Here is a 124377-nt window from a genome sequence, read left to right on the forward strand (position 1 = left end):
TTGTTGTTACTGAGGCTGTTACGATTGTTGTTTTTCGTTGGTGATGAAGGTCTCATTGCGAATCAAGCATCATTGTGAACTTTTTTAATTCAACATGAAACTAAATTAAAATAGTTTTTCTCACTCATGGCAAAATAAAACCACAGATTTTCATGTTCGCTATGATAACAGGCAACAGGTTTCTGTAAACCCACAACCCTCTGTTAAATAAACACAGCAGATTTAGCAACATTATGCTAAATCAGGAAACACCTGAGACCAACAATATCTGCCACCTTCCTCCAAGCAGTATTTTGCTTGTCCCCTTATAATTTACTTGTCTTCCATTTGGTAGCAGAACGTTTCACATGGAACAAATATTTCACGTGCCGTTGCAGTACAATGAAGGAACGACAAGGAAGACCGTCTCTTGTTTATGAAAGGCTCTACTTCCATTGGATGAACGCCTGCCAATAGCCAGATTCATTTGCATAAAATTGACCACGGCCCAACTTGTGGATGGCCAGAACAGCTCAAACGGCCGTGGCTGTTTTTTTTTTCTTTTCTTCATGCTTTGTGCTATGAGGCTATCTATAGAAAATGTATTGTATCCGTCATAGGGGGCTGTTGTAGCAGAACAGTGGACCTGTACTGTCTCTGCTACATTGTGAAAATGCTCTCTGTTTTCTCTGTCTTAGTGATAAGGAATCAGATATAGAAACCCACAGCTAAAGAGGTTTGTCCGGGTGTCTTTAACCACGACCTCAAACACACAGAAACACACAGGACGCCTTCATTAGTACACTCACTGTCCAGTACATGAAACTCAAAATGTTCTTCCCCACGCATTCATATTTCTTATTACTCTCCTCTTCTATGTAATAATGACAGTAGATGATGACAGTTCCTCCATAGTATCCAGGCACTATGAATGTGGTCAAGCAACCAGTCAATTTAAACAACAGACAACATACTGTATATGTTTAATAACTTAATTTAGGTTTTTCTGTAGAGCTTTTCTGTTATACAATTAGTAATCTCACACACTTGGAATTGCACGCACACAATAACACACACACACAGAAACAAGTATGTGCACACACACCCGCATACATTCACCCATGTGCATGCACATTCAGCCCACACACACACATGAACATTTATGCGTTTGGCACACACACGCACACACGTGTATATGACACACACACAAACCAACTGTGTGTGAAAACATTGTTATACTGTGTCATAACAGCTTATTACCTGTAATAAAGGAGAAGATGGTGAATATCAGCAGGATCCTCATCTTGTTGTGTTCTTGTGTTTACAGCTTAGTGACTAAATATCTAGTTCCCGATATAATGTGTTGTCTTTCTCTCCTTTTCTCACCCCCTTCTCCTCTCTCTCCTCACCTCTCTCTCTCTGCAGTCATACAAGCTACTTAATTTTTTTCTGCATCTCTCGATCTCTTTAATAGTTCATTTCTTACCACATGTTTTACCACCTACCACACCTTCTCTTTCAGAAAGCCCCTTCCTCTGCTTGCAGGGGCCGAAGTGGGGACAATTAAAATGTTCAGTAGAAATAATTACAGTCTAAAGATGAATGAAGATTAGGATGTCATTTATTTTCAAATACATATCAGAGGAACCCTATAAATCCACATTAATGTTACTGTGTCAAACTTGTTCTTTCAAATAGAAGAACTTAGAACATTTTAGAATCTCCTGAAATGAAACAAAATTGTGCTGGATGAAGAAATAAATTATGCATCCTCATATATCATTTAAAAAACATTTATACAGAACATACAGTACATTAGATAAGGTTAAGGTAAAGGTACATTCCTCAATGAAAACAACAAGAACACATCCACCCTGCCTGATTTTTGGTAAAAAGCAGATGGATTGGCCTGAGTTCCAAGGGCTTTAAAACACACAGACGGAGAAATGGCTGCAAGCATGCATTATCCTTGATATCCACATTGAATGGAAGATCAAAGAGTTAAAAAAGTAAAATATAAGAATTGCATATTTTCTTTATAATTCAGAAAGAAAGAGGACATTTGTGGACGACACCCCAGGCTTTCTGCATGTAACTCTGAACTGAATCACCTGCACCAGGTGGCCGGATGGGGCGGACTGCCTTGCTCAGGGACATAAAGACAGATGTGACCACCTTGTCTGCTCGGGTACAATCTAGGACGTTTGACGAGCTGCTCCATGTTGCCTCTAATCGGGGACCCTATTTAAGTTGCCCTTTTGGACCTTCAGTTTGTGGATCATTGTTTGGAGTTCGCGGTCTGGGCTTTCTGCTGTTCAGTTCTCGGTTTTGCATCTCCTTTTTGTTGTTTTGTGGTTACAGTTAAAAGGTTGTATTCCAGCTCGGCGCCTTGTGTCCTGCATCGCAACCGTGACAGTTACATTGCGTCAGTGCTCCAGGTTTTTTCTCTGTCTTAATGAGAGTGAGTCAGAAACACGCAGTCATCAAACAGGAAATTAAAGAATTAAAGAGTTACAACCATTACAGACATCCAGTCAGCCTCCACATATACACTCACTGGCCCTCATTTATCAAAAGTGCGTACACCCAAAACCACGGTGACTTTGAGATTTATCAATATGGACGTTGGCGTACGGCACTCTCAAATCCTACGCCAGCTCAGGAGGTGGTGTACGCACGTTTTGAGTTAGTGCGGAAATGCGCAGAAAAAAAAAATCCTAACGCCCTGACAAACTAAAAGATATGATATATTATGACCCACTGTAAAAATAACAACAACATAATTACAAACTTCAGTGTTTATTTTTGTGCAACATGGACTTCAAGGTTTAATTTGTGTGACTTTACCATTTGTGTGACTTTATATGTATTCCTTCAGATCCGAGCCTGTGCGCTTTACATGACGTTTCAGGGTTAGGCCCGGCAGTTGCGCACGGACTGGGTTCAGTAATAAAAGTATTTTAATGACCAATATATAATTCAGACTGACAATAAAAATGACATTCTTCTTATTTTTAATAATAATAGAAATAATAATAATAACAACATTCTTCTTCTAAATAACAATAAACGTCATTAATAATAAATATCATGAAATAATAAGACGAATATTACAAATTGTCATGCAATTATTAATGTGAATGAATGGTACTCCACATCACATCATCATCTTTTATTCCGCTTTTTATACTGCCAAATTAAACCATTTTATTTCTTTCTACCTCCCTGGTGATTGTCTCAATCTCCACGTCAGAGAAGTTTCTCTTTTTTACCATCTTCCGTGTGTCCATGGCGTAAAAGGAGGGCGTGGGGGAAGCGGAGACTTGAATATATAGTGGCGTGTTATTCTAATGACGATCGTTTTCAGCCACGGCATTTATCAAAGGCAGGTATTGCGTACACCTGGATTTTAAAGGTACGCACAGCTTCATAAATCAGGCGGTGAGAGTGTAAGCAAAATCTTACGCCAACATATACGCCTGTTTCTATGCAAGAATGCTAAATGAAGGCCACTGTCACCATGGTACAGCTGCCTTTTTTTTTTTTTTTACCGTTAGTTAATAACATCTTCTATAAAGTACAACATATTATTGCTGGGGTATGTCTATATATTATTTTAATTTCAGACAAAATGTTGTTACTGCAGGTTTACAGTATGAAAAAAGTCTAGTGATATTAGAAATACTGGGACATTATAATGGAATGGATGGAACATTGTAAAACACCTTGTTTCTATTTAATTACATCACAAACATTTTGTTTTCTGAGCTCTACCCCCGTTGGCAACAAATAAAGGAAAGAACAGCTTCTGGCACACTAATTTTGGCTGACAAGACCAAAATAGAGCTTTATGGTCACAACCATAAGCACTATGTTTGGAGAGGGGTCATCAAGGCCTATAGTGAACAGAAAACCATGTTCACTGGGAAGTATGTTGGTGGCTCACTGATGTTTTGGGGGTGTGTGAGCTCTAAAGGCATGGGGAATCTTGTGAAAATTTATAGGAAGATGAATGCAGCATGTTATCAGGAAATACTGGCAGACACTTTGCATTCTTCTGCAAGTAAGCTGCGCATGGGGAAATCTTGGAATTTCCAGCAAGACAATAAACTTAAACACAAGGCCCGGTTGACTCTCCAGTGGTTACAGCAGAAAAAGTTGAAGGTTCTGGAGTGGCCATCACAGTTTCCTGACCTTAATATCATGGAGCCACTCTGGGGAGTTCTCAAACATGCGGTTCATGCAGGATGACCAAAGACTTTGCATGACCTGGAGGCCTTTTGCCAAGACGGATTGGCAGCTATACCACCTGCAAGAATTCGGGGCCTCGTAGAAAAATATTACAAAGACTGCACACTGCATGCTGCCTGCTCACTCATGCTTTCTTTACAAATGGTACATATATTACCAATTCTCCAAGGGTATGCAAACTTTTGAGCACCACTGTAGGAGGAGAGTAACAGAGTAATTCTACCACTAGAGGGTCTCTATCTATAGAGGAGAGTAACAGAGTCATTCTACCACTAGAGGGACTCTATCTATAGAGGAGAGTAACAGAGTCATTCTACCACTAGAGGGTCTCTATCTATAGAGGAGAGTAACAGAGTCATTCTACCACTAGAGGGTCTCTATCTATAGATGAGAGTAACAGAGTCATTCTACCACTAGAGGGACTCTATCTATTGAGGAGAGTAACAGAGTCATTCTACCACTAGAGGGTCTCTATCTATAGAGGAGAGTAACAAAGTCATTCTACCACTAGAGGGTCTCTATCTATAGAGGAGAGTAACAAAGTCATTCTACCACTAGAGGGTCTCTATCTATAGAGGAGAGTAACAGAGTCATTCTACCACTAGAGGGTCTCTATCTATAGATGAGCGTAACAGAGTCATTCTACCACTAGAGGGTCTATAGGGATAATGTCCCTATAATATCACTTTGAAATGTTTTTTCCAGCATCCAGTGTTTGGTAAATTGAATCTTGGTTTGCAGAGTTAAGCTTCAGGGTTTGGTAAATTGAGTCTTAGTTTGCAGAGTTGGACTTCAGGGTCTGGTAAATTGAATCTTGGTTTGCAGAGTTGGACAGGGTTTGGTAAGTTGGATCTTGGTTTGCAGCCCTCATCTCCTCACTGTTTCCTGGTTGGGTGTTTAGATACCTGGAACACAGACACACTGATCACTACTAAGATACCTGGAACACAGAGATACAGTGATCACTACTACAGTATTTCTGAATTGCTAGAACACTAAAATCCATTTGAAAAACCAAAGTTGCAAGTGTACAAACCACTTCATTGACTGAATCACACAGTTTGCAGAATTTTAGACACTTCTCATGTGGTTAGACACAACTAGCAAATCAGAATCACTCTTTGTGCAAAACTGTAAACACATTGTCATTCACAAAGCACATGTAGCATTGTGGTGCACTCCAACTCAAAATGGCACAACACAGCCCCCAAAAATGAAACACAAGCAACACACTGTTGTCATCGGTAACACACAAGCACTAAAAATTGAACACACCTGTTTCAAATCAGTTATGTGTTGCACCTACAGTTTTTCTGAATTGCTAAAACACTAAATCCCATTGTAAAAACTAAACTGGCTACTGCCAAAACTCTTTTATCAAATCAATCACACTGTTGTCACAACCTTAAACACTATTAATCTGTTTAGGACACAATTTGCGAATCTGAATCGCCCATTTACCAAAACTCTAAACACATTCTCAAACACAGAACACAACTTTGCAGTGTCATACACTTGTACCCAGAATGGTGCACACAGGCTACAGAAGTTAAACACAACTAACACACTGTTCTCATCCTTTACACACTACCACTCAAAATTTAAAACACGTGTCCAATCAGTGCACACAATTAGAAAAGAGTATTTCAGCCTGGTCAAATGCAAATGGCATGAGTTGATCCAACAATGGAGCAGAACAGAGGAAGAGGTGGAAGAGGAGTCTGTGTCAGAGGTGGTGGGCGAGGACAAAGACCAAGCAGATCAATAATTTCAAATGACATTCGAGCAACTGTCATAGATCATGTTCTGGTGCATGGCATGACTATGAGGGAGGCAGGGCAACGTGTGCAACCAAACCTAAGCAGGTTCTCAGTGGCTTCTATAATCCGGACCTTCAGAGAAGAAAACAGGTAAAGTATACTTGTCTCAGAAAGGGGACAATGAGACAGAACTTTTCCATGGCACTGTGTTTTTAAAACATTTACTGAATAAAATGTGTGTGTATGTGTATACTTCTAACTGAATGGGGTTCTTTTTACAGAATTGAAAGAGGGCCTCATGAGGGTGGAAGGACACACATGTTCTCACAACACCAGGAGACACTTGTTGTGGATGTGGTCCGTCAGAACAATGCAATTCCACTGCATGAAATACAGCAGCGGATGTAGAAGACAACGTAGATTTCGAGGGAATGAATAGTGTGAGTCTGTCAACAATTGATCGTCTCCTGCAACGCAACAAGATAAGGATGAAACAAGTTTATCGGGTACCATTTGAGCGAAACAGTGAGAGAGTGAAAGAGCTACGATGTCAATATGTGCAAGTAAGTAAACTCAGTACTAGAAAGTACTGTGTAGTTTGGGAAGCAGCACATGTATACATCTTACTGTGTCATTTATGGAACTAAATGTAGTTTTCACTGTGTACAGAGAATCTTAGAGCTTGACTCAATGGCTATGCCTCATGAATACATTTTCATGGATGAAGCTGGATTCAATCTAGCCAAAAGGAGAAGAAGAGGTCGCAACGTGATAGGTCAACGTGCCATTATTGAACTGCCTGGCCAGCGTGGTGGAAATGTAACCATCTGTGCTGCCATCAGCAGCTATGGGGTTCTCAACAGTCATGTTACTGTTGGGTCATACAACACCGAACTGCTACTAACATTCCTGGATGGTCTACGGGGTGCTCTGCTCGAGCAGAGGGAGCGCGAGCAGGCGGAGCGTCCCATGTATGTTGTCATTTGGGACAATGTGAGCTTTCACCGTGGTCCGAGAATACGCGACTGGTTTCAAAATGAGCAGCATTTTATTAATGTCTTTCTTCCACCATACTCTCCCTTCTTAAACCCTATAGAGGAGTTTTTCTCGGCATGGAGATGGAAAGTGTATGACCATAACCCTTACACACAGGAGAACCTAATTCAAGCAATGACTGGAGCATGTGGCGATATCAGTGTGGAATCTTGCCAGGGCTGGTTTCGGCATGCTAAAGGATTCTTTCCCCGTTGCCTTGCAAGGGAGAACATAGCATGTGACGTGGATGAAGTCCTGTGGCCTCACCCAGCAGAGAGGCGTGATCCTGAGGCAGAATAAATGCTGTAAACATGTCTTTTTTTTTTTTTTTTTACATAACTTTTGTTTCTCTTTTCTGCTGCAGTTTTTTTAAAAGCTTTATTTTATTTATTTTTGTTTAAATCTGAGTACAAGAATAAAAATGTTCCCGCTATCCCACAGTGTTTTGCATTTATTCATGTAGTGTGTAATGGTTGCTAAGTTGTGTTTGCACATTAGCTGGTTTTGTATGGTTTTTGACGGTAGTGAGTGATTTTGATTAAAGTTAAAATGGTTTTGGGTCAAATGTTTGGTTTTGCAAGAGGAGTCAGAGGTTTTGTGAATGTAGCTTGAAAATTGGGTTTTGTGTTCACAGTTTAGAGAAAAGGAGAGCAGGTTTCAAGAAATGTGTCTTAGCAATTCAGAAAAACTGTAACACATTTCTTGTTGCTTTGACACAAAATGCATACAGTTAACACAAATTTAAAATGCTTAAACTTCTTTTACACACAAGCTCAACCAAGACCAAAACAATGTAATTTTACAGTCAAATTTACAAATGCTTTCACACTGTATGTCAGAACAGATAACACCATGTTCTAAACCTAACCTTACAGGCTAAAGTCAAGGTAAACCGCTGTGTATATTGTGAATTGAAACACAAATATGTTCCCTATATTTTATTCCATTGCTAATGAGAAACAGCTTATTGAAGTTGTGCAAATATATAAATCACAGCTGATTCCCATCTAGGAAGCACACTCAGGTGTTGAGGTTCTTTCAATCGCATGATCATATGTTCTAAAAGAGTACTCTTTGGGCTGATATTGTGTGGAAAAGGAACAATATGGAGCAACACACAGAAAGAAAGAAAGAAAGAAAGAAAGAAAAAAGGCCTGCACGACGGAGAGGAAGACGAGTACCAGGACAAGGGAGAGGAGTGGGACAAGGACAAGGGAGAGGAGTGGGACAAGGACAAGGACAAGGGAGAGGAGTGGGACAAGGACAAGGGAGAGGAGTGGGACAAGGACAAGGGAGAGGAGTGGGGCAAGGACAAGGGAAAGGAGTGGGGCAAGGACAAGGGAGAGGAGTGGGGCAAGGTAGAGGATGAGAACATGTGGCCAAATGCAGAAGACCGGGCAGATTAGAAGATTACTCTGTTTTTGTTATTATTATTCCAGTGCTTTTTCTGTTTGTATATCTTGCAGCAATGTCCTTTTACAAATAAAGTCTTTACTGCAGCAATTCTGTCTCTGTCTTTTTTTTTTTCATAAACTGTACATTCTATAAAGCTACTCTAAGATGGTCATTCATTTTTTGTATTGAATTTCTGCAGCAAAAGAAACAAAATGCATGCATTTACTAAACCCAACAAAACAAAAATGTAGAGAGGCATCAAAAGAAACTGCATTGCAAAACACAATCTATGATCAATACAATATACTGTCTATTGTATAAGGGCAGACCTGATACATAAAATAATGCAATTTCTGTAATTTCAGCTGATGATAGTGTTTTTTTTGTCATTGTGTTATGATTGACTAAATGTTCCTGTTGGAAGAGAACATGTGTTAGTGTTTTGAATAATTATTTGATTTTGAAACATGTTTGCAGTGTTTTGTTAGACATAGTGTATTGTGTTAGTGTATTATTGTATTTTGTAAATTAGTTTTGGAGTTTAGTTTACAATGTGTGATTTTGAGCATGAAATTAACCGTTTTGCCAATTGTGTGTTTTAGGTGTGTTGGTGCGTTAAGAGTTTAGGAAACTTGTTAAATGTATTGAAAAAACTGTCATAGCGATTGTAAAAAACTGTAATAAGCTTATTACCTGTCATGAAGGCCAGCAGGGAGAATATCAGCAGGATCCTCATCTTGTTGTGTTCTGGTGTTTACAGATTCTCTCCAGGTTGGTGTCTAAATATCTAGTTCCTGATACAATGTGCTGTAAGTCTCTACCTCCCCTCTCCTCTCCATCTCTCTCTCTCTCTGCACTCATACAAGCTACTTCCCTGTTTCTGCATCTCTCCATCTCTTTGTTAGTTCACATCTTCTTACCACATCCCCTCTCTCTGACAGCACCTTCCTCTGTATGCAGGGCCAACATGGGGATGTTTAATGTAGAAACAATAACAGAGTCTGAAGATTATTTAATATTAAATGACAGACTAGTATGGCTGTTAAGAAGTGGGATTGTGGCAAGAATAGGTTTTTGATAACAGAAATTTTACAATCTTAGTTCAAAGCCTGGGCAAACACAAATATATACAGAACACATATTCATAAATCATTGTGTAATCTATGTTATATTGAATCCAAATAAACTTAAAAGAAATTAACACCAGTGTTTTACTGAAGATTTAGAATACACAGCATGGTTCACTTCTATACTGCTAAGTCATTAAGGAATGTCACAAGGGGTGTCGTGCTGGTGTGTGTAGAGGAAATGCGTCAAACGCAGGGAGGCGATAAACGTGTCTTGTGTTACAATATTTGAATGGCACGCAATAAACCGGCGCACAAGCGCTAAACAAGCGTGCAAGGCTCTCCAGTACAGACACAGACATTGAACAATACCTCACAAAGACGCCCAGAAACAAGGGAACTAACATAGGCAACCTAACGAGGGAATGGATACCAGGTGTGTGCAATAACAAGACATGACAGAGCCGTGGGAGGAGGAGCAGCGTGACTTGAAGGCCGGCGATGACGCACGCCGAACACCACGCCAGGGGGGAGGGCGTGCGTCTTCCACGCGAGTCCTCGTTGCAAGGAATGAAACAGTATAATATGTTTATCACATTTTATAAATACTACAAAAAACAATGTAAATAAAGGTGCAATAAAAGTGTCTAGTACAACCTGATCTGTAATTCGTGTATTAATATTAATAAAAATAAATGTTTTCAGCATTACAGTAATTACATTATTTACAGTAATATGTTATGACCAACAACACCACAGTACAACACAACCATCTACTGGACTGATGGACTCACTAAGGCTAATCATCTAGAAAATAAAACAGGAACCCGTGACATAGGCAGAATAGACAAATACAGGGCGGTCGTTCATCCACTGTGGTGCCCTAATGAGTGAAGTTACTTTTTTAATTTTACAATTTATTACTAATACTGTTTTACATTTTTTGCCCGTTGCTTGAACACTATAGACCCATGCTTAGACTAAAGTAACACAACTTGAAGCTTTTGTTACCATTCCTCAAACACATGTACCCATACCTTAAACACATGTACCCATACCTCAAACACATGTACCCATACCTCAAACACATGTACCCATACCTCAAACACATGTACCCATACCTCAAACACATGTACCCATACCTCAAACACATGTACCCATACCTTAAACACATGTACCCATACCTTAAACACATGTACCCATACCTCAAACACATGTACCCATACCTCAAACACATGTACCCATACCTCAAACACATGTACCCATACCTCAAACACATGTACCCATACCTTAAACACATGTACCCATACCTCAAACACATGTACCCATACCTTAAACACATGTACCCATACCTTAAACACATGTACCCATACCTCAAACACATGTACCCATACCTCAAACACATGTACCCATACCTCAAACACATGTACCCATACCTTAAACACATGTCCCCATACCTCAAACACATGTACCCATACCTTAAACACATGTACCCATACCTCAAACACATGTACCCATACCTCAAACACATGTACCCATACCTCAAACACATGTACCCATACCTTAAACACATGTACCCATACCTTAAACACATGTACCCATACCTCAAACACATGTACCCATACCTCAAACACATGTACCCATACCTTAAACACATGTACCCATACCTTAAACACATGTACCCATACCTTAAACACATGTACCCATACCTCAAACACATGTACCCATACCTTAAACACATGTACCCATACCTCAAACACATGTACCCATACCTTAAACACATGTACCCATACCTCAAACACATGGACCCATACCTCAAACACATGTACCCATACCTCAAACACATGTACCCATACCTCAAACACATGTACCCATACCTTAAACACATGTACCCATACCTCAAACACATGTACCCATACCTCAAACACATGTACCCATACCTCAAACACATGTACCCATACCTCAAACACATGTACCCATACCTCAAACACATGTACCCATACCTTAAACACATGTACCCATACCTCAAACACATGTACCCATACCTCAAACACATGTACCCATACCTTAAACAAAAGCACTGCTTTGCACTCTAGTTGCAATTCTGCAACACACTTACTTCTTTATGCAACACACTTGGTCCTGCATACTACACTCTATTTCATACATAAGACACTTCGTTCAAAAATGAAATCTCAGGGTGCCATTTGGAAAACACATCGGGTAATTGCAACCACCCAAATACACACCTGAAGGCACTTACTTGCAAAACTGAACACCAATCAGTCAGCTACAAAAAGCCCTCAGTTTAGCCATTTCAAGAACTTTGCAAGCATGGATGGAGGGAGAGCAAGAGGCAGAGGCAGAGGATGAGGAAGAGGAGGAGGAGGACAAGGTCAAGGTCGAAGAGGCCATGCACAGACCTCTATTTCTGATGATATAAGAGCAACTTTGGTGGACCATGTCATCAACCATGGCCTGACTATGAGGGAAGCTGGGCAGAGAGTCCACCCACATCTAAGCCGCTTCACAGTGGCATCCATAATAAGGACATTCTGACTGGATAACAGGTATGTCTTCACCTCTCTACCTTCTACTCTGCTCAGATGGTATTTACAACACTGTACTACAGTACATCACATTACCACATCACATGTACAGGGTATTGCAGGGTGCTAATAGTTTTTGTAAAACATACTTATATTGAGATGTTTCAGTAAAGTGGATGATCCAGTATATACAGTAAAGTACTGTAAGAAAAAGAAGCAAACCGATGACGATTTGTGGTTGTATTTCTCTAGAATGACTAGAAGACCTTCTGGGGGAGGAAGCCAATGCCTGTTCACACAACAGGAACTTGCCTTTGTGGACCTAGTGAGGGACAATGCCATCCGTCTCCCCCAGCTACGACAGAAAATACTCTTCCACTACCTCATATCATACAGTAGATGTGTAAAAGACATTGGCCCTCATTTATCAAAAGTGCATACACCCAAAACCACGGTGACTTTGAGATTTATCAATATGGACGTTGGCGTACGGCACTCTCAAATCCTACGCCAGCTCAGGAGGTGGTGTACGCACGTTTTGAGTTAGTGCGGAAATGCGCAGGAAAAAAATTCCTAACGCACTGACAAACTAAAAGATATGATATATTATGACCCACTGTAAAAAAAAAAAAAGAAAAATATTACAAACTTCTGTGTTTATTTTTGTGCAACATGGACTTCAAGGTTTAATTTGTGTGACTTTACCAAAGCATTTGATTTATATGTATTCCTTCAGATGCAAGCCTGTGCGCTTTACATGACGTTTCAGGGTTAGGCCCGGCAGTTGCGCACGGACTGGGTTCCGTAATAAAAGGCTTTTAATGACCAAAATATAATTCAGACTGACAAAATAATAAAAATGACATTCTTCTTCTTTTAAATAATAATAGAAATAATAATAATAACGACATTCTTCTTCTAAATAACAATAAACGTCATTAATAATAAATATCATGAAATAATAAGACGAATATTACAAATTGTCATGCAGTTATTAATGTGAATGAATGGTACTCCACATCACATCATCTTTTATTCCGCTTTTTATACTGCCAAATGAAACAATTTTATTTCTTTCTACCTCCCTGGTGATTGTCTCAATCTCCACGTCAGAGAAGTTTCTCTTTTTTGCCGTCTTCCGTGTGTCCATGGCGTAAAATGAGGGCGTGGGGGAAGCGGAGATTTGAATATATAGGGGCGTGTTATTCTAATGACGATCGTTTTCAGCCGCGGCATTTATCAAGGGAAGGTATTGCGTACACCTGGATTTTAAAGGTACGCACAGTTTCATAAATCAGGCGATGAGAGGAGTGTAAACAAAATCTTATGCCAACATATACGCCCGTTTCTACGCAATAATGATAAATGAGGGCCATTGTGTCTGGTCTCACCTCCACTACCTCATATCATACAGTAGATGTGTAAAAGACATTGTGTCTGGTCTCACCTCCACTACCTCATATCATACAGTAGATGTGTAAAAGACATTGTATCTGGTCTCACCTCCACTACCTCATATCATACAGTAGATGTGTAAAATACATTGTGTCTGGTCTCACCTCCACTACCTCATATCATACAGTAGATGTGTAAAAGACATTGTGTCTGGTCTCACCACCACTACCTCATATCATACAGTAGATGTGTAAAAGACATTGTATCTGGTCTCACCTCCACTACCTCATATCATACAGTAGATGTGTAAAAGACATTGTGTCTGGTCTCACCTCCACTACCTCATATCATACAGTAGATGTGTAAAATACATTGTGTCTGGTCTCACCTCCACTACCTCATATCATACAGTAGATAACTAAAAGACATTGTGTCTGGTCTCACCTCCACTACCTCATATCATACAGTAGATGTGTAAAAGACATCGTGTCTGGTCTCACCTCCACTACCTCAAATCATACAGTAGATGTGTAAAGTGAAATATATATTATATTAAAACAATAGTGATACCATATTTTATAATATGGTACGATTCTGTGTGATATATTCCTCGTCCTGTTATTTTATATTACCTATTATTATAATTATAATTGTGATTGTTGTTACTGAGGCTGTTACGATTGTTGTTTTTCGTTGGTGATGAAGGTCTCATTGCGAATCAAGCATCATTGTGAACTTTTTTAATTCAACATGAAACTAAATTAAAATAGTTTTTCTCACTCATGGCAAAATAAAACCACAGATTTTCATGTTCGCTATGATAACAGGCAACAGGTTTCTGTAAACCCACAACCCTCTGTTAAATAAACACAGCAGATTTAGCAACATTATGCTAAATCAGGAAACACCTGAGACCAACAATATCTGCCACCTTCCTCCAAGCAGTATTTTGCTTGTCCCCTTATAATTTACTTGTCTTCCATTTGGTAGCAGAACGTTTCACATGGAACAAATATTTCACGTGCCGTTGCAGTACAATGAAGGAACGACAAGGAAGACCGTCTCTTGTTTATGAAAGGCTCTACTTCCATTGGATGAACGCCTGCCAATAGCCAGATTCATTTGCATAAAATTGACCACGGCCCAACTTGTGGATGGCCAGAACAGCTCAAACGGCCGTGGCTGTTTTTTTTTCTTTTCTTCATGCTTTGTGCTATGAGGCTATCTATAGAAAATGTATTGTATCCGTCATAGGGGGCTGTTGTAGCAGAACAGTGGACCTGTACTGTCTCTGCTACATTGTGAAAATGCTCTCTGTTTTCTCTGTCTTAGTGATAAGGAATCAGATATAGAAACCCACAGCTAAAGAGGTTTGTCCGGGTGTCTTTAACCACGACCTCAAACACACAGAAACACACAGGACGCCTTCATTAGTACACTCACTGTCCAGTACATGAAACTCAAAATGTTCTTCCCCACGCATTCATATTTCTTATTACTCTCCTCTTCTATGTAATAATGACAGTAGATGATGACAGTTCCTCCATAGTATCCAGGCACTATGAATGTGGTCAAGCAACCAGTCAATTTAAACAACAGACAACATACTGTATATGTTTAATAACTTAATTTAGGTTTTTCTGTAGAGCTTTTCTGTTATACAATTAGTAATCTCACACACTTGGAATTGCACGCACACAATAACACACACACACAGAAACAAGTATGTGCACACACACCCGCATACATTCACCCATGTGCATGCACATTCAGCCCACACACACACATGAACATTTATGCGTTTGGCACACACACGCACACACGTGTATATGACACACACACAAACCAACTGTGTGTGAAAACATTGTTATACTGTGTCATAACAGCTTATTACCTGTAATAAAGGAGAAGATGGTGAATATCAGCAGGATCCTCATCTTGTTGTGTTCTTGTGTTTACAGCTTAGTGACTAAATATCTAGTTCCCGATATAATGTGTTGTCTTTCTCTCCTTTTCTCACCCCCTTCTCCTCTCTCTCCTCACCTCTCTCTCTCTGCAGTCATACAAGCTACTTAATTTTTTTCTGCATCTCTCGATCTCTTTAATAGTTCATTTCTTACCACATGTTTTACCACCTACCACACCTTCTCTTTCAGAAAGCCCCTTCCTCTGCTTGCAGGGGCCGAAGTGGGGACAATTAAAATGTTCAGTAGAAATAATTACAGTCTAAAGATGAATGAAGATTAGGATGTCATTTATTTTCAAATACATATCAGAGGAACCCTATAAATCCACATTAATGTTACTGTGTCAAACTTGTTCTTTCAAATAGAAGAACTTAGAACATTTTAGAATCTCCTGAAATGAAACAAAATTGTGCTGGATGAAGAAATAAATTATGCATCCTCATATATCATTTAAAAAACATTTATACAGAACATACAGTACATTAGATAAGGTTAAGGTAAAGGTACATTCCTCAATGAAAACAACAAGAACACATCCACCCTGCCTGATTTTTGGTAAAAAGCAGATGGATTGGCCTGAGTTCCAAGGGCTTTAAAACACACAGACGGAGAAATGGCTGCAAGCATGCATTATCCTTGATATCCACATTGAATGGAAGATCAAAGAGTTAAAAAAGTAAAATATAAGAATTGCATATTTTCTTTATAATTCAGAAAGAAAGAGGACATTTGTGGACGACACCCCAGGCTTTCTGCATGTAACTCTGAACTGAATCACCTGCACCAGGTGGCCGGATGGGGCGGACTGCCTTGCTCAGGGACATAAAGACAGATGTGACCACCTTGTCTGCTCGGGTACAATCTAGGACGTTTGACGAGCTGCTCCATGTTGCCTCTAATCGGGGACCCTATTTAAGTTGCCCTTTTGGACCTTCAGTTTGTGGATCATTGTTTGGAGTTCGCGGTCTGGGCTTTCTGCTGTTCAGTTCTCGGTTTTGCATCTCCTTTTTGTTGTTTTGTGGTTACAGTTAAAAGGTTGTATTCCAGCTCGGCGCCTTGTGTCCTGCATCGCAACCGTGACAGTTACATTGCGTCAGTGCTCCAGGTTTTTTCTCTGTCTTAATGAGAGTGAGTCAGAAACACGCAGTCATCAAACAGGAAATTAAAGAATTAAAGAGTTACAACCATTACAGACATCCAGTCAGCCTCCACATATACACTCACTGGCCCTCATTTATCAAAAGTGCGTACACCCAAAACCACGGTGACTTTGAGATTTATCAATATGGACGTTGGCGTACGGCACTCTCAAATCCTACGCCAGCTCAGGAGGTGGTGTACGCACGTTTTGAGTTAGTGCGGAAATGCGCAGAAAAAAAAAATCCTAACGCCCTGACAAACTAAAAGATATGATATATTATGACCCACTGTAAAAATAACAACAACATAATTACAAACTTCAGTGTTTATTTTTGTGCAACATGGACTTCAAGGTTTAATTTGTGTGACTTTACCATTTGTGTGACTTTATATGTATTCCTTCAGATCCGAGCCTGTGCGCTTTACATGACGTTTCAGGGTTAGGCCCGGCAGTTGCGCACGGACTGGGTTCAGTAATAAAAGTATTTTAATGACCAATATATAATTCAGACTGACAATAAAAATGACATTCTTCTTATTTTTAATAATAATAGAAATAATAATAATAACAACATTCTTCTTCTAAATAACAATAAACGTCATTAATAATAAATATCATGAAATAATAAGACGAATATTACAAATTGTCATGCAATTATTAATGTGAATGAATGGTACTCCACATCACATCATCATCTTTTATTCCGCTTTTTATACTGCCAAATTAAACCATTTTATTTCTTTCTACCTCCCTGGTGATTGTCTCAATCTCCACGTCAGAGAAGTTTCTCTTTTTTACCATCTTCCGTGTGTCCATGGCGTAAAAGGAGGGCGTGGGGGAAGCGGAGACTTGAATATATAGTGGCGTGTTATTCTAATGACGATCGTTTTCAGCCACGGCATTTATCAAAGGCAGGTATTGCGTACACCTGGATTTTAAAGGTACGCACAGCTTCATAAATCAGGCGGTGAGAGTGTAAGCAAAATCTTACGCCAACATATACGCCTGTTTCTATGCAAGAATGCTAAATGAAGGCCACTGTCACCATGGTACAGCTGCCTTTTTTTTTTTTTTTACCGTTAGTTAATAACATCTTCTATAAAGTACAACATATTATTGCTGGGGTATGTCTATATATTATTTTAATTTCAGACAAAATGTTGTTACTGCAGGTTTACAGTATGAAAAAGTCTAGTGATATTAGAAATACTGGGACATTATAATGGAATGGATGGAACATTGTAAAACACCTTGTTTCTATTTAATTACATCACAAACATTTTGTTTTCTGAGCTCTACCCCCGTTGGCAACAAATAAAGGAAAGAACAGCTTCTGGCACACTAATTTTGGCTGACAAGACCAAAATAGAGCTTTATGGTCACAACCATAAGCACTATGTTTGGAGAGGGGTCATCAAGGCCTATAGTGAACAGAAAACCATGTTCACTGGGAAGTATGTTGGTGGCTCACTGATGTTTTGGGGGTGTGTGAGCTCTAAAGGCATGGGGAATCTTGTGAAAATTTATAGGAAGATGAATGCAGCATGTTATCAGGAAATACTGGCAGACACTTTGCATTCTTCTGCAAGTAAGCTGCGCATGGGAAATCTTGGAATTTCCAGCAAGACAATAAACTTAAACACAAGGCCCGGTTGACTCTCCAGTGGTTACAGCAGAAAAAGTTGAAGGTTCTGGAGTGGCCATCACAGTTTCCTGACCTTAATATCATGGAGCCACTCTGGGGAGTTCTCAAACATGCGGTTCATGCAGGATGACCAAAGACTTTGCATGACCTGGAGGCCTTTTGCCAAGACGGATTGGCAGCTATACCACCTGCAAGAATTCGGGGCCTCGTAGAAAAATATTACAAAGACTGCACACTGCATGCTGCCTGCTCACTCATGCTTTCTTTACAAATGGTACATATATTACCAATTCTCCAAGGGTATGCAAACTTTTGAGCACCACTGTAGGAGGAGAGTAACAGAGTAATTCTACCACTAGAGGGTCTCTATCTATAGAGGAGAGTAACAGAGTCATTCTACCACTAGAGGGACTCTATCTATAGAGGAGAGTAACAGAGTCATTCTACCACTAGAGGGTCTCTATCTATAGAGGAGAGTAACAGAGTCATTCTACCACTAGAGGGTCTCTATCTATAGATGAGAGTAACAGAGTCATTCTACCACTAGAGGGACTCTATCTATTGAGGAGAGTAACAGAGTCATTCTACCACTAGAGGGTCTCTATCTATAGAGGAGAGTAACAAAGTCATTCTACCACTAGAGGGTCTCTATCTATAGAGGAGAGTAACAAAGTCATTCTACCACTAGAGGGTCTCTATCTATAGAGGAGAGTAACAGAGTCATTCTACCACTAGAGGGTCTCTATCTATAGATGAGCGTAACAGAGTCATTCTACCACTAGAGGGTCTATAGGGATAATGTCCCTATAATATCACTTTGAAATGTTTTTTCCAGCATCCAGTGTTTGGTAAATTGAATCTTGGTTTGCAGAGTTAAGCTTCAGGGTTTGGTAAATTGAGTCTTAGTTTGCAGAGTTGGACTTCAGGGTCTGGTAAATTGAATCTTGGTTTGCAGAGTTGGACAGGGTTTGGTAAGTTGGATCTTGGTTTGCAGCCCTCATCTCCTCACTGTTTCCTGGTTGGGTGTTTAGATACCTGGAACACAGACACACTGATCACTACTAAGATACCTGGAACACAGAGATACAGTGATCACTACTACAGTATTTCTGAATTGCTAGAACACTAAAATCCATTTGAAAAACCAAAGTTGCAAGTGTACAAACCACTTCATTGACTGAATCACACAGTTTGCAGAATTTTAGACACTTCTCATGTGGTTAGACACAACTAGCAAATCAGAATCACTCTTTGTGCAAAACTGTAAACACATTGTCATTCACAAAGCACATGTAGCATTGTGGTGCACTCCAACTCAAAATGGCACAACACAGCCCCCAAAAATGAAACACAAGCAACACACTGTTGTCATCGGTAACACACAAGCACTAAAAATTGAACACACCTGTTTCAAATCAGTTATGTGTTGCACCTACAGTTTTTCTGAATTGCTAAAACACTAAATCCCATTGTAAAAACTAAACTGGCTACTGCCAAAACTCTTTTATCAAATCAATCACACTGTTGTCAAAATCCTTAAACACTATTAATCTGTTTAGGACACAATTTGCGAATCTGAATCGCCCATTTACCAAAACTCTAAACACATTCTCAAACACAGAACACAACTTTGCAGTGTCATACACTTGTACCCAGAATGGTGCACACAGGCTACAGAAGTTAAACACAACTAACACACTGTTCTCATCCTTTACACACTACCACTCAAAATTGAAAACACATGTGTCCAATCAGTGCACACAATTAGAAAAGAGTATTTCAGCCTGGTCAAATGCAAATGGCATGAGTTGATCCAACAATGGAGCAGAACAGAGGAAGAGGTGGAAGAGGTGGAAGAGGAGGAAGAGGAGGAAGAGGAGGAAGAGGAGTCTGTGTCAGAGGTGGTGGGCGAGGACAAAGACCAAGCAGATCAATAATTTCAAATGACATTCGAGCAACTGTCATAGATCATGTTCTGGTGCATGGCATGACTATGAGGGAGGCAGGGCAACGTGTGCAACCAAACCTAAGCAGGTTCTCAGTGGCTTCTATAATCCGGACCTTCAGAGAAGAAAACAGGTAAAGTATACTTGTCTCAGAAAGGGGACAATGAGACAGAACTTTTCCATGGCACTGTGTTTTTAAAACATTTACTGAATAAAATGTGTGTGTATGTGTATACTTCTAACTGAATGGGGTTCTTTTTACAGAATTGAAAGAGGGCCTCATGAGGGTGGAAGGACACACATGTTCTCACAACACCAGGAGACACTTGTTGTGGATGTGGTCCGTCAGAACAATGCAATTCCACTGCATGAAATACAGCAGCGGATTGTAGAAGACAACGTAGATTTCGAGGGAATGAATAGTGTGAGTCTGTCAACAATTGATCGTCTCCTGCAACGCAACAAGATAAGGATGAAACAAGTTTATCGGGTACCATTTGAGCGAAACAGTGAGAGAGTGAAAGAGCTACGATGTCAATATGTGCAAGTAAGTAAACTCAGTACTAGAAAGTACTGTGTAGTTTGGGAAGCAGCACATGTATACATCTTACTGTGTCATTTATGGAACTAAATGTAGTTTTCACTGTGTACAGAGAATCTTAGAGCTTGACTCAATGGCTATGCCTCATGAATACATTTTCATGGATGAAGCTGGATTCAATCTAGCCAAAAGGAGAAGAAGAGGTCGCAACGTGATAGGTCAACGTGCCATTATTGAACTGCCTGGCCAGCGTGGTGGAAATGTAACCATCTGTGCTGCCATCAGCAGCTATGGGGTTCTCAACAGTCATGTTACTGTTGGCTCATACAACACCGAACTGCTACTAACATTCCTGGATGGTCTACGGGGTGCTCTGCTCGAGCAGAGGGAGCGCGAGCAGGCGGAGCGTCCCATGTATGTTGTCATTTGGGACAATGTGAGCTTTCACCGTGGTCCGAGAATACGCGACTGGTTTCAAAATGAGCAGCATTTTATTAATGTCTTTCTTCCACCATACTCTCCCTTCTTAAACCCTATAGAGGAGTTTTTCTCGGCATGGAGATGGAAAGTGTATGACCATAACCCTTACACACAGGAGAACCTAATTCAAGCAATGACTGGAGCATGTGGCGATATCAGTGTGGAATCTTGCCAGGGCTGGTTTCGGCATGCTAAAGGATTCTTTCCCCGTTGCCTTGCAAGGGAGAACATAGCATGTGACGTGGATGAAGTCCTGTGGCCTCACCCAGCAGAGAGGCGTGATCCTGAGGCAGAATAAATGCTGTAAACATGTCTTTTTTTTTTTTTTTTACATAACTTTTGTTTCTCTTTTCTGCTGCAGTTTTTTTAAAAGCTTTATTTTATTTATTTTTGTTTAAATCTGAGTACAAGAATAAAAATGTTCCCGCTATCCCACAGTGTTTTGCATTTATTCATGTAGTGTGTAATGGTTGCTAAGTTGTGTTTGCACATTAGCTGGTTTTGTATGGTTTTTGACGGTAGTGAGTGATTTTGATTAAAGTTAAAATGGTTTTGGGTCAAATGTTTGGTTTTGCAAGAGGAGTCAGAGGTTTTGTGAATGTAGCTTGAAAATTGGGTTTTGTGTTCACAGTTTAGAGAAAAGGAGAGCAGGTTTCAAGAAATGTGTCTTAGCAATTCAGAAAAACTGTAACACATTTCTTGTTGCTTTGACACAAAATGCATACAGTTAACACAAATTTAAAATGCTTAAACTTCTTTTACACACAAGCTCAACCAAGACCAAAACAATGTAATTTTACAGTCAAATTTACAAATGCTTTCACACTGTATGTCAGAACAGATAACACCATGTTCTAAACCTAACCTTACAGGCTAAAGTCAAGGTAAACCGCTGTGTATATTGTGAATTGAAACACAAATATGTTCCCTATATTTTATTCCATTGCTAATGAGAAACAGCTTATTGAAGTTGTGCAAATATATAAATCACAGCTGATTCCCATCTAGGAAGCACACTCAGGTGTTGAGGTTCTTTCAATCGCATGATCATATGTTCTAAAAGAGTACTCTTTGGGCTGATATTGTGTGGAAAAGGAACAATATGGAGCAACACACAGAAAGAAAGAAAGAAAGAAAGAAAGAAAAAAAGGCCTGCACGACGGAGAGGAAGACGAGTACCAGGACAAGGGAGAGGAGTGGGACAAGGACAAGGGAGAGGAGTGGGACAAGGACAAGGACAAGGGAGAGGAGTGGGACAAGGACAAGGGAGAGGAGTGGGACAAGGACAAGGGAGAGGAGTGGGGCAAGGACAAGGGAAAGGAGTGGGGCAAGGACAAGGGAGAGGAGTGGGGCAAGGTAGAGGATGAGAACATGTGGCCAAATGCAGAAGACCGGGCAGATTAGAAGATTACTCTGTTTTTGTTATTATTATTCCAGTGCTTTTTCTGTTTGTATATCTTGCAGCAATGTCCTTTTACAAATAAAGTCTTTACTGCAGCAATTCTGTCTCTGTCTTTTTTTTTTTCATAAACTGTACATTCTATAAAGCTACTCTAAGATGGTCATTCATTTTTTGTATTGAATTTCTGCAGCAAAAGAAACAAAATGCATGCATTTACTAAACCCAACAAAACAAAAATGTAGAGAGGCATCAAAAGAAACTGCATTGCAAAACACAATCTATGATCAATACAATATACTGTCTATTGTATAAGGGCAGACCTGATACATAAAATAATGCAATTTCTGTAATTTCAGCTGATGATAGTGTTTTTTTTTGTCATTGTGTTATGATTGACTAAATGTTCCTGTTGGAAGAGAACATGTGTTAGTGTTTTGAATAATTATTTGATTTTGAAACATGTTTGCAGTGTTTTGTTAGACATAGTGTATTGTGTTAGTGTATTATTGTATTTTGTAAATTAGTTTTGGAGTTTAGTTTACAATGTGTGATTTTGAGCATGAAATTAACCGTTTTGCCAATTGTGTGTTTTAGGTGTGTTGGTGCGTTAAGAGTTTAGGAAACTTGTTAAATGTATTGAAAAAACTGTCATAGCGATTGTAAAAAACTGTAATAAGCTTATTACCTGTCATGAAGGCCAGCAGGGAGAATATCAGCAGGATCCTCATCTTGTTGTGTTCTGGTGTTTACAGATTCTCTCCAGGTTGGTGTCTAAATATCTAGTTCCTGATACAATGTGCTGTAAGTCTCTACCTCCCCTCTCCTCTCCATCTCTCTCTCTCTCTGCACTCATACAAGCTACTTCCCTGTTTCTGCATCTCTCCATCTCTTTGTTAGTTCACATCTTCTTACCACATCCCCTCTCTCTGACAGCACCTTCCTCTGTATGCAGGGCCAACATGGGGATGTTTAATGTAGAAACAATAACAGAGTCTGAAGATTATTTAATATTAAATGACAGACTAGTATGGCTGTTAAGAAGTGGGATTGTGGCAAGAATAGGTTTTTGATAACAGAAATTTTACAATCTTAGTTCAAAGCCTGGGCAAACACAAATATATACAGAACACATATTCATAAATCATTGTGTAATCTATGTTATATTGAATCCAAATAAACTTAAAAGAAATTAACACCAGTGTTTTACTGAAGATTTAGAATACACAGCATGGTTCACTTCTATACTGCTAAGTCATTAAGGAATGTCACAAGGGGTGTCGTGCTGGTGTGTGTAGAGGAAATGCGTCAAACGCAGGGAGGCGATAAACGTGTCTTGTGTTACAATATTTGAATGGCACGCAATAAACCGGCGCACAAGCGCTAAACAAGCGTGCAAGGCTCTCCAGTACAGACACAGACATTGAACAATACCTCACAAAGACGCCCAGAAACAAGGGAACTAACATAGGCAACCTAACGAGGGAATGGATACCAGGTGTGTGCAATAACAAGACATGACAGAGCCGTGGGAGGAGGAGCAGCGTGACTTGAAGGCCGGCGATGACGCACGCCGAACACCACGCCAGGGGGGAGGGCGTGCGTCTTCCACGCGAGTCCTCGTTGCAAGGAATGAAACAGTATAATATGTTTATCACATTTTATAAATACTACAAAAAACAATGTAAATAAAGGTGCAATAAAAGTGTCTAGTACAACCTGATCTGTAATTCGTGTATTAATATTAATAAAAATAAATGTTTTCAGCATTACAGTAATTACATTATTTACAGTAATATGTTATGACCAACAACACCACAGTACAACACAACCATCTACTGGACTGATGGACTCACTAAGGCTAATCATCTAGAAAATAAAACAGGAACCCGTGACATAGGCAGAATAGACAAATACAGGGCGGTCGTTCATCCACTGTGGTGCCCTAATGAGTGAAGTTACTTTTTTAATTTTACAATTTATTACTAATACTGTTTTACATTTTTTGCCCGTTGCTTGAACACTATAGACCCATGCTTAGACTAAAGTAACACAACTTGAAGCTTTTGTTACCATTCCTCAAACACATGTACCCATACCTTAAACACATGTACCCATACCTCAAACACATGTACCCATACCTCAAACACATGTACCCATACCTCAAACACATGTACCCATACCTCAAACACATGTACCCATACCTCAAACACATGTACCCATACCTTAAACACATGTACCCATACCTTAAACACATGTACCCATACCTCAAACACATGTACCCATACCTCAAACACATGTACCCATACCTCAAACACATGTACCCATACCTCAAACACATGTACCCATACCTTAAACACATGTACCCATACCTCAAACACATGTACCCATACCTTAAACACATGTACCCATACCTTAAACACATGTACCCATACCTCAAACACATGTACCCATACCTCAAACACATGTACCCATACCTCAAACACATGTACCCATACCTTAAACACATGTCCCCATACCTCAAACACATGTACCCATACCTTAAACACATGTACCCATACCTCAAACACATGTACCCATACCTCAAACACATGTACCCATACCTCAAACACATGTACCCATACCTTAAACACATGTACCCATACCTTAAACACATGTACCCATACCTCAAACACATGTACCCATACCTCAAACACATGTACCCATACCTTAAACACATGTACCCATACCTTAAACACATGTACCCATACCTTAAACACATGTACCCATACCTCAAACACATGTACCCATACCTTAAACACATGTACCCATACCTCAAACACATGTACCCATACCTTAAACACATGTACCCATACCTCAAACACATGGACCCATACCTCAAACACATGTACCCATACCTCAAACACATGTACCCATACCTCAAACACATGTACCCATACCTTAAACACATGTACCCATACCTCAAACACATGTACCCATACCTCAAACACATGGACCCATACCTCAAACACATGTACCCATACCTCAAACACATGTACCCATACCTCAAACACATGTACCCATACCTTAAACACATGTACCCATACCTCAAACACATGTACCCATACCTCAAACACATGTACCCATACCTTAAACAAAAGCACTGCTTTGCACTCTAGTTGCAATTCTGCAACACACTTACTTCTTTATGCAACACACTTGGTCCTGCATACTACACTCTATTTCATACATAAGACACTTCGTTCAAAAATGAAATCTCAGGGTGCCATTTGGAAAACACATCGGGTAATTGCAACCACCCAAATACACACCTGAAGGCACTTACTTGCAAAACTGAACACCAATCAGTCAGCTACAAAAAGCCCTCAGTTTAGCCATTTCAAGAACTTTGCAAGCATGGATGGAGGGAGAGCAAGAGGCAGAGGCAGAGGATGAGGAAGAGGAGGAGGAGGACAAGGTCAAGGTCGAAGAGGCCATGCACAGACCTCTATTTCTGATGATATAAGAGCAACTTTGGTGGACCATGTCATCAACCATGGCCTGACTATGAGGGAAGCTGGGCAGAGAGTCCACCCACATCTAAGCCGCTTCACAGTGGCATCCATAATAAGGACATTCTGACTGGATAACAGGTATGTCTTCACCTCTCTACCTTCTACTCTGCTCAGATGGTATTTACAACACTGTACTACAGTACATCACATTACCACATCACATGTACAGGGTATTGCAGGGTGCTAATAGTTTTTGTAAAACATACTTATATTGAGATGTTTCAGTAAAGTGGATGATCCAGTATATACAGTAAAGTACTGTAAGAAAAAGAAGCAAACCGATGACGATTTGTGGTTGTATTTCTCTAGAATGACTAGAAGACCTTCTGGGGGAGGAAGCCAATGCCTGTTCACACAACAGGAACTTGCCTTTGTGGACCTAGTGAGGGACAATGCCATCCGTCTCCCCCAGCTACGACAGAAAATACTCTTCCACTACCTCATATCATACAGTAGATGTGTAAAAGACATTGGCCCTCATTTATCAAAAGTGCATACACCCAAAACCACGGTGACTTTGAGATTTATCAATATGGACGTTGGCGTACGGCACTCTCAAATCCTACGCCAGCTCAGGAGGTGGTGTACGCACGTTTTGAGTTAGTGCGGAAATGCGCAGGAAAAAAATTCCTAACGCACTGACAAACTAAAAGATATGATATATTATGACCCACTGTAAAAAAAAAAAAAGAAAAATATTACAAACTTCTGTGTTTATTTTTGTGCAACATGGACTTCAAGGTTTAATTTGTGTGACTTTACCAAAGCATTTGATTTATATGTATTCCTTCAGATGCAAGCCTGTGCGCTTTACATGACGTTTCAGGGTTAGGCCCGGCAGTTGCGCACGGACTGGGTTCCGTAATAAAAGGCTTTTAATGACCAAAATATAATTCAGACTGACAAAATAATAAAAATGACATTCTTCTTCTTTTAAATAATAATAGAAATAATAATAATAACGACATTCTTCTTCTAAATAACAATAAACGTCATTAATAATAAATATCATGAAATAATAAGACGAATATTACAAATTGTCATGCAGTTATTAATGTGAATGAATGGTACTCCACATCACATCATCTTTTATTCCGCTTTTTATACTGCCAAATGAAACAATTTTATTTCTTTCTACCTCCCTGGTGATTGTCTCAATCTCCACGTCAGAGAAGTTTCTCTTTTTTGCCGTCTTCCGTGTGTCCATGGCGTAAAATGAGGGCGTGGGGGAAGCGGAGATTTGAATATATAGGGGCGTGTTATTCTAATGACGATCGTTTTCAGCCGCGGCATTTATCAAGGGAAGGTATTGCGTACACCTGGATTTTAAAGGTACGCACAGTTTCATAAATCAGGCGATGAGAGGAGTGTAAACAAAATCTTATGCCAACATATACGCCCGTTTCTACGCAATAATGATAAATGAGGGCCATTGTGTCTGGTCTCACCTCCACTACCTCATATCATACAGTAGATGTGTAAAAGACATTGTGTCTGGTCTCACCTCCACTACCTCATATCATACAGTAGATGTGTAAAAGACATTGTATCTGGTCTCACCTCCACTACCTCATATCATACAGTAGATGTGTAAAATACATTGTGTCTGGTCTCACCTCCACTACCTCATATCATACAGTAGATGTGTAAAAGACATTGTGTCTGGTCTCACCACCACTACCTCATATCATACAGTAGATGTGTAAAAGACATTGTATCTGGTCTCACCTCCACTACCTCATATCATACAGTAGATGTGTAAAAGACATTGTGTCTGGTCTCACCTCCACTACCTCATATCATACAGTAGATGTGTAAAAGACATTGTGTCTGGCCTCACCTCCACTACCTCATATCATACAGTAGATAACTAAAAGACATTGTGTCTGGTCTCACCTCCACTACCTCATATCATACAGTAGATGTGTAAAAGACATCGTGTCTGGTCTCACCTCCACTACCTCAAATCATACAGTAGATGTGTAAAGTGAAATATATATTATATTAAAACAATAGTGATACCATATTTTATAATATGGTACGATTCTGTGTGATATATTCCTCGTCCTGTTATTTTATATTACCTATTATTATAATTATAATTGTGATTGTTGTTACTGAGGCTGTTACGATTGTTGTTTTTCGTTGGTGATGAAGGTCTCATTGCGAATCAAGCATCATTGTGAACTTTTTTAATTCAACATGAAACTAAATTAAAATAGTTTTTCTCACTCATGGCAAAATAAAACCACAGATTTTCATGTTCGCTATGATAACAGGCAACAGGTTTCTGTAAACCCACAACCCTCTGTTAAATAAACACAGCAGATTTAGCAACATTATGCTAAATCAGGAAACACCTGAGACCAACAATATCTGCCACCTTCCTCCAAGCAGTATTTTGCTTGTCCCCTTATAATTTACTTGTCTTCCATTTGGTAGCAGAACGTTTCACATGGAACAAATATTTCACGTGCCGTTGCAGTACAATGAAGGAACGACAAGGAAGACCGTCTCTTGTTTATGAAAGGCTCTACTTCCATTGGATGAACGCCTGCCAATAGCCAGATTCATTTGCATAAAATTGACCACGGCCCAACTTGTGGATGGCCAGAACAGCTCAAACGGCCGTGGCTGTTTTTTTTTCTTTTCTTCATGCTTTGTGCTATGAGGCTATCTATAGAAAATGTATTGTATCCGTCATAGGGGGCTGGTGTAGCAGAACAGTGGACCTGTACTGTCTCTGCTACATTGTGAAAATGCTCTCTGTTTTCTCTGTCTTAGTGATAAGGAATCAGATATAGAAACCCACAGCTAAAGAGGTTTGTCCGGGTGTCTTTAACCACGACCTCAAACACACAGAAACACACAGGACGCCTTCATTAGTACACTCACTGTCCAGTACATGAAACTCAAAATGTTCTTCCCCACGCATTCATATTTCTTATTACTCTCCTCTTCTATGTAATAATGACAGTAGATGATGACAGTTCCTCCATAGTATCCAGGCACTATGAATGTGGTCAAGCAACCAGTCAATTTAAACAACAGACAACATACTGTATATGTTTAATAACTTAATTTAGGTTTTTCTGTAGAGCTTTTCTGTTATACAATTAGTAATCTCACACACTTGGAATTGCACGCACACAATAACACACACACACAGAAACAAGTATGTGCACACACACCCGCATACATTCACCCATGTGCATGCACATTCAGCCCACACACACACATGAACATTTATGCGTTTGGCACACACACGCACACACGTGTATATGACACACACACAAACCAACTGTGTGTGAAAACATTGTTATACTGTGTCATAACAGCTTATTACCTGTAATAAAGGAGAAGATGGTGAATATCAGCAGGATCCTCATCTTGTTGTGTTCTTGTGTTTACAGCTTAGTGACTAAATATCTAGTTCCCGATATAATGTGTTGTCTTTCTCTCCTTTTCTCACCCCCTTCTCCTCTCTCTCCTCACCTCTCTCTCTCTGCAGTCATACAAGCTACTTAATTTTTTTCTGCATCTCTCGATCTCTTTAATAGTTCATTTCTTACCACATGTTTTACCACCTACCACACCTTCTCTTTCAGAAAGCCCCTTCCTCTGCTTGCAGGGGCCGAAGTGGGGACAATTAAAATGTTCAGTAGAAATAATTACAGTCTAAAGATGAATGAAGATTAGGATGTCATTTATTTTCAAATACATATCAGAGGAACCCTATAAATCCACATTAATGTTACTGTGTCAAACTTGTTCTTTCAAATAGAAGAACTTAGAACATTTTAGAATCTCCTGAAATGAAACAAAATTGTGCTGGATGAAGAAATAAATTATGCATCCTCATATATCATTTAAAAAACATTTATACAGAACATACAGTACATTAGATAAGGTTAAGGTAAAGGTACATTCCTCAATGAAAACAACAAGAACACATCCACCCTGCCTGATTTTTGGTAAAAAGCAGATGGATTGGCCTGAGTTCCAAGGGCTTTAAAACACACAGACGGAGAAATGGCTGCAAGCATGCATTATCCTTGATATCCACATTGAATGGAAGATCAAAGAGTTAAAAAAGTAAAATATAAGAATTGCATATTTTCTTTATAATTCAGAAAGAAAGAGGACATTTGTGGACGACACCCCAGGCTTTCTGCATGTAACTCTGAACTGAATCACCTGCACCAGGTGGCCGGATGGGGCGGACTGCCTTGCTCAGGGACATAAAGACAGATGTGACCACCTTGTCTGCTCGGGTACAATCTAGGACGTTTGACGAGCTGCTCCATGTTGCCTCTAATCGGGGACCCTATTTAAGTTGCCCTTTTGGACCTTCAGTTTGTGGATCATTGTTTGGAGTTCGCGGTCTGGGCTTTCTGCTGTTCAGTTCTCGGTTTTGCATCTCCTTTTTGTTGTTTTGTGGTTACAGTTAAAAGGTTGTATTCCAGCTCGGCGCCTTGTGTCCTGCATCGCAACCGTGACAGTTACATTGTGTCAGTGCTCCAGGTTTTTTCTCTGTCTTAATGAGAGGGAGTCAGAAACACGCAGTCATCAAACAGGAAATTAAAGAGTTGAGACCCTGAGAATTATTTAAATACTACAAATCTATTATTTTAATTTCAGAAAAATTTTTGCAGGTTTACAGTATGGAAAAACAGAGTCTAGTGATATTAGAAATACTGGGACATGTTCATTATAATGGAATGGATGGAACATTGTAAAACACCTTGTTTCTATTTAATTGCATCACAAACATTTTGTTATCTGAGCTCTACCCCCGTTGGCAACAAATAAAGGAAAGAACAGCTTCTGGCAAACTAATTTAGGCTGACTAGACCAAAATAAAGCTTTATGGTCACAACCATAATCGCTATGTTTGGAGAGGGGTCAACAAAGCCTATAGTGAATACTATCCTCACTGTGAAGCATGGTGGTGGCTCACTGATGTTTTGAATGCAGCATGTTATCAGGAAATACTGGCAGACACTTTGCATTCTTCTGCAAGAAAGCTGCGCATGGGACACTCTTGGACTTTCCAGCAAGACAATAAACTTAAGCACAAGGCCCGGTTGACTCTCCAGTCGTTACAGCAGAAAAAGGTGAAGGTTCTGGAGTGGCCATCACAGTTTCCTGACCTTAATATCATGGAGCCACTCTGGGGAGTTCTCAAACATGCGGTTCATGCAGGATGACCAAAGACTGTGCATGACCTGGAGGCCTTTTACCAAGACGGATTGGCAGCTATACCACCTGCAAGAATTTGGGGCCTCGTAGAAAAATATTACAAAAGACTGCACACTGCATGCTGCCTGCTCACTCATGCTTTCTTTACAAATGGTACAAATATTACCAATTCTCCAAGGGTATGCAAACTTTTGAGCACCACTGTAGGAGGAGAGTAACAGAGTAATTCTACCACTAGAGGGTCTCTATCTATAGAGGAGAGTAACAGAGTCATTCTACCACTAGAGGGACTCTTTCTATAGAGTAGAGTAACAGAGTCATTCTACCACTAGAGGGACTCTATCTATAGAGGAGAGAAACAGAGTCATTCTACCACTAGAGGGTCTTTAGGGATAATATCCCTATAATTTCACTTTTAAATGTTATTTCCAGCCTCCAGTGTTTGGTAAATTGAGTCTTAGTTTGCAGAGCTGGGCTTCAGGGTTTGGTAAATTGAATCTTGGTTGGCAGAGTTGGACTTCAGGGTTTGGCAAATTTAATCTTGGTTTGCAGAGTTGGACTTCAGGGTTTGGTAAATTGAATCTTGGTTTGCAGAGTTGGACTTCAGGGTTTGGTAAATTGAATCTTGGTTTGCAGAGTTGGACTTCAGGGTTTGGTAAATTGAATCTTGGTTTGCAGAGTTGGACTTCAGGGTTTGGTAAATTGAATCTTGGTTTGTAGAGTTGGATAGGGTTTGATAAGTTGGATCTTGGTTTGCAGCCCTTATCTCCCCACTGTTTCCTGGTTGGGTGTTCAGAGCCCTCATCTCCTCACTGTTTCCTGGTTGGGTGTTTGATATCCCAGAGGTGTGTCTACTGGATGAGATCAGCTCTGAGGAAAACACATTTATGTTTATGACGTCATATAGCATAACATTATTCAGGCAACTTTGTGTGTACAGTGGTTTTATTGGGCTGGGTCTGCCAGGACACATTTGGCAAATCTGGACACACCAATATCTGATGAAAATCTGATTGGGCAACTAAATTATATTATACAGCATTTCTTGACAAAAATTTTACTATTTATTCTACTTGGACACAGAGCTATGGATATAAAAAAAACTCAAGCGCTAAAGACAGCACTCACAGAAGGCTCTCTGCTGCCAATCAACCTGTTGCTTCGATAACGCCACCTGATGTATCGTTTACTAATGGATGTGTAGAAAGCGCCCTAAATGTCCTGTTCATTATGTCATTTTTAACCCTGGTTCAACATGAGAACGGCGTCTTAGTGTGATGATTGGGAGCACTTTGGTGCTCCATAAGTGGGAAAGACTAATGTTATGCTAGACTTGACCAATAATCTGGTCTCACTCTACATTAACATTAAGGCAGCAAAATGCTGATCCATCTTAAAATGACATAGTGTTTTGTAATTATTCTTTTTTTTAAATAAAATGCACAAATATACTGGAGGAAGCAACACCATGCCAATCCATTATGCAAAGACAGATCACTGCCCTGTACTGTGTCTGTGTGTGTATGGTTGTGTCCCAAACATACCTTGTAGTGTGTTACATTTTTTCTTGTAGATAATGTAGAAGATAAGAGTGAACAACACCACAACCAGAATCACAGTGATCACTACTGAGATACCTGGAACACAGTGACACAATGATCACTACTAAGATACCTGGAACACAGAGACACAATGATCACTACTAAGATACCTGGAACACAGAGACACAATGATCACTACTAAGATACCTGGAACACAGAGACACAATGATCACTACTAAAATACCTGGAACACAGAGACACAATGATCACTACTAAGATACCTGGAACACAGAGACACAATGATCACTCCTTCCATTGATCACTACCAGAACAGCTTTTAACACATTCAAGGTGAGAACAGACTTTTTTGGAAAGGATAGAAAAATGTGCAGGGGTCTGTATTGTTATGAGAGAGTTTTAGAATGTTTTACCAGATCTGATGATGGATGTGGAAGTTGATTTTGATGATGCTGTTAACAGAAAGTTGTCAGACAGACATTATTAAATTAACATTGAAGCTTTGAGCAGAATTTCAGATGTCATCACAATGAACTTGTGTGCTTGGAGCTGTGCTCTTTTTTTTCTCATTAATTAAAAACGTAAATAAATATGCTGTATTATGGAGTGTAAGTCTCCAATGTCTGACCAAAGAGAATAGTTTTTTTTCAGGTTCTAGTTTTTAAGTCAATTTCATGAATTTTATGTAAACTTGTTATTTAATATATTATCTAACAGTCATGTATTTTTGTATTTGACTGCTGTGTGTGTCGTGGAAAACCCAAGTCCACAACGACTAAAACAAAGAGCACTTCAACTCAGAAACTTGTGAATCCAATAGACTTTAATGTAGATCATACAAGAATGACAGACATTAAAGCCAGGTCCTTCTGCAGATACACCCCCAAACTACTGAGCTCAGGACCGTGGCTTTTATACAAAAACTTCTACCCAGAACGCCATCTGACCATCTTTGGAGAGTCCCCTGAGGTGGGGCCCTCTCCCTTGTTCTCTAGTTCTTTCTGCATGTTCTTAATTAAGATGTGCTTACTCTTGACAACCTTATGGTTCATTTTTGGGTCGCCCCTCCAATGAACTCATCACAGTCATACATTTTCAGGTTCGCAACTGTCCGTGTACAGGACATGTACAGGAAAATACTATATTAGGGAGTCTTCCTGTGGTGACCCCTGGGTCAATATGCACACGTGCACATATCATGGTAACGGCTCGGCTCACTGTTCAGCTGCGCGTGTGGGTGGAATATATCATGTAGGGAGTTGCTGTGTGTCTGGGCTTCACATTAGTAACATTTCATAAACAGCAATATTTCATAAGCTTAAACTTAAACATGCATAATGATATATTCATAACACGTGGGATTATAAAATACTTCATGAACTTAAACTTCAACATGCATAATGATATATTCATAACACGTGGGATTATAAAATACTTCATGAACTTAAACTTCAACATGCATAATGATATATTCATAATACGTGGGATTATAAGCAATTTACAGGAATTCTCTCACATGTGGAGATCTGTAAAAATTACACTGAGTTAGATATAGAAACCACAGAGATCGCAGAGGAAGTTAAGGAGTTCAGACCCAGTGACTTTTCTGATGAGCACAAACACACAGGAACAAACTGTCAGCCTCCCATAATGCACTCCCTGTCTGCTGTGAACCATCAAACAACTATAACTCATACAGTGTTTTCATAAAAAGCTACATTTTCTCCAATTTCTACTTGACCATTAGTTAATAACATTTCATACATTGTTGATGAACAAACAAACAGAGAGATGAAGTCTAGTGTAGTCTGGAGGTTACTTACCAATCACACTGAGCTGTACTTTAGTAATCAATGAAATGTAATTTTTGTGTACTCCACACCAGTATGTCCCAGTGTCATCTTCAGTCAGGTTTCTGATGGTCACTGTGAAGCGTTTCTCTGTTCGGTTGTCAATCAGAGAGAATCTCCCAAATTGGTTTGATGTTGAATCAGCAGATATGATGTTAGAACATTTCTTAAAATCATTCCTTTCCTGGCAGAAATACTTGGGGCTGTACTCATGTTCCTCTTGATAGTTGCATATTATGTTAGCTTCTCCTCCCAGATAGACCATCTCTGTGAGGGACTTATTACAGCATATATCTGTCAATAGAAACACAGAAAACCACAGTCTAATACTCTAAACTGACTTTCTTGACTTTTGATATTGGGGTGGGGTGTTCCCGGTCTGCAGGTGCTGACCACTGCAGACCGGGAACACCCCACAAGAGCTGCATTTTTGGAGATGCTCTGACCCAGTCGTCTAGCCATCACAAAAAGTCACTCAAATCCTTACGCTTGCCTATTTTTCCTGCTTCTAACACATCAACTTTGAGGACAGATTGTTCACTTGCTGCCTAATATACCCCACCCACAGACAGCTGCCATGATGACCAGATTATCAGTGTTAATCACTTCACCTGTCAGTGGTCAGAATGTTATGGCTGATCAGTGAATTTTACAAAGTTAAACTGTCTCACCTTCCTTTACTTTCAGAATCACCATAGTGTTACTGTCAGTTGCGTTAGGTTTGTCCACTCCAAACCAGTAAAGCCCTTCATGTTGTCTGGTCAGTTGTCTGATGACCACAGTGAAATATTTCTCCTCAGTGTCGTCATACAGAGAGAATCTACCACTGTGTTCCCAGGTGTTCTGACTACCTGATCTTATTTTATCACCACAACTCAAAGTTTTCAGCCCGTCACCATTCTGCCACATGCAGAAATATTTCCCATAATGCTCCTCCCCTCTGTTATAATGACAGTAGATGATGACAGTTCCTCCAGAGTATCCTATCACTGTGAAGGATCCTACATAACCGCAAGAGAAAATACATTTTGTATGTTTGTTATCTTAGTTTAGTTTTCTTGTGTAAAGCTATGATGCTACAGCAATGGCATCACATCACATCATATACAAACACTAAGACACAGACGCACACAAAACCACACATACAAAGACATGTGTTCTTGCTATACAATATCTACATTTTCAGACAAAACCTTGTAACAGCAGGCGTGCAGCATTTAAAAACACAGGAGGCTGGTGGGAGGAGATAAAGGAAGACATTATAATGGAATGGATGGATCACTTTTAAACACAAACACCTGGTTTCCATGGTTTCATATGTTTGATAGTGTTCCATTCATTCCATTGTATTGAGATTGTCTCCCATAACTCCTCCCACCAGCCTCCACTGATGTAAAGAGTTGATCCACTAACAAACAGAGAGGTGAAGTTTAGTTTAGTCTGGAGGTCACTTACCAATCACACTGAGATGTACCTCAGTAAACAGTGAAAAGTAATGCAACACGTCTTTTGTCCTGTTTTGTACTCCACACCAGTATGTCCCAGTATCATATTCAGTCAGCTTACTGAAGGTCACTGTGAAGCTTTTCTCTGTTTTGTTGTCAGTCAGAGAGAATCTTTTAGCTTTAGCAGACTCTGAGTCATAGAAAGCTGAGATAATGTAATAACAAGTATTTAACTCATTATCTTCTTTGCAGAAATATTTGGTGCTGTTCTCATATTTCTCTGGATAGTTACATATGAGGGGAAAATCTCCTCCCAGATAGACCGTCTCTCTGACTGACTTCAAACAGCATTTATCTGTCAATAGAAACACACATCGCTATTATAGTGTGATACTACAGACTGACACCCAGCATATTTGTAATAATCAGAGAATCGTAATGAAATGCATGAATTTGAACAATTGACCTTCCTTGACCTCCAGCTCCACTTTGGTATAACTGTCAGGTACATCAGGTTTGTCCACTCCACACCGGTAGGTTCCTTCATCTTCTCTGGTCAGTTGTCTGATGACCACCATGATGTAGTTTCCCCCAGTGTTATCAAACAGAGAGACTCTACCTCTGTGATTCCACTCCCGGCTGGTGTTCCTTGTTCTTATTTTCTCCTCACAACTTAAACTGTTCTGCCCCATGCAGAAATATTTCCCATTACTCTCCTCTTCTATGTTATAATAACAGTAGATGATGACAGTTCCTCCAGAGTATCCAGTCACTATGAAGGAGGTCACACAACCTGTCAATCAGATAAGAGAAAATATATTTTATACATCTGTTGTCTTAGTTTTGTTTGTTCTGTATTGCTTTGAAGTTATACATATTGTATTCATACACCAATGGGATCTCATAGACAGACACATACATGCAAACGCGTGCACGCTCGCTCGCACCCACACACACACACACACACACAAATTCATCCACGGATTTAAACATATACCACCCCACAAATAAACACACAGACACACATTAATCTTCACGCATCCAAGCATCCAGAAACACAGATAGAAATGGACTCACACAGATATGCACGAACACACACAGCAGTCAAACACTGGCATGCACACAAACTTTGTTGTGTTACCTTATGTGCTATAACAGCCTTTGCCAGATGGCTTGCTAGTGTTAAAACAAGCTTATTACCTGTCATGAAGGCCAGCAGGGTGAATATCAACAGGATCCTCATCTTGTTGTGTTCTGGTGTTCACAGATTCTCTCCAGGTTGGTGTCTAAATATGAAGTTCCTGATATAATGTGCTGTAAGTCTCTACCTCTCTCTCCATCTCTCTCTCTCTCTGCACTCATACAAGCTACTTCCCTGTTTCTGCATCTCTCCATCTTTACTAGTTCACATCTTCTTACCACATCTTCTCTGTCTGACAGCCCCTTCCTTTGCCTGAAGGGGCCGAAGTGGGGATGTTTAATGTAGAAATAACCTAACATGGTTTACATGTTAGGTTAAAGCTTGGGCAAACACAAATACACACAGAACATGTATTCATGTGTGTTATATATATTATATAAAATCCAAATAAAGTTAAAAGAAATTAACAGCTTTAGGAGTGAGAGATGGACCTGGAGAAATCCAACCACTCCCACAAGGTAAAATAATCATTAATGAAGAAATGACTGTCCTTGAAATCAATATAATAGTTTTACTGTAGATATTTATTTAGGCTTTACAGCATGGTTAACATTTACATCATTTACATATTTTGGAATATAACAACCTTTGTATAACATTTTATAAATACTACTAAACATATTGTAAAAAAAACAGAACTGTCAAAGTGGTTAGTTCAATCTGATCTGTATTAACAGCATTTATAAAGAAAATACATTATTTAGTTGAATACGTTATCTCCCAAAACACCACAGAACAACACCACCATCTACTGGACCGATGGACTCACTAAGTTATCTAAGAAATACATGTGTGATTGATAACACTTGTATTGATTGGACTTATATAAAACAAAACAAAGAAATGTCTGTTTGATGAAAAATTTAAAATCTTTCCATGCCAAACGAGCGTGCCATGAAGAGGTTTTCCTCTGTGTTGTCGTACAGAGAGGGGTAAAAAACATATATAGATAAATGAAAACAACTGTTTGCATTTAACACATTTGGTAGGCAGTTTTATCCATTCACATATTTCATTGATAATGGTTCCAAGCAGAAATCAAACCTAGAATCCTGATTATGTACATGGAAATATTTATTTATTAAACTACAACCTACATGGAACCCTTATTAATAATGTTGTACTTCCTTTTACCGTCTCTGGTAGGACGCACTTTACCACACAGAACCCATCAAAGGACAGCACCATCTAGTGGTAGAATGACTCTGTTACTCTCCTCTATAGATAGAGACCCTCTAGTGGTAGAATGACTCTGTTACTCTCCTCTATAGATAGAGACCCTCTAGTGGTAGAATGACTCTGTTACTCTCCTCTATAGATAGAGACCCTCTAGTGGTAGAATGACTCTGTTACTCTCCTCTATAGATAGAGACCCTCTAGTGGTAGAATGACTCTGTTACTCTCCTCTATAGATAGAGACCCTCTAGTGGTAGAATGACTCTGTTACTCTCCTCTATAGATAGAGACCCTCTAGTGGTAGAATGACTCTGTTACTCTCCTCTATAGATAGAGACCCTCTAGTGGTAGAATGACTCTGTTACTCTCCTCTATAGATAGAGACCCTCTAGTGGTAGAATGACTCTGTTACTCTCCTCTATAGATAGAGACCCTCTAGTGGTAGAATGACTCTGTTACTCTCCTCTATAGATAGAGACCCTCTGTTGTCCTTTGATGGGTTCTGTGTGGTAAAGTGCGTCCTACCAGAGACGGTAAAAGGAAGTACAACATTATTAATAAGGGTTCCATGTAAGTTGTAGTTTAATAAATAAATATTTCCATGTACATAATCAGGATTCTGGGTTTGATTTCTGCTTGGAACCATTATCAATGAAATATGTGAATGGATAAAACTGTCTAGCAAATGTGTTAAATGCAAACAGTTGTTTTCATTTATCTATATATATTTTTTTCTGTATTTTTATGCTTGAGATTATAGTTAAGATGAAGCCTATGATGATACTAATCAGGCTGATGAATGATGCTATAGGTTGAGTCACACTGAAATATTATTATTAGTTTCTCACATCTCACGCTACTGTTCAGAATGTGGGTACAGCGTGAAATTATTTTAATCTGTTTGTTGTAAACCACAAGAGGACACAATAACCTAGAAGCCACAGGGCAAATATGTTCTAGTTAAGTGATAAATTCTCACTAATACACAAATACAGGCATCCGAATGCCTGTAGAATTGCTGTTTTCCACTGGATATCTGAAAAAAAATTCTAACTAAAAAGTGAAGCATAAAAGCCATAACTAGTATACACACTTGTTGAAAGAAATCCCAAAGTATATTATTTATAAAAGAAAAAGCTACTTACAAGCGTTCAGCATGTTAACATGCGGTTTTGACCTTTTCAGTAGTAATTGGATGGTTGGGTTATTTCCATGTCGTAAAATTTAAGTGAAAGAAGCCTATATAGGTGACATCATGGGCAGACTTGTATTTTTGGAAAGAAGGTTAGATGGGGGCAGGGACACAAATATACACTCCTCCTCTTGCGCAGTGAAAATGTATTGCTAATAATATAATCTGGTGGGTGGGAATTCCCCTTATATATTTTAGTCTCTGCTTTAAAGGAAAAAACATTTGTTCTCTAGGTTATTGTAATACCACAGTCAGAAAATAATATCCTAATGTTCATTCCAAAGCACAAGTTAGTGGGTTTTGTTGGGTTGAATGAGAGTTTGGTAAATTACATTTTTGTTTGCAGTGTTGGTGTTCAGTGTTTGGTAAGATGAATCTTCGTTTGTAGTGTTGAAGATCAGGGTTTGATAAGATGATTATTGATTTGCGGTGTTGGGGTTCAGGATTTAAAAATATGAATATTGTTTGAAAGGGTTGGGGTTCAGGATTTAAAAATATGAATCTTGTTTGAAAGTGTTGGGGTTCAGGATTTAAAAATATGAATCTTGTTTGAAAGTGTTGGGGTTCAGGGTTTAAAATATGAATCTCGTTTGGAAGGTTTGGGGTCCAGGGTTTAAAAATATGAATCTCGGTTTGAAGTTTTTGGGTTCAGGGTTTGGTAAGTTGAATCGTGGATTACGTTGTTTCCTTTGGTGGGGTTTAGAAACATGATATCTTCACTTTTGGATGTTTGGTCTGGCTGGATGTTTGGTCGGCTAGATGTCTGTGTGCTGGTAGAAACCAGGCCTGAGAAAAACAAAACAGCTTTAACTGCGTTAGATACTGCTATTAGAAAAATTAAACTGTGTGTGTCTCTGTCTGAAACAAACATTACAACTTACATTTTCTTTTGTTGACAATGATCAGAATGAGAGAGAACAGCACAACCAGAATCCCAGACACAAACACCATTACAAAGATACCTGGAATACAGAGACACAATGATCACTACAAACCCTATTTCTTTCTTTAGCATATTTGGAGTGACAGGATTTAATATTCACAAATTAGTGTTTAACCAAATATGCTGATGGATGCTGCTGATGGTTTCGATGTTGCTGGAGGTGTTGATGTTGGTGGTGCAGAATCTGTTGACAGACAGTAGTCAAATGTTATTCTGTGAAATCCACATCCTACTTCTCATCACCTCCACTACCTCATATCATACAGTAGATGTGTAAAAGACATTGTGTCTGGTCTCACCTCCACTACCTCATATCATACAGTAGATGTGTAAAATACATTGTGTCTGGTCTCACCTCCACTACCTCATATCATACAGTAGATGTGTAAAAGACATTGTGTCTGGTCTCACCTCCACTACCTCATATCATACAGTAGATGTGTAAACGTCATTGTGTCTGGTCTCACCTCCACTACCTCATATCATAAAGTAGATCTGTAAAGGACATTGTGTCTGGTCTCACCTCCACTACCTCATATCATACAGTAGATGTGTAAAAGACATTGTGTCTGGTCTCACCTCCACTACCTCATATCATACAGTAGATGTGTAAAAGACATTGTGTCTGGTCTCACCTCCACTACCTCATATCATACAGTAGATGTGTAAAAGACATTGTGTCTGGTCTCACCTCCACTACCTCATATCATACATTAGATGGGTAATGGACATTGTGTCTGGTCTCACCTCCACTACCTCATATCATACAGTAGATGTGTAAAAGACATTGTGTCTGGTCTCACCTCCACTACCTCATATCATACAGTAGATGTGTAAAAGACATTGTGTCTGGTCTCACCTCCACTACCTCATATCATACAGTAGATGTGTAAAAGATATTGTGTCTGGTCTCACCTCCACTACCTCATATCATACAGTAGATGTGTAAAATACATTGTGTCTGGTCTCACCTCCACTACCTCATATCATACAGTAGATGTGTAAAAGACATTGTGTCTGGTCTCACCTCCACTAGCTCATATCATACAGTAGATGTGTAAAAGACATTGTGTCTGGTCTCACCTCCACTACCTCATATCATACAGTAGATGTGTAAAAGTCATTGTGTCTGGTCTCACCTCCACTACCTCATATCATACAGTAGATGTGTAAAAGTCATTGTGTCTGGTCTCACCTCCACTACCTCATATCATACAGTAGATGTGTAAAAGTCATTGTGTCTGGTCTCACCTCCACTACCTCATATCATACAGGTCAGGTGTATATGTCAATATATTCAATGTCATGGTGTTCCTAACTCTACACACAATGTTTTGGATTGGGGGCCCCCTCTGCATTTGGAACCAGATGTTACCCATCACTTATCCTCTGTGGATTTCCAGTCAGTAATCCATGCACTGTGTTATGCTTTCAGGCCCATAATCTCACACATCCATTCCATTGTATTGAGATTGTCTCCCATAACTCCTTCCGCCAGCCTGCACCTATGTAAAGAGTTGATCCACTAACAAACAGAGAGGTGAAGTCTAGTTTAGTCTGGAGGTCACTTACCAGTCACATTGAGATGTACCTCAGTAAACAGTGAAAAGTAATGCAACACGTCTTTTGTCCTGTTTTGTACTCCACACCAGTATGTCCCAGTATCATATTCAGTCAGGTTACTTATGGTCACTGTGTAGCATTTCTCTCTCCTGTTGTCAGTCAGAATGAATCTCCCAGATTTAGCTGATGTTGAGTCAGATATAATTTCACAATGCATATTTGAGTGATTATCTTCCTTGCAGAAATACTTGATGCTGTTCTCATTGTTCTCTGGATATTTACAGATGATGGTAACTTCTCCTCCCAGATGGACCGTCTCTGTGACTGACTTATTACAGCATTCATCTGTCAATAGAAATACACATAACCAGAGTCTAATACTAATGACTGACTTCTTTGAGTATTGGTTTAGATCAGGGAATTACATTAACAGTATTTATCTGTCATTAGAAACTCTCGCATGACATAATCAATTTGATACTGTCAATGATGTCATTAAGCTTCTGTGAATTTATTCCACCATGTAAATGTGACTCACCTTCCTTTACTTCCAGGTCCACCTTGGTATATTCGTCAGGTTTTAAACGTTTATCAACTCCACACCAGTAGGTTCCTTCATCTTGTCTGGTCAGTTGTCTGATGAGCACAGTGAAGTTGTTTCCCTCAATGTCGTCATACAGAGAGAATCTCCAATTGTGTTCCCATGTGTTCTGACTACCTGATCTTATTTTCTCCTCACAACTTAAACTGTTCTGCCCCATGCAGAAATATTTCCCATTACTCTCCTCTTCTATGTTATAATAACAGTAGATGATGACAGTTCCTCCAGAGTATCCTGTCACTATGAAGGAGTTCACACAACCTGTCAACCAGACAAGAGACAGTAAATTGTATATGTTTAAACACTTAATTTGCAAATGTTTTTCCTAAACAGTTAGTAATCAAACACACACATACAATTACACACACACCGACAAATACATGAACAAACACACGTTAGGCACAAGCACAGATAAGTACATGCATATACATACAACAGTCACAAACCAACTTCCTGGGTGTAATAACATTGTTAGAGAGTGCTATAACAAGCTTATTACCTGTCATAAAGGACAGCAAGATGAATATCAGCTGGATCCTCATCTTGTTGTGTTCTGGTGTTCACAGCTTGGTGACTAAATATCTAGTTCCTGATATAATGTACCATCAGTCACTACCTCACTCCCCCTCTTCTCACCTCCCTCTCTCACCTCCCTCTCTCACCTCCCTCTCTCTCTGCACTCATACAAGCTTCTTTCCTTTTTCAGCATCTCGCCGTCTCTTTACTCATTCAAACCTTCCGACCACATCCTGTCTTTGAGTGCCCCTTCCTCTTCCTGGAAGGGCCAAAGACATTGTTCAGTAGAAATAATAACCAGAGTCTGAAGTTAAAGGAAGAGTAAAATGTGGTTTATTTTAGAACAGATATCTGAAGAACCAGAGGTGGAGGAGGTCAGACTTGTGGAAGGGGTCAGACCTGGGGAGGGGCTCAGACCTGTGGACAGGGTCAGATCTGCAGAGGAGGTCAGACTTGTGGAGGGGGTCAGACCTGGGGAGGGGGTCAGACCTGTGGAACTGGTTGGACCTGAGGAGGGGGTCAGACCTGAGGAGGGGCCAGACTTGTGGTGGAAAAGCACAGGGAGTTATGAACGTATTCTGCCCACGGGAGAAAGCAGGTCCTCTAACCTGGGCCGGTCTATACAGTAGGACCGGTGGAACCTTCTTGATTAAGAGTTATTCTACAACTAGAGGGGTCTCTATTTATAGAGGAGAGTAACAGAGTCACTCAACCACTAGAGGGGTCTCTATTCAATAGAGGAGAGTAACAGAGTCATTCAACCATGAGAGGGGTCTTTATCTACAGAGCAATGTAACAGAGTCATTCTACCACGAGAGGGGGATATATCTATAGAGGAGAGTAACAGAGTCATTCTACCACTAGAGGGTCTCTATCTATAGAGGAGAGTAACAGAGTCATTCTACCACTAGAGGGTCTCTATCTATTGAGTAGAGTAACAGCGTCATTCTACCACTAGAGGGTCTCTATCTATAGAGGAGAGTAACAGAGTCATTCTACCACTAGAGGGTCTCTATCTATAGAGGAGAGTAACAGAGTCATTCTACCACTAGAGGGTCTCTATCTATTGAGTAGAGTAACAGCGTCATTCTACCACTAGAGGGTCTCTATCTATAGAGGAGAGTAACAGAGTCATTCTGCCACTAGAGGGGGATCTATCTATAGAGGGTAACAGTCATTCTACCACTAGAGGGTCTCTATCTATAGAGGAGAGTAACTGAGTCATTCTGCCACTAGAGTGGTTTCTATTGATCGCATTGAAATATTCACTGAAGTATTTAAGAAGGCTTTGTATATAAGTGTGTATATTACAGTGAAGGAATAAAAAATATTTGATCCCCTGCTGATTTTGTACCTTTGCCCATTGACAAAGAAATGATCAGTCTATAATTTTAATGGTAGGTTTATTTGAACAGTGAGACAGAATAACAACAAAAAAATACAGAAAACGCATGTAAAAAGTGTTATAAATTATACATTTTCAAATAATTATTTCCTCCCCTGTATGTATATATATATATATATATATATATATATATATATATAAACTTCAATATAAAACACCATCTAAACTTCAATATAATATATTTTTTTACCATAATATAAACCATCAAAAGCATGATATAATAATTATATTATAATATGTAAACCATCAAAGCCATAATAGGATTGGTCACTCTTGCTGTTTACTAATCGATGACTGAAACTGTTAAAATCTGGTGAGTGACAATGACTATGCAATACATAGTAATTATAGAATATCCCATTAAATGTGTGTCTTCTGGGCATTAGTGACCAACACATGAATATATAATCAAAAGTCTCGTTCACCTTTCTTTCTACAACTAGTAACTAATGAACATAACTAGTTACTTTATGGGAACTGTACCTACTAACTGCTGTGGGGAATAATGAGGTGACAGTGTGGTAGTATATTATACCAGTAGGGGGCAGTATAGCACATGGAGTGTGAGTCTGGAGTCTGGAGTGTATTTCTATAATGTTTTTAGATAAGATTCAACTTTATTTTCATTGAACAAGTACAAGTACAGTACAATGAAATGCAGTTTGTGTCTAACCAGAAGGTGGGCAGAAAATGTACAAGTATTAAGTACATGTATGTTTGTATGCATGTAAGTGGAATATATAGATGTGCAATTAATTCAAATTCATTACATATGGCATTTCTAAATGTGCAGTGGAAAATTTACAAATTTGTGCCTGAAAAATAAGGAGTGTTTGGTTATGATGAGAGATAGAATACACTGTGCCATAACTGAATGTGATCTTTTCAATAGATGAACATTTATCTTCCGTTATGAACACCAAGGACAGAGATCCAGATAAATGACTGGCTGACACATTTATTATCATATTGATGCGACAAAAACTTCTCATCATTGAGCAAAAATTATAATTGTTTTTCCTAAAAATAACATTAAAAAAAACTTTCTTTCAGTATCTAAAACAGTGTTTATATACAACATAAATAAACAATTTGCTGGGAACAAAATATACAGCCCAGGAAAACAGCACCTTTTTCTTTCCTTTTTAAAAAAGTCGAAAAGGAAGGCTTTCAGTGAGGAACAGAAGGGTGAAAATTAAAAGACGCAAATTGAACTCTTCTGTTCCTTACTAAAAACGTTCTCTCCCTCCCTTGAATGTTGTTTTGCAGAGTTGCGGTTCAGGGTCTGGTAAGTTGAATCTTGGTTTGCAGAGTAGCGGTTCAGGGTTTGGTAAGTTGAATCTTGGTTTGCAGAGTAGCGGTTCAGGGTTTGGTAAGTTGAATCTTGGTTTGCAGAGTAGCGGTTCAGGGTTTGGTAAATTGAATCTTACCTCTCAGCCTTCATCTCCCCACTGTTTTCTCAATGGGTGTTTAGAACCATCACATTTTCACTGTGTCCTGGTTGGGTGTTCAGAGCCCTCATCTCCTCACTGTGTCCTGGGTGGGTGTTTAGAGCCCTCATCTCCTCACTGTGTCCTGGGTGGGTGTTTAGAGACCTCATCTCCTCACTGTGTCCTGGGTGGGTTTTTAGAGCCCTCATCTCCTCACTGTGTCGTGGGTGGGTGTTCAGAGCCCTCATCTCCTCACTGTGTCCTGGGTGGGTGTTTAGAGCCCTCATCTTCTCACTGTGTCCTGGGTGGGTGGTTAGAGCCCTCATCTCCTCACTGTGTCCTGGGTGGGTGTTTAGAGCCCTCATCTTCTCACTGTGTCCTGGGTGGGTTTTTAGAGCCCTCATCTCCTCACTGTGTCGTGGGTGGGTGTTCAGAGCCCTCATCTCCTCACTGTGTCCTGGGTGGGTGTTTAGAGCCCTCATCTTCTCACTGTGTCCTGGGTGGGTGGTTAGAGCCCTCATCTCCTCACTGTGTCCTGGGTGGGTGTTTAGAGCCCTCATCTTCTCACTGTGTCCTGGGTGGGTGTTTAGAGCCCTCATCTTCTCACTGTGTCCTGGGTGGGTGGTTAGGAGAATTCTGCCTACAAAACAATCTGTTACATCAATGCATCTAATCAACCAATATTATGCAGAATCTTTGAAGAAACAAACAGTACTTTGTACTACTCAATAACAATTCCTTCATAGCAGCACTTCATCAAGAGATTTCCATTCAGATGCAAACATCATGACTGGTTATGTTCTGTTGGAGAAGTAAGAAATTAAACGGTCCGGACAGATTTATTAAGGCTTCTAAATGGTAATTTTATTGATATATTCAAAATGCTACATTTACACAGGCAGCCTTATTCTGATTCCACTTCATGTGACACAGCATTTTATATATAACGCAATTAGGAAACAACTCCCTGTAGAGTAGAATTCTATAAGATGCCAATCTATGAGCAGAAAGATGTCATTGAGAATGAATTATTCACAGACACAGGAATCCCCCCTGATAAAAAATATGGGGTCCTGCCACCTCCCAAATCCCAGTATAACCACCATATCTGAATGTGTGTGTCTGAAACATACCTTCCACATTGATACATTTTTCCTTGTAGACAATGATCATGATGAAAGTGAACAACAGCACAACCAGAATCACAGACACAAAGACCACAATGACCCCTACTGAAATATCTGGAACACAGAGACACAATGATCACTACTAAGATACCTGGAACAGAGAGACACAATGATCACTACTAAGATACCTGGAACAGAGAGACACAATGATCACTACTACGATACCTGAAACACAGAGATACAATGATCACTACTAAGATACCTGGAACACAGAGACACAATGATCACTACTAAGATACCTGGAACAGAGAGACACAATGATCACTATTAAGAAACCTGGAAAACAGAGACACAATGATCACTACTAAGATACCTGGAGCACAGAGATACAATGATCACTATAAACCTGATTTTTTTCGCAGTACATTCATGGTGACAGGAATCAATATTCTAAAATCCGTCTTCAAAAAGTCAACAGTTGTTGATAGAATACACTATTTAATAAGTCAGTGTTTCTTTGAGTCACAGGTTGATCTCTTGCAATTAAAGTATTTTACCAGAAATGCTGTGGATAGTTCTGATGGTGCTGATGTTGTAGAATCTGTTGACGGACAGAATATAATGTTTATTATATTAGATTCACATCCTACTTCACCTCACATCCACTACCTCATATCATACAGTAGATGTGTAAAATACATTGTGTCTGGTCTCACCTCCACTACCTCATATCATACAGTAGATGTGTAAAAGACATTGTGTCTGGTCTCACCTCCACTACCTCATGTCATAAAGTAGATGTGTAAAATACATTGTGTCTGGTCTCACCTCCACTACCTCATATCATACAGTAGATGTGTAAAATACATTGTGTCTGGTCTCATCTCCAGTACCTCATACCATACAGTAGATGTGTAAAATACATTGTGTCTGGTCTCTCCTCCACTACCTCATATCATACAGTAGATGTGTAAAAGTCATTGTGTCTGGTCTCATCTCCACTACCTCATATCATACAGTAGATGTGTAAAATACATTGTGTCTGGTCTCACCTCCACTACCTCATATCATACAGTAGATGTGTAAAATACATTGTGTCTGGTCTCACCTCCATTACTTCATATCATACAGTAGATGTGTAAAATACATCGTGTCTGGTCTGTATTGTGATTCATAATACGACATCCCAGGATTAGGGAATGATCTCATTAAAGCCCATGTCAAGTTCTTATCACAATTGTTCCTCAGCCTTTTGTGTCTTTGCCCTGTTGTTGTTTGGTGGTGTTATACAGTGAGGGGTAAAGAAATATTTGATGATTTTGTACGTTTGCCCACTGAAAAATCAATTATCAGTCTATTATTTTAATGGTAGGTTTAATTGAACAGTGAGAGACAGAATAACAACAAGAAAATCCAGAAAAACGCATGTCAAAAATGATATAAATTGATTCGCATTTTAATGAGTGAAATAAGTATTTGAACCCCTCTCAATCAGAAAGATTTCTGGCTCCCAGGTGTCTTTTATACAGATAACGAGCTCTTAAAGGGAGTGCCCCTAATCTCAGCTTGTTACATGTATAAAAGACATGACCTGTCCACAGAAGCAATCAACCTACACAAGGCTGGAATGGGCTACAAGACCATCGCCAATCAGCAAAAGCTGACAACAGTTGATGTGAATTATCGCAAATGGAAGAAACTCAAAAGAACTGTCAATCTCCTTCGGTCTGGGGCTCCATGCAAGATCTCACCTCGTGGAGTTGAAATGACCATGAGAACGGTGAGGAATCAGCCCAGAACTACACAGGAGGAGCTTGTCAATGATCTCAAGGCAGCTGGGACCATAGTCACCAAGAAAACAATTGGTTACACTACGCTGTGAAGAACTGAAATCCTGCAGTGCAGGAAAGCGCATGTACAAGCCTGTCTGAAGTTTGCCAATGAGCATCTGAATGAGTCAGAGGAGAACTGGGTGAAACTGTTGTGGTCAGATGGGACCAATATCGAGCTTTTTAGCAACAACTCAACTCGCCATGTTTGGAGGAGGAGGAATGCTGCCTATGACCCCAAGAACACCATCCCCACCGTCAAACATGGAGGTGGAAACTTTATGCTTTGGGGGTGTTTTTCACAGCATCCATGAGAAGATGGATGGGGCCATGTACTGTTAAACCTTGGGTGAGAACCTCCTTCCCTCAGCCAGGGCATTGAAAATGGGTTGTGGATGGGTATTCCAGCATGACAATGACCCAAAACACACAGCCAAGGCAACAAAGGAGTGGCTGAAGAAGAGGCACATTAAGGTCCTAGAGTGGCCTAGCCAGTCTCCAGACCTTAGTCCCATAGAAAATCTGTGGAGGGAGCTGAAGGTTAGAGTTGCCAAACGTCAGCCTCAAAACCTTAATGACTCGGAGAAGATCTGCAAAGAGCAGTGGGACAAAATCCCTCCTGAGATGTGTGCAAACCTGGTGGCCAACTACAAGAAATGTCTGACCTCTGTGATTGCCAACAATGGTTTTGCCATCAAGTACTAAGTCATGTTTTGCAGAGGCGTCAAATTCTTATTTTATTATTACATTTCTTGACATGTGTTGTTCTGGATATTTTTGTTGTTATTCTGTCTCTGTTCAAATAAACCTACCATTAAAATTATAGACTAATCATTTCTTGGTCAGTGGGCAAACATACAAAATCAGCAGGGGATCAAATATTTTTTTCCCTCACTGTAGAAAAGATTCTGCCTGCAACTGTATCCGCTTGTCTCATTGCTACATAGTGACAGTGCACTCTGTTTTTCTCTGCCTTAGTGAGTCAGATAAACAAACACATAGTCACAAAGAAGAAGTTAGGGAGCCATGACTACAAACGGAAACCAGGTGTTAGTGTTTTGAAGTGTTCCAATCCATTTGACTTTCCTCCTATTTCTCTTCACAACAGCCTCCACAGTTTTAAATACTGTCCATGTGCAGGTACAGTGAGTGTATTAGGGGAGGGTGGCTGGGTGATCCTGAATGTGGTTTAATAGTGTTTGATAGTGTTCCATCCATTATATTATAATGAGACTGTCCTCCCATAACTCCTCCCACCAGCCTCCACTGATGTAAAGAGTTGATCCACTAACAAACAGAGAGGTGAAGTCTAGTTTAGTCTGGAGGTCACTTACCAATCACACTGAGATGTACCTCAGTAATCAGTGAAAAGTAATGCAACACGTCTTTTGTCCTGTTTTGTACTCCACACCAGTATGTCCCAGTATCATCTTTAGTTAAGTTACTGATGGTCACTGTGAAGCTTTTCTCTGTTCTGTTGTCAATCAGAGAGAATCTCCCAGTATTTTTAAATGTTGAGACATAGTTGATGAAATCACATGTGTTAAAGGAATTAATTTGCTTGCAGAAAAATTTACTGTTCATATATTTCGGATATTTACAGACGATGGTAGCTTCTCCTTCCAAATAGACCGTCTCTGTGACTGACTTATTACAGCATTTATCTGTCAATAGAAATACATATTATACACAATTGAAACAGACAATGTAATGTCATTGATCTACTGTATATTTATTCCACAGTGTAAATGTGTCTCACTGTCCTTTACTTCCAGCTCCATCTTGGTAAATCTGTCATTTGCATTTTGTTTGTTCACTCCACACCTGTAGGTTCCTTCATCTTCTCTGGTCAGATTTCTAATGACAACCCTGAAGAAGACTGATGGAGTTTTGTCGTACAGAAGGAATCTACCCTTCTCCTGCCAGGTGGAGTCTTTAGGTGGATTTGGTCTAATTTTATCGATACAATTCATATTGTTCTGCTCCTTGCAGAAATATTTCTCATTCCTCTCCTCTCCTTTGTTATATTGACAGTAGGTGATGACAGTCCCTCCAGAGTATCCAGTCATTATGAAGGAGCTCACACAACCTGTCAATCAAAGAGATTATATATTTTGTACATTTGTTGTCTTAGCTTTGTTTCTTCTGTAAAGCTTTGAAGTTATACAGATTGTATTCCTACACCAATGAGATCTCACACACACACACACACACACACACAGACACACACACAGACACACACACACACAAAATAATGAATCCACGGGTGTACACATATACCACCTCAAAAAAGAACACACAGACACACATTAATCCTCATGCATCCAGGAATGCACAAACATGGACAAAAATAGACAATTACACACACAAACACACACATTAATCCTCACACATCCAGGAATGCACAAACATGGACAAAAATAGACAATTACACACACAAACACACACATTAATCCTCACACATCCAGGAATGCACAAACACAGAAAAACAAGGGCATTAACACACACAGATATGCACAAACACACACACTCACACAACACACAAACACTAGCACACACACACTCACAACACAAACACTAGCACGAACACACCCACACACAAACACTAGCACGCACTCACACACACACACACACACAAACACTAGCACACACACTCACAGACACTAGCCGCACACACACACACACACACATTAATTATCACGCATCCAGGCATGCACAAACACTGATAAAAATGGGCATTAACACTCTCAGATATGCACGAACACACACAACAAATAAACACTTGCATATGCCCACAACACACTAACACTAGCACACACACACAACACACAAACATTAGCACACACACACACACACACACACAACGCATTAAAACTTGCACACACACTCACAACACACTAACACTAGCACACACACACACACACACAACACACAAACACTAGCACACACACAACACACACACATACGCACACACATTCAAACACACGCACACACATACACACACACGCACACACATACACACACAACACATTAACACTAGCACACACAACATACAAACACTAGCACACACAACATACAAACACTAGCCCACACAACATACAAACACTAGCCCACACACACACACTCACACACACACAACATACAAACACTAGCACACACACTCACACTACACAAACACTAGCACACACACACATTGTTGCATTACCTTGTGTACTATAACAGCCTTGACCAGAAGACAAAAATGTTTTTCTGTGTTATAACAAGCTTATTACCTGTCATGAAGTCCAACAGGGTGAATATCAGCAGGATCCTCATCTTGTTGTGTTCTGGTGTTCACAGATTCTCTCCAGGTTGGGGTCTAAATATCTAGTTCCTGATACAATGTGCTGTAAGTCTCTACCTCTCTCTCCATCTCTCTCTCTCTGCTCTCATACAAGCTACTTCCCTGTTTCTGCATCTCTCCATCTCTTTACTAGTTCACATCTTCTTACCACATCTTCTCTTTCTGACAGCACCTTCCTCTGCCTGAAGGGGCCGAAGTGGGGATGTTTAATGTAGAAACAATAACAGAGTCTAACAAATACAGGGGCGTTGTTCATCCACTGGGGCGCCCTAATGAGTGAAGATACTATTTTAGTTTTACGATTTGTTACTAAAACTATTTTAATATTATACATTTGAAATATTACAAAAAAGCCCCCGCAACCACATTACTGCTTATAAGGCTGTATTTCGTGTGTTGTCCGCAGCTTCGCACCCAAATTCAACCACTAGAGGGTCTCTATCTATAGAGGAGAGTAACAGAGTCATTCAACCACTAGAGGGTCTCTATCTATAGAGGAGAGTAACAGAGTCATTCTACCACTAGAGGGTCTCTATCTATAGAGGAGAGTAACAGAGTCATTCTACCACTAGAGGGTCTCTATCTATAGAGGAGAGTAACAGAGTCATTCTACCACTAGAGGGTCTCTATCTATAGAGGAGAGTAACAGAGTCATTCTACCACTAGATTGTGTTCTCCCTACATCTCAGGTTCTGTGTGGTAATCTGCCTCCTACCGGAGTGGTTAAGAGAAAGTACAACATTATACTTTTGGGTTGCATGTCGGTTCCATGTAGCTTAAAAATTTGGTCATTCCACATACAATATCATGCTTCTGGGTTTGATTTCCACTTGGAAACATTATCAATAAATATAAGACTGTCAGCCAAATGAGTTACATTTTTTATTCGTTATTTTAATTTTGTCATAATTATGATAATGACATTATCATCATAGTCATTAAGTGTTTTAATAGGCTGATGAATTATGCTATAGACTTTGTTGTTGCCTCACGTCTCACGCTACTGTTCAGACTGTGGTTGCAGTGTGAACTTATTTTAATCTGTCTGTGCCGTTCTAAACCACAAGAGGACAGAACATCCCAGAAGCTACAGGACAAGTATGATCTAGTTAAGTGATGAATATTTACTGATCCACAAATACAGACATCTAAAGAAATTGCTGTTTTTAACTAGATATCTGAAACACCCTTATTATAACCACATTTTGCCACCAAAAAGTCTAATATAAAAGCCATAAGTAGTGTTCACGTTCCAGTACGTGGGTAGAAATGTCTTTTATTTATAAATGAAATAGCCACATACAAGCATCCACTATGTTAACATGCGGTAACTACAGTACATGTGTTGCAGTGATTGGACAGTTGTGTCAATTTCATTTCATAAAATTAAAGTGACGGATATCTATACAGCTGTGTGTGACAACATGGGCAGACTTGTAGTTTTGGACCGATGGTTAGGTGGATGCAGGGACACCAATACAAAGTCCCTCCTCAACCCGCCGGCCACTAAAACATCCATTACCTAAAGAGGTCACAGTTAAAACCTACATTTCCATCACCACATATAATGTAATACATTCATACCATTTTTTAAATATTTTTCCTGAAGTAATGTGAGTTGCACAACATTTAAGTAAAGCAAAAAACAAGCCCAGAGTGACTGATTCTAACTGAATCGGATCCCAAAATGGTGTAATATACAAAAGTTTGGACACAACCATAAATGGGTAAGAGTGTCCAAACTTTTGACTGGTGATATATCCTCACTATCAATCCTTGTTTGTAATGACATAAGCAAGAATTAGAACAGGAATTGACACAAGACACCACTCTACCACAGGCACACTGAAGAATTGTCCGGCCACAAAAACCTAAATCCTGGGTAGAGGGGCTCAGTGAATGTGGCCTGGAACGTGTGCAGGTGGGTCAATGTGTCTGAGAACACCATGTAGAAGGACAGGGTGCCGGCCGACCAGTCCAGAAACACTCCTACTCTCTGGGAAGAGGACTGGTGTCTTTGGGGTTGAGGAAGGATTTGGAGGTGGTCAGCTAGTATAAGAGTCTCTTCATTATTGTGGTAGGCTAAGAAATAGTCCTTACAGCAGAACAAACACCATGAATTTTCATTGAATCCAAGCAAACTGGCAGGACCTCTCACTTTTCTTCTGATCCCATGATATGCCAATCCAATATATTCCCCACGACTCCACTCCACCTCCCAGTAACAGCGTCCTGTCAGACCCTCTCTGCACAGCACTTGTTCCGCTGACTCAAATCTCTCTGGGTGATCAGGACACAACTGCTCATGTTGAAATCGCTTCACCCGTCTGTCCGACTCAGACAGGGAGAGGTATCTCCATGCTGTGTTTGGGTCCATGGTGAGATTACAGGCATCTGCATACAAAATAGGTTGGGCCATGTCAGAACTGTGACAGAGTGTGTTCATTTCGATTCAGAATAGCTGAGGCCGTAGCAACATTGTATCGGGTCCAACACTTGAGCTAGATATTATAGGCAAATAAAATTTAGCCAATTTGGACTTTCCCAATTTTTTTTATCTAAATGTATTCAACTAGGAGATTTTGCTGCTGATTAAAATAAAAAGACATAATAAAAGTAAAAAAATAAAAAAATGCTAATTGTTCTAAATTAATTCAAAATATAACAGAAAATCGATTGCAAAGTTTTCACCCCTTTGCTATGACACCTAAATAAGCTGTGTTGCAACCAACTGTATGAGACATGTAAATAGTTTAATGGAAATAAGGCATTTCGATGTCAGAGGGAGGACCCACAGTTGGTTAATTCAACTCCAAACAAAAACTATGACAACAAACGGACATTGAAAGCAATTCCAGAATAAGGTTCTATAAAAGCAGCAATCAGGTGTAGGATATAAGAACATTTACAAAGCATTAAATACCCCCCCCCCCCCCCGAGCAGAGTGAAGTCCATTATAAAGGAATTATGACATAACTGTGAATCTAGAACAGGCTGTCCTCAAGAATTTTGTATTTTGGGAAAAATGGCTCAACTCAGGGCGGTCACTCACACTGCCAAAAGGATGTACAGTCTACCACAGCTGAGCTTGGAGGCTCTGTGCATATTGCAACAATAGCCCAGGTACTTCAAACAACCCCTGTTTAAATCCATGTTGATTTCATGTTAAAATACGATAACCGTAACGGACTAATACATATAGACATTTGTTAAATATATGAATTAAATCATATAACTAACACACTTACATGTGATCAGTTTCCCTGGATTTACCCAGATATCTTCATTGTGGTCAACACTTGGAGATAAAGGCACAGACAAACATTCTTCATTAAGTGTATTGTCATAAAGGGTAAACAAATAAGAGTAATACTAATTATCAGGACACAATTCACCCACCAATTCTATGACAAGACAATACCTTAGTTACACCACAGTTTCTAGATGTTCGTCATTCTTTTATCGGTCATAACTCAATAGTTCAAAATTGTAAAGAAATCCAATATTTCAGAATTAATGTAACTTACTTTAGTTTCTCCAGTCTACATTGAGGATCCTCCAGTCTATCAGAGAGCAGCTTCACTCCAGAGTCTCCTGGGTGATTGAAGCTCAGGTCCAGTTCTCTCAGGTGGGAGGGATTTGATCTCAGAGCTGAAGCCAGAGAAGCACAGCCTTCCTCTGTGACTCTACAGAATGACAGCCTGCAGAGAGAAGTCATCATGATTTAACAACAGGACTGCTACTCTCTGGTAATTAATGATGGGCAACCAAAGCTTCCTAAATCCTTTGAGGCTTGCAATATTTTCCACCAATATTAGATATGACTTTGTGGCACAGTGGTGTGGAGCTTTGATAAGAGGAATTAGAATGCAGGGTTTATACCGTGTTCTTCTTGCCTCCAGTTATCATCTTTAAACTGTGCAAGAGTGTCATAGGAAGAATAAAAATTATTTGAACAATTCAGCATTGTTTCAAATGAAAACATTTTCTAAAGACTATCAGGATTCAATCTCGTACCACTGCCACATTTGTATTACATTATTTCATGATAAATAGGTTATTAGATGTTACTTAACAGACTGTTCTTGCGTTAGCATTAGCCTGTTGTTAGCATACGTCCTTTGTTGTCCGGTAACTCAGCTATCCAGCGTTTGATAACCGTAACGGACTATGGCTACATTTAGTAAATGTTATTTTTTTTCTTTTTGCCATTTCATACTAATAATAATACTTCTAAAACTGTTGAAAACACATATCCTTTCTTTGTCTTTTTGACAAGTTAGCGTTACGCAAGGACACAATGCTAAAACGTTCACTAATGCTAAGTTTGCATGCTAGCTAAGCTGACATACTGCTACAACCTCTTCTACAGTCATATTGGGCAAATGAAGAAAACGGAACTCATGTCCCACCCAGCAACCTTATGATTTGATCAAATAAACAACAGATACCTTCCCCTGATTGGGTAGAATAAACTATTCTGCATAGCAACAGCCTTCCATTGGATGCTGTCACCCAACAGCCCATCCATTGGTCAGGTGCACAAAGGTTTGGCTGCATTTGGACAGGATGATGACAACAAGGAAATGTGCCACATAAACACAAAGCACATATGCGTTTTCATCGGAATCTCGTGGAAACAGCAAGGAATACTATGTAATTGTTATGCAAATATGCCCCAGGCGTGGGCGCTACCGCTTAATCCGTCCTCAGGGGGTTAAAGGTGTGAATAAGTAATAGTGTTTTTAATGCAGTGCTGCTTGAGGGCCCGAAGATCACGGCCATCCAATATTGGTTTCCAGCCTTGCCCCTTGCGTACAGAGATTTCTCCAGATTCTCTGAAACTTTTAATGATATAATGCACCGTAGATGATGAGATCCCCAAACTCTTGAGATCGTTAAAGTCCTGTAAGTTGCGAGGTGGGGCCTCCATGGATAAGACTTGTTGGTCCACAGATGCTCGATTGAGATCTGGGGAATTTGGAGTTCATGATCGGTGTAATAGCCAACACTAACAAATAAAATAGTGTTTCCCTGTTGAAGTGCTGAAAGCCTAATTATTGCACAGCATATTTTTATGTGCAGCATTCATAGCCATCATTTCATCATTTTATACAAAATACAATGGGTTCTCTTCAAAATTATTTCATCCCTATGCTCGGGCTACAGTTCCTAAGTGGTAAGAGTTTTGTTTTGGTATGTAATGTTCTGAGTACTTCACATCAGAGCAATATAGGAACCCTTGGTATCCCCAAATCTTTGAATATCACAGCAATGTCAAATGTAATAATTAACATATTTACCTCATTCATTTACTGAGTTGTTGGCAGCTAATTGAAGTGATTTGACTTTACATTTTTTATTTAGCAGGTTTATCCTGTACATGTTAGTGCTTCTAAGTACAAACCTCAGTTTTTCCAGACCACAGTTTTGTTTTCCCAGCTCAGCAGAAAGCAGGTTAACTCCTGTGTCCTTTAGTTCACTGTGACTCAAGTCCAGTTCTCTCAGGTTTGACGAATTTGAGCTGAGAGCTGAGCACAATTGTTCATAAAATTTCTCTGTCCAAAAACACCCATTCAACCTAAAAGGAAATACATAGAGCAAAATGATCAGCAAAAAGGAAATGAAAATAAAAATTATGCAAAGACAAAACAAAAAGAGTGAAAACAGAAGTGTTTTGTCTTTTCTGTTGGGGGCTGGTGAAAATTAAACGAGAAATGTTTCGAGCTATATACAGTGGATATAAAAAGTCTACACACCCCTGTTAAAATGTATTTATTATTTTAATTGTGATGATAATAACTAACAACTAATGAAAACCACAAATTCAGTATCTCTGAAAATGTTGAATATTACTTAAGACCAATACAAAAAAAAATATTTTAGAAATGTTGGCCAACTGAAAAGTATGAACATGAAAAGTATGAGCATGTACAGCCCTCAATACATAGTTGGGGCTGCTTTTGTCTGAATTACTGCAGCAATGCGGCGTGGCATGGAGTCGATCAGTCTGTGGCACTGCTCAGGTGTTATGAGAGCCCAGGTTGCTCTGGTTGTGGCCTTCAGCTCTTCTGCATTGTTGGGTGTGGCATATCGCATCTTCCTCTTCACAATACCCCATAGATTTTCTATAGGGTTAAGGTCAGGCGAGTTTGCTGGCCAATTAAGAACAGGGATACCATGGTCCTTAAACCAGGTACTGGTAGCTTTGGCACTGTGTGCAGGTGCCAAGTCCTGTTGGAAAATGAAATCTGCATCTCCATAAAGTTGGTCAGCAGCAGGAAGTATGAAGTGCTCTAACACTTCCTGGTAGACGGCTGCGTTGACCTTGGACCTCAGAAAACACAGTGGACCAACACCAGCAGATGACATGAAACCCATGTCTTGCATACGTCTGTGCATGGTGGTTCTTGAATCACTGACTCCAGCTGCAGTCCATTCTTTGTGAATTTCACCCACATTTTTGAATGGGTTTTGTTTCACAATCATCTCCAGGGTGCGGTTATCCCTATTGCTTGTATACTTTTTTCTACCACATCGTTTCCTTCCCTTCGCCTCTCTACTAATGTGCTTGGACACAGAGCTCTGTGAACAGCCAGCCTCTTTAGCAATGAACTTTTGTGTCTTGCCCTCCTTGTGCAAGGTGTCAATGGTCGTCTTTTGGACAGCTGTCAAGTCAGCAGTCTTCCCCATGATTGTGTTGCCTAAAGAACTACACTGAGAGACCATTTAAAGGCCTTTGCAGGTGTTTTGAGTTAATTAGCTGATTACAGTGTGGCACCAGGTGTCTTCAATATTGAACCTTTTCACAATATAAAATTTTTCTGAGATACTGAATTTAGGGTTTTCATTAGTTGTCAGTTATAATCATCTAAATTAAAAGAAATAAACACTTGAAATATATCAGACTGTGTGGAATGAATGTATACATTATATAAGTTTAACTTTTTGAATGGAATTACTGAAATAAATAATGATATTTTTTATGATATTCTAATTATAGGTTTAAGTTAAGCAGAAAGAAGAACATGGTGCCGAACGCCTAAAACATGTGTCCTCACATGCGGACACAGGGTATCAGGAGGTAAAGACCACAAACAATAATACAGGAATAATTCATAGGTAGAACTCTAAAATGTAAGACGCTCCAGTCTGGTTCTCAGTCGATTCCAAAAAGCCAAAACAAAAAATATCCAAACATTTAGTCACTCAACTGTAAAAAGCATGACTGCATTCCTACAGGCTAGAGGATTTACGACAGTACAGTTGCAGTAATTGGCATGAAAGACACATTTTCCAGGTTTTGTTTTTCTAGGATGTCTAAGATGTCCCTCTGTCAAAAAAGTTGAGCTAAAAATAACTGATTAGTAGTAGTCTTGTGAAGTTAGACTCTTTACTGACTGATGTTCAATGAAAGGAAAAGCATAGTCTGATTAATTTAGTCGCCCTCTAACAGCACCCTGTGGCCTGTAAGTGAGCAGTACAGACTGATTCAGCAGAATCACAATCACAGAATCCCTCCCACAATGAAGTTGCTGTGATTAAGCAATAACCTCTCACTTCAAATTGGACAAAAAGAACATTGGAGGAACATACAATCATTTTAAAGTGGCCTTATCAGAAATGAATAACTGATTTGCCAGTTGCAAAACCTCGGCATAGGCCACCATCTCTCAGACATCTCCAAGTGCATTCAGAAAAGATAACTTTTGTCACCGTTGTTAATTCATTAATTGATACTGACCTCAGTATTTGTAGTTTACAGTGTGGATAAGACACTGTGGTAAAAGGTTTGCTGCCCCCAAAATCAGACAGGATACTTTGCCTCAGTTCCAACTCTCTCAGGGAGGAGTCTGCTGACTGGAGATCAGCGGCCAGTGACTTATAGTTCTCAGATAGTCTTAAGCCACCCAGTCTTGTGAAACAGAAACAATGAAACTTTTACAGATTACGACATAATTAAAAATGTATCATTTCAGTAGTACCATATTCAACACATCCTTGTTTGAATTATTCGTATCTTATGTAACTTCTCATATAACGGGAAATATACACTGGATCCTTTATACCTTTATTTGTTACTAAGTTTGTAATCGATTAGTTACTCCTCATCCTAAACCTGCCCTTTGTTGTCTCTGTATAAAAAGGCACTGCTGCCTTTCCTCTTGGTGAAACCACTAGCTGATGCATCTGTGTGTGGCTCTCCCGGCTGCAGATGAATACATTCATATAAAAGACTTCAGGCCTTCTGAATCCAGAACATTTCTGTGTCTCTGCAAGTCTGGCTAATTTCTTTCACAATTTAATATTATTCTGGTATGTAGTCATATCTGTTGTAGTTGTGTCGATACACATTAAAGTGTCCATTAAAAAAACTACAACTATAATCCCAAAAACCTATGTACCTACAAATGAACAATAAATCCTTATTGTTGTCATGTGATGACACCTCCAAAAGTACCAACCTCAGTGTCTGTAGTTTACTGCATGGATGATTCTGAGCATTAAAGAGTTGCCTCCCACCGACATCAGACAACTCACAGTCCAACAGGTGTAGTTTACTCAGATGTGTGTCTGCTGACTGGATGACGGAGGCCAGTGATCCACAGTGATGGTCAGAGAGTTTAATGCTGCCCAGTCTATCAGAACAAAGATCAATATCACTCATATACAGTGTGATGACGAGGAATAACTATGTGACAATGCTGTTCATCCACTACATCTTAGCTTTCAACAGCATAATACAGAGTAAGCTCATCACTAACTACAGTGGGGAGAACAAGTATTTGATACACTGCCGATTTTGCAGGTATTGCAACTTACAAAGCATATAGAGGTCTGTAATTTTTATCATACTTACACTTCAACTGTGAGAGACAAAAATCCAGAAAATCCCATTGTATGATTTTTAATAATTAATTTGCATTTTATTGCATGACATAAGTATTTGATTACCGACCAACCAGTAAGAATTCCAGCTCTCACAGACATGTTAGTTTTTCTTTAAGAAGCCCTCCTGTTCTCCACTCATTACCTGTATTAACTACACATGTTTGAACTCGTTACCTGTATAAAAGACACCTGTCCACACACTCAATCAAAGACTCCAACCTCTCCACAATGGCCAAGACTAGAGAGCTGTGTAAGGACATCAGGGATACAATTGTAGACCTGCACAAGGCTGGAATGGGCTATAGGACAATAGGCAATCAGCTTGTTGAGAATGCAACAACTGTTGGCGCAATTATTAGAAAATGGAAGAAGTTCAAGATGACGGTCAATCTCCCTCAGTCTGGGGCTCCATGCTATCTCACCTCGTGGGGCATCAATGATCATGAGGAAGGTGAGGGATCAGCCCAGAACTACACGGCAGGACCTGGTCAATGACCTGAAGAGAGCTGGGACCACAGTCTCAAAGAAAACCATTAGTAACACACTACGCCGTCATGGATTAAAATCCTGCAGCACACGCAAGGTCCCCCTGCTCAAGTCAGCGCATGTCCAGGCCTGTCTCAAATTTGCCAATGACCATCTGGATGATCCAGAGGAGGAATGGGAGAAGGTCATGTGGTCTGATGAGACAAAAATAGAGCTTTTTGGTCTAAACTCCACTGGCCATGTTTGGATGAAGAAGAAGGATGAGTGCAACCCCAAGAACACCATCCCAACCGTGAAGCATGGAGGTGGAAACATCATTCTTTGGGGATGCTTTTCTGCAAAAGGGACAGGACGACTGCACCGTATTGAGGGGAGGATGGATGGGGCCATGTATCGCAAGATCTTGGCCAACAACCTCCTTCCCTCAGTAAGAGCATTGAAGATGGGTCGTGGCTGGGTCTTCCAGCATTAGAAAACGACCCGAAACACACAGCCAGGGCAACTAAGGAGTGGCTCCGTAAGAATCATCTCAAGGTCCTGGAGTGGCCTAGCCAGTCTCCAGACCTGAATCTAATAGAAAATCTTTGGAGGGAGCTGAAAGTCTGTATTGGCCAGTGACAGCCCCGAAACCTGAAGGATCTGGAGGTCTGTATGGATGAGTGGGCCAAAATCCCTGCTGCAAACCTGGTCAAGAACTACAGGAAATGTATGATCTCTGTAATTGCAAACAAAGGTTTCTGTACCAAATATTAAGTTCTACTTTTCTGATGTATCAAATACTTATGTCATGCAATAAAATGCAAATTAATTACTTAAAAATCTTACAATGTGATTCTGCGCTGCCCCCCCCCTCCCCCCCCCCCCTTGGGCCGGGGTTCGTGTTGGCCCGTCCAGTGGCCAGGCCTTTGGGGGCGGGGGTACTGTCATGGTACGGTGAGCAGCAGCGCCCTTCGTTCCGTGCACTCCCACTTCCCATCACATCATGAACGCATCTCGGACTTGTTTTGTCACGTCTTAATCATGCCCACCAGGTCCCTAACACACCATTAAGTCTAAGTGTTTAAATGTTTCCATTATGCTCCCGCATTGGTGGATCATTGTTGCTGCTGTCGTGTTTGACGTCGTGTGTGTTGCCGTTACATGTAAGTCTTTATGTACAGTCGTTTGGCTGCTGAGTGGAGTACTATTATGTGAAGATGGGTGTGGGCTGTGTCTTTTGAAAATAAACATATGTTTTATTGAACCATGTATTTTAAACTGGATGTGTAAATTGTTGATTATAAGTCCATAATCTACAAACAGAATCACTATCAATGCCGTAAGCGATGAAATTCCAAGTTTGTAAGTGAGTGGTTTTAATAATATGGCATAGAATTTTTTGTTTAAGTTTTACTTTTGGTCGATGGATTTTACTTTTGGGTCTGAAGCATATATATTGATTTACAAGTAATAAGTATGTTACAAGTGGAATGTATAGATGTGCAATGAAGGCAAATGCTGTACAAATGGCAATACTACATGTGCAATTAAGCCAAATAGAGGAGGGCAGAAAAGTATAAGTATTAAGTATAGTGGATGTTACAAGTGGGATAATAGTATTAAGTAAAGTGGATGTTACAAGTGGGATAATAGTATTAGGTATAGTGGATGTTACAAGTGGGATAAATAGTATTAATTATAGTGGATGTTACAAGTGGGGTAATAGTATTAAGTAAAGTGGATGTTACAAGTGGGGTAATAGTATTAAGTATAGTGGATGATACAAGTGGAGTAATAGTATTAAGTATAGTGGATGTTACAAGTGGGGTAATAGTATTAAGTATAGTGGATGTTACAAGTGGGGTAATAGTATTACGTATAGTGGATGTTACAAGTGGGATAATAGTTTGCCATTTGCGGGTACATATGGCAATTCTAGATGGCATTCTAGATGTGCAGTCAAGGCAAATTGAAGGATTAAGATAGCATGTGAAACCGCGATGCAGAGATAGCAGCATTGAGGTCTCCAAGGTCCCTGAGGTAGACATGTATATGTAACAACTGAAAAATGCAAGTACAATGGCAATTCTAAATGTGCAATGAAGGCATATTGAATGTGAAAGGTGCATGTGCAACTGAAATGCAGGGATAGCAGCAGTGAGGTTTCTGAGGTAGACACGTACCTGTAACAATTGAAAACTTCCATTATCAGACTTTGCAAGGCAGGGTCAGAGTAGTACAAAGGGAGTCGTGCAACAAGGTCCCTGATAGGTGGGGGGGGGGGGGGGGGGCTGTACGGTTAGTGATAGGTCACAGAGTTCACAGTGTTCGCTGGGTCACAGAGTTCAGCAGGGTTGCAGTGGATGGGAAGAAACTGTTCCTGAACCTGCTGGTACGAGAATGGGGAGACCTGTACCGCCTGCCTGATGGTAGGAGGGCAAACAGTTTGTGGCATGAATGTGAAGGATCCCTGATGATGCCGCGAGCCCTGTGTGATGCCGCTTGCGCTGGAGGTCTACAATGGCTGGAAGTCTTGGGGATTTTTTGCTACGGGCCAACCGCTAAACAACACTGTAGTGCAGTTAGTCAGAATGCTCTTGATTATGCAGCGGTATTTCAAGGCCTACCTTCAAACTCAGTGCCTCTTAGCTTGAACATCATGGGAAAATCAGCCAAGACCTCAGAAAAAAACTGTGTAGACCTCCATAAGTCTGGTTCATCCTTGGGAGTAATTTCCAAACGCCTGAAGTTACCACGTTCATCTGTACAAACAACAGTATGCAAGTATAAACACCATGGGACAACGCTGCCATCACACCGCTCAGGAAGGAGATGTATAAACACCATGGGATCATGCAGCCATCATACCGCTCAGGAAGGAGATGAGTTTTGTCTCCTAGAGATGAACGTACTTTGGTGCGAAAAGTGCAAATCAATCCCAGAACAACAACAAAGGACCTTGTGAAGATGCTGGAGGAAACCGGTACAAACATATCGATATCCACAGTAAAATGAGTCTTACACCGATCAAAAAGGCCGCTCAGCAAGGAAGAGGTCACTGCTCCAAATCCGCCATAAAAAAACCAGACTACGGTTTGCAACTGCACATGGGGACAAAGATTGTACTTTTTGGAGAAATGTCCTCTGGTCTGATGCAACAAAAATGTGACAACTGCGCCCTCTGCTGCTTCACCTCCCCCTGCAGCAGACAGGCTCCAGCGTTCGACGTCACCGGCCTTCTGACACCACCGCCCATCTCATTATGCATTTCACCTGTGTCCTGTTTAGTGCACCTGTTTCTCATCCTCATCATTTCCCTGGTATATATATTCCCTCTGCTCCCCCCGTCTTTGTGTGTAATTGTCTCTGTAAGCCCAAAGAGCTGGGTCACGCTTCGCTCACTTTTGTTCTTTATTTTCAAACATATTAAAAGACTGTGGCCGTTACGCCGTTCTCCTGCTCCTCCTTGTTCCGCCCTCGAAGCCGTGACAAAAAATGTAACTGTTTGGCCATAATGACCATCGTTATGCTTGGAGGATAAAAAGGGGAGGCATGCAAGCCTAAGATCAACACGAAAACCGTGAAGCATGGAGTGGCAGCATCATGTTGCTGTGCTATGCTGCAGGAGTGACTGGTTCACTTCACAAAATAGATGGCATAATGAGGATGGAAAATGATGTGGATACATTGAAGCAACATCAAGACAACAGTCAGGAAGTAAAAGCAAATGGGTCTTCCAGATGGACAATGACCCCCAAGCATACTTCCAAAGTTTGTGGCCAAATGGCTTAAGGACAACAAAGTCAATGTAGCTGTCGCAGAAAATATGCAGGTGTTGTTGTGTAATCATATTGCAAATGTTATCGTGGATTTCTCAATGTCTTGGGCAATAAAGACACCTGCTGTTTAAAGTTGTCAATTCTGTTGAATACTTAACATAGTGTAGTCATTTGATCAAGCAAACTAATCAGAATAACCTTGCTCAAACATTCTGAAGCTATACGTGGAGTAAGGTGGTTGTGAAGCGAATAAGTGCAAAGCTAAAAATATTTTAACGACTCCAAAAATGTCTGTTCAGAAGGCGCACACAGTATGTGATTGTTGCTATAAATTCTATGCTTGTATTATTCATTTGTTGTTTCATAAGCTAATGGGGATTAATGTTTCAAGAGAATATTGACGTTATCTTTAGGAAATAGACTACATGGCTAACTAAATCTACATCAATACTAAAGGGACTTCACGAAGAGATTAGACAACAGAGACTCATTTCGTACTGATAATATGTTTGGGTTTATAAAAATGCAATCTGCATTTTATTTCAGTTTTTCACAGTGTTGGTTGGTAGAAAGGAGGCCAATAAATACTTGTCAAGCATCAGTTGGAGCGTAGTTTATCTGCACTTCTGTTAAACTATCCAAAACATCAAAATCAGTTTTTACACCCCTAAACATATTTCAGTTCATGAGGGGGCGTGTCATCCCACAGGTTCTAGTAGGGGGGGAAATCCATTATGTTTGAGGCACATTTTAAATATTTATTAGTTTTCTTTATGTAGAATGTAAATTCTGTGTTAACATCTTTTATCCTTAATTCTGTATTTTATCAAATGTATTCTATTTCCCGAAACAAAAATTTGGAAATGGATCCGTAAGAAGTAAACAAAATCTGACAAATAAAATGTTACCTGATGTAGTGCAGACCAGAGACACATAACAGTAATATACAGAGTCTTTCCTTTCAGATTCTAACCCATTAAGGAAGTACCCAGTGTCTCTGTCTCTCGCTCTCACACACACAAACATACAGAGAGAGAGAGAGAAAATACTACTGACCTCAGGGACTCCAGTTTACAGAGTGGATGCTTCAGTGCTGCAAAGACAATGCTCAGATCTTGGTCTTCACACAGGTTACTTGGCCTGAGGTACAACTTTGTCATATGTGAGTCAGAAGATTGGAGAATGGAGGCCAGTAATTCATAGTCCTCCATAGACAGTTTATATCCAATCAGTCTGTAGATACAAAGAAAAGGAGTGTAAAAAATGAAAACACACAATACTGTAATTTTGTTTTATCATGCTTCTCCAGAACCACATTTGTAACATGGTAAATAATATATTATATAATGCAAGGTAGCTACTAATAATTAGTAACTGCACTGATCAGCCATAACATTATGACCACCTGCCTCATTTTGTGTAGGTCCCCATTTTGCCTCCAAAAGAGTCCTGACCAGTCGAGTCATGGACTCCACTAGACCTCTGAAGGTGTGCTGTGATATCTGGCACCAAGACGTTAGCAGCAGATATTTTAAGTCATGTAAGTTGCTATGGCAACAATAGGCTTTGTTGCCATAGCCTAGTTGAAAACGAGAGCACCCCCCCCCCCCTTAGAATTGCACATTTGGAGAGGAATAACTGACATTTGTAGGTGTGTACATCCTTGAAGGTGTGTGAGGTGAAGAATGACGAGCTTTGTTTGGGTTCATGTAGGCCTAACCGAGCACTCCAGAAACCAAAATATACAGAAATAATGCAAGCATCAGATAATGCACAGAGTAAAAATAAAAATGTGCATTTATTAGATGGCGAGAGCTGAAGTTTGTATGAACAGTGATGCACAGTTGGCTACTTTACTACTTGTCAAGTAAGGTTACATTAGATACATAATTTGGCTAGTTGGCTAGATAGTGAAGAAAAGCTATGTGTAAATTAAATTGATAATGACGGAGAAACAATTATTTAACGTAGACAATTATTTACTGTTTAACCACACAAAGAACACTGTGCAGTAAAGCATGGTGGCAGCACCATCCTGTTGCGGGGGTGTTTGCCATCAGCAGGGACTGGAGCAGTTGTCAGGATATAATGGAAAATGGACTGTAAAAAATGCCAACAGAATTTTTAGGAGAACCTGGAGCCCTTTGCCAGATAGTTGAAAAAGTTGGTTCACATTTCAAGCAACTGTACAGTGGCTGAAGGACAAGAAGGTCAATGTCCATGAGAGGCCTCAAACTAAATCCCATTGAAAATCTGCATGATGATTTGAAGAGTGCAGTCGCCATGCAATCTGACTAATTTTGAACAGTTCTGACCAAGGAGTAATTGGCAAATATTGTTGTTCAAAGTTGTACTTCAGAGATGAATTCAAAGAGACTCATGGCTGTAATTCAAGCAAAAGGTGGTTCCACCAAGTATTAACCCAGGGGAGTTCTCACTTATCCTAATAGGGGATTTTACTGTTATCATTTCAATTATTATTATTTTTTTAAATACTTTATTGGGGCTACTTTATGTAAATAAAGTCAGGAAAAGTCTGATTTAATGTGCTTTCATTTCAGGCTATAAGGCAACAAAATGTTTACATGTTGAAAGGGGGTGGTGACTATCTATACCCACTGTGAATATTCATAGCTTGACAATGTAGTACATACTTAGCCTTTCCACATTTTTTCATAGCTGGCATCAATCTCCTACGCCCAAGTTGCGATGTGTTGTATTTCCCCAAGTCTATCTCATCCAGCATGCACTTTGACATTAGCAGTGCGTTGGCCAGTGATGAACAGTGTGTAGGTGACAATTGTTCTGATCCATTTCCTGATATCAGGAACTTGTCAATGTCCTCATGTACTGAATCATCTTTCATCTCAGTCAAGCAGATGAGTAGATTGATGTACCTGTCAGATGAGACTTGTTCTGCATTCGGCTTCCTGAGGTATTTCTTTATTTCATCAACAGTCTCTGAGCTGATCTCTGTCTGTGGCAGTAGGCCTTGTAACAGGCTCTGGTTGGACTCCAGTGTGATGCCAACAAGGAAGCGGAGGAACAGGTCCAGGTGTCCATTCTTACTCTCCAAGGCTTTATCCACTATGATCTTCAGCAGCTCATGAAAGGGCAGCTCCGAAGACACATCTTCAGTGAAAAACACCAGGGCCTTGATGTTCTTGGTCACACAGCAGTGGAACACATACAGAGCAGCAAGGAACTCCTGGAAGCTCAGGTGAACAAAGCAGTAGACCTTCCTCTTATACAAACCATGCTCTTCTTTCAAGATTTCTGTGCAAATCCCAGAGTACACTGAGGCTTCACTGACATCTATGGCACACTCCTCCAGGTCTTTCTTATAGAATATGACATTACCCATCACCAGCTGTTTAAATGCAAGTTCTGCCAGTTTGAGAATAATGTCTTTGTTTCGTTCTACAATGATATCGAAATCATTCTCTTCTTCCTCATATTTGGTTTTCAGTTTTGTCTGAATGAGTGTGAGGTGAGAGTACATCTCAGTCAAAGTTGTAATGTCTCCATTCTCATCTTCACTCAACATTTGCTGAAGAACCCTGGCAGTAATCCAACAGAAGACTGGTATGTGACACATGATCTGGAGGCTTCTTGATGTCTTAATGTGTGAGATGATTCTCCTGGCATGATTCTCATCCTGGACATTCTTTTTAAAGTACTCTTCTTTCTGTATGTCATTGAAACCTCGTACTTCTGTTATCTTGGTGATGTACTCACGAGGGATCTGATGGGCTGCTGCAGGTCGCGAGGTAATCCAGATGAGAGAGTCAGGAAGCAGATTGCCCTTTATTAAGTTTGTCAATAATATGTCAACTGTGGATTCCTGAGTTGGATCACTCAACATCTTGTTCTGACGAAAATTCAATGGAAGTTTGCTTTCATCCAGACCATCAAAGATAAACATTACTTTACAGTCTAAATATTGGTTTGGATCTTCTATTTGTTGAAGTTCATAGTGGAAGTAATTCAATAAGCCTTGAAGACTGTAATGATCATCTTTTATCAAATTCAGCTCTCTGAAAGGGAGCACACAAATAAAATCCACATCCTGATTGGCTTTACCCGCCGCCCAGTCAATGATTAACTTCTGCACAGAGACTGTTTTTCCAATGCCAGCGATCCCCTTTGTCAGTACAGTTCTTATCAATTTCACTTTGTCTGTTTTTCTATGAATTCCATCTTTGTTGGATCTACAAACTTTCTGCTCTTCTACTGGTAATGATTCTTCAGAAGAGAAGGAATACCTATCTAAATCTTCAGCTACGGGTTTGAAAATGTCATTGCAATTTATCAAAATCTCTGATGATGTTTCTTTCCTGGGCATCTCCTCAATGCTTTCAATCTGCAGAACCTCATGTTCTTTATTAACCTCTTCACTCTCTCCCTGGGTGATGTAGAGTTGTGTGTAAATTCCATCAAGTCGAGCTTTTTTATCTGCAGTGCCTTCACACACATACCCAAACTTCTGCTTCAGACTTGCCTTAAGTCTATATTGAACTCTTTGTTTGATGGAATCCACTGAAAAGAACAACACATTGTGTAAGTTAATACTAATACATATTATACACACACACATATATATACATATATAGACATAAATATACACATATATACACATATGTATATACATATATACATATACATACATATAAATACATACATACATACATACATACATACATACATACATACATACATTCATGCATACACACACACACACACACACACACACACACACATATATATATATATCTATATATATATCTATATATATATATATATATGTATGTGTATGTATACACACACAGACACAATACATACACACAGACACACATTCACACAGTGGGGAGAACAAGTATTTGATACACTGCCGATTTGGAGGTTTTCCTACTTACAAAGCATGTAGAGGTCTGTAATTATTATCATAGGTACACTTCAACTGAGAGAACCGGAATATAAAACCAAAAAAATGGTGCTGATCATAAAATTTGAATATCATCAAAAAGTTGATTTATTTCAGTAATTCCATTCAAAAAGTGAAACTTGTATAATAATACATTCATTCCACACAGACGGATATATTTCAAGTGTTTATTTCTTTTAATTGTGATGATTATAAATGACAACTAATGAAAATCCCAAATTCAGTATCTTTGAAAATTTGAATATTACTTAAGAATATTACTTAAGACCAATACAAAAAAATGATTTTTAGAAATGTTGGCCAACTGAAAAGTATGACCATAAATGGTATGGGGTTGCATGAGTGCCTGTGGCATGGGCAGCCTACACATCTGGAAAGGCACCATCAATGCTGACAGTTATATCCAAGTCCTAGAACAACATATGCTCCCATTCAGACGTCTTCTCTTTCAGGGAAGACCTTGCATTTTCCAACATGACAATGCCAGACCACATACTGAATCAAGTACAATGTCATGGCTGCATAGAAGAAGGATCCGGGTACTGAAATGGCCAGCCTGCAATCCAGATCTTTCACCCAGAGAAAACATTTGGCGCATCATAAAGAGGAAGGTGCTACAAAGAAGACCTAAGACAGTTGAGCAACTAGAAGCCTGTATTAGACAAGAATGGGACAACATTCCTCTTCAGAAACTTGAGCAACTTGTCTCCTCAGTCCCCAGACGTTTGCAGTCTGTTATAAAAAGAAGAGGGGATGCCACACAGTGGTAAACATGGCCTTTTTTGAGATGTGTTGATGCCATCTTATTTTTCCCTTAAAGTGATACATTTTCTCAGTTTAAACATTTGATATGTCATCTATGTTGTATTCTGAAAAAAAATATTGAAATTTGAAACTTCCATATCATTGCATTCAGTTTTTATTCACAATTGTACAGTGTCCCAACTTTTTTGGAATCGGGTTTGTAGATTCCATCTCTGACAGTTGAAGTGTACCCATGATAAAAATTACAGACCTCTAACATGCTTTGTAAGTAGGAAAACCTGCAAAATCGGCAGTGTATCAAATATTTGTTCTCCCCACTGTGTGTGTGTGTGTGTGTATGTATATGTATATATATATATATATATATATATATATATATATATATATATATATATATATATATATATATATATATATATATATATATATATATATATACATACACACACACACACACACAGTATATATATATATATATATATATATATATATATATATATATATATATATATATATATATATAAAAACTGGCCGTTTTTATATATATATATACACAAAAATACCAAAATAAATACATATACACTACCTTTCAAAAGTTTGGGATCACTTCGAAATGTCTATGTTTAAGACTGTGGTCAGTGTCTACACTAAAATTCCCTTTCCATCTGAAGTTATTTTAATGGGCAAGAAATCTGCTTTTCTTTCGAAAACACAAGGACATTTCTAAGTGACCCCAAACTTTTGAACAGTAGTGTATATTAATAAAATATGTATAGTGCATGTTTATTTTGTGTGCATTTGTGTACACTACATATTGTCTGATGTTAGCCAGAAATACCTTTCCTCAGCCCAGTGTTATTAGTTTGTCCATCAAAAATGTCTTTACAAGCTGCCCCATCTGTAACAAATGTAACATCATCCATTAGTGGTGTAACGGTACACATATCCGTACTGTTCAGTACAGGTTGTTCAGTTCGGTCCGCAATAAGATCCAAATGAATATAGTCTAGTTTTAACCACACACATTACATTTGGCGTGTGAAACGAACATTCTAAACTCTTGGAGACGTAACTTAGAATCTGTAGTAGCCAAGCACATGTAACGCAGCTTCGTGAATAAATATGGCGAACACAAACGACAAGCCAGAGCTTGAGGATCATCCCGTATCCTTCAGATCTCCCATTTGGTAAGATTATGGCTTTCCAGTTAAAGCTGCACATGGTAGGATTTGTTCAGTAAAAAATATCAGGTTTTGTCCCCTCTAAACATGTTGTATAAGCTAATGAGGCCCTCTAACAGTTGTTTAGCAACACAGACAGTTCAGTGTCAGTGAAATGTCAATATATAATTTTTGGAGCCTGCAGCTAGTTTCTGTTCCAGCTATTCAGGATCACTGAACTAACATTATCAACACTAACAATAACATTGAACTCGGAGTTACCACTTTTTTTTGTAACAGAAAATTCTTATTTCATATTATCATTCAGAACTTCATTCTCTGTTGGGCATTGGTGCGGAACCGCTTTCTGACCAGTGAGTAATATGTGAAATGCTGCAATAATTTTGTTTTTACTGAAAGAATTCTACCTAGTGCAGTTTTAACTATAGGGGCGACTGTCAAAGTTAATAACTTTATAATAAATTAAATGAAATGTTATGTTTTGTAAATGTGTTTTTCCATCGTACTGAACCGGGACTTAACATTTTCGGTACGCACCGAACTGTGACTTTTGCGTACAGTTACACCCCTATCTATACATACACATATATACAGATACTTCAATTTCTTTATGCAAAAGTGAATGCAAATAAACAACACCAAACATTTGTCATAATATTGCTTAAAACTTAAGGGGCAGTGGTATTCTTTAATTTCAACACTATCATTTCTCAAACAAAGCATTTAATTGAATAATTGTTTCTGAAACATAGGTTATTAAAGAATTGGCACCTCTACAATAATTTGTTTGTGAAGCCTCCCCTAGAGTGGAAAACAGCACTGAACCTCTTCCTGTAGTCTGATAAGGTTGTCAACCAGTTCTGGAACGGTATTTGGCCACTCTTCCATGCAGTATATTTCAAGATCCTTGATAGTCTTAGGTAAGGCCCTGTTGACAGCCATCTTCAATTCATACCCTTGGTTTTCCGCGATTAGAAGTGATGAATGTTTTTACCTTCACTGGATTCAAACCTGGGTCTCCTACATGAGAGGGTGTGTCTTTAACCATTAAGCCAGGGAGCTATACATTGGCCAAGTGTCGGTATAGCGTCTCAATAATTGTGTCACGCATTAACATCACACCAAGTTTGAATATTTACGTTTCTTATTAGGTTTACCTTCACCACAAATAGCATCTGTGAACTGTATGATTTTTGCCACTGGCCGTTTTAGACTTCCAAAGAGCTTGTTGACATGGAGGTGGCATCTAACAGTTGATTATGAGACTTGATAGCCCCAAGATTCCAAAAGACTGTGCAGACCTGAAGCTTTGATCCTTGGACAATTCCTTGCATTCCTCACTTTCTTTTTCACTGTGTGTGGGGGGGCAATATGCACATGGGTCCTCTTCTTGGCAAATTTGCAACTGTTCCAGACTTTTTAGACTTTTTGATTATTGCCCATTAATATATCCTTTATCTGATCTGTGTAAGTCAACAACTATCTGTCTTCTTCCAGCTGACAACTCTTTGGTTTTACCCATGGTGAGGAATTAGAAAGGGATTTTACATGCATGGAATCTTATATTTATACCACAAGGAAACAGGAACAGGTAAAAGGCATCAATAGAGACTCAGGTAAAGTAAAAACCACATAATTTCACAAGACACCCCTCTGCTCTGTTTTATTTTAAATATTATTTAGGATGTCATGTTTGGCAGAATAAATGTTTACTACTCAATTTAATATTTTGTTTTTTTTATTGTGTTGAGTACATCCTGTAATATTTAAACACTTGGCTCTTTTATCCTTTACCTAATGTTGTTTATTTCTATGCTCTTTGGTCAAAACTGTACTTCAGATTCACAGCTGGACAAATCCTACAACAGTTTTTTTTCATATCGATACAATCTATTAGCAACTACAATGATCCACAGGTGAGAACAAATGGTGAAGTACTTTAGTTCTTATTTCAGCGACTGTAGTGGTCATTGATTTCTATTGGAAGCTACTCTAATTTGATTGAGTGAGTGAATGGATGAGTGAGAGCTGACTTACTCAGTTTCTGGACCAAAAAAGACTCTTTCTCCTGTAGGATCCTGTAGAACTCTGATTTGACTTTAACTCCCCCAGATTCTAAAACCTTGTACAGCATCCTCATCTTGTCCTGAGTGGTCTGGAGAGCTTGGATGTTTGAGTAGATCTCTTTGTGGATCATACCCATAGAGAGCAGGTCATCTGCAATGGGCATCACCGTGATAACATTTTGAATTAGATTGTTCCTGTTCCTGTCCACAAAATCAGCATCTAGATTAAAGAAGAGACAGATGATTATGCATTAACACATGCACACACCTTACATAAACATGCATATTTTTCATTCAATTTTCCATACCACTTTTTCCATCAATGTTAAATGGGGTCATGAATTGCAATGTATCAGTAGCGTAAAAAAAATTCTGAAAAACAACTTTCACTATGCTGTAAACACTAAGGTATTTTTTACTCAAGTGTTAATTAAGTGTAACTCAAAGTTAGTGAAATGTTCCTAATGACTTAAAATGTTTGTGATACTGACTTTTACTCCAAGTTTAAAATGAAAATGTTCCCAGCATGCTTTGCTTTAGCTTGATATTTTTGTTATTGTTTTGTTATTTTGTTATCCTTTTTTTTGCATGTACATTGACTGATTAATTCATCTTAGCTACACAAACATTAAACACACAAAAAAAAATCTAATGTAATCCATTCATGGAGTGAAAAAATATTTTGCAACAGCTACTGAAATTATTGTTACAGTTGGGCTTATAAGTTTGCATACTCTAGCAAACATTTTGAAATGTTGTCATTTTGAAAGTATATGTCTATTATTTAAGGATAGTGATCATATGAAGCCATTTATTATTACATAGTTTTTTGGCTCCTTTTTAAATCATAATAATGATAACAGAAATCACCCAAATGGCCCTGGTCAAAAGTTGACATACCCTTTAATGTTTGGCCTTGTTACAGACACACAAGGTGACTCACACAGGTGAAAATGGCAAATAAAGATGAATTTCCCAAACCAGTGGCTTTTTAAATTACAATTAGTGTATGTGTATAAATAGTCAAAGGGGTTGTTAGGTCTCATGTGGATGCACTGAGCAGGCTAGATACTGAGCCATGGGGAGAAAAGGAACTGTCAAAAGACAGGCATAACAAGGTGAGGGAACTTTATAAAGATGGAAAACAATATAAAGATATCCAAAGCCTTGGAAAAGCCAGTCAGTACTCTTCAGTCACTTATTAAGAAGTGGAACATTCAGGGTTCTCTTGATACCAAGCCAAGGTCAGGTAGACCAAGAACAAGTTCAGCCAAAACTGCCAGAAGAATTGTCCGGGATACAAAGAAAAAACCCACAGGTAACCTCAGGAGAAATACAGGCTGCTCTGGAAAAAGACGGTGTGGTTGTTTCAAGGAGCAAAATACGACGATACTTGAACAAAAATGAGCTGCATGGTCGAGTTGCCAGAAAGAAGCCTTTACTGCGCCAATGCCACAAAAAAGCCTGGTTACAGTATAACCGACATTTCTACAAAATGAATCAGAGTGACTGATATTCCTCATAAAACTTTCTAGGCAGTTCGTCTACCAGTTTGTATTGTAATCTCCTTATTCTCGCTTTAGACACGCACAGTACTATCCTTCCCACCGTAAACCACCCTGGACTAGCTTATACTATACTGGTCTCGTTCAATAAGAGAAGACGAGGAGGAGATAAGTCGCGTTTTTAGAGGCAGGATTCTACACAGCGCCCCTTTAATGTGTCAAAAGTATTCAACATGCATCTTTATTGAGATGCCAAAACGGATGGAACTGGATTTTGACCCGTTTTAGATCAATTCCAAGTAAGTATATGTCATGAATCCCAAAAATCTTCAGCCAAATGAAGAAGCAACAGCATGTACAACACTGAACTAGGAAGGAAATGTACATGTGAGCTGAACAGTGCAACTTTCGCAAGTTAACAACAGTGTTGAATAATTTTGTCATTATTAGGTGTTTTGAATGGAATGAGACAGGCAGAGAAGATGGTCAGTGCGACCAACAACATAAAGTGCTAGAGAAACCTGGACTTGTTCAGGTGTGCAACTATACAAATTCTTGAGTCTGTGGACTGTGTGCATGCTGATCATATTAGTTATCTTTTGACAGATAACAAAAAATAAATACAGAGGAACTAAAACAAACTCTCTAAGGTAGATCTTTCAAACTCGACAGTCTCTGAAGAGAACGGGGCACCAAAGGTGGACCTGTCAATTCTGGTGTTCTCTGGAGAATGTCAATCGAGCTGCACAGTGCTGGGCTGTGAGCACAGGTCCCACTAGAGGACGTCAGGCCCTCATGGAATCTGTTTCTGACAGTTCGGTCAGAAACATGCACACCAATAGTCCGCTGGAGGTCATTTTGTAGGGCTCTAGCAGTGCTCCTCCTGTTCCTCCTCACACAAAGGAGCAGATACCGGTCCTGCTGCTGGGTTGATGCCCGTCTCCTGGTATCTCCTCCATGCTCTTGAGACTACTGGGAGACACCGCTAACCTTCTTGTGGTGGTACGTATGGATGTGTCATCCTGGAGGAGCTGGACTAGGTGTACAACCTAAATGGGCTGCAGGCACCGCTTCATGCTACCAGTAGTGACAAGGACACTAGAAAAATGCCAAACTAGAGAATAATCAGTCAGGATGGATAAGGAGAGAGCAATTGTCTGTGGCCACCACCTGCAAAATCAGTCTTGCTGTTGCCTCTTCAGTGCAGCGGTCACTGTCATTTGCACCAAAACAGGTGACATTGATTCACAATCGCTTATGCTTCCTAACTGGACAGATTGATATCCCTGAAGTTTAATTGACTTGGTGTTATACTGTGATGATAATGTGTTCCCTTAATTTTTGAGCAGTGTATATTATATCACCATTATCCAGCAGCAACATAGAAGTTGCTTGCACAATATATTTTCTATGCTGACATGACAGACATGATTACTTTTTCAATATTTTTTTTTTCTTCTTTACATTTATTTTTCTTTTACCAACTCATGTGTTCTAAAAGACAACCAAATATCAAGCATTCGTGTTTTACTTTATAAATCACTTGCTGAAACACAGTCTGAGATTTTCTTTTGTTGTATCTTACATTTTTTATCTGATAGTCAGCCTCAACATTTTTGGTGTGTGTTATAGCTAAAAACTATAATGGATTTTGGTGTACAACAGTTAACATAATTTTGCCTTTCACCTCAGCAGCTTTACTTACCTGTTTCCTTTAATATCTTCTCTGTCTCAGAGAAAGCACAAGATAAGGTGGATCTGGGAAAATAAACAACAACATTAAAACACACATTACACAATATGTGAGCTCTGGTAACATTGCCTCCTGTGTCTCCAAACTGATGGTGCAACATAGATATTTTAACATCTTTCTAACCTTTGGTCAAAATATGTTGTTCCACTCTTTACATTGTCACCCATTACTCTCCTCCCTTCACTGTCCACCTTTTTAATTTTTCCTTTGCTGTCCCCACATTTTCTCCTGCCACTGTCTTCATCTGTTCTCTTTTCTTCACTGTCCCCCTCCTTTCTCCTCCATCGGGTTCTTCTACTGGAGACATTAGATTTGTTTTTCTTCTCTATGTTCCTTTTGGATAGGAAGCTCCCCATCGTTTTCTCCCATTACAGTCTTGTCTATTGGAGTGAACACATCAAATCACATTTTTATTTTAGAAGAGTCATCTACGTACTAATGTAGAACAGACATCCAAATATTAAGAAAATGCACAGCATTTCATAGTTACAATAAGTTAGCAAGCAACATGTGAAATTTGTTATGGAAATCTGTTCACACCCATGTAGACTACCAAGCCAGACTGGTTAGGTTATATTGTCCCTCAGTGGCTTCGTTGCTCGACAATTTTGGGGTATATAATGAACATGGTGAGGGAAACATGCAAATGGTTTTGCTTGATGGTAGTTAGAGAGAAAAAGTATAATAATCTGACTGCACTGTGTACTTTGAGGAAGGTTCAACAATTTATATAGTCTGTTGTGATGATATATGTATGGTGTTCAAGGCAAATGTACGGTGGCCCGGAAGTGCAAAACACAACCACTGATCCACTTACACACCCCCAAAACAAATACTCCCCCCAGTAACGCAAAAACAAAACCATTAATATAATTAAACACCCCCAATACAAAGACTCCCCCTGCCATGGATAAGGCAATGTGAACGAATGTATCCTCAGACGTGTCAGTTCACATTGACTTCCGGGTTAAGGGAGGGGGGTAAAGAAGCAGATCGCCTGATTGGACAGGTTTCGGACTCTCCCGACTCCGCAGGACTGTTGTAGTGGTGGCACAAGGTCGTATAGTGGAATTTGAGGAAAAAGGGGGTAAAATCTAAAAAGAACACCAAAAAAATACAAATACTCTCCCCAATAGCGCAGAACATAACCACTAATTCGATGATACACTACCAATTCCACATAGTACCCCTCCCCCAAATATGAACACACTTGTTACGAAATCACAGGAGTCAGGAGTTGACCCGAGTGCGGCGCGCAGGTTTTTTAGGCAGAGGTACAAAAGGAGCAGGCAAGGCAAAAACGCACCAGAGCTGATCACAGGGCAGAAGTACAGACTAGGAATGGGCAGAGACAACGACGTCGGAAAACCATGCTAGAATTGATAACAGATATGCCAACCAGAGAACAAGTATCAGCATGCACGGTAAACAAAAAAGTATCAGCATGCACAGTAAACAAATAAGTATCAGCATGCACGGTAAACAAAAAAGTATCAGCATGCACGGTAAACAAAAAAGCATCAGCATGCACGGTAAACAAAAAAGTATCAGCATGCACAGTGAACAAACAAGTATCAGCATGCACGATGAACTATACAATGCTTCGCAAAGGACACATGGAAATCAGGGGTAATGGTACACAGGCTTAATAACAATTAACATGATACAGGTGTACAGGAACAATAGTCAATGTTATGAGTGGGCGTGCACAACAGAAGGGCGAGGACAGAATGAATTATCTGGAAAATATGCAGAGGAAGGTAGAACGGGGAATTGACGGGAACAGATCAATTTTCAGGGGATTTTTTGTGAAAACCTAGATTTAGTTGACTCAGAGTTGATGGAAACTCTGGGTTTGCAGTTTCAAAGAGCCAGTTCAGCGTTTCTCTGAGTCAATTACTAAGGCACCATACTCCGAGAAGCTAACCTGCTCTCTAGCAGGTTTTATTCAACTAACCCTGAGTTTGTCCTACTCTTTCACTGAAACCTCTCTGAACGTGTCAGACAGGGTGTGTCTTTTTCTCAAAGAGACACTTGAAGCCCAAATACTCCACAGAAATCTCAGTAATCAAATCCATCAAGATTATAACAAGACCTCAGAATGTACGCAAAAGGATGGCGAGACAGTCATCCACTATTTGGATCGACTAAAGAGGGTGTTCGATGCAAACAGTGGATTAATTAAACCCCAGGGGGGTGGAGGGAATTAATCATATTATCAGCAACTAAAATATGCATGCCTCAGAGGAATGGAACAAGAATTATCAAGATTGATTGACAACGGCCATACTTCAGGCACCCAAACCTGTCACCCAAACCTGTCACATGCAATTCTTGGGGATGACTAATTATTGCAGACAGTGGATTCCACACTGTTCTGAACATACAAGAGTTTTGATGGGTCCATTTATGATGAGCCCATGACTACCATGGAGAAAATAAAATGGATGGGTCTCATTTATGATGAGCCCATGACTCCCATGGAGAACATAAAATGGATGGGTCTCATTTATGATGAGCCCAAGACTCCCATGGAGAAAATAAAATGGATGGGACTCATTTATGATGAGCCCATGACTCCCAAGGAGAACATAAAATGGATGGGTCTCATTTATGATGAGCCCATGACTCCCAAGGAGAACATAAAATGGATGGGTCTCATTTATGATGAGCTCATGACTCCCATGGAGAACATAAAATGGACCCCGGAGGGTGAAGACCAATTTATACAACTAAAGAAGTTTTTTTTTCTGTGTTTGTCTTAGCCTTTCCAGACTATGAAAGATCTTTCATATAAACTGTGGACAACCGGATAGGTCATATGACCTCCGTGGTAGTTCAAGATCATGGGGGGAAGATGACACCATTTTCATTTTTCATTTCATTTCATTTTCATTTATTTTATTTATAAAGCACAAATAAACACTACTTCCGTAGACCAATGTGCTGTACAGAGACAACTGCAGATAACAATAAAGAAAATAACACATGATGAATTTAAACAATACATACACAGCACCAGGACAATTTCCTCAACTATTATTTGCATATGCCAGCTCAAAACACCTGTTGCATATTATTCGGCCAAACTAGATCCCGTGGCTGAAGCTAAGCAGACATGTTTACAAGCGGTGGTTGCCGCCTCCATGGCGGTACAGAGCTCAGCTACGCTTATCCTATACGACCCCTGATACTGAGAGTACCGATGCCGTTTCCTTACTCTTACTAGATCAAAAACGGTCGTACAAGTCACCGGCAAGGCACATGTCCTGTATGGCTACTCTAGTAGCGCCACCTAATATTACTATTGAGCGATGTACTACGTTAAACCCAGCCACTCTCCCACCTATTGCAGAGGACAGAGAGCTACATGATTGCATTTCCGACACCGAAACCCGGGTGATGGCGAGGCCAGATCTGAAAGATATAGCCTTAAAGGATTTTGGACATCACATGTTTGTAGATGGATCTTGTAAGAAAAACTTGGATGCAACAAATGCAACAGGGTTTGCTGTGGTTATACAAGAAGGGACATTATTAGCCGAAGAATTACCGCCACATTATTCCGCCCAACAAGCGTAACTAATAGCCCTTACAGAAGCATGTAAATTAGGACAGAACAAAAATGTTAATATATAGCTACACGGACAGTGCTTATGCCTACAATGTACTACACGTTTTTGCTGCACAGTGGAGAAACAGAGGAATGGTAACCACCAGAGGGAAACAAATTGCACATGTACGACTGATATTGACGTTACTATGCAGTTATGTTACCGAAAAATATAGCAGTGTGCAAATGCGCGTAAGGACCCTATTTCAATCGGAAACATGAAAGAAGACATGGCAGGAAAAGAAGCTGCGCAGAAACCATTGAAACCAAACAATATTTACATTACCCTTGAGCAACTTTGCGCAGGTCTCCCTGAAGCTATAGCCTATCGGTTGATTATATCCATTCAAGTTTTATTGGAGCCGAGCTATTGAACAGAATTCATGAAAAATGTATTTATAGACTAATAATCATTCCCAAAATAAAAAAAAGGGTCAAACTAAAGAATGTTAATGGTAGAGCAGTCATACTTATTCATGGTATGAATAAGACTTTTGAAATGAATGGATAATTTAAGTTACAAATGCATCCCTTGAAATGTCCTTTTTTTACTATTAAGGGTTCCACCGTAAAATTTAAATTAAGGCATTTTCAGTGGTCTAAATAAGACTTTTGAAATGAATGGATAATTTAAGGAATTAATTAAGGACCTATTCATTCATATAAAGCTATTTTGTATGATTTCGGGGATTGTTTACGGCAATATTAATGATATTTTAAGGGATTAAAGTTTCAAAGATGTTTACAAGTGACACACCTTGAAAACAATATACTAGCTTGCTATTTTGAAAGATAGAAAACCGGTATGTATTTGAATGCCGACTATCAATAAATCAAGTTTAATAATTTTCTTACCGGTGTCATCTGAGAGGTATCTAAATAAAACTGAAATGGAAATGACTAAACAAAAGTATGACTTTAAGCCAGCCGAGTCAGCAGTTATGCCTCAGATTTCTGGGGAAAGTATGCGGAAATTCACCCTGTTCTTGAAAGTTACTTTATTCAGCTTTAAACGCTCGGTGTATATCATTACATACTCATCTGTGTTTGACATTACAATAAAAAAATCAACAACTACATTATGTATTGTACGTGAGTCCAATTATTTGTGCTTATTATATGTCTTTATAATGCGGCCTTATAAAGACATGTTTCTGTGCGAAAGCAAAATTACAGCTATTGAACGGAGCACTGAGCTGGAGGACAGCGTATTAGTGGTCGGGTTGAAGTCCGCTGCCAGCCGTTCAAATGAACAAAACAATTATTCAGATGAACGATAAAACTGGAGTCATTCGTTTACTTATAGGCACACCCTCGGAGTATAATTTGCTGTTTTCATCAACAAACTAACGTTCTTCATTAGTGTATCAAACACTTTTAATTGCTTCAGGGGAAAATGTCGTGGAACAAGAACACTTAAAATGACCGAAATAACCCTATTAAAAATAATGCCAAAACCCATTCATACGACATTATGATTGGGAATCCTGCCCTCATAACAACAAAGCAAGCCCAGACCTTAGTCTACATGTAAACTGTTTTCCTCCAGGTATGACATCTGCGAGTGTATTTAAGCCATTTACCACAGGCACTCACCACAAAATAAAAACAGTGATTCTAAACTATGATAAACTCGTTGGATACAGGTACGATATATGAAAATATAATTGCAAGATAAACAAAGCAAATGCCATACAAAACAACGTAAACATTTTGAAAAAAATATAATTGTCGCGCTTAGTTGGAGCACAAACCCTTCCCACAAGAAATCCCGGATGTAATTCAGTTTCGTTAATAGAAATCCGAAGCAGTTATTTATGTATAGGCCTATCCACAAACGAAAAACCTTACCTGTAACAGAAGAATGTCCGGCACAATGAGGTTACGTTAGTGGTGGGCTACTCGGCACTCACGTCGATACCCCTCGGATGTTTTCGACATTCATTGCATTAGAAAAAAAATCTGAGACGTGTTCACGTCACGTGACAATGGTTGTTGAAAGTAGTGATGGTAAATTCGACTTTGAGGATACACTGAATGTATAAGCTGTCAAAATGTTGAATGTCTGTAGCATAAGCTGAAACTGAAAGTTGCAAGTAGAAAACAAGAAATCTTATTTAGGCTGTTGCTGGGGGAAAAAGAGTAGACTAAGCAATTACACTGGTCCAATTAAATAAGGCCAATCATACAGATGTCTTTTGATTATTTATTTCCACATTCTTAGTAAGACCCCGTGAAAACTACAAAAAGAAAACACACAAAATACAATGAGTCAAATATACTTCTTTCAGTCATTTTGCAGTCTCTTTAGCACATTTCTTAACTAGACGTTCCACACAATGTTAGCGCCACAACAGTACAGAAAGTGCATTTAATGCAAAATGTTGAAGTCTAACACTTCCCCGAGTTGGTTTGTTGGAAAGGAGAATAAAACACCAGGAGTCAGGTCAATTACCGTACCACATATTCCGTTTATTACAAAAGCTTTTGGAGACAAGGTGTCGCCGCACAATGTCTGAACATGAACTGTCATAACAACATTATTTATACTTCTAATCAGGCCGGTCGCGACAAGGCAAGCAAACCAAGCAATTGCTTGGGGCCTCGAGCTGGCCTGGGGCCCCAAGACAACGACTGGTTGAGAATAAATGCAACGACAAACTGTGCCCCTTTGATAGTCAATGCAATGCAGTAAAGTGCAATGACACTGTTATTATCGGGATCCCCCTCAAGGGGGCCCCTCTCACTACTAGTCGCTGACAGCAGCCAGCCAACCACGTGATCTCTGCTGCCGGCAAAATACAAAACCTCGGCAGTCATCATGAAGCGGATTTATGCTTCTTGAAGCCAGAAACGAAAGAAGAGAAAGGAAGAGGAGGATAAGAAAAAACAAGATAGTGGTAAGTAATAATTTACACTGGATAAAATAGCTCTACTTGTCTTGTGCAAATGATATAATTTTGCAGCAGGTAGGCTAGTAAAAATGTGTTTATGTTAGCTACCTGCCTGACTGCAAATGCTGCTTGTAACGAACAGTTAGTCTAACTTTTTTTTGAACAAACGGAATATGGTTAAATACTGTAATATGTTTTTTAATGGGATAAGGAAGACGCAGATATGTTCCAAAATCGCTGTTTAATTCCATGACGTTGCTGTAGTTTTGTAATAGGTTTTGATGAAAGTGCTAATTAAATGAACTATTATTCCACCGTGATAATCTATTTACCAAAATAATCTATTTACCAAATGGGGGTTAGGAAAACCACACGATAAATTCTGTGCATCAAACAATAGCTTGGGAAGTTTTTAAGCGTTGGTAGTTGTGAAAGCAGCTGCATCCCTTCTAAATATCAAAATATGGAAATGACCCTTCCCGAGAAAAGGCAGCGTAAAAAGAAAAGACAGTCTCTATATGAAGGTACAGAGGAAACTCAGTCTACTCCAGACGAGACTTTCAGAAGAGACTTCTTTCTGCCCATGGTTGACACAGCCCTCAGAAGCCTAAGTGACAGGTTTTCAAGATTGAAGGATGTTTATGACCTTTATGACTTTCTGTTCTCAAAGGACAACATGAAGCAGACAATGAAGAATGGAAAGCTTCATGAACGGTGCAAAAAATTGGAACAAACCCTCCATGACATTGATGCTGATGAATTGGCACTTGAGATCAATTCATCTCTCTACACTTTTCCAGACCATGTAGCCACTTCACCATTTGACATGCTTAATTACATATACAGTGAGAAGTTACTGGATTTGTACAGTAATTTAAGCATTGCTTTGCGTCTACTCCTGACTCTCCCTGTGACAGTGGCCTCTGGTGAGAGGAGCTTTTCAGCTTTGAAGCTGATAAAAAATTACATGAGGTCCACCATGGGCCAAGAAAGGCTCACAGGACTGGCACTTATGTCAATTGAGCGTGATGTTCGCCGGTCTTTGGACATGGAGGACATTGTGATTGCCTTTGCTGAAGACAAGGCTCGCAAACAGCAGTTTTAAATTGCACGTTTGTAAAAACTGAAATTTTTAATGTTTGTGTGTGTTAAATTATGTTGGATTTAGTTATTGTGCACTTTTTTTAATGTATATTTGATTTTATTGTACAGTGGTGTTTTTTTTTTTTTGCAATGTTCAATTGTTCAAAATGTTCAAAACTTATGCACATAGCACATTACATCAGTATTTGCACTGTACACTTTTTTTATTTATGCACAGTATATGCAACAGCAGTTTTTGCACTGTAAACCTTTTTTATAAATAAATGTGGGTGAACTTAAACTGTATGGCTATGCTGTGGTTCCTGTAGGCTTTGGGTGCGTGTGGGGGGGCCTCCATGTCCATTTTGCTTGGGGCCCCCAAATTCCTTCAAACGGCCCTGCTTCTAATACACCTAAAAAGTGTGCCATTGGTCCAATTTATGTTCTATACCGTATATGTATAAATGCAGCACAAGCATCCTCTTGCCCTTTGTGGTTTCTGTCTTGTGTCTATTCAGCCCTGTTCCAGACTATGTGTGTGTGTGTCGTTAACCTGTTTCCTGTTTCTCAAAGGCAGACAGGCTCAGTCTGCTCTCTTAAGACAGTCTGCTCTCTTAAGACTTATTTTGCTTCATTGCTTACAACAGTTCAACAACTTATACAATCAGTATATCTACAAAAGAAATTACAACAAACATGATAAGGCTGAAATACAAAAGCACAATAACAGTGTGCGCCTCTTGGACCATGCAAAATATTTTTTTTGAGGACGTAAATGTTTTCTCTGCAGCCACGTTGGCTCTCTCAGCATTCCTTTTACCCACAATGCAACAGGTTTGGCCTTCCCTAAGCTTTGTTACTTTCACCTTTGACCTCAACATAAAAAACGGCATTTGTAATATAGAACCACAACCTTTAAAAAGGTTTTTTTAGATTTTATATTAAACACCCCTTTCTAAACTCTTATTACACTATTTTAATGTTTTTTAATTACTGTATGAATTTAAACACTAATGAAATTATCAAAATATAGAAATATATATAAGCATGAAATCTCAGAAACACTGTCCTTCAGACAGTTACACTCCCATCAAATTACTATGATTTATGATATTTATGGGAACATTTGAATAAATCTAGTAATTTCCAGAAATAAAAAAACTGGCATTTTATACCTCTTAGTTCAACACTGCCATTTGAAACTCTCCTTACTTGTAGGTTCTTAAATATTAGTTCCAGTACAACACATTGTAGGTGTTTTCCACAAGTACAACTAACTTATAAATAGGTCGTTCAAGAATGGATGAACTAGTAAATCTTCGACCCTTTTTCCTGAGCTTTCTATGTCCCATTTGTACTGTAACTTTCCACACCAACCCATCTTCACAAACATCTAATACCCTGCCAATTCTCCACTCAGAATTGTCAGCTTCAGAGTATGCCCTAAGTTTAGCAGCTATCACATCAAGATCTCGCTGATTTTCCAGTCTTTTAAGTTCTTGCTTTTGTGCAGCAAATGCCTCCTCCATGTTTATTTCAACCTTCTTTGCGGCCAGCTGCGCTGCCCACTCTGCCCTTTTGGCTGTTATGCTATGCTGTTCTGATGACTGTGAAGAACGGTTTGAGTGATGACTACTTTCATACTTTCATTAGCTCCATCAAGTCTCTTGATACCGCTGCGCAGGAATCCACCTTCCTTCTAATCTCAGTAGAAGGTGCGGATTGAGATCATACATTCACATATGCATCTTTCACTTGTTTCTCTAGCCCTTCCACAACATCCATCATTTCACCCAAGTCTTCATCAGAGCACTCATCTTTAAGATTGGTGCGTGCAGCTTTAACCTGCTCTTTCCATTTTTTTGGGAGTCATGAGCTCATCATAAATGAGACCCATCCACTGGTCCAATTAAATAAAACTATGCATCATACAGATGTCTTTTGATTATTTATTTCCACATTCTTCGTAAGACACCGTGAAAACCATAGACATCTTATTTAAAGGCTAGACGTCTCAAGGCGGTGGCCATCTTGTCACAGGCAGGCTTCCTGTCGGGCTCTGTGGTACCTAATATAAGGTGAGTGATCAGCACTAACACAAATACTCTTATCTCGCTGAAACCTTGATGGATTTACAAACAGCTTGGTTTCTTACAAACGTTATTAACGTGGCTATAATTCTGAATGCTTGAAAATGTTGAAATTGCAGCTTTTCTTTTCTAAAAACGTCTAAATCGTGCCCCTCCAAGAACTGCCACCTTAACGTGGTGGAGGGGTTTGAGTACCCGAGTGACCCTAGGAGCTATGTTGTCTGGGGCTATATGCCCCTGGTAGAGTCTCCCAAGGCAAACAGGTCTTAGGCGACGGGTCAGACTAAGAGCGGTTCAAACCCCCCTTAATGAAGAACAACATTATGAGTACCGTGACGTCGCCCGGTATGGCGCAGCCATATTGAATATGTATTGAATGTATGTATGTATTGAATATCTGTGTACTATTCTTGTATATCTTTTTTTTTCCTTAAACGAATAACAACCCTAATGCCAGCCAGTTCAAGTACATCTTTAGGAGGTAAAGCTGATGGCCCAGTGTGGGGTTGTTAAACCATGCAGAGGCAATGTGACGGCACAGGATGACACAGAGTCCCTACCAGCTGTCATCGACACCTCTACAAGCCTGTCAGCTGTAGATGTGTCCTCTGCAGCAGGAGGAGAAGAGCTTCCATCCCCGTTTGCTGACATTCCTGCCCTAGTACATAATCACAGCTACCTTCCCGTCCACTTCGATGGTCTTGTGGACAACGCTCTCATGAACATTTCAGGTGAAGGTTAACTGAAAGTCGATTTTTCCCTATAACCAAAAGTGCCAATAGTCACAATCTGGGGAAAAACTATCTCACGATTGTCCAAAAAGGGAAGTGTTCCCTTAATTTCCCCATGCTTATTAATGATTACTGTTATTAGTTATGATATTACTAACTAAAATTTCAGGATTTGTTGTGCGACAGGCTCTGAAGAAGCTTTCGTGTGATGTCTGCCGTGCCAGCCTGGTGACATGCTGCATCTGCCATCAAGGAGCTACCACCTGCTGAATTTAAAAAACAATGGAGGTCTGGTGATTCCATCAGAGGGAACCGTGAGTGTCGTCAGGGCAGCAGAGTGGGTCATTCGGCAGTCATCAGGCAGTACCAGACGATCACAGCCCATCAAACTGCTTGAGGTTGTTTACATTGTCTGAAAAAGGATCGGTTCAGAGGATGTTTGTGTTGGGATAGACATCCACCACCATAGGCTGTTAAAAATAATTCTGTCCCTGTTTTTTAAGTTAAGGCTGCACCCATCGCCAGAATTACAATCCTCAGCTTACAGAGCAACAACATGCAACAGAAACCTAATAAAACTGTCCTTTTCAAAGGGCATTAGCCCAAGGTATGTGTTTTCAAGGTACTTTCCTCTTTTACTTTAACAGTAGTGTAGTGCTCTCTACAGCATTTATTTATTTGTATATATAAATGATTTATTTGTAAAGGGGAATCATGTACCTATTTTTTGTGTGCAAATAAATGTCACTCTTATAATAGTTTAAAAATAGAGACTTGTGTAATTATTCCATATTTTTTGTAGTCATTCTATATCAGAACTCCTGACATACAATCCAAATAGTCTACAAGTAACATCAGTGTTACCTTTCATTTGATTTGATTTCATTATGCTTCTACACGAAGAGGTTGCCCCACAGTAAGCATTTTATTGTCAGCATTTTGTCTGACAACGTCCTATGGGGAGTTCCCATAGGGCATTTTACTATACGCATGACCATACCTTGGCAAATAATGGTCTAAAGTACTCAATTTCATTCTATATTGATCTGCTTTTGCACACAGCTTCACAAGACCTGGTGCTAGGGCTCAGTTGTTTCTAAAGTCATATCAAGTGACCTAGAGGGCTGAAATGTGGTCAGTTCAGAGATGCTTGTTATCCGGCATAAAGAAAAAACATGTAGTAATTAAAATTATTTTATAATAGTAATTTTATTATAATAGTACAAACGTGTATATGTCTTGTTGCCATTCTGTAGCCTATTTATTGATTTAACATACATACCTTGTTTGTATATTCATTACACCTATCTGGTTCTGTTCAATGATATTTTCATATGGAAGTCCATGGTTTTAATGGTTCATATGTATGCAGTGTCATAACTTTATCTCTGACGTTTATAACAAACCAAACCGTTTGAAAATCGGCCATGTGCGGACGTCGACCTCCATTAGCCTTTAGCGCGGACAAGGTATCTAGCCTTTATATATGTCTATGGTGAAAACTACAAAAAGAAAACACACAAAATACAATGAGTAAAATATACTTATTTCAGTCATTTTGCAGTCTCTTAAGCACATTTCTTAACTAGACGTTCCCCACAATGTTAGCGTCACAACAGTACAGAAAGTGCATTTAATGCAAAGAAATTACAACAAACATGATAAGGCTGAAATACAAAAGCCACGTTGGCTCTCTCAGTATTCCTTTTACCCGCAATGCAACAGGTTTGGCCTTCGCTAAGCTCTGTTAATTTCACCTTTGACCTCAACATAAAAAACGTCATTTGTAATAAAGAACGACAACCTTTAAAAAGAAATATTAGGTAAAATATTTTAGACAAGATAGAAACCACAAGAGCAAGATGACGGTTGGGCTGCACTTACACCTATAAGGTAAAGAACATGAACTGGACCAATGGCACACATGCTTGTGTAACCCATGTTAAAATATGACATAATAGTTTAAAAGCAAAAATAAGTTGGAAGGTAAAAGTGATTCAATTAATGTAAGTTGATTAAAAAAATTGTACAACAATAATTTAATGTTTAAGATTAAAAGTATGCCGACAGAAAATTATAAGAGAGAGGGGGAGTAAAATTGGAGAGAACGAGTGGTGGCTAATAAGCAGGGAAAAGAGTAGAAAAGTTGATTTTGCAGTTGAAAAACATAACTTACCTGGTCTGGAATTGACTGGGATTTTATGAGAACTAAGCCACACCGGTTTTAGTCCGTTTTTTTGGTGTTGAAGTTCGGTAGGAGCGAGGATTGGTCTGCAGCGTGCAGTCGTGCACGTGTATAGACGGTATTCAAGATGGCGAGCCAGGCCCAGACCTTCAATTCATCTTCTCCATCGCACCAGTGAGGAAATCTCCTGCGTATGATGACTCGCTGTCAGAGTGGTGGGAGTGTCAGGAATTGTGTTTGAACTGAACTGGGAACTGATTGAATTATTATTTTTGGACTGAAACGAACTGAAACTTTTAATTGAACTGAATAATTGAACTGACATTTGGATTTGAACTTGAATTTAAGGTGTTATACTTTTAGTTTCATATTGAGTTCATATTTTTGAATGTGATCCAAAATTATTGTGGTCCACTTTGATTTGATTGTGTAATTCAGTGGCTCCCAACCTTTTTCAGTTACTGTACCCCCAAACATTATTTGCACTGCTTGGAGTACCCCTGAAGTACCCCCTCATTTTCATTTCACTAGTAAGTCTATGGTGTCATGAGTGTTTTCAAGTACCCCCTGTGGAAAGGCCAAGTACCCCCAGGGGTCCTAGTACCCCTGGTTGGGAACCACAGGTGTAATTGAAGGTATTCTTTTAAATTAGGTGCAACCTAGGAAAAAAGACTAACTTAGATTAGTTCGACTAAAATAGCTTTGAACAAAGAGAGTGAAATACCCTTTCATTTATTATACTTACCTCAGTATTAAGAACCTGCAGGATATTTTTGTTTAGTGTTCTGTATTTTATAAGTGTGTTTTGTGTTCAGTAAATTCTCCGGCCTTTTGAATTTAAAGCAACGGTCTCTGATGTAATTATTTTTTGCTCCCCACTCCTTAGAACCTAGAACCCATCCAGTGGCCCAGTAAGTGGTGTGATAACGGTGCTACACATGGCTACCTCAATCAATCAATCAATCAAATTTATTTATAAAGCCCTTTTTACAACAGCAGTTGTCACAAAGTGCTTTACAGAGACACCCGGCCTTAAACCCCAAGGAGCAAACAACAGTAGTGTTGAATTTCAGTGGCTAGGAAAAACTCCCTAAGGTCGAATTTTAGGAAGAAACCTAGAGAGGACCCAGGCTCAGAGGGGTGACCAGTCCTCTTCTGGCTGTGCCGGGTGAGATATTAAGAGTCCAATTGGAATAATAAATACATTTCTCTGGGCTAAATCCAGAGTCTATTTGAATTTAGACTAGGTCAGAAGTATGACCAGGTGGACAAGGACAGGGACAGCAACGGGCCCCCCAAACCAGGTAATCCGCAGGTGTGGACCAGGACCTCATCTCCTTCTAAAATTTAAAACTGGAGGAAACTGAGAAAAGTTAGTAGTACATCCCTCATATCCCCCAGCACAATAATATATATCAACCCCCCCGCTTATAAATAATACTTGTGTGACTGCTGATCTGTCTCCAGAAGCTTCTGTAATAAACGGATGATACGGTATTGGAATTGACCTGACTCCTGGTGTTCTCTCGGTTCAATAAAGAGTTCTCATCTTTAGAGTCATTTCGTTCACCTGAGTTAGTAATGCCAATAACAACCCCCCCCGACTAGAGAACGCTCCACATGAATGTATTTCCCGTCATGAAGGACAGCATAGTGAATCAGAATCAGCTTTATTCGCCAGGTGTGTGTACCCATATGAGGAATTTGATTCTGGACTATACAGGCTCATGATGTGCTTACTCATAAAAAACTTAAACAAAGGACACTCAACAAGAGTCACCGACTGCAATATACAGTACACATAAATACACATAATAAACCAAAACAATAACATAGTAAGACTGATGAGACAATAGTGCAATGAGCAGGGTATGTTTTTTTTAAGTCCTGGATGGAGGGCAGGTTGGCACCAAGGATCTTTTCTGCAGTTCTCACTGTCCGTTGTAGTCTGTTCCTTTCCAGTTTTTTGGCAGATCCAAACCAAACAGTGATGGATGTGCAGAGAACAGACTGGATGATGGCTGTGTTAAAGTGGATCAATAGCTCCATGGACTGGTTAAGCTTCTTAAGCTGGCGCTGGAAGCACATCCTCTGCTGGGCCTTTTTACTGATAGCGTTGGGCTATTCACTTAAGATCATGGGAGATTGTGGATCCCAGAAACCTGAAGGATTCAACTACAGACACAGGGCTGTTGAGAATGGTGATGGGGGGCAGAGTCGGGGGGCTCCTCTTGAAGTCCAAAGTCATCTACACGGTTTTGAGCGTGTTGATCTCCAGGAGGACTAGCTGTTCAACCTCCTGTCTGTAGGCAGACTCGTCTCCGTCCCGGATGAGGCCAATGACCCCTGCCCTCTCTCTCCCTCTCTCACTCTCCGCAGTCTAGTGATGTGCAGTTCACTCTCAAGTCATTTTCTCTAGTGACTAGTTCAATTGTATGGTTCATTTGAACTTTTGACAGCGGATATCTACAACAGGATCACTTGCTTCATACTCGGTCCTCCAGCTCAATTCTCCGATCAACTTCTATGTACATTTGCAGAGAAAAATAGATAAAGGCAGGAACATAATAAAGGCATGTTTATAACTGATAATTGAACACAAACTAAAATAAATAATATGGTTGGTTGATTACTGGGGGAAAAAACGGATGAAAACAAACCCAGAGCCGCTGCCTTTGCTATAGAAATGAGAAGTTGGACTCTACTGACTCGGGTCTTGTTGAGTTGTTCAGTAATAAGTTCAAATCTTTCAAGTCATTTTGTTCATCTGAGTCAGTAATGCCTACAATACATTGTGTCTGGCCTCACCTCCACTACCTCATATCATACAGTAGATGTGTAAAAGACATTGTGTCTGGTCTCACCTCCACTACCTCATATCAGACAGTAGATGTGTAAAATACATTGTGTCTGGTCTCATCTCCAGTACCTCATATCATACAGTAGATGTGTAAAATACATTGTGTCTGGCCTCACCTCCACTACCTCATATCATACAGTAGATGTGTAAAGGACATTGTGTCTGGCCTCACCTCCACTACCTCATATCAGACAGTAGATGTGTAAAAGTCATTGTATCTGGCCTCACCTCCACTACCTCATATAATACAGTAGATGTGTAAAAGACATTGGGTGGTTTGTACTGTATATCATTACATTATGTTCTAGTGTGTGGGAATTGTATCATTCAAGCCCAAATGTAACTGTTTTAATTTTTCAGCGTAACAGGCCAAGAAGAGGGAATGTCTCTTATTGAGTGACTGACTGATTGACTGACCACCCCTTGTTAAATAGCATGGTCAGAGACGTGAACCTGCAGGTCCCTTGTTTGATTCTCGTCAAAGCAAATTGGGCTTTAGGATTTGTTTTCCGGATAGATAAAAACTTTGCTGGCTACAACCTTCAATAGCTGCGTTATAGTAAGCCTAAAATAAAACTGTTAGTATTGCAACTATGTCTGGTGGATTTTTGAAGTACACATCCGTGAATAATTTTTTGGGGTAATATAGGCTAGACAAAAACCCCTTGGGTTCTCTCATCTTTTCCCTTAATGAAAAAGTCATTTAACTTCACCTGCATTGATAGTCACTGTATCACTGTCATTCACAAATGAAAGAAAAACAAACCTTTTTGTGCCAAGAAATTAAATAGCTTTGGCTGTGTTAAGTTCATATTCAGTCTTGCTAGCAATTGCTCAATTCTTATGACTATTCCAAATAGTAAGTTAGATACTAGTAAGCCTAAAACTGGCTAATAAGCTGTTAAAACAGCCAGTGGCAAAAGCCATATATTTCATAGATACATTTTGTTGTGGAGGTAAATTTAATAAGAAAGTTCAATAAGTTTAACACAATGCTTAGTGGTGTCTAGTGAAGTATTCAACCTTGGTGTGATGTTAATGTGTGACATAATGATCTGATGTTGTGATGCTGTACTGATACTAGGAAGGTGCATAGCACTGTGGTCTAGTGGGTAAAGACACAGACACTCACAGGGAAAACCTGGGTTTGAATCCAATGACAATGTTTATCCTTTTTAATTGCGGGCCGGCTGATCTAGGCTTGCCTGGGTTCTTTTCTGGTTTTTAGATTTCTTTTTACTTGGATATTGTGGGCTACCATGTGAATATCGGATTTCATGTGTTTTTATTTCAGGTTGTTAGGCAACAAGAGGTGAACATTCTGAAAGAGGGAGGTAACTTTCAGTACTTCTGAATGTGTCCTCTTTTCGCCTGATTCATTGTTGAGTGGTGCCTTTAGTCACGTTTATGCCTTGTAATATTCTTATCGCAATTGTTACTCAGTCTTCCGCTCTCTTGTGAGCTACACATCTTTGCCCTGGGCTTGTTTGGTGGCATTATGTTTTGTAAGATTATCGAGAGTGAGTCAGATATGAAGTTCCTGATATAATGTGCTGTAAGTCTCTACCTCTCTCTCTCCTCTCCATCTCTCTCTCTCTGCACTCATACAAGCTACTTCCCTGTTTCTGTATCTCTCCATCTCTTTACTAGTTCATATCTTCCTACCACATCTTCTCTCTCCGACAGCCCCTTCCACTTCCTGCAGGGGTCGAATTGGGGACATTGTTCAGTAGAAATGATCCTTTAGAAAGTAAAATGTAGACCATTTTAGAATTGCCAAACTGAAATATCCTGAAATGAAACAACATTATTCTGGGTTGAAAAAAAAATATTTTTAATTTAGCATTAACCATATAGATCATGCAGATCATGCAGAACATTAGACCATGTTATGTTGAAGCTACAATCCTCAATAAAAACAGCAACAAATCATCCACTCTGCCGATTTGTTTGCTGAAAAGCCTAACTTTAAAACACAGACAGAGCTTTAGATGCAAGCATTTGATTATAAGGATCAAAATAAAAAATAACAAATCTCTTTCAAATTAATAATATCATCTATATTTAAATAATACATTGTCAAACCTTTTTCTATGTATTCAACATTTCAGCCTAATCCTGTGATGTATTTCACAACACTGTTTCTTTCTAAATTCTTGGCCTATATCATGATCACAAAGCACATGTTGATCAACACAGAGGGTGAGCCTTTAGCTGTTGATTGGCTAATTCTATACCTACCAACAGGATCGTAGCATATGGTTGGGTGTGCTTGAAGGCCTGACCAATTACATAGACATTGTTGTCATCACTATGGATACATCAAAGAAAATAGAGACACTCAAAGAAAAGGGAATGCACTTACAGTTAACTAGCCGTCTTGTCTTTTTTACTGGCCAGAGCTGGCTAGAAAATGACACAACCATTATTAGTTACCAGTGGGGGTGTGTCTCTGTTTAATAGTTACCAGTGGGGGTGTGTCTCTGTTTAATAGTTACCAGTGGGGGTGTGTCTCTGTTTAATAGTAACCAGTGGGGGTGTGTCTCTGTTTAATAGTTACCAGTGAGGGAGTGTCTCTGTATAATAGTTACCAGTGGGGGTGTGTCTATGTTTAATAGTAACCAGTGGGGGTGTGTCTCTGTTTAATAGTTACCAGTGGGGGTGTGTCTATGTTTAATATTTACCAGTGGGGGTGTGTCTATGTTTAATAGTTACCAGTGGGGGTGTGTCTCTGTTTAATAGTTACCAGTGGGGGTGTGTCTATGTTTAATATTTACCCAGTGGGGGTGTGTCTATGTTTAATATTTACCAGTGGGGGTGTGTCTCTGTTTAAAAGTTACCAGTGGGGGTGTGTCTATGTTTAATTGTTACCAGTGGGGGTGTGTCTCTGTTTAATAGTTACCAGTGAGGGGTGTGTCTCTGTATAATAGTTACCAGTGGGGGTGTGTCTCTGTTTAATAGTTACCAGTGGGGGTGTGTCTCTGTTTAATAGTAACCATTTGGAGTCTCTTGTGATTGATTGTCTGTAAATCAGGTGTCTCCTTGTTTACTGACTGTGGAGTAGATGGATGGAGCTTCAGATGTGCTGTGTGGATGATTGACAGTAGGGTAGGTGGAGTTTTGATCAACATTTACAGTAGCACAGTCACAGGAGGATGTGTCCTCTTTACTGATGGTGGTGGTGGCTTCATTGGGGCAGCTGGGATCCTTGTGGAAGTCGATGGTGGTGTAGATGGAGGCAGTTGTATTGCCTCTTTCTGACTGTAGGGGGCGTTCGTCTATCTCCACATAGTCACCGCCAGCATGAAAACCCTGGAGAGGTGGAGACAGAGGAGGAGCAGCTGGGTATTTTCTGTCTCTGCAATTATAGTAAAACCTGGAAATGACCCATACTGACCTCTCTGTTGATTTCAGTGTCTCTGTTCACCCTCTTCCCTGAAGAGTTGGCTGTGAAACAACACACACAGATGACACCATTCACAGAAACACACAGGGACAATATGACACCACTCACAGAAACACACAGGGACAATATGAAACCACTCACAGAAACACACAGGGACAATATGACACCACTCACAGAAACACACAGGGACAATATGACACCACTCACAGAAACACACAGGTACAATATGACATCACTCACAGAAACACACATGGACAATATGACACCACTCACAGAAACACACAGGGACAATATGACACCACTCATAAAAACACACATGGACAATATGACATTACACACACATAAATATAAAGGGACAATATGACATCACTCACAGAAAAACACAGGGACAATATGACATTACACACACATAAATATAAAGGGACAATATGACATCACTCACAGAAACACACAGGGACAATATGACATTACACACACATAAATATAAAGGGACAATATGACACCACTCACAGAAACACACAGGGACAATATGACACCACTCACAGAAACACACAGGGACAATATGACATCACTCACAGAAACACACAGGGACAATATGACATTACACACACATAAATATAAAGGGACAATATGACATCACTCATAGAAACCCATTGGAATCACAAAATTTTTCAAGATACTTTTCTAATATTAAGAATTATTCCTGGAAATTATTACTACGGTAAACTAACTACAGATTCTTTGTCTGCCTGGTTAACAGGTTTGTGTGTCTCACCGGTTGTCTTGTTGTGTTTCCATCTGTAGACTATGAAAAGACTGACCACCAGCAGAAACACAACCAGACACACACACACCAAGATGATACCTGGAGTACCTGGAAAACACACACACACACACACATACACACACATAATCAGCTGGCCTATGCAGGCAGAGACTCCAAACATTAATCTGAATTCAGTTAATAAATACTAAGACATTTCAACTTGTTTATTTACCAGGTCCAGTAAGTGTTGATGATGATGATAATGTTGGGGAGCTGGTGGAGGGTTTGGATGGTGCTGGGGAGCTGGTGGAGGGTTTGGATGGTGCTGGGGAGCTGGTGGAGGGTTTGGATGGTGCTGGGGAGCTGGTGGAGGGTTTGGATGGTGCTGGGGAGCTGGTGGAGGGTTTGGATGGTGCCGAAAAGCTGATGGAGGATTTGGGAGGTGCTGGGGAGCTGGTGGAGGGTTTGGATGGTGCTGGTGGAGGTTTTTTGTTTTCATTGTGTGGGTGGTGAGAGGGAGAGAGACAGGCATATTCTGCAATCAGAGATGGAGCTCCCTCTACAGAGCAGATAACACAATGTGTCTAGAAGGGAGATTAACAGAGTTCTTCTGCCGCGTTCACTCTGTCATGTGAGAGGACGAGGAAGAGAGACACTAAGTCTACAGGAAGAGAGATAGAAAGATCGAGGCCCAGTCTCAATGTCCCCCCTAAACCCTAAACCCTTACAGACTTCACTGACTTCACCTGGAAAGTGATTGAGTGCAAGAGGCTGCAAGGGCTCTAGATGCTATAAACAGTAAAGGGACGGCACTTCGGACATTAACATGTTACCTTGACGACGCTGAACCATGTTGCACACTATTGTGGGTTTGGGACTTTTTATTCAAAGTTTTTTACTTTCTTCGCGGCCAAGACACTTAATAGACCGACTACCTGATTAATATGTCTTGCAGGCACTTGCCCTAGAGAGTGGACAAGAGGTAACTGACAATAATAATCTATATATGTCAATAATCAATGTACTATTTTTGGTCAAAACACCATTGTTAAGCAAAAACTAAAGAAAATAGTTGCATATACTAGGTGTGTAATAAGGTGATTACATTCCTCTGATATCATCTGTTCTATGAACCATCTCAAATCCTTGTTAATGTAGTGCAGTTTACCGTTCTTCTCTAATAAAGCAGGTTTTCTGGGATTTTTATCTTGCATCTGGGCTTCCCCTTGTAAACCCCGTGTTTCACATCACAACGCTATGAATTGTGGGAAGTTCCCTCAGGCAGAGTTGGCAGAAATGTGGACTTTAAAAAAAAGGGTGAATAAAGGGCTCAAAATGTCTGAGACCCCTCACGCACTTGATGATTTGACAGTGGGACAGCGCTCAGCCCTCACAGTCAGCGCTCAGCCCTCACAGTCAGCGATCAGCCCTCACAGTCAGCGCTCAGCCCTCACAGTCAGCGCTCAGCCCTCACACATAATACACTCACAGTAGTCATCCACTGAACAACTACATCTGATATTATGTTTTGTAAATGGAGCACGGCTGAGAATCCCGCCTCTAACTTTTATGTCCTTTGAGATAGTATAAATGAAGAATTTCAAAGGCCCTCTGAACTATTTTGTACTAAAACCTATTTGAAACATTAACTTAAAACATTAACTGCAAAAGTATTCTGGTTGTACAGTAATGCTCTTATATTACATGAACCGTAGAAAGATAACTAATATGTTTAGTTTCAATTCTACATTACACCTTTTTGAACATTAGTCACTAATTTATTTCACAAATTAGGATTGCTCGGTCATGGCTATTTATGATGTAAATGTTCATTCCAAACATAGTTAGGGCAGGTGTACTGTACACAAAGGCTGGTGGGGCTAGTATTAACTAGTCCAGGGTGGTTTATGTTGGGGGTAGTAATAACTAGTCCAGGGTGGTTTATGTTGGGGGTAGTATTAACTAGTCCAGGGTGGTTTATGTTGGGGGTAGTAATAACTAGTCCAGGGTGGTTTATGTTGGGGGTAGTATTAACTAGTCCAGGGTGGTTTAGGGTGGGGGTAGTATTAACTAGTCCAGGGTGGTTTATGTTGGGGGTAGTATTATCTAGTCCAGGGTGGTTTAGGGTGGGGGTAGTATTATCTAGTCCAGGGTGGTTTAGGGTGGGGGTAGTATTATCTAGTCCAGGGTGGTTTATGTTGGGGGTAGTATTATCTAGTCCAGGGTGGTTTAGGGTGGGGGTAGTATTATCTAGTCCAGGGTGGTTTAGGGTGGGGGGGGATAGTATTAACTAGTCCAGGGTGGTTTATGTTGGGGGTAGTATTAACTAGTCCAGGGTGGTTTAGGGTGGGGGGGTAGTATTAACTAGTCCAGGGTGGTTTATGTTGGGGGTAGTATTAACTAGTCCAGGGTGGTTTATGTTGGGGGTAGTATTATCTAGTCCAGGGTGGTTTAGGGTGGGGGTAGTATTATCTAGTCCAGGGTGGTTTAGGGTGGGGGTAGTATTATCTAGTCCAGGGTGGTTTAGGGTGGGGGGGTTGTATGAACAAAGGCTGGTGGGGGGGAAATAGGAGGACAGGTTCATTATAATCGATGCAACATTATCAAACACAAACACCTGGTTTCCATGTGTTTGAAAAAGTACAACTGGTATGATGTTTAGTTTCATTTCCCCATTTCATTGTTTTTGTTAACATTTTCACACATGCTGTATGTGATTGCTATTTATAATAGTTTCTATGTTAAGACAGTTAACCCACGTGGTGCACAACCTGACACCCGTCTGCACCTTCCGACCGGTTGGAGGAAAGCATGAGGTCAATGTAAGTAAAACTTATGTGCAATCAACAACTTGAACAATGTAATCCTTTAACCATCCTCACTAATAGTGCGTGGACTTAAAAAGAAAAAAATAATGGCTATACTTACTTCTAACCAGCAAATTCACGAGTTTGATCAGTGCGATGTAACTGCCTTCTTTCTCCTCCCCACACCAGTATATTCCACCATCATCTTCAGTCAGCCCACGGATTATCACAGTGTAATGTCTCTCTGTTCTTTTCTTAGATAGAGTGTATCTTCCTGATGTAATGTAATGTTTGGTTGATATTTTGTATTCACAATCTGATTCATTCCTTTCCTTGCAGAAATACTTGATGCTTTCCTCATGTTTCTCTGGATAGTTACAGATGATGTTAGCTTCTCCTCCCAGATCGACCGTCTCTGTGACTGACTTATTACAGCATTTATCTGTCAATGGAAAAACACATAACAACAGTCCAACATTCCATGTCTTCCTTGACTACTGATACTGAACATGGAATGACACGGAGTTTCATTCATTCTCACCGTCTTTTACTTCCATCTCCACCTTGGTATAACTGTCAGGTACACCAGGTTTATCCACTCCACACCAGTAGATTCCTTCATCTTCTCTGGTCAGTTGTCTGATGACCACCGTGAATAAGTTTCTCTCAGTGTCGTCATACAGAGAGAATCTACCTCTGTGCTGCCAGGTGTTCTGACTACTGGCTCTAATTTTAACCTCACAACTCTGACTCATATTGTACTCTGGCGCCATGCAGAAATATTTTTTGTCAATTATGTCTCCTCTTTCATAATGACAGTAGATGAAGACAGTTCCTCCAGAGTATCCAGGCACTGTGAATGAGCTCACACAACCTGTTAATCAAACAAGGAGAAACTAAGTTATATACATATTTATAGTTAATGTAGAAAATGTATAGTTACATTTTCTACATTTAATTACTCTTATCCAGAGTGTGTTCACATACTGGTCCCCTCTGGGAGCCAAACCCACAACCTTGGCTTTGCAAGCACCATGCTCGACTAACTGAGTCACACAGGATCACGTTGTTCTCTATTAACACGCCCCTCCCTCTAACGTCAACAAGGGGAATAATATACAATGTGTTTACAACTTTGGATGCCTTTGAAAATGCCTCAGAAAACTAGCGTTAAACAGTGAGTTCTTTGTAATTCGCTTTTGTATAGCCTACCTTGCCCGAGATCTCCACCAACAACCCCAACAACAACACCATCACCTCCAACATCAACCCAAACAACAACACCGTCACCTCCAACAACAACCCCAACAAAAACACCATCACCTCCAACATCAACCCAAACAACAACACCGTCATCTCCACCAACAACCCCAACAACAACACCATCACTTCCACCAACAACCCCAACAACAACACCATCACCTCCACCAACAACCCCAACAACAACACCATCACCTCCACCAACAACCCCAACAACAACACCATCACATCCAACAACAACAACAACCCCAACAACAACACCGTCACCTCCACCAACAACCCCAACAACAACACCATCACCTCCACCAACAACCCCAACAACAACACCATCACCTCCACCAACAACCCCAACAACACCGTCACCTCCACAAACAACAACAACATTACCTCCTTTCACATACATATATTTTCACTCTCATATACATACATTCTCCTTTCACATACATATATTTTCACTCTCATATACATACATTCTCCTTTCACATACATATATTTTCACTCTCACATACATACATTCACCTTTCACATACATATATTTTCACTCTCACATACATACATTCTCCTTTCACATACATATATTTTCACTCTCACACATATATACATTCTCTTTTCAAATACCTACATTTTCACCCTCACATATGTACATTCTCCTTTCACATACATATATTTTCACTCTAACATGCATACAGTTTTTTCTCTCATAAGAATATATTTTTAACTCACACATTCATAAATTTTACTCTTATATTTAAATGTTTCCTTTAACACCACTATCGGTTAACCCCTCCTCTCACCACACACACACACACACACACATTGACAGAAAGTGCTATAGCAAAGTTATTACCTGTCATGAAGGCCAGCAGGGTGACTATCAGCAGGATCCTCATCTTGTTGTGTTCTGGTGTTCACAGATTTTCTCTAGGTTGGGGTCTAAATATCTAGTTCCTGATACAATGTGCTGTAAGTCTCTACCTCTCTCTCCATCTCTCTCTCTCTGCTCTCATACAAGGTACTTCCCTGTTTCTGCATCTCTACATCTTTACTAGTTCACATCTTCTTACCATCTTCTCTCTCTGACAGCCCCTTCCACTTCCTGCAGGGGCCGAAGTGGGGATGTTTAATATAGAAACAAGAACAGAGTCTGAAGATTAATTAATATTAAATGACAGACTGGTATGAGCTGTTAAGAAGTGGGATTGTGGCAAGAATAGGTTTGTTTTAATATTTGACAACAGAAATATTACAATGTTAGTTTATAGCCTGGGCAAACACAAATATATACAGAATATGTATTCATAAATCATTGTGTGTAGTCTATGTTATACTGAATCCAAGTAAAGATCAAATAAATTAACATCCTAAGGAGTGAGAGATGGTGTCAGGGCCTGAGCGGAACCCAAAAGCAGCCAAGGACATGTAGAGACAGTGAAGGGTGATTTAATTGACAAACGGAAAGGCGTAGGAGGTGAGTATGGACGCAGTGCTGGCAGGGAGGATGGCGTGCAGATGGTTACAGGTGTCCAGGTAGACAGGAAGGTGAATGCAGGTTAGGGCGTGGTAGCTGATCTGGTCGTGGAGGCAGAATCCAGGTAATCCTGTGACGGAGCAGAGAACAAGGTGAAACAAAGTATAAAACCAGCAGGTAAGTAAGACTAAGCAGATCTTCAGACTAGGCTGGATGAGCGAGACACACAAAGTACGACTAACCATCCAGCAGGGACGAGACGTCAGGGCTCCGCCTAAGTGCTGCCGGTAAGTGGTGGAATCGGGAACAGGTGAGTGATCACCAAGGAGAAACAGCTGAGGCCACGCCCCCTAACAGGTTGCCAGGACGACCAAAACAGAGACACAGAAACAGAAGGGAACGGACATCCACACACACACACAATCACAGGGGAGGGACCGTGACAGACGGACCTGGAGAACTCCAACCACTCACACATTTTAAGAATGGACAGACTGTTCATGAAATCATTATAATAGTATTACTGAAGACATGTATTTAGAATATACAGCATGGTTCACATTTACATTGCTTACTTATTTAGGAATGAAACAATATAATATTTTTATCACTTTTTATAAATACTACTAATACTACTATGAATTTGAAACAATAAAAGCCCCCGCAAACACATAACTAGAGCTTATTAGGCAGTATTTCCTGTGTTGTCCGCAGATTCGCTCCGCCGACCCAGCAATGCAGAAGAAGCTGTGGGAAGGTATGAGTTGACAATGTGTTGTGCAACTTTATTTGTAACTATTTAACTTGTTATGTAACTATAACTACGTAACTTATACATGTTTTATAATTTCAAAAATGTGTTTGTTTTTTATTTCGTGTTTTATTAATGTAATACTGAGCACCACAGTAAATGAGAGTCTCAGTTGGTTTTCCCTCTATAAATCAAATTATAAATATAGAAGATTGTACATGAAGTGTTATTCTGGGGAGGAAGATTGGTGATTGTTACAGAAGAGGACAAGAAAGGTGTGTTTGGTTATGATGAGAGATAAAAGTCAATGGTCCATAACTGAACGTGCTCTTTACATTGGATGCAACATCAAGCGTGTCTTCGGTTATGGACATGAAGGACAGATATCCAAATAACTGACTGGTTGACCCTTTTATTTTCAAAAATTTTATCTCACCATTAAGCAAAAATAACATATTTCAGTATCTAAAATACAGGTGATGGTCATAAAATTAGAACATCATCAAAAAGTTAATTTATTTCAGTAATTCCATTCAAAAAGTGAAAATGTTATAATATATTCATTCATTACACACAGACTGATATATTTCAAATGTTTATTTCTTTTAATTGTGATGATTATAACTGACAACTAATGAAAATCCCAAATTCAGTATCTCTGAAAATTTTTATATTACTTAAGACCAATACAAAAAAAATTATTTTTAGAAATGTTGGCCAACTGAAAAGTATGAACATGAAAAGTATGAGCATGTACAGCACTCAATACTTAGTTGGGGCTCCTTTTACCTGAATTACTGCAGCAATGCGGCGTGGCATGGAGTCGATCAGTCTGTGGCACTGCTCAGGTGTTATGAGAGCCCAGGTTGCTCTGATAGTGGCCTTCAGCTCTTCTGCATTGTTGGCTCTGGCATATCGCATCTTCTTCTTCACAATACCCCATAGATTTTCTATAGGGTTAAGGTCAGGCGAGTTTGCTGGCCAATTAAGAACAGGGATACCATGGTCCTTAAACCAGGTACTGGTAGCTTTGGCACTGTGTGCAGGTGCCAGGTCCTGTTGGAAAATGAAATCTGCATCTCCATTAAGTTGGTCAGCAGCAGGAAGCATGAAGTGCTCTAAAACTTCCTAGTAGACAGCAGCATTGACCTTGGACCTCAGAAAACACAGTGGACATACAACAGCAGATGACATGGCACCCCAAACCATCACTGACTGTGGAAACTTTACACTGAACTTCAAGCAATGTGGATTCTGTGCCTCTCCTCTTTTCCTCCAGACTCTGGATACCTTGATTTCCAAAGGAAATGCAAAATGTACTTTCATCAGAGAACATAACTTTGGACCACTCAGCAGCAGTCTAGTCCTTTTTGTCTTTAGCCCAGGCGAGACACTTCTGACGCTGTGTCTTGTTCAAGAGTCGCTTGACTCTGGTTCTTGAAGCACTGACTCCAGCTGCAGTCCACTCTTTGTGAATCTCCCCAACATTTTTTAATGGGTTTTGTTTCACAATCCTCTCCAGGGTGCGGTTATCCCTATTGCTTGTACACTTTTTTCTACCACATCTTTTCCTTCCTTTCTTTTGGACAGCTGTCAATTCAGCAGTCTTCCCCATGATTGTGTTGCCTACAGAACTAGACTGAGAGACCATTTAAAGGCCTTTGCAGGTGTTTTGGGTTAATTAGCTGGTTAGTGTGGCACCAGGTGTCTTCAATATTGAACCTTTTCACAATATTCAAATTTTACTGAATTTGTGGTTTTCATTAGTTGTCAGTTATAATCATCAAAATTAAAAGAAATAAACACTTGAAATATATCATTCTGTATGGAATGAATGTATACATTATACAAGTTTCACTTTTTGAATGGAATTACTGAAATAAATCAACTTTTTGATGATATTCAAATTTTGTGACCAGCACCTGTATTGTTACATAAAATATGCTGGGAATAAAAAAATACATGCATGGCAACTTTATCAACAAAACATTAGTATGTAATTGTCTTAAATGTTAAACTAATGCTAAATTAAATTAAAAATTAAAAATATCCATATCGTATGTTACAGTGGGGAGAACAAGTATTTGATACACTGCCGATTTAGCAGGTTTTCCTACTTACAAAGCATGTAGAGGTCTGTAATTATTATCATAGGTACACTTCAACTGTGAGAAAACAAAAATCCAGAAAAATATAATTGTATGTTTTTTTTATAATTAATTCTCATTTTATTGCATGACATAAGTATTTGATCACCTACCAATAAGAATTCCAGCTCTCACAGATCGGTTAGTTCTTCTTTAAGAAGCCCTCCTGTTCTCCACTCATTACCTGTACTAACTGCACCTGTTTGACCTTGTTACCTGTATAAAAGACACCTGTCCACACACTCACTCAAACAGACTCCAACCTCTCCACAATGGCCAAGACCAGAGAGCTGTGTAAAGACATCAGGGATAAAATTGTAGACCTGCACAAGGCTGGGATGGCCTACAGGACAATAGGCAAGCAGCTTGGTGAGAAGGCAACAACTGTTGGCGCAAGTATTAGAAAATGGAAGAAGTTCAAGATGACGGTCAATCTCTCTCGGTCTGGGGCTCAATGATCATGAGGAAGGTAAGGGATCAGCCCAGAAATACACGGCAGGACCTGGTCAATGACCTGAAGAGTGCTGGGACCACAGTCTCAAAGAAAACCATTAGTAACACACTACGCCGTCATGGGAGTGGCCCGAAACACACAGCCAGGGCAACTAAGGAGTGGCTCCGTAAGAAGCATCGCAAGGTCCTGGAGTTGCCTAGCCAGTCTCCAGACCTGAATCCAATAGAAAATCTTTGGAGGGAGCTGAAAGTCTGTATTGCCCAGCAACAGCCCCGAAAACTGAAGGATCTGGAGAAGGTATGTAATTGCAAACAAAGGTTTCTGTACCAAATATTAAGTTCTGCTTTTCTGATGTATCAAATATGTCATGCAATAAAATGCAAATTAATTACTTAAAAATCATACAATGTGATTTTCTGGATTTTTGTTTTAGATTCCGTAACTCACAGTTGAAGAGTACCTATGATAAAAATTACAGACTTCTACATGCTTTGTAAGTGGGAAAACCTACAAAATCGGCAGTGTATCAAATACTTGTTCTCTCCACTGTACATGTTCCACAGTGATTGGACTGTAAGTTGTACCAGAGGTTGAGACGTTTTTGTTTTAGAAAATAAATGCAGAAAATCTATGCAATCACAGAAGCATTTATTGTGCCAAAGATGTCTCCCTAAATTCAATATTTATTTTCACTTCCACCATTCAGGGTTTGGTAAGTTGAATTTTGGTTTGCAGAGTTGTGGTTCAGGTTTTCATAAGTTGAATCTCGATTTGCAGAGTTGGGGTTCACGTTTTGGTAAATTGAATCTTGACTCTCAGCACTCATTCCTGGGTGGGTGTGGGTGTTTAGAGCCCTCATCTCCTCACTGTTTCCTGGGTGGATGTTTGGAGACCTCATCTCCTCACTGTGTCCTGGTTGGATGTTTGGAGACCTCATCTCCTCACTGTGTCCTGGTTGGGTGTTTAGAGACCTCATCTCCTCACTGTGTCCTGGGTGGGTCAGCAAATATTATGCAGTATCTTTGAAATACCAAACAGTACTTTGTTCTACTTAATGACAATTCCTTCGTAGGAGCACCAAGTTGTTTACATAAAGAAGCAACTATCATGACTGCTTATTTTCTATTGGAGAAGTTATTAAATAAACATGTAGGCCACAACGCCGACATATATTATACAGCTTCTAAATGAATGGGGATCATATAAACCCTCAAAAGTTATATTCCCTGGAGCTTTTATTTAGCCTAGCCAGGTTCCTTTTTGGTTATTTGATGCATAAAAAATATGGGGTCCTGCCACCTCCCAAATCCCAGTATAACCACCATATCTGAATGTGTGTGTCTGAAACATACCTTCCACATTGATAAATTTTTCTTTGTAGACAATGATCATGATGAATGTGAACAAGAGCACAGCCAGAATCACAGACACAAAGACCACAATGACCCCTTCTGACATACCTGAAACACAGAGACACAATGATCACTACTAAGATACCTGGGACACAGAGACACAATGATCACTACTAAGATACCTGGAACACAGAGACACAATGATCACTACTAAGATACCTGGAAAACAGAGACACAATGATCACTACTAAGACACCTGGAACACAGAGACACAATGATCACTACTAAGATACCTGGAACACAGAGACACAATGATCACTACTAAGACACCTGGAACACAGAGACACAATGATCACTACTAAGATACCTGGAACACAGAGACACAATGATCACTACTAAAATACCTGGAACACAGAGATACAATGATCACTACTAAGATACCTGGAACACAGAGACACAATGATCACTACTAAGATACCTGGAACACAGAGACACAATGATCACTACTAAAATACCTGGAACACAGAGATACAATGATCACTACTAAGATACCTGGATCACAGAGACACAATGATCACTACTAATATACCTGGAACACAGAGACACAATGATCACTACTAATATACCTGGAACACAGAGACACAATGATCACTACTAAGATACCTGGAACACAGAGACACAATGATCACTACTAAGATACCTGGATCACAGAGACACAATGATCACTACTAAGATACCTGGATACCAGAGACACAATGATCACTACTAAGAATGAGGGCCAATGTGTCTGGCCGGCATTGTGTACGATATCCCAGTGTCAGGGTATTGTCTCGTTGAAGCCCAATAGGTTAATGAGACCATGTTAAAGAGCAACCTTGTTATGTTACCCAGCCTTTCTCCCTCTTGTGAGCTACACTTCTTTACCCTGTGTTAGTTTTGTGGCATTGAAATAGGTTTCTGCCTTCAACTGCATCCCCTTGTCTCAATGCCACATGGTGGGAGTGCACTCTGTCTTTGTGATAGTGAGTCAGATATACAAACACACAGTCATCAAAGAGGAAGTTAAAGAGTCTCTTTCACAATGACTACAAACACACAGGAACACTCAGCCAGCCTTCTCTAATACACACACTTTAACTACTGTTGTGCAGTATATAAAAAAAGCACTTATGAACGCAAATCTGGGGCTGGTGCTAGCGATGTCTAAAACTGGCAAGTATAGAGAGTACAGAGATATTGTAATTCACGTTGGCACCAACGACGTTAGGATGAAACAGTCAGAGGTTACGAAGCAGAACATAGCACCAGTGTATAAACTAGCTAGAAAGATGTGTCGGCATCGAGTAATTATCTCTGGCCCCCTCTACAGAAGACTTGCGCAACTCAATCGCTGGCTAAAAACAGAGTTCTGCCTGTCGCAGGAGGTAGAGTTTGTAGATAACTGGCTATCTTTTTGGGACTCTCCCAGAAATAGGGCCAGGCCTGATCTGCTGAGGAGTGACAGCTGGAGTGGTGCTCTTCTTTAATCTAGGAACATTGACAGGAGTCTCACTCCTATAGCCTCACCATGAGATAGGGTTCATGCAAGATGACCAAAGATTTTGCATGACCTGGGGGCATTTTGCCAAGATGAATGGGCAGCTATACCACCTGCAAGAATTTGGGTCCTCATAGACAACTATTACAGAAGACAGCATGCTGTCATTGATGCTATTGGGGGCAATACACATTATTAAGAATCAAGTGTATGCAGACTATTGAACAGGGGTCAGTTCATTCTTTTCTTTGTTGCCATGTTTTGTTTTATGATTGTGCCATTCGGTTATGATCTGCAGTTGAATATAAATCCCAAAAGAAATAAAATGTATTTTGCCTGCTCACTCATGCTTTCTTTAAAAATGGTACATATCAGAGAGGTGAACTCCTGTTTAGTCTGGAGGTCACTTACCTGTCACATTGAGGTGTACTTTAGTAATCAATGAAACATATTTGATATCCTTCATCATTGTTTTCACTCCACACCAGTATGTCCCAGTGTCATGTTTATCCAGGTCACTGATGGTCATCGTGTAGCTTTTCTCTCTCCTGTTTTCAGTCAGAGAGAATCTCCCAGATTTTGTTGTCGAGTCATCAGGCATGATGCTACGACACTGTTTGGACACACTGTCTTCCTTGCAGAAATACTTGGAACTGTTCTCATATACCTCTGGATAGTTAAAGACGATGGCAACATCTCCTCCCACATAGGCCGTCTTTCTGAGTGACTTCATACAGCATTCATCTGTCAATGGAAACACTCACATAACATACACACTTTGGTACTGACAACGATATGTCATTAAACGACTGTAAACGTATTCCACAATGCAGGCCCGTGCACTGGTAAGACCCCACTTGTGGAGAGCACATGACCCTTTGCTATCTGGTGCCCTTTCCAGGTGACACGTGCCCGTCTGCCTTGGTGACGGGCATCGCGGCGCACACCGACGGGGCATGCGTCGTCTGTCTTTTTTACCGCGTGTCACTCACTCCGACACATCGTCGGCCCGTGTGAGCCGACAACTTCCGCTCACTTTTCCAGGGTCAGCACATGCCGCTCGGAAAGGTCTGTGCACGCCACCGCCAGAATGTAAATGTGTCTCACCTTCCTTTATTTCCAACTCCACCTTATTTATGCCAGGTTCATCAGGTTTGTCCAATGCACACCTGTAGCTTCCTTCATCTTGTCTGGTCAGTTGTCTGATGATGACCTTGAAGTAGTTTAAATCCTTGTTGTCGTACAGAAAGAATCTACCTCTGTCTGGCTGGATTTGTCCGTCCGGACTGATTTTGTTTTTACTGATTTTCTCCACACATCTGTTCCCTGGGCTACTGCAGAAATATCTTTCGATGCTCTTTTCCCCTTGAGAATATTGACAGTAGATGATGACAGTTCCTCCAGAATATCCTGTCACCATGAAGGATCTCACAAAACCTGTCAGTCAGACAAGGAGAAACTAAGTTATTAAAGCGTTTATGGTTACATTTTCTACATTTTTGTCACTCCTATCCAGAGCAACTTACTGCAGTGAGTGTGTTCACACACTGGTCCCCTGTGGGAGTCAAGCCCTAGGCTGGCTTTGAAAGCACAATGCTCGACTAACTGAGAAACAGAGGATCTCATGGTTCTGTAATAACACAAACCTCACTCTGCTCTAACATCAACAAGGAGAAACGCAGACATAATGTGTTTACAACTTCAGACAACCTTTTTAGCAACTGACTAAAAAGCTAGCTAACTTAGCATTCTAACTAACGTGTTACAGTGTGTTCTTCATAATTCCCTTTTGTATATCTTACCATGGTAAAACTATAACCTAGAGAACAAACAATTTTATGTTTCCCAGGCTAGTGGCGCCAGAGAGCAATGCCTATAACACCTATAAAAACAAGTGCTGTCAAAAGATTACAATAAATCATCCCGATTAATTGCATAATCTCCTGTAGTTAATCCCGATTAATTGCAGTTTTAGAATGTGTTCAAATTTTGCCCTTAATACACTTTTTTCTGTTTAAAAAAGCAGTGAATTATGGTAAAAACATAGTTTCTTTGCAAAATATGCACATTAACGCACAAAGGACAATATCTGCTACGTTAGGCTACTGTATAAAACACATATCATCCCCTCAGATCTGGACAGCTACATGGTTTGCAGGCCTTTAACTCATTGAATCACACCTAAGCTGGTCAAGGTATTGAAATGTGGTCAGAATTGGGTTCAGGTGAGTGCCTGTAAACATTAGAAGTACTTCATGAAGTATCTCTATTACATTTTCCCTAATTCAACCAAATGCATGAGGTAGGCTACTTTAATAGGCAATGACACAAGCTAGTCATGGAGGCTAGAGATGTTATATACAAACATTAAATCAGGGTAAATATGTAAATCATGCAGAGCACAGTTGTTTGCTAATTCCACTATGAGAATATGCTTTGGTGAAAACATTAATGCTTTGCTTGGATTCAGGAGCAAAAATCTGATATATAACTTTGGAGTTAGCCATTACATTAAACATTTTCAAGAGCTATTATTGAGGGGGACACCAAAAGCAGTGCTGCAATACTGCTTTCGTTTGCGCCATCGTTTTACTCACTACTGCAGCTCTGCAAATTCAGCTATTGAATGTGAACCCTACCAACATAAAACCAATTTACTGGATTAACTTCACAATAGCTACGTGCATTGAGTGACTTTCAGACGGTAGACACAAACACCTTGACAGTCACCTGGACAGCTAAGCAACACTACATACATTGCAAGCTTCTCTCATTGACTCGAATTCAAACAGCTGCAAAACAGGGGTTTACTAGCAAACGTCAACTAACCGTCTGGTGAAGGTTATACATGTGTTTTATTGTATTGAGTGGTAGAAGTAAAGAAATGTCTAACATCTCCCTTGAACAACTTACTGCAAACTCTCCAATGATATATTGATGTTAAACTAGTCCAGGGTAAACACAATTCACCACATGAATACCAACTCTCCAATGATATATTGATGTTAAACTAGTCCTGAGTAAACACGATTCACCACATGAATACCAACTCTCCAATGATATATTGATGTTAAACTAGTCCTGAGTAAACACGAGTCACCACATGAATACCAACTCTCCAATGATATATTGATGTTAAACTAGTCCTGAGTAAACATGATTCACCACATGAATACCAACTCTCCAATGATATATTGAAAAAAATGCCTGTGAAGCGTTTAGGTCAAGTCGACCGGCAATAAAATTACTGGTAAACAATAAATGCGTGATAGTAGCACGATCCTGTCAGCCCCCGCTGAAGTCAAGCTCTTAGTGGATGGCGCCAAGGCTCCAAAATGTAAAATGTATTAACGTTAAATATTTTAAATTAATCGCAAGTGTTAATGCGTTAACTTTGACAGACCTAATAAAAACATAACCAAAATAGAGAAATCTAGTATTATATTCAGAATAAAAGTTCCCCATGCCACATATAATGATAGGTCAAGTGTCAAGGATATGGTCCATATGGTCCATATCAGCCCGTGCATACCCATTGTTTCAGAGTGATGTCTACATACATTCTATTTTTCTCCCGAGCTTTTCTCCCAATTACTTTGGGACTGGTAACTACAAAACTACCAGCTATTTTGTTTGGGTAACATACACACACACAATGGTTGCGTTGGTATAAGGTGTTATTGGATGGTTATTACCTGTCATAAAGGAGAGCAGGATGAATATCAGCAGGATCCTCATCTTGTTGTGTTCTGGTGTTCTGGTGTTCAAAGCTTCTCCCCAGGTTGGTGTCTCTAGATCTGGTATTTTCTATAATGTTGTATAATGAACCACACTCTCTTTGCTCTTCCTACTTGTACCAATGTGTAAATGGTATTAACTTTATATGCTATCTTTCTGCCTATTTATTTGTAATTCTTTGCAACAATAAAAAATGTGTATCTCCCAGTTTCTCTGTCCAGTTCTCTACTAGTTTTAACTCTACCACCTCATCTAATTTCATTGATCGTCTCGCTCTTCCTCCATGACCAACCACTCATTTGTTCCTACATTGTACAGCAGAGAGAAAAACTGTAAGAGATTATAACCAGAGATAAAGCGCCCTCTACAGATCAGAAGGCAGAAGAAATCTAAAGAGGAGAGTAACAGTGTCATTCTACCACTAGAGGGTCTCTATCTATAGAGGAGAGTAACAGAGTCATTCTACCACTAAATGCCAGAGGTGGGGGACTCGAGTCACATGACTCGAGTCCACAATTTTCAGGACTTGTGACTTGCTTGATTAAAGTATGAAAATGACTTGACTTTGACTTGAGAACAAGTTACTTGAGACTTGACTTGAAGTGGAAGACTCGAAAATGACTTGAACTTATAATAAACAAACAGCAATACAATTATTTTATATGTTGTGACATCAGCACCACTAATCAGCGTATGTGCCTTTAACGCTGCACAATTCAAACCGCGCCAAACATGGCAGATAGTAACGTTAGTCAAGCTCCATAAATAGTATCGTTTGGATACAAGGACTTTGAACTGAACCGTGTGAATAAAAAAAGATTTGCCAGAGTCAAAATATGCAACAACGTCAAATTTCATTCGTTATTTTAAGAACCACAAGGAAAGGTAAGAAAGTAATCTCTTTATATTCAGTTTCACTAAGATCTATAACGATTAAGTTACTAATGTAATGAATTAATCTTTTGTTTGTCATAATTTGGCCTTGGTTGTATATTATATTTGTTTTTTTTCTTGTTAGAAATGTGACCATTATCATTACTGAATACGTCTGGTAAATAGATGTAAGGGAATTTGACTATAACAGTGGCATAGCCTGAATTTTAATGTTGATGGGCATCTTAAAATGAGCGGGCATGTATATTATTACACGTAGGCTATAATGTCTGTATTAAATGTGGGCATTTTCAAGTGTTTGTGGACTGCATGTGGAAACTAAAAAGCATTGTGCTTACACCATAACAGTTAACTTCACTGCATGAAAGGCTAACATGGAGGCGTTTTTTTTTTTTACTCATACAGACAAGAATAATTACAGCGTAATTACATATTAGGCAGTTTTTCAGTCACAATAATTAGTTTATAAGGTTGTTATTATTAGCCCTTATTACATGGATTGGCTGAATTCCAGTGCAGAAACATGTTATTTCTTGATAACAGACCGTTGCCATTAAAAACAGCGCGTTGCTATGGACGCAGCAGGATTCTAACCAGAGACGGAACGGACTATTTTCTTCAGAGGAAACAATACAATCGTTTTGAAATCAATAAATTCCTTTTGAAATCAATATTTTGTGTCAAATTATAGATGTATTTGGTAGGTAGCCATGTAATAAGCGGGATAAGGTATAGCGAGGCCGTTGTTATAGCGAATACAACCCCTTCAGGCTGATTCAAGATCCCTCCACTTCGTCCCCCCAAAAACATTTTGGAGAAAAATATTTGATTTTGAAATCGAGCTTCGCACTGAGCGCACGTCAGAGCAAAGTGTGTGTGTGTGTTCATCTCTTTAGTACTGTGACTTGACTTGATACTTATAAGGACTCGAATTGACTTGCTTAGGGTGAACCCTTGACTTGACTTGCTTGATTTATCTGAACTGTGACTTGAGACTTGACTCGAGACTTGATGGTTAAGACTTGAGACTTGCTTGGACTTGACCATGTGTGACTTGTCCCCATCTCAGCTAAATGGGTCTGTATCTATAGAGGAGAGTAACAGAGTCATTCTACCACTAGAGGGGCTTTATCTATAGAGGAGAGTAAAATAGTCATTCTACCACTAGAGGGGGCTCTCCCTCCATCTCAAGGTATCTCTGTGTTCAGGGACAGAATATGACTTGACTCCTAGTGGTCAGAATAACTCTTCTCACATTAACACCAGTGGATGTCTATAGACAGTATGATATGCAATTTGATTGTATGAAAAGTAATTCTGGTCATAATTGGTTACATAATGGTGGAATACAACAGTATAATAATTACAATACTTTACTGAATGAGAAGGTTTCATAGTTTAATGTCTGTACAGATTGAAACCACAATAGTAATCAAGTAATCATATTCCATATTATAAAGGGCATCTAAGCATACTATAACCTTTTTCTGTCATAATATAACCCCTTTAGGGGGCAGTATAGCACTTGGAGTGTTGATCTGCAGAGGAAGATATGTGGTTATGACAGAGCAGAAGTATGGTGTTTGGTTATGACAGAGCAGAAGTATGGTGTTTGGTTATGACAGAGCAGAAGTATGGTGTTTGGTTATGACAGAGCAGAAGTATGGTGTTTGGTTATGACAGAGCAGAAGTATGGTGTTTGGTTATGACAGAGCAGAAGTATGGTGTTTGGTTATGACGAGAGACAGAAGTATGGTGTTTGGTTATGACAGAGCAGAAGTATGGTGTTTGGTTATGACGAGAGACAGAAGTATGGTGTTTGGTTATGACGAGAGACAGAAGTCAAGGGTCCGTTACTAAAGATGTCTGTTATAATACATGCAACATCAAGTTCATCTTTACCTCAACATTAACAAAAATAACATTACAAAACCTGTATTTTGGTATCAAAAATAATATTTATATAATAATTTAATTTTTATTATTTCTACATCCCTAGTGCTTTTGATTATAGAAAATAATCACAAAGCCCTTGAAAAATAAAAAATAAAAATCTCCGCCACCCGACCTCTCCAAAGCGGTGAACCCGCGCCCCCCTCGCCCCCCGCGCCCCCCTCACCCCCCTCACCCCCCGCGCCCCCCGCGCCCCCCTCACACGCCGTCCTCCTCCAAGTTGGGCCTTTTACTAAAGGAATTTTAGTGGCGAAAGTTGTTCCCCTTGCTCATCACTAACAGAATTGTTCAATCCTCCCAAAACTATAAAGAAATACTCCTGAGTAGATCTGAGTGTCCTTCACTTCTGTCCTTTGTAGATTTCCAGATAATAGGTGAAACCTCAGTGCAGATTTTCACTACAAATATTCAAAAGAAAACAGTTCACTGCCTCCAATGAGTTGATTGAAGGAAAGTTATGTACATTTTTATTTTGTATTTTTTTTTAATCTCATACAACAGATCAGCATTTGATTCACAACTTAAAAACAAAAGGTGATTAAAGAAAAATGCACAGAAATGCACATTAAGGAAATGCACATAAAAATACTTAAATGAATAAAAAGGTATTAAAATAGTAGAGCGATCAGACCAGGCTGCCATAAAGGAGCCATGTCAACCAGATCTGAAAATAATGCTGGGAACCAAAATATATGTTGGGAAACTTGATCAACAGAACATCAGTATGTGATTGTTTTATGTCTAACTAATGCTAGATTAAATGTTAAATTAATTAATTAATTATAATTAAAAAAAATGCTAAATTAAGTATGTTAATAAACAGAACATACAGTGGGGAGAACAAGTATTTGATACACTGCTGATTTTGCAGGTTTTCCCACTTACAAAGCATGTAGTCTGTAATTTTTATCATAGGTACACTTCAATTGTGAATGTCATGCAATAAAATGCAAATTAATTATTTAAAAATCATGCAATGGGATTTTCTGGATTTTTGTTTTAGATTCCGTCACTCACAGTTGAAGTGTACCTATGATAATAATTACAGACCTCTACATGCTTTGTAAGTGGGAAAATCAGCAAAATAGGCAGTGTATCAAATACTTGTTCTCACCACTGTACATGTTCAGCAGAGACTGGACATTAAGAAGTAGATTTTTTTTAAATATAAAATCTAAACCATGTGAGCATTTATTGTGTCAAAGTCTCCGTAATTTCATTATTTATTTTCAGTTCCACCATCCAGGGTTTGATAAATTGAATCTTGATTTGCGGAGTTGGGGATCAGGGTTTGATAAGTTGAATCTTGGTTTGCGGAGTTGGGGTTCAGGGTTTGATAAATTGAATCTTGGTTTGCAGAGTAGCGATTCAGGTTATGGTAAATTGAATCTTGGTGCCCAGCTCTCATCTGCTCACTGTTTTCTGGGCGGGTGTTTGATTTGCTAGAGGTTCGTTTGCTGAATACGAACATCCCTGAGGAAGACATGTTAAATAATATTACACCTGAGCCTTGGCCCCTCATGGGCCCGACACCTGCCTACAAAATTATTCATTCAACCAATTTAATTAAATTATCAACGAATAGTATGCCAACTAAACGAACAGTACTTTGAAAAACAGTTGCTTCGTAGGAGCCTTTTCCATTTAGATGCTAACATCATGTCTGGTTTTGTGCAGTTGAAGAAGTTATGAAATGTGGTTCTAAACTTATCGGGATCATGTAGAACCCATAAGTCGGTTTCATTGGAACGTGTATTTTGACCAGCCTATTTCCTCTCTGGCCAAGCTCCTGAAGCCCAGGCTATTTCATGCATTCAACATTTTATTGACACATACATTTTTTTATGACACATTATTTACACACGCAACCTAATTCTGTTTCTGCATCAAGCAGCACAGTGTTTTATATTCAATGCAGTTATAAAACGACTCCCTGTAGAGTAGATTTTTATAATATGTCAATCTACGAGTAGAAGCAGCTGCTTGACATTATTAAAAAAACCAAGGGACCCGCCCCCCCCGCCACAACCATTTATATATAGGAACCTCCCAAATCCCAGTATTTGCCAGTGTGTCTGAACATACCTTCCACACTGTTACATTTCCTCTTGTAGACAATGATCAGGATGACAGTGAACAACACAACAACCATAATCACAGACACAATGATCACCACTGACATACCTGGAACACAGAGACACAATGATCACTACTGACATACCTGGAACACAGAGACACAATGATCACTACTAAGATACCTGGAACACAGAGACACAATGATCACTACTAAGATACCTGGAACACAGAGACACAATGATCACTAATAAGATACCTGGAACACAGAGACACAATGATCACTACTGAGATACCTGGAACACAGAGACACAATGATCACTACTAAGATACCTGGAACACAGAGACACAATGATCACTAATAAGATACCTGGAACACAGAGACACAATGATCACTACTAAGATACCTAGAACACAGAGACACAATGATCACTACTAAGATACCTAGAACACAGAGACACAATGATCACTACTAAGATATTTGGAACACAGAGACACAATGATCACTATTAAGAAGGTTGATCTCTTGCAATTAAGGTATTTTACCAGAAATGCTGATGGATGGTTCTGATGGTGCTGAAGTTGTAGAATCTGTTGACAGACAGAATATAATGTTTATTATATTAGATTCACATTGTACTTCACCTCACATCCACTACCTCATGTCATACAGTAGATGTGTAAAATACATTGTGTCTGGTCTCACCTCCACTACCTCATATCATACAGTAGATGTGTAAAATACATTGTGTCTGGTCTCACCTCCACTACCTCATATCATACAGTAGATGTGTAAAATACATTATGTATGGTCTCACCTCCACTACCTCATATCATACAGTAGATGTGTAAAAGACATTGTGTCTGCCTTCACTACCTCATATCATACAGTAGATGTGTAAAATACATTGTGTCTTGTCTCAACTCCACTACCTCATATCATACAGTAGATGTGTAAAATACATTGTGTCTGGTCTCACCTCCACTACCTCATATCATACAGTAGATGTGTAAAAGACATTGTGTCTGGTCTCACCTCCACTACCTCATATCATACAGTAGATGTGTAAAAGACATTGTGTCTGGTCTCACCTCCACTACCTCATATCATACAGTAGATGTGTAATGGACATTGTGTCTAGTCTCACCTCCACTAACTCATATCATACAGTAGATGTGTAAAATACATTGTGTCTGATCTCACCTCCACTACCTCATACCATACAGTAGATGTGTAATGGACATTGTGTCTGGTCTGTGTTTCATAGTATAACTTCCCAGGACTAGGTAACGATCTAATTTAAGTCCATATTAAGTTCTTATCACAATTGTTTCGCATCTTTGCCCTCTGTGTGTTTGGTGGCGGTATAGATTTGATTCTGCCTGCAACTGTGTTCTCTTGTCTCATTGCTACATCATGACAGTTAGATATAAAACACATAGTCACAAACAGGAAGTTAAAGAGTTTAGATACAGTGTCTTTACCACAACTAGTCTAGTTTTGTCTGGAGGTCACTTACCAATCACATTGAGATGTACCTCAGTAATCAGTGAAATGTAATGTTCTCCTGACTTCTTGTTTTCTACTCCACACCAGTATGTCCCAGTATCATCTTTAGTCAGGTTACTGATGGTCACTGTGAAGCTTTTCACTCTACTGTTATTCAGAGAGATTATTTCAGCTTTTTTTGATGTTTTGAAATAGTTGTTGAAAGTACATGTGTTCAAGTTATTCCTTTGCTTGCAGAAAATGTTATTGCTGTTCTCATATTTTGTTGGATATTTACAGATGATGTTAGCTTTTCCTCCCAGATAGAGTGTCTCTCTGACTGACTTATTACAGCATCCATCTGTCAATGGAAACACTCACATAACATACACACTTTGGTACTGACAATGATATGTCATTGATCTACTGTATATTTATTCCACAATGTAAATGTGTCTCACCTTCCTTTACATTCAGCGTCACCTTGGTATATCTGTCATTTGCATTTGGTTTGTTCACTCCACACCTGTAGGTTCCTTCATCTTCTCTGGTCAGATTTCTGATGACCACCCTGAAGAAGACTGATGGAGTTTTGTCGTACAGAAGGAATCTACCCTTCTCCTGCCAGGCGGACTTTTTAGGTGGATTTGGTCTAATTTTATCCATACAATTCAGAGTGTTCTGCCCCTGCCCATACTGCTCCATACAGAAATATTTCTCATTAGTTTCTTCTCCGTTGTTATAATGACAGTGGATGAAGACAGTTCCTCCAGAGTATCCAAACACTTTGAAGGAGCTCACACAACCTGTCAATCAGACAAAGAGAAAAAACATTTTGTAAATTTGCCTGTCTTAGTTTTGTTTTTTTCAGTGAAGCTTTGAAGTTATACAGTTAGTATTCTTACACCAACAGGATCAAACAGACAGACACATATATGAAAACGCACACACACACACACACACACACACACATTAATCCACGGGTGTACACATATACCACCTCATAAATCTTCACAAATCCAGGCATGCACAAACATCGACAAATAAGGGTGTTAACACATGCAGGTATGCACGAAAACACACCACACACAAACACTAGCACACACACACACACACAAACACTAGCACCCATACACACACACAAACACTAGCACACACACACAAACTTTGTTGTGTTACCTTATGTGCTATAACAGCCTTTGCCAGATGGCTTGCTAGTGTTAAAACAAGCTTATTACCTGTCATGAAGGCCAGCAGGGTGAATATCAGCAGGATCCTCATCTTGTTGTGTTCTGGTGTTCACAGATTCTCTCCAGGTTGGGGTCTAAATATCTAGTTCCTGATACAATGTGCTGTAAGTCTCTACCTCTCTCTCTCCCCACTCCATCTCTCTCTCTCTGCACTCATACAAGCTACTTCCCTGTTTCTGCATCTCTCCATCTCTTTACTAGTTCACATCTTCCTACCATCTTCTCTTTCTGACCGCCCCTTCCACTTCCTGCAGGGGCCGACATGGGGATGAATATTAATCTACAAACTGGTAGGAACAGGTAAGAAGTGTGATCAGGTAAGAAGTGTGATTCTAGCAAGAATTATAGTAGGTTTGTTTTGGTATTTGACATCAGAAATGTTCCTTAATGTTACTTTAATTAAAAGTTAATTAAAAGCCTGGGCAAACAGAAATATATTCAGAATGTATTCATAGATCATTGAGTGTTGTATATGTTACATTAAATCCAAATAAAGTTAAAATAAATTAATACCTTAAAGAAATGCTGTCTGTTTTTTGTGTAATGTTGGCAGTGTAGTAGAAATGCTGTCTGTTTTTTGTGTAATGATGGCAGTGTAGTAGAAATGCTGTCTGTTTTTTGTTTAATGTTGGCAAGTGAATTAGAAATGCTGTCTGAGTTTTGTGTAGTCTTGGCAGTGTAGTAGAAATGATGTCTGTTTTTTGTTTAATGTTGGCAGTGTAGTAGAAATGCTGTCTGTTTTTTGTTTAATGTTGGCAGTGTAGTAGAAATGCTGTCTGTTTTTTGTTTAATGTTGGCAGTGTAGAAATGCTGTCTGAGTTTTGTGTAATGTTGGCAGTGTAGTAGAAAGTGCATCTCTGTCTCTACCTCACCTGTCGTACAGTTGAATAGTAGATGTTGAATAGGTTGCATCCCTGGCAAACACCTTGCCCTTGAGTGAAGAGGTCTGTTCTTTTATTGCCAATTTTTACTCTGCATTTGTTTCTGACATAGATTGATTTGATTAGGTCGTAAACTTTACCCCCTGTACCACTTTGGAGAGTTGTATAGTACAACCCCTCTTGCCAGATTGAATCAAAAGGTTTCTTAAAATCAATAAAACATGCAAAAATCATTTTTTACATTTGTTTTGGTATATGTGTTGATCTACTAGGGTGTGTAGGGTGTGAACATGATCAGTAGTGCGGTGATTTGGTAGGAAGCCAATTTGTCCTTTACTCAAGACATTGTGTTCTGTAAGGAAGACAGGCATTGATGATGATGCAGAAAACCTTCCCCATGTTACTGCTCACACAGATGCCTCGGTAGTTATTAGGGTCCGATTTGTCTCCACTCTTATGTATTGGGGAAATAAGCCCCCTGCTCCAGATCTCAGGGAAGCAGCCGGCTTCAAGGACCAGGTTGAACAACTTAAGCAGGAGCTGCTGCAGCTCAGGAGTGCTGTTCTTAAGCATCTCTGTCCTGATCCTGTCAGGACCGCTTGACTTCCCTGGTTTCAGTTTTTTAATGCGGTCTTCTAATTATTTTATTGTCATTTGGTAATCAAGTGGGTCCTTATTGTTCTTGATAGTTGTTTCAAGTATTTCTAATTCATCTTGTATTTGTTTCTGGTTAGAGGTTAGACTGTTAAGTGGTATTTCTTTATACAGGTTTTCTAAATGTTTTTACCATTTTGAATTGCTAAATGTTTATTTTCATTTTTGCTTAAGGTGTTCCATCGTTTCCAGAATACATTTTTTTTCAGTGGAGTCTTCACTTTCTTGTAGTTTTAGATTTTAATGTTTTCCTTTTTTTTGCTTTAGGGTGCATTTGTAATCTCTCAAGGCCTCTTCATAATCTTGACACAGGTCTGTGTTTTGTGGTTGATTCCAATATGTATCTAACCCTAACCCTAATCTAACCCTAACCCTAACCTAATCCTAACCACTCTTCCTAATTGTGCTTATAGTAAGACCTGCTTTATTTGCAGCTTAGTGAAAAATACTAAGAATTTGTTTTACAGCCTTATTTGTTCCAGATTGATTTGTTTGAAATTAGTAATTTCAGATGAGGTGATTATATTCTTGAAGGTGCTGTCACTGTCTATATGATGTTTGTAGTTTGAACATTTTGCAGGCCTCTGATTCTTTTTTTGTTTGTTGTCCAATTGTTTTCAGATATACATTCGTCTGACAGTGGTCTGTTAGTGGTGTCTGTGGTCTGACAGTGGTCTGTTAGTGGTGTCTGTGGTCTAACAGTGGTCTGTTAGTGGTGTCTGTGGTCTGACAGTGGTCTGTTAGTGGTGTCTGTGGTCTGACAGTGGTCTGTTAGTGGTGTCTGTGGTCTGACAGTGGTCTGTTAGTGGTGTCTGTGGTCTGACAGTGGTCTGTTAGTGGTGTCTGTGGTCTGACAGTGGTCTGTTAGTGGTGTCTGTGGTCTGACAGTGGTCTGTTAGTGGTGTCTGTGGTCTGACAGTGGTCTGTTAGTGGTGTCTGTGGTCTGACAGTGGTCTGTTAGTGGTGTCTGTGGTCTGACAGTGGTCTGTTAGTGGTGTCTGTGGTCTGACAGTGAATGCGCTGATGGAGGAGGGGTCCCTGTCAGTGATAGTGTAGTTGACAACACTCCCTAAAGAATCCCCTCTGGTCCTACCATCTACAATCTCTCAAAGTTGTTCTCTCTGCTGTACAATGTAGGATGAGATCAGGGGTTGGTTAAGGAGAGAGAGACAATCTCTGAAATGAGATGTGAGTGATAAAAGTAGTAGAGAGCTGAACAGAGATGCAGAAATTGGGAAGTACATAGTTTTCATTGTTGTCAAGGGAGAAAGACAAAAAAGGCAAAGAGTGAGAGAGAGAGAGAGAGAGAGACAAACAGAGAGAGAGAGAGAGAGACATTTATACATTGGTATAAGTAGAGAGAGCAACAAGAGTGTTGTACATTGTTTAACGTTATAGGAATAACCAGATCTTGAGACCCCAACTTGGAGAGAATCTGTGAACACCAGAACACAACAAGATGAGGATCCTGCTGATATTCACCCTGCTGGCCTTCATGACAGGTAATAACTTTGCTATAGCACTTTCTGCCAATGCAACCATTGTGTGTGTGTGTGTGTGTGTATATGTGTGTGTGGTGAGAGGAGGGGTTAACAGATACTGGTGTTAAAGGAACCATTCAACATGACCCCCACAAACTAGCAGAAAAATACTACAGAATTTTTCTTTGAAATGGAGAACTTCAAAAATAGTTTGTTATAGTTCCCTTTCAGCCTCAGTAGATTCAGCATCATCCTGTTTATTTACTCCTGTTTATTTTGGCCTGGTTGTTTTGTGGTTTCCGGTTCCAAATATATCAGGATGAAGCTCAGGAGAGAAATATAGGGTAAATGTAGATGTTGCTCTGAAACAGCGCAAGGGATGATATGTACCATATTTATCCTGGACACTTAAGTGATACATTAACGTGGAATGGGAAACCTTTATTTTGAAGGTTAAACTAGATTTCACTATAGCGGTCAAGTTTTTATAGGCGTTACTCATCCTTTACACGTAAGCTGGGGAATCGCTTGACCTTCCACTAGTGACAATGGGAGACAGCTGACATCATCCCGAATTTGCTGATTTGATCAGTAACTCACATTAAGCTGAGAAATGTAGCCTACTGCGTTCAAGGAAAAAGATGTGGGCCCAACATAAACAAAACAGTGTATAAAAGGTATCTCCATTTATAAAAATGAAACTCACTAAAAGAAAATGGGGAT

At 39.6% G+C, this 124377-nt stretch overlaps 3 protein-coding genes and 1 long non-coding RNA gene across 7 annotated transcripts; all 4 read right to left on the reverse strand.

Annotated features, from left to right (window-relative positions):
• Window positions 1–34680: 34680 nt before the first annotated feature.
• Window positions 34681–37403, reverse strand: LOC117594911 (polymeric immunoglobulin receptor-like). Its single transcript, XM_034294458.1, has 3 exons — window positions 37361–37403; window positions 36627–36953; window positions 34681–35009 (listed from the first exon to the last, which is right to left on the reverse strand). Exons 1-3 carry the CDS (start codon window positions 37401–37403, stop codon window positions 34681–34683), a joined length of 699 nt encoding a protein of 232 aa, XP_034150349.1.
• A 3206-nt stretch (window positions 37404–40609) lies between these two features.
• LOC117594929 lies at window positions 40610–42372 on the reverse strand. The gene is made up of 3 exons (XR_004576204.1): window positions 42245–42372; window positions 40788–40856; window positions 40610–40691 (listed from the first exon to the last, which is right to left on the reverse strand). It is a non-coding gene; the product is annotated as an uncharacterized LOC117594929 (long non-coding RNA).
• Window positions 42373–53563: 11191 nt separating this feature from the next.
• On the reverse strand, window positions 53564–83387 carry LOC117594854 (NACHT, LRR and PYD domains-containing protein 3-like). Its single transcript, XM_034294078.1, has 13 exons — window positions 83302–83387; window positions 77961–78217; window positions 77790–77842; window positions 74551–74799; window positions 72171–72230; window positions 68277–70161; window positions 66679–66855; window positions 60952–61125; window positions 60231–60401; window positions 57894–58067; window positions 56014–56187; window positions 55735–55784; window positions 53564–54880 (listed from the first exon to the last, which is right to left on the reverse strand). The coding sequence occupies exons 2-13, from the start codon at window positions 78191–78193 to the stop codon at window positions 54318–54320; spliced, it is 3963 nt and encodes a 1320-aa protein (XP_034149969.1). The 5' UTR covers window positions 78194–78217; window positions 83302–83387; the 3' UTR covers window positions 53564–54317.
• Window positions 83388–95110: 11723 nt separating this feature from the next.
• Window positions 95111–120687, reverse strand: LOC105009637 (polymeric immunoglobulin receptor). Of its 4 annotated transcripts, none has more exons than XM_034294080.1 (8): window positions 120627–120687; window positions 100814–101146; window positions 100394–100714; window positions 97911–98024; window positions 97698–97730; window positions 97475–97573; window positions 96691–96740; window positions 95111–96605 (listed from the first exon to the last, which is right to left on the reverse strand). In XM_034294080.1, the coding sequence occupies exons 1-8, from the start codon at window positions 120667–120669 to the stop codon at window positions 96324–96326; spliced, it is 1275 nt and encodes a 424-aa protein (XP_034149971.1). In that variant the 5' UTR covers window positions 120670–120687; the 3' UTR covers window positions 95111–96323. The 4 variants fall into 4 exon arrangements, with proteins under 4 accessions (XP_034149971.1, XP_034149973.1, XP_034149970.1 ...); XM_034294082.1 differs by lacking the exon at window positions 120627–120687 and adding an exon at window positions 102380–102634 and having other exon boundaries at window positions 97911–97940; XM_034294079.1 differs by lacking the exon at window positions 120627–120687 and adding an exon at window positions 102380–102634.
• Between the last annotated feature and the right edge of the window lie 3690 nt (window positions 120688–124377).

The sequence above is a fragment of the Esox lucius genome, chromosome 9, assembly GCF_011004845.1.
Source record: "Esox lucius isolate fEsoLuc1 chromosome 9, fEsoLuc1.pri, whole genome shotgun sequence".
NCBI classification, from domain to species: domain Eukaryota; kingdom Metazoa; phylum Chordata; class Actinopteri; order Esociformes; family Esocidae; genus Esox; species Esox lucius.

What these genes read in the sequence shown, in the direction of transcription:
- LOC117594911 (XM_034294458.1), bottom strand. Translation starts at nt 37,403, where the DNA reads ATGAGGATCCTGTTGATATTCACCCTGCTGGCCTTCATGACAG. An exon ending in CCTGCTGGCCTTCATGACAG is followed by an intron (nt 36,954 to 37,360) that starts GTAATAAGCTTG and finishes TCTGATTGACAG; the next exon opens with GTTGTGTGACCTCCTTCATA. An exon ending in GGAGCTGGAGGTCAAGGAAG is followed by an intron (nt 35,010 to 36,626) that starts GTCAATTGTTCA and finishes TTCTATTGACAG; the next exon opens with ATATATGCTGTAATAAGTCC.
- LOC117594854 (XM_034294078.1), bottom strand. Translation starts at nt 78,193, where the DNA reads ATGGGGAGCTTCCTATCCAAAAGGAACATAGAGAAGAAAAACAAATCT. An exon ending in GAAGATATTAAAGGAAACAG is followed by an intron (nt 74,800 to 77,789) that starts GTAAGTAAAGCT and finishes TCTTTAATCTAG; the next exon opens with ATGCTGATTTTGTGGACAGG. An exon ending in TGTGGTCTGGAAAAACTGAG is followed by an intron (nt 56,188 to 57,893) that starts GTTTGTACTTAG and finishes TTCTCTCTGCAG; the next exon opens with GCTGTCATTCTGTAGAGTCA.
- LOC105009637 (XM_034294080.1), bottom strand. Translation starts at nt 120,669, where the DNA reads ATGAGGATCCTGCTGATATTCACCCTGCTGGCCTTCATGACAG. An exon ending in CCTGCTGGCCTTCATGACAG is followed by an intron (nt 101,147 to 120,626) that starts GTAATAAGCTTG and finishes TTTGATTAACAG; the next exon opens with GTTGTGTGAGCTCATTCACA. An exon ending in GAAACACAACAAGACAACCG is followed by an intron (nt 96,741 to 97,474) that starts GTGAGACACACA and finishes GTTGTTTCACAG; the next exon opens with CCAACTCTTCAGGGAAGAGG.